The 121,896-nt window shown below is 41.0% G+C and overlaps 2 protein-coding genes across 2 annotated transcripts; both read left to right on the top strand.

Annotated features, from left to right (window-relative positions):
- The first annotated feature begins 19,347 nt into the window (after positions 1-19,347).
- On the top strand, positions 19,348-29,318 carry ANKRD33 (ankyrin repeat domain 33). The gene is made up of 5 exons (XM_070934856.1): positions 19,348-19,371; positions 21,831-21,960; positions 23,090-23,230; positions 26,891-27,612; positions 29,271-29,318. Exons 1-5 carry the CDS (start codon positions 19,348-19,350, stop codon positions 29,316-29,318), a joined length of 1,065 nt encoding a protein of 354 aa, XP_070790957.1.
- A 38,898-nt stretch (positions 29,319-68,216) lies between these two features.
- ACVRL1 (activin A receptor like type 1) lies at positions 68,217-117,007 on the top strand. The gene is made up of 10 exons (XM_070934857.1): positions 68,217-68,527; positions 83,987-84,067; positions 87,553-87,777; positions 89,407-89,621; positions 90,913-91,012; positions 92,890-93,036; positions 93,305-93,580; positions 95,791-95,988; positions 106,627-106,757; positions 114,718-117,007. Exons 2-10 carry the CDS (start codon positions 83,992-83,994, stop codon positions 114,856-114,858), a joined length of 1,509 nt encoding a protein of 502 aa, XP_070790958.1. The 5' UTR covers positions 68,217-68,527; positions 83,987-83,991; the 3' UTR covers positions 114,859-117,007.
- Positions 117,008-121,896: the final 4,889 nt, after the last annotated feature.

The following is a 121,896-nucleotide window of genomic DNA, read 5'->3' on the forward strand; positions in this document are numbered from 1 at the left end:
CTAGAACCAGGCAATGTGCCAAAGTTTATAACTGATCAACATCACTGATACATAATTCTTTTTGCAGATGCTATTTGAGAATAGTTTCCAGATATTCATTATAATCAGGATGTGCGTCAGCCTTGTTATGTGTACTTAGCAAAACGTACTGTTGCTTCTGATGTGATGCATTTAGATGCACACCATCCTTTTTTGTTCCTTATAACCATAAAATGTCCACTTAGCAAAAAAACCTCAGCATTTCCTCTGGGCAGGAGCTGTAAGCTCAGCTTATGAGGTTTCACTGACCTCATAGGGGCCCCCAGCTGGAAGAGGAGTGTCCAAGGATGACAAAGGGAGCCAGACAACATGACTAGTCCTGCAACCAGCCAGCCAGAGTACTAAATGTAGAATATCAGAGCTGATCTTAATCCAAGGTTATTAATCCCATCTCTCCCACCATGTTGGCACTAATGGGAATCTTCCTCCTCTTACTGGCCACGTACACTTCCTACATTAAAATGGCAATAAGTGGTCCAGCAACCACCATCTTGGGTAGCATCTCGGAGCTCCTGAACACAGAAGAATGCCATGAGCTCTGTCTTCTACTTGCCATCACCCAGAAAGATGCAGAACTGTCGGAGGAGAAAGAACTCGTTCCTTCCAGCCAATGGCAAGACATCTCCAACATGGACCAATGCAAAGAAAGTCTAGGCCACTGGCTGGAGATGCAAAAGGGCTTCATTGACTGGGACCGCCTGGCTCGAGCTCTCAGACAAATTGGGCGCCCTGATGTCTCCAGGGAGTTAAAGAAGAGCCTCAACAAGAACAGGAGTTTGGAACCAAAATGGAATACGGAGGAAAATCAAACAGGAGCGGCCCCAAAATCACTTTTAGTGATTGAAAACAGGACACCCATCCGTAGAAGCCGTCAGGGCCCCATTCAGAAGCCCAGGAAGGCTTTTCTGAAGGAGAAGGGTTGGAGCTTGAAGACTTTCTTTCAGAAGTGGCTCCCGTTTCCTTTGCACCACTTCACTCTGCAACAGTATATTGGCCCAGCTACGCGACTGCTGATTGCCAGTTTCCTGGCTGGACTGGTCCTGTGGCTCTTTTCTGTCTATTACATCATTTGCTGGAACTTGCGGCAATGCCTCTTTGCCAGTGGCGTTCATTACAATGGAACCCCAGCTCGGCAGAATATGAACCTGACTGTGATTTGGAATCATCAGTCTGGAGAAGATTCTTTGGAGGATCCGGATACCTCAGAGGATGAGGAGGTTGCCGAGGAAGAACATTAACCAAGAGGCTTTCAGTGAAATCTGCAGGAAAGTTGATTTCATTAAATAAATTGCCATGTGAATCTTTTGTTTGTGCCCAACTCAGTTGTCAACCCTGGGGATTCAACAATGTGATGCTTTCTAGACATTTGAGAATGACCACAGCCATCAGCTCCAACCACCACAATAGGATGATAGGCAATATAATTTAAAACATCTGAATGGCACCAGGTTTGAGAAATTACAGCTACAAAATCAGAGCATACACTGAGGCTCTTTTGTGATGCAACCGCAGATGTAAAGTCGAGGCAAGTGGAGTACGAGTTTTGACTGCAACACAGAGAGAGTAAGTTATGTAATAAGAAGTATTTAGTATCAAATTTGGTGGCAGTAGAAAGATATTGTTGTCACATTCTTTATGCTTGCAGCCTAGCTTTGCTTGCCTGCCTGCCTGTCCCTCCCTCTCTCCCTCCCTCCATCCATCCATCCATAAATCTATCTATCTTATATAGCAGAAAAATAGACTGCAGAAAGTATGTAATTCTTTGCATATTTTTAATCATCTGCCTACCTCCCTGCCCTATGTGATTCTTTGCATGTTTTATCTACCAGTACAGGGTGCAGGACATGGTTGGCAATGGGAGCAGAAAATCTCATGCCAGAACAGCAACAGCAGTTCAACAGAGCAGTGGGGGGAGGCCCTATGGTAGCATTTGAGCAATTCAGTTAGCTATATATCTAAGTTAGTGGACAAGTGCACACATACACAGAGATACCATCATTTTATGAAGATTTTACTGTTGTCATTTATCAAAGAGTCACTTGTTGAGATGGGTAGCTTTGCAAAATTGATTACACATAAAAAAAAGTTTAATCCAGAAAAAGCACCATCCATCTTGAATCACATTAATCCAGATGGGCTCGTACACCAGGGATACAAAGTAGTATCCATTTTTAAGGGTTAAATGGCACAATAAGGCAATAATCTCAGGTAAAGGGCAGGGAATGGAGACAGATGTTGAAAATGGCACCATGCCCACTAGAGGAAATCCACAGCTGAATCTGACATATGAATCTGGTTTACTGGGACATTTGTTTTGTTCTGCATTACTTTTCAGAGTTTTCAGGTTCAAGAGGCTTGAGTTCAACAAAGCAGAGATATGTCCCTTCCTCACATAGTGTTTTCCTCATCATAATCACTTTTCCTGAAGGATGCTGGAAAGTCCACAGGGATGTAGTATAAGGTGTGATCCACTATACACAGCTCACAACAGATTCAGGGGCAATTCAACTAGAAAGCTAATACGTACTTCCTGCAAAGAAGAATGCTATTTCTCCTACTACCTGTGACTTTGCTCCAGTCATTCAAAGCCCTCCTTAGAAACACCATGAACATCAGCAGCAATAAAATGAATATAAAAATAAAAAATATGGAGGCTACTGCATCACATGTCACGTGGCCTTAAAAGTCCAACAACTTTCTTCTTGGAGTGGCTGGTGAAATACCTTTCCACATGGTAGTATTCCCCATGGAGATCACAACAATGGCTGAAATCTAGCAGGGATGCTTGATCACATGGGATCTTGTGCATTGTGTAGCATGAGGGAAGGACAGCTGGTAGTTGCCAGAAGGACAGACTCATTGGAGGAAAGCAAGACGTACTTCATTCCGCATTGTATAAATAAGCGAACGATGGAGGAAAAAAGACATATCAAATTCATAAGGGAATTGTGCAGCAGTCTGTCATCCTCCTACACTTATTGTGCTGGTGATTTTTATGTGAATCACATGCTTCGGAAACAACTGCAGCCCTCGTGCATTTTCCAAGATGTGGCTGACTCAAAGAGATTTATAATCAATCAACTCCACCTTGTGGTGTGTTTGGAGAGACAGGAAGTGCACTGGATATCGATAGATAGATAGATAGATAGATAGATAGATAGATAGATAGATAGATAGATAGAGACAGACAGACAGACAGACAGACAGACAGACAGACAGACAGACAGACAGACAATTTTTGAATGCCTTTATATCTTTGGACATTATTTAATATCAATGGTTTTTTAAGCTATTCAAAACCTGTTTGGTGTAATACTAGCATTGTGGGTTTGTTTATTTATTTAATTTATATGCCACCTATCTCACTATCCATCTGCACCTCTATAACTGTCTGGTTTGGTTCTGCAACCCAACAAGACAGACACAGACTTCAGAGGATAATTAGAACTGCAGAAAAAAACAATTACTACCAACCTGCCTTCCATTGAGGACCTGTATACTGCATGAGTCAAAAAGAGGGCTGTGAAAATATTTACAGACCGCTCACATCCTGGACGCAAACTGTTTCAACTCCTACCCTCAAAACGACGCTATACAGCACTGCACTCCAGAACAACTAGACACAAGAACAGTTTTTTTCCAAATGCCATCACTCTGCTAAACAAATAATTCCCTCAACACTGTCAAACTAGTTACTAAGTCTGCATTACTATTAGTCTTCTCATCGTTCCTATCGCCCATCTCCTCCCACTTATGACTGTATGACTGTAACTTTGTTGCTTGTATCCTTACGATTTATATTGACTAATACGATTTGATTGCTTATTTGTACTCTATGGCTATCATTAAGTGTTGTACCTTATGATTCTTGATGAATGTATCTTTTCTTTTATGTACACCGAGAGCACATGCACCAAGATAAATTCCTTGTGTGTCCAATCACACTTGGCCAATAAAGAATTCTATTCTATTCTATTCTATTCTATTCTATTCTATTCTATTCTATTCTATTCTATTCTATTCTATTCTATCCAAAGATATTGATCCATTCTTATGGCATTTCACAAACGTATGATTCTTCATCTGCAGTACCACATCAATCCTAACAACTACTTTGCCATCATAATGGTGGTTTATCAACTTTAACAGTCTTTCTTGCCTTCATACAGTAAGTTTCAGTTAAATCCCAGGAGGAAATAACCATGAAGAAACCCCTTTCAGACAGAGTGACAGAGAGACTAACAACAACGTGAAACAAAAGTGGCAGCACCCTTACTGAGTAAAAGAAGCTCAGAAATACCTTCAAAAGAAATCCTAAAACACCTTGGAAAAAGGTTAGAAACATGATGAGATCTCATGTACAGGAAGAAAATCTTGTGGTTTTTCAACATGTACCCTTGGTGTATATAGGCATCCTTCTTAGATGCTCTTTATATGCTCTTTTACAACAGCATGTTGGTTTGCAAGATAGCCTTTAGATTAGAGATCCTAATATAATAGTCTTAACATGCTTGGAAGGTTTTGATTGTGCTTGTAGCAAATATCCCTCAACTAATTTTGTCCTTATCGTATGTGTGTCAATGGTGGCCTTCAAATTTTGTTACTACTGGTTCCCCCCCCCCACCCGAAGCGCATCTGGTTTGTCTGTGTGCCTGCCGTCTATGCATGTGCCCGGCCTCAAAAATGTGCCTAAATAGGACAGCATAGAGCCAGGGCTAAACCGGCTAAATACAACCTCTGATGTGTATGTGTGTGTGTTTGTTTGTGCATGCGTGTGCATGTGTGCGTGCGCACGCATACATATGTGCATTTGTGTGTGTGTGTACACACTGTATAGGGACACGGTGGCTCGGTGGCTAAGACGTGAGCTTGTTGATCGAAAGGTTGGCAGTTCAGCGGTTCGAATCCCTAATGCCGCGTAACAGAGTGAGCTCCTGTTACTTGTGCCAACCTAGTAGTTTGAAAGCATGTAAAAATGCAAGTAGAAAAATAGGGACCACCTTTGGTGGGAAGGTAACAGCGTTCCATGTGCCTTTGGCATTTAGTCATGCCAGCCACATGACCACGGAGACGTCTTCGGACAGCACTGGCTCTTCAGCTTTCAAATGGAGATGAGCACCGCCCCCTAGAGTCGGGAACGACTAGCACATATGTATGAGGGGAACCTTTACCTTTATATACACTGTATACATAGTGATATATAAATTATGTGACAGTTTTAACTGATCAAAGCCATAATTGGCAATGGAAATCAGTATCCATGGGTCCATCAGGTAATGGCTATGACACATGGAAGACTGTGATCTGGAATGTAAGATGAGTAAATTATAAATTAGCACATATAAATTACTATAGGAAATGAGTAAAAGAATAATAGATACATATGCCGCATGCCTTTGAAATGAAAAGAAAAGGAACAAAAAAGAAAGGGCAAGATGTAATACAATAGATCTGAAGGATCTGGTCTTGTGGCATGGAGTTTATAAACATGTGAAAATATTTTATTTATTTATTCACGCACACACACATACACCTCAAATAAGTGAAGGTATAAAATGTGTGTTGGTAAGTTTGACTTTGGACCATGTGACTTTTATGGATGAATAGGGAAATAGGATCTATAGGCTGCTTGTGGTTGCCTGTTAGCTCCAGTGAATGGTCATACTAAAAGAAACTGAGTGGAATTTAGGGGGAAATTGAATATAGGTAGTCCTTGACTTATGACCACAATTAAGCTCAAAATTTATGTTGCTGAGTGAGAAATTTGTTAAGTGTGTTTTTTAACGACTTTTTGATGACTTTTTACGACATTTTATGAGCTTTTTTTTGCCACTTTTATGAAGTGAATCATTGAAGTTGTTAAATCAGTAACACCGTTGTTAAGTGAATCTGACTTCCCCATTGACTTTGCTTTGTCAGAGGGTCACAAAAGGGGACCACATAATCCTGGGACACTGCAACCGTCATAGATATGAACCAGTTGTCAAGCATCCAAATGTAAATCACATGACCGTGGGGATGCTGCAACGGTCATAAGTGTAAAAACCGGTCACAAGTCACTTTTTTCAATGCCGTTGTAACTTCAAACGGTCACTAAACGAACTGTTGTAAGTCGAGGACTACCTGTAATGTTCTCAATGAATGCATCCAGGGGAAATAATTATTTTACTAGGTGACGTGAATAGATAGATAGGAATGAGCCGAGGTGGCGCAGTGGTTAGAGTGCAGTACTGCAGCTACTTCAGCTGACTGCTAGTTCAGTAGATCAGTGGATCAAATCTCACCGGCTCAAGGTTGACTCAGCCTTCCATCCTTCCGAGGTGGGTAAAATGAGGACCCAGATTGTTAGGGGGCAATATGCTATTTAGTATACTGTCTTTGGTGTAAGCCACCCAGAATCCTCGGAGAGTGGGCGGCATAGAAATATGACTAATAAATAAATTAAATAAATAAATGACATGAGATGAGATGAGATGAGATGGTACAGAGAAAATTACTGGGCTATTTGGTGACTCCAGAATAAATAAGAATGAGGACTGGTGAGTATTTGCTTAAAAAAAACACTGCATAGTAGCAAAAGATCAGTTTAGTTCAAATTCATGGTTTAAATTATACACATGATAAAGTGCCAAATATACATCTATGACCATGATTCAATTCATTATTTATGATGAAAAATCGAAAGATTTAGTGAAGGATATCAGGATGACGATGACAGTTCTGAATGGGGCAGGGTTTGTTTGTTTTTTTTCAAATAGTGCCAAGACTTGCATCTGGGGAAGAAAAAGAAAGAAATGAAGAAAACAAGAAAGAACAACAATACAGGATAAGAAGATGTATGAAAAAGTATTAGAAGATAGTTTTCCAACAGAATGAATGGGAAACGGCTATAAAAGGGTGAGGGGGGGGAAAGGATGCAGAAGCTGTTTGGCATAGAGTAAAAAGTATCCTACAAAAAGCCATAAAAGTGAATGGTGATGTGCTAACGGAAAGTATGAAAAAAGGGGATTGTGTAGATAAGAAAAAAAAATGTGTGTAAGGGAATTAGGAAATGCCGACAAAATGCTGACATAAACGTTTTATAAATAATTAAAAGCAAGATGAATGCTGTAAGAATGATTACTTAAGAAAGGTGCGTGGTAAAACAAGAAGATATAAACTCAAGAGCGAATGGGCGTTGAATGCATGTAGACTGGTGTAAAAGGATATATATGTGATATATGTATGCATGTTTTCAAGGACAAAAACTATGGTATAAATTCATTTTTTTTCAGAGCCAGCTTGGTGTTGTGATTAAAGGCACTGGGCTAGAAACTGGGGAGTCATGGATTCCAAGTCCCACCTTAGACACAAAGTCACCTGAGTAACCTTGGCCCAGTCCTTCTCTTTTAGGCCTAGGAAGCAGGCAAGAGCAAAACCTTGCCAAGAAAATGGCAGGAGTTATTCCAGGCAGTCGCCAAGAGCTAAAACTAAGTTGAAGGCTCAAAATAATAGTAACACACTAGTTTTAGTCAAGTTTCTGTTTCATTTTCTTATCTCATGCTTTTAATTTCTTTGGCTTACTCTCTCTTTGTTTTTCTTTCTTATCAGTGAATAAAATTGCTTGAGCTGTAAGAACATAATGTGACGGATATATATGTATGTATGCATGCGTACAGATTTCTGCACAATATTATTATTAACCTTGCAATCGGTAACCGCTAATCTTATTACACATGCTTGTTTAGTCTCACAGTATGCCATTGAATCCTAATCTGATGCTCAATTGGATCACAGCCTCACCATTCCACAATTAAGAAATGCTATTCTATGTCACAGTAGGAAAACGTACAGAAAAGTTTGCATATTTATGAAGGGGGAATTACTGATATGGAAGGAACCAGAAGAGGGAGCTGTGAGCAAAGAATAAATCAGAACTAGAAGAACGTCACACGGCAATTTTGCATGCGAATAGAATAGAATAGAATAATAGAATAGAATAGAATAGAATAGAATAGAATAGAATAGAATAGAATAGAATAGAATTCTTTATTGACCAAGTGTGATTGGACACACAAGGAATTTGTCTTGGTGCTTACGCTCTTGGAGTACATAAAAGAAAAGATACATTCGTCAAGAATCATAAGGTACAACACTTAATGATAGTCATTTTATTTATTTGTCTTTCTTTGCAGTTTTCCACACATAAATGTTAACATGAGCTTCGAGTATAATTAGCAAGAACAGTGTAATAGTCATCAAGCACGTTGGAATATATGAAACGCCCTCTTACACATTAATAACAATATCATTAGATTATGGGATTTCTAATAAAACAGCCCCAGCCATACTTCAAGAAGGAGGACCAAGGTAAACCCAGAGACCACAAGGACTTCAGAAATATGTACACAAACAGGCACACAGACATACGACATGCACACAAGCATTCAAGAAACCCAAAGCAATTCAACGGAGATCGGACTCACAAGGGACACAAGATTCTGCCTGCCTCAGTCCAGGAAAGTGGAGGGAGCGTTAAGGAATGAGCAGGAAATGTGAAGTGAAGAAGTGAACACCATATCCTAGATTAAGGCATGACTATAACCCCCAATCAAGAGTCCTCCTTGACCAGATTGATTTGCCTGGTCTAAAGATAAATGTTAGCGGTTCATAGATATTACAGTTATATTGAGGAACTGTATATGCGCACTCAGAGAGAGGGAAAGGGAGAAATTGCCATGTCTAACCTTTGGCCTACAAAGATTTCAGGAGCAACTAAACCTCTCAGGATCTTTGAGCCTATAAGAGAGAGATTATGAAGCACGGCTCTCTGAGGTAGCCCTCAGAAGCCATACGTTGCTCCAAGCCACTCCTTCGGAAAAAAAATTACGGTAGCTAACAGCACATGGATGGCAGACCCCACTCTTCCTCTAGAGTTCCTCCACAGAGAGACTAGCTTGGAAAGAAAGGACAACATGTTGACAACATGTTAACAACTTTACTTCTCTGCCCTCATCGCGTCCGCAGATAATCGCCCGGCCGCCCTGTTTAGGGTGTCCCGCTCCCTTCTGAATCAGGGAGCAGGGGATGACCCTATGCGGGGGAGGGCCGAGGAGTATAGCCAACATCTGCTGGACAAGATCACTCGGATTCAGGACGGGCTGGACTCTGACTGGGCAGGGTCGGTTGAGGGGGTGACGATGGGTCTGGTTATCTAGGACGAGTTCGATCCTGTTACTCCCGAGGAAGTGGACAGGATCATGGGGAAGCTGAGTACCACTATGTGTTTGTTGGACCCGCGTCCCTCCTGGCTTGTTTATTCGGCTCGGGAGGTTACACGTGACTGGATCCAGGCAGTGATTACTGCTTCCTTGGGTGAGGGGAGCTTCCCTGCCACCTTGAAGGAGGCGGTGGTGAGACCCCTCCTCAAGAAACCTGCCTTGGATCCAGCTCTCTTGAACAACTTTCGCCCTGTCTCCAACCTTCGCTTTCTTGCAAAGGTTGTTGAGAGCATGGTGGCACGTCAGCTCCCGTTGGCCCTGGAGGAAGCAGTATACCTGGACCCATACCAGTCGGGTTTCAGGCCCAGGTATAGCACGGAGACAGCATTGGTTGCGCTGGTTGACGATCTCTGGAGGGCTCAGGACAGGGGACATTCCTCTGTCCTGGTCCTGTTAGATCTCTCGGCGGCTTTTGATACCATCGACCATGGTATCCTACTGCGACGCCTCGAGGGGTTAGGGGTGGGAGGCACTGTTTTATGGTGGTTCTCATCCTACCTCACGGGTCGTTCGCAAGCGGTGTTGGCGGGGGGAGAGAGGTCGGCCCCGAGGCCCCTTACGTGTGGGGTGCCCCAGGGGTCGGTCCTCTCTCCCCTTTCGTTCATCATCTATATGAAGCCGCTGGGGGAGATCATCTGTGGTTTTGGGGTGAGGTATCATCAGTATGCTGATGATACCCAACTTTTTCTATCCACCCTGATTCAGCCCAGCGATTCAGACGGAGTGGCTGTGGGTACCGGCATCTCTGTTCCATGGGGATGCTTCACCACTGGTTATAAGGGGTGAGTTGTTGCCCCCTGTTGACAGGGCACGCAACTTAGGCATCCTCCTGGATTCACGGTTGTCTCTGGAAGATCATGTTACGACCGTGACCAGTCATTTATCCAGATGGGGCATTTACCCAGATTCGTCTGGTGCGCCAGTTGCGTCCCTACCTGGACTGGGATGCCCTATGCATGGTCACTCATGCGCTGGTCACCTCCCAGATTGACTACTGCAACGCTCTCTACATGGGGCTGCCCCTGAAGACCACTTGGAGGCTTCAGCTGGTGAAGAATGCGGCCGCGCGGGTAGTGATGGGAGTGTCCCGACGCTCTCATGTTACACCCCTCCTGCGTGACCTGCATTGGTTACCAGTTGCCCTCCGTGTGAGATTCAAGGTGCTGGTGATTACCTATAAAGCCCTACATGGCTTAGGACCGAGGTATTTGGTGGATCTTCTGCGGCCAGCAACAGCTCCCCATCACCCAGTGCATTCCCAAAGAGAGGGCCTACTCGGGGTGCCGTCGGCCAGACAGTGTCGGCTGGCAACCCCTAGGGAGCAGGCTTTCTCTGTGGGCGCATCTACCCTCTGGAATCAGCTCCCCCTGGAGCTCCAGATGGCCCCTGACCTTCGCTCTTTCCGCCGCGAACTAAAAACGTGGCTATTTCGCCTGGCTGGCCTGGACTGATGGGGGTTTTTTAAATGGATTTTAATTGATTTTAGGGATTTTATGTGTAACTTTTAACCCGGAGTTTTTGTTTTATTTTTCTGTTTTATTCTTGTGAGCCACCCTGAGTCCTCTCGGAGAAAGGGCGGCATATAAGTCTAAACAAATAAATAAATAAATAAATATAATATTGGTTGAGGAAACATTTTGCTCCCGTCACAGATTATGTAACTGAAGGAAAATGTGAAGGTAAGTCAAGTTCTCTTTGAACCCACAGCAGCTTTACAGTGACTCTTAAGATTTATAAGCCTGCAGACTTAACAAGTTACAAGGGTTTCCCCCCACCCCTTTTTTTTTTCCACCTACTCGATTGTTATCACCAAGTACCAATTCATTCTTTCTATCTTTGTCTGCCTCTCTTCCTTCCATAGGATAGGCAAAAAACAAAGGCAGTATAATTAACCTGATATCACAGATTTGCAAAATTGCCACAGAAACTACAAAGGCTGGGAAAAGGCTGTGTTGGGATTCACATGCTGTTGTACAGTATTTGGGTATATTGTGTGTAAATGGTGGGAGGCCTATCTGGAACTAAGAAGGACATATTGAAATTATAACTAGACATCTCGGAAACTTTGGATAAAAAAGTGAAATAACTTTACTCTTCATTTTCCTATAACACTTGCAATAAAAGAAGGTGATGGCAAGCTGTCTCACGTGGAAACACATGGGTTCCTCGAAAGAATTTTATTAAACTAGCCTTCCAACAAGGCAGATGGAAAAATATAAAGGCACCTCCAAAGATTTTTTTTCCCCTGATTTCTCCACAGTGCAGATAATCCTCACTTAACAACCAAAGCGGGAACCATTGTGACTTAGCATCACATGATTGTGATGGGTTTGCAACCTTATCCCCCATCGTTGCTAAGCAAGTCACCTGCAGTTGTTAAGATCAATTATATCAGGGAGATAATCTTGGTCCCTCACCCTTTGCACATTAACCAGTTGGGCAAACTAGTCAGGTCTTCTACTTATTGCTCTATCCCTCAAATCCAGGAGGACCCCAAATTGTGGACCTGCTCCTGCAGCGGGAGGGTGATCCTATTCAAAGCCAAAGTTGGAATTAGATTCAAGTCAGGTTAAGCAGATCGGCAACAAACAGCAATTTTGTTTTCCAAGGATTTAATCTGAGCTTGTTTCAACCCATCCAGGCCTTTACAGATTTGAGGCAGCAAGCCAGGACTTTTCTAGCATTCCAATCCAGCCCAAAGTAGCAAAGTACAGTTGGGTATCGTTAGTGAATTGATACTCACAGATAACTTTCATCAGGAGCATCACATAGATGTTAGGTAGTATAGAGAGACAAAAGCAAAACTCATCCATCCTACACTGAAGGAACTGTGTAACATTTCTTCCTTTACACACCCTACCTGGAACCACCCACTTAGTGGTAATATAGTACCTCAAAGCAGGGGTGGGATTCTACCAGTTCGGACCAGTTCGGGCGAACCGGTAGTTCCGACGAACAGCTGGGAGCAAACCAGTTCGCTCTGACAATCAGGTGGGCCCACCCCCCCCACCAGTGGTGGGTTTCAAATTTTTTTACTACAGGTTCTGTGGGTATGGCTTGGTGGGCGTGGCTTGGTGGGTGTGGCAGGGGAATGTTACTGCAAAATCCCCATTTCCTCCCAATCAGCTGGGACTCGGGAGGCAGAGAATAGATGGGGGCGGGGCCAGTCAGAATTTTTACTACCGGTTCTCCGAACTACTCAAAATTTCTGCTACCGGTTCTCCAGAACTGGTCAGAACCTGCTGAAACCCACCTCTGCCTCCCGCTCCTGCGCTTTACTGACCTATATCTTCTCAGCTGATTCGCGCAGCAGAGCAGATTGCCGTACCTCAGCTGTTACTCCCCAGCAGTAACGCAGAAGGTAAGTTCTCATAAAACTGTGTACGTGTGCACGCACAGAGCACGCACGCACACGTGAAGCATGCGATCACCAAGCTGGTTGTTAAAACAGCCTCAAAGCCCAAATCTTTGCAGGTGTTCAGTGGGATACCTGGTCACTGATTTCAAATTTCAATGAGATTTCTAATAGAGCTAGGAGTAATCATCCATACAGGCCCTATCAAAAATCATCAAACAGTCTTCAAACAATGTTGTTTCCATCCCATGCCCACACCTGAATCCTGACTGCAGCTGACCTAGAAAATCTATTCCCTCTGTGATCCTCTGCAGCTGGAATCCAGCCACTTTCTTAAAAACTTCCCCTGGAAAAAAAAGAGACTGAAGATTGGCCAATAGTTGTCTAAGGAGCTATACTGAGAGAAGGCTTCTTCAGGAAGAGGCATACCACAAACCTATTTAGGAGAATGGACACTAGCCTTCAAGAAGCATTGACCACCTCAAATCTAGTTACACATGCCCGGCTTGACTATACCAATATGTCAGGGTAACATGGATCAAATGCACAGCTGGTGAAGCTGATACTGCAGAGGGCTTTATTCGCAATCTCAGTTTTCCCAAACTTAAAAGATCTCAGATAATATTTCAAAACAGTAACCCTGGTCCACTCTAGTGGAAATCTCCAAGCAGAGACAAATTCAGAGCTAATGCAAATGATTTTGTCTCCAAGCATGTCATAGCAGCCTGCAGGAGGAGCTTTATTTCCACTTTTCCAGAAGAGAAAGGAAGCTACCCTGAACAAAGGTGATGGATGTGATTCTGTAAGAGCAATAAGAGTGGAGAGGTAAGAGCACTTTGTCACTGTTATGTCTACCATACACTTCTGAACATGGATACGCAGCAGTGGTGGGTTGCCCCCGGTTCGCACCAGTTCTATAGAACTGGTAATAAAACTGGCGGGAGGCTCCGCTCACTGACCCTGATGTCATGAAAATGCTTCTGCGCTTGCGCAGAAGAGCGCACGCACAAGCCAAGCAAGCAAGCATGCACGGCCCCGTTGCGAACCGGTAGTAAAGGTAAGTAGAACCCACCCCTGATACACAGCCACGATCAGTCAGGTCCATTCTTTGGTTTTTTTTTTCCCCACTCTATCATTCAAGGCCTCACACATTTCATTTGTGATATGACGAGAGGTGACATGATAGCAGTATTCCAATATCTAAGGGGCTGCCACAAAGAAGAGGAGCTCAACCTATTTTCCAAAGCACCTGAAGGCAGGACAAGAAGCAGTGGTGGGTTGCCCCCGGTTCGATCCGGTTCTATAGAACCGGTAGTAAAACCAGCGGGAGGCTCCGCCCACCCACCATGATGTCATCGTGGGTGATCTGCGCATGCGCAGAAGTGCGCGCAAGCGAGCGAGCCAAGGGAGTGCACACGCAACGCTCCCGTTGCGAACCAGTAGTAAAGGTAAGTAGAACCCATCCCTGACAAGAAGCAATAGATGGAAACTAATCAACGAGAGAAGCAATGTAGAACTAAGAAGAAATTTCCTGACAGAACAATCAACCAGTGGGATGGGTTGCCTTCAGAACTTGTAGGTACTGTTAACATTGGGGGTTTTTAAGAAAAGATTGGACGACCATTTGTCCAGAATGTTATGGGGTTTCCTGCTTGAGCAGAGAGTTGGACTAGAAGTCCTCCAAGGTCCTTTCTAACTCTGTTATTCTATTATCTTCTGTAGCAACTCAATAACTGAACTGGCTGAGATCTACAAGAGAAAAAAGGCAGCTTGGGGACAATCTTCCCCATTGTCATTGTTATCTTCACATTCCAAAGATCAGAAGCTCCTCTAGTTACCTTAGAATAGATACGTGAGCCAGTCCAATGTCCAGTGGAGAAAATCCTACTGAAATTGGAAGTAAATCCTATTTAAAAAAAACAATATATCCTTTCTAAAAATAAAAACTGGTAGATCAAATCTAACTGCCTATACAGGTTCATTTATATATAGGGGCATGGATAAAACAACAGCATGGCTACAAATGCAGAATTTAGTGGAATTTGTGATTTGTCTTTAGGAGTGATTGCTCTAACTACTTAGGAATAGGCATTTTAGCAGTGGGATTGTTTCTTAGCATTGATTTGCATGGGCAAAGGAGAAATTATATTTAATGGCTAGTAGAACATAGGCCATTTTATTCCTCTTCACCCAATGACTTCTCTTCTCCAAGCCAGAACAACTTTGTATTGCTGGTCACAGCAAGGAATGAGCCCACAAAGATTGGAGGCTAAAATTAACTTCGGAGTTAAATACTCTAAATCCTACTCAGGGCCATTTTAAGCAATGCCACAAATTAAGACGTCTTCCATAGCTAAGCCTAGGGCAACGTGCAAGCTGTCACAGCTTGGGAGGTTAAATCCCCAAGGCCGAAAGCTTTCATCCTTTGAAGTGACCAGAAACAGTGTCAGAAAATTTCCACGTGTCCTAGCATCTAGAGGTATGCCATGTCATGCTGCAACGGAAGTCAGAGGACGCAGCACAACAGCCACTACTGGAGTGTTTCTGGAAAAGCCTTGGTTAAGTGAAGTAAGGGCAGCCCTAAAGGACATCTTCTAAGACAGGCTAAGATACTTGATCTCCAAAAAAAGATTGAGCCAAGGTATTTCCATCAGATATCACCTTCAGTTAATGAGACGAGTTTGGACATTTTGACAGCAATTGATCCCACTAGTTCTCCAATCCTCACTTTGAATTACCAAACAATGGAGCAGCCATTTCATCCTCAGGTATATATTTTCATTTCCATATAAATAAGGCCATTATGAAGGTTCTTATTTAATATGTAAGATGCCAAGTAAGTTAGAAAATGATGTCTGTTTTTTATGTTGTATTTTCATACCCAGGATAGGGTATGATTCTATGATGTTTGATAATATCACATTTTATAAATTGTCTATTTGCTGGAGGGGGAGTACTTTGTCTTATTGTTTTTATGATGGTGTGACCTTTCTTATGTTATTAGTGGAGGCAACTTAGAAATAATTGTTAAAAGATAAATACATTCCCCTCCTTGTCATGGTTTGGGACTCTTTTTCAGATGCAAGAATAGAAATGACCAGTAGATGGTCGTTTCGCTTTTCATCCAAGAAGCTTCTTCAGCTCTGACAGGATAGTGGGGAATGGAAGGATTTATATATGAGAAGTGAAACGTCTTCAAAGAAAAAAAGCCAAGGAAGTCCAGTTGCCTCCTGAAAAAGCACCTTCGGGACAACTATGACCTGAATGACTGAGAATCTTTACAGAAAGGTAGTGAATGGTTTCACATTCAACCTGGGAGAGTTTAGGACAAGGGGAAGCCTAGAAATCTCAAGGCCAATATATTTTATGGTTAAGTTCATGTTGATATTGATTGAAAAGAACCCGTACAATTTTACATCGGGATCCTAAAGCAATGCAGTCAAGGATCGTTGACACAAACTGGAATAAAAAATTTACAGAGTTGTACTTACTGAATGTAGTTAGTGTTTGGAATTGGGTCAATGCTAAGCTATTGTGTTTGAAGGAGACTCTCTATAGACAGTGATCTTGAAGTATGAAATGGTTTTTAAAATATTGGGGTACAATATGAACATTTTCCTAAATCCTTGATGTGCAGCTAAATATGTATGAAAGTATTGGAGGAGTCGGGGAGGTGGGGAAGCCCTTGCTCTGTCCTTTTCAGACCTAAAATTCAGTGGCTTGTTACTGTGAAATAAATATGTAACAGATAGATATGAGGCAGCTCCCTAGGTGGCTCAGGGGCTAAGACACTGAGCTTGTCGATCAGAAACCCTAGTATTGGTTTCCTGTGTGAGCAGGGGGTTGGACTAGATGACCTCCAAAGTCCTTTCCAACTCTGTTACTGTTACTTCGAGGTGGTGGTTCATGGAGACACAGGTTGAAAACAAACCAAACTCAGATTATGCATATTTTGAATCTAGGCCGCTGCAGAAGAAAAAGAACATTTCTCTGTAAGACCTTTGGACTAGTTCAGAATAAGCCCTGTCTTTGAACTGATTTGCACTTCCTGCTTTCCCAACATCTCAAGGACACACCACCTATGGTGGTGCAGGGTAAGAACGGATGATGTCATCCTCAGTCTGCCCTTAATATGGGAGGCCACCTCCTCATTCGATATTACACAAGTGCTCTTGTCTTACACAACTGTTCCGAGTGGTTGTTGTATATTTTGGGAGACGCCTCAATTTTGCTCTGGACACCATTTTGTTTTAGGCTTTGAAGCGGTCTGGCATAGAAGGTTTTTTTTTACTCCGAGTTCAGTAGAGAGTGATGAAATGCCTTTTTAAAAGGAAGGAAGGAAGGAAGGAAGGAAGGAAGGAAGGAAGGAAGGAAGGAAGGAAGGAAGGAAGGAAGGAAGGAAGGAAGGAAGGAAAGAAAGAAAGAAAGAAAGAAAGAAAGAAAGAAAGAAAGAAAGAAAGAAAGAAAGAAAGAAAGAAAGAAAGAAAGAAAGAAAGAGGTTCAACAAAGGAATAATGAAAGAGGGACTATTTTTTTTCCCTTTACTTCTTTCAGCTCAGTAAAATTTGACAAGTGGCTTGTTTTGAACTATAAAATTATGGTCTCCCCCTCTCTCTTGCTGTTTTCACTCACAGGAAATGCCCCAGAAGGGAAAATAATAAAAAAGAAAGGAAAAGAAAAGAAAAGAGAGGAGAGGAGAGGAGAGGAGAGGAGAGGGGAGGGGAGGGGAGGGGAGGGGAGGGGAGGAGAGGAGAGGAGAGGAAAGGAAAGGAAAGGAAAGGAAAGGAAAGGAAAGGAAAGGAAAGGAAAGGAAAGGAAAGGAAAGGAAAGGAAAGGAAATCTAACAATTAGGACTGAGTTAATTGTTGTCCAGGCAGGACATCAGCTAAAATAGAAAAAAAAACATTTCAAGTCTTAACAAGAATTTACAGCTGTTTATGTGCAGAGAGACAAAGACTGTTTTGCAGAAAAGCTCATAGGCTGTTTTGTGGAATTTTGGCTGACTGCAGGCCATAACCAGAGACCCCCTTTCTGTTTACCTTCATTTTTTTGTTACAGCATTAGAATAGAATAGAATAGAATAGAATAGAATAGAATAGAATAGAATAGAATAGAATAGAATAGAATAGAATAGAATAGAATTCTTTCTTGGCCAAGTGTGATTGGACACACAAGGAATCTGTCTTGGTGCATACGCTCTCAGTGTACATAAAAGAAAAGATACATTCATCAAGAATCATAAGATATAACACCTAATGATAGTCATAGGGAACAAATTATCAGTTGAAAGGTTTTCTTTCTTTTTCAAACTCCTATTAGCCAAATGCAAACTCTGGTTTTAGAGAAAAAGGCATTTTCCTTTGTACTCCCTGCTGAATCCCCTAAACTAGGCCTATTAACTTTCCTGTTCACTTGCTCATTTTTATCCAGAAGTTGGATGCACGCTCATTACTATTCCATACTCATTGCAAATACATCTTGAAACATTGCTCTATAGGGGTAGTTTTCGTTTAGTGACTGTCTCATGCAACAACTCTTCGCAATTATGTGACGAAAAAGTAACTTTGCAACCAGTCCTCACATTTCTGATCTAAAGGAAAGGAAAGCTAAAGTAAGATCATAAACAGGGTCATGGTTTCCCCTAGTGATGACTTTGCTTAACAGCCAATTTACTGGTCTCAGCTGCGCTTGCTAAATATAACCCTCGACTTACAATCACAATCGGTATCGGTACTTCCATGGCTGAGCAAGGAAGTTATTGAGTCATGCCTGATTTTACCTCTTTTTTGTTATGGTTGTTAAGTGGATCACCCTGGTTGTTAAGTGAATTGCATGATTGTTAAGCAAATCTGGCTCCCTCCCAATTAATTTTGCTTGTTGGCGGTCACCAGGGAATGTCACAAACGGAGATCACATGAGCCTAGGACACTTTAATTATCATAAATAAATGCTGGTTGCCAAGTGCCTGAATACTGATCTCATGACCCATAGGGATACTGTGACGGTTGTGAGGACAGGTTGCAAGGCCCTTTTTTCAGTGCTGTTATAACTTCAAACGGTTGCTAAATGAATGAATGTAGGTCAAGGACTAACTGTACCTGTATTTTCATCTTCGCAGCTGCCAAATAGAGAGCTACAATGGTTTCAGGTTTCTTTTCAGAGCAGAATATCTGCTTATTTTACTTTTGGAATATAATTTATTATAGAGAATATTGGGCAAATGACCAATACAAATACCCATCCCTTCAGAACAATAAATATTAGTATAATTCTCTCAAACCCATGAACATAGGCCTTCTCTTTTGCATTGCAGATCCCCCGTATGTAGTTGAGAAAGAAGACAAGAATAGTCCTTTCCAGGGGGAAGAATATGGGCCGCCAAAACCACATCAAAAGCTACTTTCTGTGAGCAGGCTGGATGAAAATGACGACAATGGAAGAGACCCAAACACATCACCCACCCTAAGCAATTCCAGTGAAGAACTAGACTTTGAGGATGAAGACAATGAAAGGCAGGAGAACTATTCAGATACTTTCAGCCTCTTCTCCGAAGACTCCGTCTTCCCAGACTATGAAGATGTTCCATCTGACAGTGAGGACTACCAAGCGATCACGTTGTACCGGTGCTGTGTCAAAAATAATGCAAAGTTATTGCAGGATAAACTTGACAGGGGGGTGACCAGGGAAGAAGCCATGGAGTTGGATATCAATGGAAAGGTAATTAGACCTCCTTCCTGACCTGACACAGCAGGTGTGAACTGGAGATGAAATGGTCCTATGATGGTATAGTTCAACTGGGATATAACTAGAACAATGTTCAGCTTTGTAGGTCTTCTATCCCTAGCTTTACTGGTCTTAACAGTTAGACTTAGTCAATTACTTAAAGATCACCTGCAACCTTCTATTGCTCCAGAATCAGTGGTCCATTTGTGGTTAGCACTCACTGACATGAACATACTACTCCATTGCTCCAATCCCTGTACAGGATTCTGATTAGCTTCCAAATGCAAGTCAATGTGTTAGTGATTGTGTATAAAGTCAATACGGCCTGGCATGGAAGTATCTTCTGCCCTTTTTCAAACACAATTGTTTATCCCAGGAGAAACTGCTGGTAGTCCCCCATCTCCACAAGGTATTTACAAGAAAGCTCGTGTGTTCTTTCTTTCTATGGGACCTTTTCTTAGACTTTGGGATAACTTCCCCCTTGAATTGGGACTAGCCCCTAACAGAATAACATCAGAATAACATGAGTTGGAAGAGACTTTGCAGATCTTATAGTCCAACCCCCTGCTCAAGGAAACCCTATACAATTTCAGACAAAATAGTTGTTCAATTTCTTCTGAAAAGTCTCCAGTGTTGGAGCCCCCACAACTTCTGGAGGCAAGTTGTTCCACTGATTAATTATTCAAACTGTCAGGAAATGTCTCCTTAGTTCTAGGTTGCTTCTCTCTTTATAATTTGGCCTTCTGGAAACTACTGAAAACTGAGTTGTCCCAGAGCACCTACAATGATCCATGATACTTAGGATGGATGACTGTACTAGGAGGGCGTTTAGATTTTAGGATTTTATACTTATGTAATTTATATTTTTACCATCAGATATTTTTATTTATAATGTTTTATTAGACTATACCACTGAGAGTCTAGGGATTGTAGCTGGTGATCTCTCAAAATAAATCAATGAATCCAGTCATTCCACAGATCCAACTTACCTTAATATGGCGGCTTCATGAAGCAGTTATGAACAACCTATTTGATGTTTGTGCCTGGCTAGATAATATGGGAAACCATGACTGAATGGCACAAAGACACACCCGTTTATCCAACTGAATGAATAGTAAAGTCATCTGGGACAGATCATTGGCCTATGTTGCTATTATTTTCAAGTTTTAGTCCTAAAGTGGAATTTATTCATAGTATTCCTCACCATCATCGCCAATTCAACCAAAAACTAAAGTGAATACTTCTTGTCGGATGCATTTATGATGCTAGATAGACATAGTTCTCTTCATAATTGGGTTAGTGGCTGTGATTTCCAGGTTTTATACACAGAAGTGGAAAAGATGCAACACTTGAGTTGGGCTCTTAGGAGATTAGGATGCTTGCTCAGGGCCACCAGTCCTACCCCATTCTCCCTTGAACATGTTATGTTGCTCTACCCCAGTTTCTTCACCATGCTCCACCCTCATTCTCCCTTCGCAATGTTTCCTGGAGTGGGGGAATAACACCTCCACACGCACACATCTTAGAAATACCAAGAGGGGAGTGCAGGATGAAGCTGGAGTTCCTACCAAGGGGAAACAGCCCATCCCACTGCTGTAGGCCCCTTCATTCTCTCCTGCAAAATAATCACTCGCTTATACTCATATAAGAAAAGGTGTTTTGCATTCTGATTATTCACTCTGAGAAGCCCTAACACCCTATCCTCCAGGGTTTAAGCCCCTAAGAAGCTTATGGTTTTTGCAAGTCAGCCAATTGTCTTATATGCTCTGGGAGGATCTAAAAGGGGAAATATAGTAGACTAGCTACAATATAAAAATGTGCCTTATACATGAGAAAATATATGTCTAATCCCTGCTAATATCATCACCCTGTATTGATTGCCACTTTCTACTCATGGTTAACCAAAGAGGCCTATCTCCAGTGTCAATCTTATGATGGATCAGGATGAACAGAGCAGTGGTGAAATCCAAATTTTTTTACTACCGGTTCTGTGGACATGGCTTGGTGGGCGTGGTGTGGTTTGGTGGGCGTGGCAGGGAAGGATACTGCAAAATCTTCATCCCCACCCCACTCTGGGACCAGCCAGAGGTGGTATTTGCCGGTTCTCTATACTATCCAGAATTTCTGCTACCAGTTCTCCGAACTGCTCAAAATTTCTGCTACCGGTTCTCCAGAACCTGTCAGAACCTGCTGGATTTCACCCCTGGAACAAAGTTACCAAGGATGGCAATGGAAAATCATTTTTGCTACATGGCATCCAGTCCCTGTGTGGTATTCACTTGGCCACTGAACAAGCTCAGAAGTATGATCTTATTGCACCAGGGTTAGCCACAATGATGCAGCAACCATCAAGATATTGGGATCGTAGACCTCAAAACCTGAAAGGATGGATGGGGAAAGATCTTGTGTGCTCTAGAAGATGGAAACTTAACCTTTTCCCTCTTGCTCTCCAGAACGGTCTCTTGGTAGCATGTTACCGGGGTTTCAAAGATATTGTCATTCTTCTCAGTAAATGCCCCTACATAGACGTCAACCACCAGGATAATGATGGAAACACAGCACTTATGGTGGCAGCCCAAGCAGGTAGGAAAAGTTACTATTTTCTATACACCACATTACACCAGGCAAGACACAGGGGACTTCAAAGAACATAAAAGATTCAAACATCAGCGGGATGTTTGATCAGAATTTTAAAACCAGCAAGCTGAAGAACACGGTTCCAAATGGTGGGGGGGGGGGGGAAGGACTTTTCCCTTTCTGTCATACCCTTGTTTAAAATCATTATCTATCCAGACCAATATTTAATGGGGGGAAAAAAAACACTACTGTTGGATCTTTATGTCCTGCATCTCTCATAGGATGCATTTACCAGGAAGGAGGGGGTGGGTGGGTTTTGAATGTACACTTCAGTGGTGGGATTCAAAATTTTTTACTACTGATTCTGTGGGCGTGGCTTGGTGGGCTTGGTGGGCATGTCAGGGAATGGATACTGTAAAATCTCCATTTCTACCCTACCCCACTGCAGGGGAAGGGAAGGATACTGTAAAATCTCCATTCCCTCCCCACCCCACTAACCTGCTCCCTGTGCAGGGCAACAAAAGAAGACCCAGCCGATCAGCTGGGACTCAGGAGGCAGAGAATAGATGGGGGCGGGGCCATTCAGAGGTGGTATTTGCCGGTTCACCAAACTACTCAAAATTTCTGCTACCGGTTCTCCAGAACCGGTCAGAACCGGCTGAATACCACCTCTGGTACACTTGGGAATACTGTAAGTGAGTTGGGTTGGGTTTCCAGTTTGTGTGCTAACTGATTCTGGTTGGGGCAAAAAAGGAGCAGAAGAAGATATTTATTTGGGGCCTCCCCTAACATTTTCCTTCAGTTTCAACATAGGCAATGTGTGAAATTTTAAAGTGGTATGGGGTCTTAGGACAGTTCCACAAACAGGATCTCAGGGGGTTTGTTAGTCAGTTCATTTATACACACATTGATGATTTGTGTCTATGGAAAAGAACTAGTTATAAACTGTCTGCAAAGCAAAAGTGATGGGGAGCTGCACAAAATGAAAAATCAAACAAAATTAAGAATACGCCCCTAGAGTAGAACTGTGGATTCTTTGTGATTGATGCTGCCTTTAGATGGTAATGAGTATCTTTCTTTGGAGATCTCAGTGCATTCCTAACACTGTTCCCTTTCTCTCTCTGTTGCCACAAAGGATACATTACTATTTTGAACTATCTTCTGAATTACTATCCAGGAGTAGACATTGAGATGCAGGATGACAGAGGCCTGACTGCACTCATGAAGGCTGCAGTAAGAGGGAAGAACGATTGCATTGCAGCCTTGCTCATGGCAGGTATACGATTAATTGCCGCTGACTTTCCAGATGTTGATTTTAATGTTCTTGGAATTCACATAATCTGGTATTTAGAAAGTTAGTTAGAAACATTAGGGGCATCTCTTTTTTCAAGGAGAGCCGGTGTACAAACTTCCCTCCCCCAAACTGGAATATGAGTGAGAGATGTACTTTTCATAATGGTTTAGAAAACAAAACATTGCTTCCAGACAGTCTTTTCTTCCATGTCCCTAAAGAGAAACCTAGAAGAACCAAATTGCAGTTGTTCCAGGATGCTAGAAATAAAGCTAAGAAGAAAAAAGAGGAGTTTAGACCACACCAAAAAAAGAGACTCTGTAGGGATTTTCAGGGTAATGGCCCCCTTTCATGAAGAGATTAGTGTTATATTCTGGGTGAAGAATGGAGGTGAGGCCAGAGTAATTTTTGACAGCTCTTTATTCAATACTGCCTGTGAGGCAATTGTTGCTCCCTGGCTGACACAGCTCCTTTTATAGAGAAGCTGATCAGCCCACAACCAATCAGGAGAGAGTATCTTCCCGCTCCAACAGAGGACCAGACTGAGAACTTCAATTGACAACTATATACAATACATAACACCGAGCAGTGCAGGACAGCAAAAGCAATTCTCTTTGTTACTCACCAGCATGCATGGGATGAAAAACAGCTCAAAAATAGCCACAATAGACAAATTGCGGGGGAGCCATAATTTAGAGCCTTTTATCTTTAATAACTCTTGGAACAACCTAATCCCCATAAAAAGATTTGCCAGCATAGTGTTGACTTGTCCCTTTCCATAGTGGGCCCCTTCCATTCACACACAGATATTGTAGACCAGAGTTTCTCAACCTCAGCAACTCTAAAATGTGTGGACTTCAACTCCCCAAAATTCCCTAGCCAGCATGCTCACTGGGGAATTATGGAAGTTGGTCCACACATCTTAAAGTTGGCTATGGTTAAGAAACACACACACACACACACACCCTTTTTTTTTTTTTTAGATATTCCAGGTTTGGCCATTCCCATGACTTTACTTCTTTTTACAGGCTAAATCAGTGTTTGTCTACCCCCATGTTATTCATCTGAAATTGGAGCAAAGCTAGATTGCTTCCTTTCCTTTTGATTTTTTTTTTCAGTGCTGGGGCTTGAAAGGAAAACTGCTAGTCCAATTCTAAGCCTTTAATACATTTGTAGTCAGTTTCACACACTGATAAGCAGCCTGCCTAGATCTCCTGCCTTAGCCCTGGGGTCAAGGAAGCCATTATTCTACACACAGGGACATTATACCATGATTAGAACAAATGGGAAAAGAACCAGGTTGCTATCCTTCTGTGACAGTTTTTCTCAACCTTGCCAACTTGAAAAGATGGACGTCAACTCCCAGAATTCCACAGCCAGATGCCTAGGATCACAACTAGCAGAGCCTTTTAAAGAAAAAATAATAATCAAAGGAAGTTGATACTGCTGCTACTCATATTTTACATATATGATTTTTTTAACATACATTCTATATTTTTGCATAGAGTGTGTGTTGAATATATTGGGGGCATGGAGACCAATTTATATTCTTCTACATGTAGGGGATTTTTATCATTCTGGAAACCATGGCAGCTTAGTGTGCCTTTACTTTTTTGTTGTTGTTGCTTGAATTTTTCTGTTAATCAGCTGGAGGGAAAATGGATTGGCTCATAATGTCCCTTATCTCTTCTTATATTTCAAGGCCAGCAAAAGTTGGCTTGTGAGGGAAGGGAGGTGAAAGCCAAATTGGGGGGGAAATGTTTGGAAATGTAGACAGCTCTGTGAAGGGAAAGAGACTCTAATGTTGGGGAAAGTCTACTTTGGTTGTTGTTTTGCATAGGCCAGCCAACAGTCATAGGATCACCACAAGTTCAACATCATGATCTCTTCCCCATAACTCAGTAAAGTACATTCTACCCTCAGTGGGCCTATGGGAAACTAAGCCAATTTTGATGTTGCTGTTCCTTTTACTAGTTCCCCTTTGCCTCTGTTCTAGCTAGCAGCTGGAGGACACGGTCCTCATTCCCCATTAGGAGGAAGCCTGTCTTCCTTGCACCTTCTCCGCTTCAGCAGCCACCCAATCACAGGACTGCCGAGATGGTGATGGTTTTAATTAGATACTAGATCTCTCCATTTAGCCATCTGTTAGAAACTGCAAGCAAAGGGGCAAGGGAAGTTGAAAAAGCTAAATTCATTCTCACTGTCTGCATGAGCCAGAAGGAGTTTAGACATTTTCAGAATGTGTTCACTTCAGCTGTACAGAAATGGAAGAAAACAGAGAGAGAGATAGCTGAAAGGGCTGTTAAGCCCAAGGGCAGGGATGATAAGAGTATAGCAGGAAAGTTCCCCTGGTATCTATCCCTATCTATCTATCTATCTATCTATCTATCTATCTATCTATCTATCTCTATCATCTATCTACCTATCTACCTACCTAATTTTCTATCTCACAGAGGGACTTTCATTGCACAGCTCTTCAAAAGCTGATATGAGTGGCAAATCTGGGTATATTCCCAGCAGATTCTCCTGCTACATATTCCATGTGTACACAGGGTTGTTGTATTGTGTGAAATAAAAACAGCAATTAGACCTAATTATTCTCGATTCAGTACTCCATCAGTTGTAGACTCTACCAAGGATTCTGGCAGTTGTCCAAAGATACCAGGTGTTGAGAAAGTATCTTGGAACATCTTGGAAGGTCTTACTCAAATGAACACTTTGGTTGCTTGGTTGGTTGTTCCCATCTTGCTAATTAATCTGTGAAACATACACAACAGTACAGTTCTCTTGATAAAAAAAAAGTTCTCAATTAAAAACAAGTAAAGCAAAACATCCATCCAAATCTAAGCTCAAAAAGATTCCCCCACCCAAATCAGAAGCTTTTGATAGAAATTTTGTCAGACTAGATAATCTACATGAATCAAACTCCTGACTTCCAGAATCCTACCCCAATCCAGCTAATGATAAAAACCAGCAATTCTGTCTTCCATTTGATCTCACTCTCCATGTCATTTTTTTAAAAACTTACATCTTCTTCCATCTGCTTGCAGACAGGAACCAAAAGAATCCCCAATCCTTTTTAACCATATTGTTTACATATTTATATCTGATGACCTCCGCAAGGTGTCCTAATGGAAATCTTTGGAGGAAACTGGGCCTACTATTCAATTCTAAAGATGATAGTATCTATTTTTTTCTTGAATCTTATGCTATCAGGCAAGGGATTCTTTTTTCATCAGTTCTTCTCCACTGTAATCCTAGTGATAACACATGCTCTCTCATACACTTTCACATATAAACATACATGTTCACATATGTCCCTATGGAAGCTGCTTTCGCCCTCAGAAGGAAAGATAGGCAAGAAAATTCTACAATCCATGATTCTCTACTCAATGCACAACTCAATTGCACAACTCAGATGTACAAAAACTATACACCTGGAGAAAAAAAGAATTAGCACAGGAGCAGAACAGTTTTTGGGTAATGTAAAGGGGCCCAGCTTCTCCTCCCTTGAATCTCAAAATGGGACAGTGAAAGCAATTCCAAAACCAGACTTCTGGAGCAACATCCAGGGGGCAGTGATATGCAAGCGTAGACTTGGGAATGAAATACGCTGGACTTCTCATCGTGTGTGCTTTCTCCTAGGAGCTGACATTGCTGTTGTGGACCCCGTGAAAGGAAAGACTGCACAGGAATGGGCAGCCATGAGTGGATGCTTTGAAACTATCATGCGGATCAGAATCCTTTTGCAACGCCCTTGTGCCCAGCAATTCTCTAACAAGTACTTGCCAGAGTGGCCACCTCTGCCTGAACTGGTGGCCCAAGCGACGGCTACAAAATCCAGAGCCAAGCGTCTGTCTGATCACATTTGCTCCATGTTTACCATCCGTTTCCCACAAGACCCCGAGACGGATGGGGTGATGGATCACATGGTGCGCATGACCACGTCCTTGGCCAGCCCATTTGTGACCACGGCTTGTCAGACGCTATGTCCTGACAGCCCACCGGAAGTAGGCAAGCAGAGACACTCAGTGCCAGAAATTCTCAACCAATATGTATCTGATCCCGATGCCAAATCAGTAAATAGCAGATCGTGCAGCAGTAGCCAGTTCAGGACCCAAACCCTGATACCATATCAATCCCCTAGTCTCATTGTGAAGTTTCTGTCACTTCCTATGCGATTTAACAGCACGATTCCAAAAATTAAGATCAGCAAGTCATCTGCTCAGTCAATTCCTGAAGAGAACAAACCACCCAAGACTAAAAAAAAGAATGCATTGCAGGTGCCTAAATGGCGATACACGGAGCTGAAAGAAGAGAAGAAGAAATCTGAGGAAGCAGAGGGGCACAAGAAGAAGCCAGACAAGGCTAAAGGAAAAGGCGAATAGTTGTAATGTTTGGGGATGCAAGAAGAAAATGATACTCCAAAGACAAAGTAAAACTCTGCCTTAGGGTGATTCAGAGAAATATCAGCACCCTTATGGATACTTTCTCAATTTTTGGTCACGCTAAGGAACTAATTCTAGAGTTACTTGCCAATATTGGTAATAGACTCTAATCCTCAGGATGGAAAGTGTGGGTGTTACAGAAGAAAGAGTGTATATTTAATGTCTCCCTTGCATGGAATATCCCAACTCCGGTCCTCAAATGAACCTTAAGAATATGCTTAGCGTCCTTCCTTTCGAGTTTTGGTGAAAAAGCTGTGGAAGAGAAGCAGATTGGGAGAATTAGAACTTGAAAATGGGCAAGATTGGGAAGAAATGCCCTCTCGCTCTCTTTTCAATGTATATTTTCTTTCTTCCCAAGAAAGTTACATTTAAGATGCATAATCTTATAATTATTATTTTCCCAAGAGCATTGCCTCATTGGTAGTCTGAGCCCTTAGGTGGGCAAAGGAAGAGTTGCTTCCAGATAATATTCTAAATTAAGTCAGGGAGAATCCCCCAGCATCCATTCTGCAACTCCCTAGCAGCTCTAGAAAGTATTGCTGAAAACAAGTAACAAAATACCTAATTTTCAACAGTGTGTTTCTTTCTCTTTTTTTTCTCTTTCTCTCTTCCTTTCTCTCTCTCTCTCTCTCTCTCTCTCTCTCTCTCTCTCTCTCTCTCTTTCTCTCTCTCTCTTTCTTTCTTTCTTTCTTTCTCTTTCTTTTTCTTTTGTGAGAGGTAAAGTCCAAGGTCATATGCTTTATTTCACATTTAACACACATACACACACCATGCAAAAAGTTCTGAATTGATTTATTATGTGCCATCACATCAATGTAGATTCTTAATGGCTACATATACTGTGTTTCTCCAAAAATAAGACCTCCCCCAAAATAAGACCTCCCCAAAAATAAACCTTCCCCTGAAAATAAGACCTCCCTGAAAATATTTAAAAGCATTTGCAGCCGGTCCCCGCCATTTCCTATGGTTAGGGTCAGGGAGACAGAGCTGAAAATCAGGTAAGATGGCAAGAAGATTCCTGTCTCGCTCAACGCACTCCAAAATAATAAGACCTCCCCGAAAATAAGGCCAAGCGCTTATTTCAGGGTTCAAAAAATATAAGACAGGGTCTTATTTTCGAGGAAACACAGTAGTACATAGATTTCTTGCATGATGATCAATCCTTAATCTGATCTTTTAGATCTTCAAAAACAAAAATCAACAGAACAATTTAGGATAGTTTCCACTTTTTTAAAAAATGAGAATGGAAAGTAGTTTACTTTCCAGTGCCCTCCTACCTCTCATTCTTTATCCTGCCATCTAAAATATGAAAAAACAAGGCCACCAGGGGCCCTCTAGACTTGCCCATCTCAGCTCTACAAAAAGGGCCATCACAACTAGATTTTACAATCTTTTCTCTGAAGTTGAGAGCTGAGGTCACATCTGTAGAAAAGCGGAGTGATTGGTTTGGATGTGCTATTACCAAGTTCAAGAAATTTATGAAGCTGGGAAGATGTGACAATTATATTTATTTATTTATTTAAAACAAACAAAACATGCGATTTGTCTTTATTTCTTTTTTTCACTTTCTGAACTAGGTTCAACTTACCTTTCATTTCTCTGTAGCATACATTCCGTTCTCGTAGAGCAAGTAAGAATAAATCATTTTTTGATGTTAACAAAAATAGAAAATTAGAAGATCATATAGAATTGCTGGAGAAAACTATTTTTAAGATTGTGGGAGGAAATAAAATAGTGGGTATTACTGTGACAAATATGAATTCAATGTTATTTTGAAATAATTACAGTATGTTAGATATGGACTGAAATTAAGAAGGACATGTTAAGATGGGAGAAATTAAAATATGTCACTTGGGGAGAATTTCTATGATAAAAATCAAAGTTTTGCTAAGAATGATGTTTTTATTTTGTGTAATATCTACTTTAGCAACAGTTGTACCATTTTAACAATGGCAAAAACTATCTACATTTATGTGGTGTGACAGGACAGGTTGCCTATATGATGGCCAGCATTTATTTTGCTGTGGCCTTTCCCTAGCCAGCAAAGCAACTGTTGGCAATAAAGTCTGAGCAGAGAGGCAGCTGGGTATCTGTTCATCTGTGGAAATAAAGCAGCCTGAAGCAACCTAAAGCAGATAGATAAGGATACTCAGTGGTGGGATTCAAATTTTTTTTACTATCGGTTCTGTGGGCGTGGCTGGTGGGTGTGGCTTGGTGGACATGACAGGGGAAGGATACTGTAAAATCTCCATTCCCACCCCACTCCAGAGGAAGGTTACTGCAAAATCCCCATTTCCTCTCAATCAGCTGGAACTCGGGAGGCAGAGAATAGATGGGGGCGGGGCCAGTCAGAGGTGGTATTTACCGGTTCTCCAAACTACTCAAAATTTCCACTACCAGTTCTCCAGAACTGGTCATAACCTGCTGAATACCACCTCTGAGGATACTGTTCTCCAGCAGTAGGACTCACAAGTAGTAGGAGAAGGAGGAACAGTAGGAGGCTATGGTGAAGTGGGAAAGAATGGGGTAGTGAGCAATGAATACTAGATTTGAGTGCTTGTGTGTCTGCTGCTTAGGGTCCTGGTTTGTTGTGTTGGCTGTCTTGTGTTTTGGAGCCTACTAATTTGGGTATATGTAAAAGAATCCATGACAAATGGAACAGGGAAAAGAAAAACCCCAAGTTAAAAATAAAGTGTTATAAGATTCAAAGAAAAGAGGAGGATTGGAGTTTACTTAATTTGAAATTGTATTTCCCTGCTTGTTGTTCGATCTGGATGAAAAAAAAAATGATGTAGCTGAGAAACAAGTCTTACGTTAGAAGATCATGACCCGAAGTTTGGATGGCATGGATATTTGTCATATGTTAAAATTAAAATTAATGTGGACTTTAAAAATCATATTATTAGATGTGCCATATTGAGAATATGGAATAGATACAAACCCAGGTTGTGCCTAAAAGTACCTTTATGGATCTCAGCACAAGAAGCATATGAGAACTGGCAGATGAAACTGAATGGTTGATATACCAGGACTGACTGGAAAATTAACAGAGGAATATCAAATTGAGAAAGCCGTTAATAGCACAAGGATACTAATTATTTTATTTTTATCTAATTAAATATTAATAAACTAAGAATTTTGGTTATACAGATAGATCAGTGGGAAAATGTGTTAAAAAGGTTGAAATTTATATTGTGTTACGATCTCAAACAGATTTTTTTCTAAAATGATTTATTGGAGAAATACAGAATCAGTGGTGGGATTCAGCTGGTTCTCACTGGTTCGTGTGAACTGGTTGTTAAATTACTCATCCCTTTCCCCGCTATCAAAGTGGAACCTGGGCACTGCACTGCACTGCACTGGAGAAACGGGCAACGGAGTGGCTGGCACGAGGGAAGGAAGGAGGGAAGGAAGCCACTTTCCCTCTTTCTTCTCCCTGCTCCTCCTCCTTCCCTCATGCCAGCCACTCCATTGCCCGTTTCTCCATTGCAGTGCAGCGCAGCGACCCAGATCCACTTTGATAGCAGGGGGCAGGGGGGTAATTTAACAATCGGTTCACCCAGGGTTAGGTTGGCCATCACAGGTGTCTCATCCCACATGTGCTGCGCAGCTGGAAGACGGGGATGGGCCTCCCTGCCACAAGAGCCAACCTGACCCTGGGAGAACCGGTTGTTAAATTATTTGAACCCCACCACTATACAGAATATATAAAGGCACTTCAGATGTATGTTAGAAATGTGAACAACATGAAGGGACATTTTATCATGCACATAAATAAAAGCTTTAAAAATTGGATTCAAATCAGGGGTGAAATCTACTTACCTGCGCTACTGGTTCACAAATGTGAGCATGCGCGCCTCCTCCACACATGCGCAGAGGGTCAAAAACGGGACATGATGACGGCCAGGCGGGTGGGCGGAGCCTCCCACCACCAGCACTATTGGTTCACCTGAGCTGGATAGAACCGGCTACATTTCACCACTGATTCCAATACATTCTTTTTTTATACACAGGATTTTAAAGATCAACATTCAATCCAAGCTAGCATTTTCTTTAAGGACTAATGAATAGAAAAAAAGCCATGGAAGATTATTTCAATATATGATTACTGTGGTGAAATTACTATGTGCACAGAGATGAAGACATTCAGCATTACCTACTATGAAGGAAGGGCTGGTGAAGTTGATAGATTTTCCTGAAATGGGTAAATTGACTTTCTTTGATTACAGAAGAAACATTGTCTACATTTATTGGAAGCCTCTTATGGACTTTTTGCATAAAAATATAAAAAAATGAACCTGTGATTTGTGTCTGTGATGATTGTACTGGACAGATAATAGAAAGAACAGTAATATGATGTAACTTTAGAGAAAGAGGTTAAAATATGTTTGAACTTATAACTGCTGTGATGAATATTTGAAACTGTTTATATACTATTTTTCTTCAACTTTTTTCTTTTCTTGCACTTGTTGCTTTTTCTTTTATTTCTTTTTTCCTCCTACTAGTTTGTATCCTCCTACTAGTTTTTATCTTCTTGTTTAAAAGTTTTAATAAAATTTATATATATATATATATATAAAAAGGGATGAACCATTTCTTCTACTTAATGATGCATGGTAATGTGGTAACCCCCTCTATGTGTGGTGTATAAAGTACATTTAGAACAAGGGTATCCAAGCTTGGCAACTTTAAGACCTGTGGACTTCAGCTGTCTGGGGAATTCTGGGAGTTGAAGTTTACAAGTCTTAAAATTGCCAAGGGTGACACCCCTGATTTAGAAGCAAGTAGGAACACCCCCCCCCAAAAAAAAACTAGGGCTAGTAAACCACACAGTGATGGTAAATGAAGCACTAGGAACTAAATAAGCCATTCCAATCCTGCATTTACCTTCTATGTGGACAACAGCTTCTCAGAATCTAAGCAGCCATTCATCAAGGCCAGTGGTGAAATCAACATTTTTTTACTACCAGTTCTGTGGGCGTGGCTTGGTGGGTGTGGTGTGGCTTGGTGGCCATGGCAGGGGAAGGATACTGCAAAATCTCCATTCCCACCCCACTCCGGGGGAAGGATACTGCAAAATCCCCATTCCCTCCCCACTCCTAGGGGAAGGATATTGCAAAATCCCCATTTCTTCCCTGCTCCTAGGGGAAGGATATTGCAAAATCCCCATTCCCTCCCCACTCCTAGGGGAAGGATATTGCAAAATCCCCATTCCCTCCCCGTTCCTAGGGGAAGGATATTGCAAAATCCCCATTCCCACCCCACTCTGGGGCCAGCCAGAGATGGTATTTGCCAGTTCTCCAACTACTCAAAATTTCTGCTACTGGTTCTGTCAGAACCTGCTGGATTTCACCCCTGATCAAGACCTACAAATTCAGAACCTGAAAAGAATTCCCAAACTGCCCAAGCAAAACTTTATTTATGTTTAGCTCATTTTTAAAATATGTTGGCCATTCAATAGCAATAGGGCTAAAGGCAGTGGTGGGATTCAAATAATTTAACAACCAGTTCGCCCAAGGTCAGGTTGACTATTGTGGGAGGCATGACCCATCCCCAGCCTCCAGCTCTGCCACACATGAAGGATGAGCCTCCCGCAACAGCCAATCTGACCTGAGGCAAACCGATTGTTAAATTACCCCCACAGCCCGCTATCAAAGTGGATCCTGGGTGCTGAGCTACAATGGAGGAACGGGCAACAGATTGGCCGGCACGAGGGAAGGAAGAGGAGCTGGGAGAAGAAAGAGGGAAAGCGGCCTTCTCCTTCCCTCACAGTGGCTGCTCCATTGCCTGTTTCTCCATTGCAGCACAGTGCAGCGCCTAGGGTCCACTTTGGTAGAGGGGGGTTGGTAATTTAACAACCGGTTTACTTGAACTGGTGCGAACCGGCTGAATCCCACCTCTGGCTAAAGATGATGTGTCAGAAAACAAGTATTAAAAATAAAAGCTTCCTCCATAAAGGAAAGGGGAAATATACTGATCTACAGCTTCATAAGAGATACTGCAAAACTGCCTTTGTGGATTTTTTTTGAAACAAGAGTTTTTTGAAGCAAAAGTTAAACTGTTCCGTTTCCCAAGCCTATAGCACTATGGGAAACTGGAATATTAGAACAGTGCTGCCCCCATATGTGAAATAATAATACTGTAGAAGGAAGAAAAAAAATCCCAAAGACCCTAGGATAATTAAGATACTGAGGATAATTTAAAAAGGCGTGCCTTGCAACAAAAAGTTATTGTATATCATGCCTCTCTTGAATGAGCAGAAATCTACTTACTAGGATGATAAAGCATGTTGGATCCGATTCTAAAAATAAATTTCAGAGGTTATGTGATACAGACGTAACATCTGTTTGCAACATTTTAAAGCAGTTGCACCTTTTAATGACTCTACCTTCATATAATTATCTTAAATCGGAAATAGAAAGTCTGGTCTCAAAACAGTTCATACATCTGATAATTCTTCCAGCAGCCATATTTCAGTGAATTTTAAGCAACTTTTTCTTTTTTCCATATCGTATCAACATGGAGTGGTGCAGTGGCTTAGAGGTGGAGCTCTCGCCTCACAATCAGGAGGCTGTGAGTTCAATCCTAGGTAGAGGCAGATATTTCTCTCTCTCGACACACTGAGAATATATCTGCTGAACAAAACTCCGTATTGGTGACAGAAAGGGCATCCGGCCATTAAAACACTCTGCTAACTCCATTCAGTTGCCCAGACTCCACCCCGCAAGGGGCTACGGGGTCGTTAAATGAAGATGTATCATATCAACACTTAGTTCTCTCCACCACTCAAGCAATTATACTAGCATATATTTTGGTGACTAAGGACATGTGCAGCCTTGTTCTAGTCTGATTTTTACTTCTGATGTTCTCATTTGTTCGGTGGTACTGTCTCCTTGTCACAGCAATTATATAATTTTCATAAAAATATGTCATTTATTAAAACACTTTAATAGAAATATGTTACTTTCACAATTTTTAAATATATAAAAAACTCTTTTGCTTGGCAGCAGTTTCCTATTTCCATCCTCCCTATCTCTGAAAAATACAGAGTAATGGTGCAATATATTATAATTAGTAATATTATACAATGTGCTGAAATGATAACTATACCCAATTTCACAAATCTCTTATATGTACCAAGCTACACTGGGTTTTTAATTTTCTTTTAATCCAGCATTTCCAAAGTACCTCTAAGGCTGTTACATTGCTATAGGAAAATCTACAAAGATCACCCAAAGAACAAAACAGGTCAGTCTCCAGTGACACAGTACAAAAAGTTGATATTAATAGTGCTGGTAAATAGAAACTAAAATTAAAATCATCAGAAAGAGACCCCATTTTTTCAGAGCTAATCAAAACATGCAAATATAGTTACAGATTTTAAGAATAAAATTTACTGTGACAGTCAAATAGCTGTAAGCAATTACTTTGTTTTATTAAACTAAATTTGTTCAGTTATTTATTGTACAAAGGGGATGGGAGATTCCAAACATTAAAATGATTAGACTAAAATTAAAACAAATAAAGTAAATCATTAACAATAATCCACAATTAGTCAGTAGTTAAAAGCCTGTTCAAAATCATGTGTGGTAAAAATCTTTTAAAAAGCTAATAAGGACATTAACTCCTTAATTTATGATTAAGGAAACCATTTTGGTCCAGTGCCTAAGGCACCAAGCCAGAAATCAGGAGACCCGAGTTCTAATCCAGCCTTAGGTATGAAAGCTGGCTGGGTGACTTTGGGCCAGTCATTGTCTCTCAGCCCAACCTCCGAGAATTGTTGTTGTTGTGGGGAAAAGAGGAGGAGGAAAAAATATTAGGTATGTTTACCAGGGGTGAAATGCTCCTGGTTCGGACCGGCTCGTGTGAGTAGGTAGCGATGGTGGCGGGCAGTTCGGAGAACCGGTAGCAAAAATCCCTGCCCCCGCCCCCCATGCCCAGCTGAGCCGCGGGATCATCAGAGCCTTTTTTTCTTTAAAATGGCTCTGATGAGCCAAGCTCTGACAATCCCAGCTGAGTTGTCTGCTAATCAGGCAACTCAGCTTGGATCACTAGAGCCATGTAAAAGAAAAAAAGTTTCTTTTTTTCTCTCCCCCCCACCCCAGCCTCCAGCTTGCTTACCTTAGCTGCTGGTCCCAACGCTGTGATATCTGCAATCCATTGCATCAGCAAGCAACTGAATCTCCCTGCCTACAATCAAGCTCATTGGTGAGCAGCTCTATCTGCAACTTTAAGACTTGTGGACTTCAACTCCCAGCAAAGCTGGCTGAGGAATTCTGGGAATTGAAGTCCACAAGTCTTAAAGTTACCAAGGTTGGAAACCCCTGTTCTATTGGGTAAGTTTTTTCCCCTTTGGGAGCTTTAAAAAAAATAGTTAATTGGGGGGGTTTTTAGTTGTTCTTTTTTTAGACCTAGCCATTTAAAGTTTAGGAAGTTTTAAATTTAGCTGCCTTTATATAAAAATAAAAATAAAATAAAATAAAATAAAATAATATTTGTGCAGCTTTCTGAGATTTACTGTGTTTCTATAGTGTTTCACTCTAACTACACAAACACACAAAATCTCACAAAGCTGTATATGGAATTTTGTGTGTGTGAAGTGTGAAAGTTGGCTTTCTGGGCTTTTTGTGGTTGTGTGAGGTTCCTGCTTGTTGCAGGGGCCATTTTGGGTTTAGCACAGCTGCTTTTACATTGTGGGTGAGCCAGTTGTGTTGTGTATGTGTAAAGTGTGAAAGTTGTTTTTTTGGGCTTTTTGTGGCTGTGTGAGGTTCCTGCTTGTTGCGGGGCCATTTTGAGTCTAGCACCGCTGCTTTTACATTGTGGGTGAGCCAGTTGTGTTGTGTTGTGTTTTGTAGGTTAAAAAAGGGCAAAGAAGTGACATTGACTTGGCCACGTCCACCCAGTCACCTTGCCACCAAGCCACGCCCACTAATTAAGCCACGCCCACAGAACTGGTAGCAAAAAAAATTAGATTTCACCCCTGATGTTTACCACCTGGAGTTATTTAAAAACAGGATTTTTTTTACAAAAAATCTTTAAAAAATCTAAATCCCCCTACAGGATTGTATACAGTGGACAAAAAAGGGGCAGCAACTGGGAAAAAAAGTAGACTCCAGGCTCACAATAACTGTACATTCATCTCCTCAGATGATTTCAGTATGTGTGGGAGCATTTTCTGTCAAACAGATCTGTTCTACATCATGTAGGAATTTAAAGGCGTGTTGTCAGGAAACAAATTGGCAACCAGTGCTATGCTCTGTATTTGATCTCTTTTCAGTCTTCCCAGACTAGACTAGTCCCAGATTTTATATCAGCTAACATTTCTCAATTAAATACATAGGTCGGTCCATGTAGAAACCTGAGGGACATCACATCCCCCTCTGTTTCGGGAATCCTCTGCTTCCCAACAACATGTTTGAAATTTAACTTAAAACTAGCTGAATACCCGTGCTCCGCTACGAAACTATGTGATCAATAAATCAACACTTAAGAGTTTGAAAATTAATGAGTAGTTATGATAGGTCTCTCCTCTCCCCTTCTCTTCCTCAGATTTGCCCCACAGAAGCCTCTCCTCTCTATCACTTTCTCTCCCTCGGGCTGGCCCAATAGATCCTCTTCTATCCCCGTCTCTCCCTCAGGCTGGCCCCACAGAAGCCTCTCCTCTCCACTTCTCTCCCTCAGGCTTGTCCCACAGAAACATCTCCTATCCTATCCCCTTCTCTCCCTCAGGCTTTCTAGCCCCTTCTCTCCATGAGGCTTGCCCCAAAGAAGCCTATCCTATGCTATCCCATTCTCTCCAGTTATTTTCAAGTTGGGAGGGGGAGTAGAACTAATTAGCATCAGAGCCTGTTATAATAATATGGGAAATACTAATGTTCTGATGGTCATTTTGAAAAATCCTTTCTTAGTGAGCATCTAGAAGCCAAGAGGAACATATGTGGCAAATTTTAAGTTAGTAGGCTTTATGGTTCTGGAGATTTCATGATTAATGTGTGAGTGGTTTTCGCTTTTATATATATATATAGATAGATACAGAATTGAATCAGGAAAGTGCCACGGCAACAGTCCAATATATTTCAAACAGTGCCATGATCAGTGACATTAAAAGCTGCTGAAGCAGTCTTAACCTCCTAATTTAGCCTTGAAGCCAGGTGAAGATAATCTACTTCCTCTCAGACTGCTTGCAGTTTAAAGGCCTTCTAAATCTCATAGCACAGATCACTTTACACCGAAGACTGGCATAGAGGCAGCCAAAATAAAGTATTTGATTTGGGAAAAAAAAATCACTGAGAGCATTACAGCAAACTGCTAAGAATTCAGTTCTGTAATAAAAGCCTGGGAGGAGGAAATATCAATCAGCTTCCCTTCAATTTGAAACAACTCAGCGGGCTGTAAGCTTGCAGGCATTATAAGAGCAGAAAAAATCAGTTTCTTCGGTGAGATAAAGGTAATCCTTGTTTAAAGACCCTAACTGGAACCAGAATTTCCATGCTAAGCAAAGTTATTGTTAGAGAAAATATCGTGAGACTGCATTGCTTAGCAATGGCTGTTGCAAAAGTCCTGGTTTGGGTTGTTAGGCGAGGACTTCATATTTCTTCTGCCTTGCCATGTTTTCCTTTGCTTCCACTCCATCCATTTGGCCACTCTGCCCTCCATGCCCATGTACACCTGCCACCCTCCACCAGCCCCAGCTGGCCTTCACTATCTTCTTCCTCCCACTCAGGGGTGAAATCTACTTACCTTCCCTACTGGTTCAGAAGTGCGGCACCATCGTCACGTCCAATTTTTTACCCTTTGCACATGCGCAAAGCCTTCTGCGCATGCACAGAGGGTCAAAAACAGGTTACTTCCTGGTTAAAACCAGGAAGTAATGACATCAGGGTGGGTAGGCAGAGCCTCGCACTGCCGCCGCTACCAGTTCGCCGAACCATGTGATGCCATCACTACTGGTTCGCACAAGCCGGACAGAACTGGCAGGATTTCACCACTGCTCCCACTGCGGATAAAGTGCACCCAGCCCAGACAGCTGCCGGGCCTTTGTGCCTCAGGGAAGCCTCACACTGCCTCACATTGGTTGGTCATATGGGGAGAATAGATGAGTGATCCCAGAACATATTAAGGCAAGATGGATGGAATGAGAGGAAGAACAAAAAAAACAAACAAACGAATTAGAGGGGGATGTTGAGACTGACAAAGAGGGAGCTAAACAAACAAAAGGCAATATATGAAGAGCTATGTGAATATGACAGAAGCAACTATGTTTTTTTACAAGTGAATATATGTGTCCCAGGATACCACACACAGAATAGAGACTTAGATTCAGATTTAGAGACTTAAAATAACTTTATTGTCACTTTTAATGTACACTAATTATCAGACATTAAAATGAAATTTCGTTGCATACAGCTTTCAAAGGGTCACCACTTCCAATATACACCACATAAACCTGACAAAATAAATAAAGAATGCAAAATTATGCATATACCCACATATATTATATGACATGGAGCCCAAAGTGCACAGACTGCTAGAAGTTCCCTGAGGATGCACTGCAGCACGAGTCCAAAAGCTGGCAAAACTAAATCTCTGGTCCTGGCGACTGACCCAGATTGGATCCTTCAATGTTTTGCAAGGGTAGTGTCAATTCTGAAGCTGACCTGGCTGAAGCCATGTTTTCCTGCCTCATAATTGCCACGAACTTTGAAAGGGGGAAGGGAGGGGGGAAGTAGACCGGCTAACAGTCAAAACAAAAAGTTTTCCTTTTGGGAATCAAGGTCATCTCAACAGATTGTTGCTGAAGGAGGAGAGGAGCCTGCCAGCTATATTCACTGGACAATATGACCAGTGACATCTTAGAGGGGAAACTTTTGTTCTTTTAATTAGGTGAAAACCGCAGGAACTTTTAGAGTTGGTTTTCACTAGCTGTGCCGATATGATGTTTCCAATAAACATGTTCATTGAGGAATCTATACCTGCCTCAGAGTTCTGCTTTTGGTGGATGCATTACTCGGTACCCTGACAGGTAGCTTTCTTTTTCTTTCCAATCATCTCCTGCCTTTAATTTCCTTTGCTTACTAATTCTTACTCTTTTTCTGTACTTGGCATTTATGTTGCTTACCCAAAAGGGAATAATGTGGAGCAGATGGATAAATGGATAAAATACAGAATAAAACTACTATTTTAATTTCCTTGAAGCTGACCAATATTGTTTCAGTAGAATGAAAGGAGCAGAGAGTGGGAGCCTATAGATGACATTCTGATCAGGGAAATTTACCAGAATCCTAGCAATATTAGCAACTTGATTGTTCTAATGCCTCCATATTTTCAGCACAATTAAGGAATTGTCCATTTTACCGGAAAACAGAACAAGCAAATTAAAATAACTGAGGGTAAAGAAAAGAATATTTTGTTTGTTTGTGATTACGGATCACTCCAAAGTTAATTGTTTTCTAAATAATAATGTTTTATTGCTAAAGAATAAACTGATTGCCTCTTCTGTATGCTTTTCTTTTTTCTTTAGAAGCCAGGATTCAGCCAAGTTATCCTAGTTGCCTAAACATTTCCTCTGACATTTGAAATGAGAAATCCTGCTTTAAAAACTCCCTGAAAAGAGAATATAAGGAGAGATGTGGCTATACTAAGTTGAATTAAGAATTTGTTGTTAGTTGCGAAGCCGTGTCTGACCCATCGTGACCCCATGGACAACGTTCCTCCAGGCCTTCCTGTCCTCTACCATCCTCTGGAGTCCATTTAAGCTCATGCCAACTGCTTCAGAGACTCCAGCCAGCCACATTGTTCTCTGTTGTCCCCTTCTTTTGCCCTCAATCTTTCCCAGCATTAGGCTCTTCTCCAGTGAGTCCTTCCTTCTCATTAGGTGGCCAAAGTATTTGAGTTTCATCTTCAGGATCTGGCCTTCTAAAGAGCAGTCAGGGTTGATCTCCTCTAGGACTGATTGGTCTTGCAATCCAAGGGATTCGCAGGAGCCTTCTCCAGCACCATAGTTCAAAGGCCTCAATTCTTTGGCACTCAGCCTTTCTTCTGGTCCAACTTTCACAGAAAATTAAGAATAGTATTGAATAATTTGTTTAAAATAAAAGTGCAGTCAAAAAATCATAAGCCTCTGAAAAGCATAAATGAAAACAAATATAATACTTCAAAGTACCAATTGCAATGTAAATATCAGTAGAGTGAGAAATTGTGCTTCAAATTGTTGAAGTAGTTTGCCATGAAGCAAACTATCTCAACAAAAGGTTATACAAACCTTTTTGTATAACCTTCGTTTTTTGAGCGTCAGGTTGCAACCCTTTAATCTTCGGAGTCAGGGAAGAGCCATCAAGTGCAAAAATGGGAATCACGTCAGGAGAGCACCTCATTATTATTTCATCTCCATTCCCTGTGCTGTTTTCTTTCTTATCTGCCTTCTCCAGCTGAGCCTACATATGGGATGGGGGCGTGCTGCACATGGATGTGGGAAATATCTGCTCAGTACACCCTGTCCTAGTTTGCCTTCAGCGTCTGGTGGTGGAAGGGAAAAAATGAGGAAGCCAAGGATTCCTTCCTGAGAGATGCTAGAAAGTCTCATTCATCCTATTGGGGGTGAGTCATTGGCCCCCACAGAGAGGGCTCATAACTTGGGCGTCCTCCTGGATGCACGGCTGTCTTTAGAAGAGCATATGACGGCCGTGGCCAGGGGTTTTTTTTATCAGGTTCGCCTGAGACGCCAGTTGCGGCCCTTTCTGGATCAGGACTCCTTATGCACGGTCACTCACGCCCTCATCACTTCTCGCCTGGACTACTGCAATGCTCTCTCCATGGGGCTCCCCTTGAGGAGCACCCGGAGGCTCCAGCTGGTCCAGAATGCGGCCGCGCGGGTAATTATGGGGGCGACATGGTGCTCCCATGTAACACCTCTCCTGCACGAGCTGCACTGGCTCCCGGTGGTCTTCTGGGTGCGCTTCAAGGTATTGGTTCTCATCTTTAAAGCGCTCCATGGCTTAGGGCCCGGGTACTTACGAGACCACCTTCTGCCACCGATAACCTCCCACCGGCCAATTCGCTCCCACAGAGAGGGACTCCTCAGGGTGCCGTCGGTCAAGCAATGTTGACTGACGACCCCCAGGGGGAGAGCCTTCTCTGTGGGGGCACCCGCCCTCTGGAACGAGCTACCCCCAGGAATACGACTGATCCCGGACCTCCGTACTTTCCACCGAGCGTTAAAGACCTTCTTATTCCAGCAAGCCGGACTGGCTTAAAATTTTAATGGGTTATTTTATGGGGAAAGGATTTTAAAATTTAGGGAAGCCAAACTGATTTAATTCTGTTTTAATTCTTTTTAATTTTTATACTGTATGTGTTTAAAATTTTGGCTGTTCACCACCCTGAGTCCTTCGGGAGAAGGGCGGTATACAAATTTAAATAATAAATAAATAAATAAATTGTTGCAATATTTTCAGGATCAGACTCAATAAAGATAATAGAAGTTATAGGTTTAAATATAATTCTCTTTATTCATAATAGGCATTCTATATTCGCTGAATATTCAAGATAGAAGCAAGGAAAATGGGGAGGATGGCTCCTTTTATATACAAGGGGCGGAGCCAGGAATGGGAGTGGTAAAATATGAATACATTAAAGCTCAAGTAATAAGTTAACCCCTGATGTTCCATATATACATTATTTACACATTAGAGAATAAGGCATTTACATCTGACAAATCCCCCTCTAAATGCCGGTTCGTTATACAACACCAGTTACATTCAGATTCAGGACAATATAATACATATAATTTAGAAGTTAAATATTTGTGTTGTTTAGAAGGTAAGGGTTTTGTTAATATGTCAGCTAATTGTTCAGAAGTATCACAATGTATTGCTTTGATGAATCCGTCTTGAGATAGTTGTCTCACGTGCTTAAATTTTATATCAATATGCCTGGACCTTTGTCCAATTGCATCGGATCTAGAAATTTCAATGGCCGCTTTATTATCTTCATGCATAATAAATGGTAAAGTAGGTTTCTTCCAAACATCTGTGATCAAATCATTGAACCATACAAGGTTATTTGCAGCTTTAGACAAGCAAACATATTCTGCTTCTGTGGTAGAGGTGGCTACCAGTTCTTGTTTACCAGTATACCAGTAAACTGGACAATCGTTCAATAGAAAAACATAACCAGAGGTACTCTTTCTGCATGATGTATCACCAGCCCAATCTGCATCAGCATAACAAGTAATTTTTGGTTCTTTGTCATTATTGGGTTCCAATATTAAACAAAAATCTAATGTACTTTTCAGATATCTTAAAATTCTTTTGACAGCTTCCCAATGATACAAGGTTGGTTTGCTAACATATCTTGACAATAAATTGAGAGGTAATGCAATATCTGGCCTAGTCCAATTAGATATATAAAGGAGTGAACCTATAACTGATCTGTAAAATGTGTTGTCTTTAAACTCAGGGGAAGATTCATCATTGTTTCTAAGAAAATCAGTTTGCATAGGTGTGTCACATGTTTTGGCATTATTTAAGTTACATTTGTTTAGGAGTTCAATGATTTTATCTTTTTGAGTAAGTTTGAATCCCCTTTTTGTTTTGTTAATTTGTACACCAAGGTATTTATTCACTCTACCTAGTGATTTCAATGAGAAGTGTTCGTTTAACTTATTTACAAAGATTTCCCTGCTCTCTTTATGCTTTCCAATATATAAAATATCATCCACATAAATTAATACAAATTCAATATGATCATTACTCTTTTTTACAAAGAAACAGTTATCAGCAGTGGTGGCGTTGAAATCCATGGTCTTTAGTACTTTTACCAAACAATCGTACCATCTTTTGCCAGATTGCTTCAATCCGTACAGACTCTTATTTAGTAACCAAATTTCGTTCTTATTAGTGTATTGACTGTGTGGTGCTCTTACATATATTTCCTTATCTAATTTTGCATGTAAGTATGCAGTCTGTATGTCATATTGAAACACGTCTAGATTGAGTGCAGATGCTACTACAAGAGCTGTTTTGACACTCTCTGTTCTCACTGTGGGTGAATATGTGTCAGTATAGTCTTCTGGATATTTTTGTGCATAACCTTGTGCAACTAGTCTGGCCTTGTATAAGGTATTACCTCCTTCTAAATTCTTAATTTTATAAATCCACCTGGTACCTATAATTGTTTTATCCTTAGGTGCGATCGCAGGTGTGAATACATTTAATCCTTGTAAACTTTTCATTTCTTTTTCCATAGCTAGTTCCCATTTTTCTCTTTCTTCACGGGGAAGTTTCAATACTTCCTCATATGTATTAGGTGTTATTTGTTCTCCATCCATATGCATAATATAATCTTTGTATTTATTTGGTATTTGGTTTCTATTATTTCTAATATTTCTTTCAGGTTTGCTATGGTTGTCATGCAAATATCTGGCTTCCTTTTTTGTTAATGTGTCTGTCTTTATTTTATGCTGACTATTTGTCCAAGTTTTGGTTTTGTTCTTACTTTTGTTAATATTTTGATTTTCTGTTGTTCCTTCCTCGCAAGATATATTATCTTTGCTTTTATTAGGAAAAATTTCATTAAGGTGCAACTTAGACCAATTGGCCTGCTCATGAAACACAGCTGTTCTGGATACTATAAATTTGTTATTATTATCGATGAATCTGTACCCTTTGGTTCCAGTTTCGTATCCCATGAATCTTAATCTCCTGGATACGTTTTCTCCCTTTCTCCTCAATTGTTTAGGTATGTGCACGTCTGCAGTAACTCCAAATATGTGCATGTGTGCTAATTTAGGTTTTCTATTGTACATCACCTCATATGGTGTCTTATTCACAATACTGGACCATGTTCTATTTTGAGTGTAATTTGAATAATGTAAGGCTTCTGACCAAAATTGTTTGCCTAAACCAGCATCCTCTAATGTGCATCTAATCATGGTTTGTAGTGTGGAGTTCTTTCTCTCTGCAATCCCATTTTGAAAGGCAGAAAATGGATTGGACGTGAAATGTAGCATCCCTCTATCCTTTAACCATTGGGAGAATTCTTTAGACATGAATTCACATCCCCTATCTGTCATAATTTGTTTTATTCTGATATTATGTTGTGTTTCTATGCGTTTGTAGAATTCCTTAAATTTCTGAAAGGTTTCATCCTTGTGCTTTAATGTGTAAACAAAACCATAGCGACTGTAATCATCCACTATTGTTAGGAAGTAACGTTTTCTATAGGTAATTGATGGAGTTAATGGACCAACTAAGTCCATATGTACCAAATCAAAAATATTGTTAGTTGATCTGTTAGATTTTTTTGGTCTAGGACTGGTTTTTAGTTTGGTGGATTTACATACTGAGCATTCTAAATAATTTTCACAATTTTTTATTTTTACACCTTCTGCGTGTTCAGTCATTTTTTGTACTACAGGAAAGCTAGCATGTCCTAACTTCCTATGTAAGATATGAGCACACTCATCATGAATTGGTTTACCTATTTTTGGTTTCTTCTCATTGTGTGTATTTTTGTTATCATGAGTTAATTTACATTCATCATTGTCACTGTTACTGACATTTTCATCATCTGCTTCAATACAATCTTCCATATTTGAATCAATGTTATGTAACCATCTTTCTTTGGTTATCAGATAGGGTAGACCCCCTTTTATCATCACAGTGCCTACATTTGTTTTGTTCTTTTCTATAGTTGCTTTCCCCTTTGAGAAAACTATATTGATGTCAGATTCTCTGCTTAGTTTTATAGCACTTAGTATGTTGTGAGGTATTTCTGGGATTAATAATACCCCCTCTATTTTCCCTAAACCAGGCAAGGTCACATTTCCTCTGCCTAATACTTGAACCTTTTCTTGATTAGCTACCTTTATCACAAACTTATCTTCTGTAAATGAAGATAATATACTTTTGTTATTAGTGGTGTGATTTGTTGCACCAGAATCAATAAGCCAATTATTGTTCTCATCTTGTTGTGTTTTGGTGCTGTCTTGTTTATTTAGCCCATTTAGTGACCCAGATTTTCTCTCTTTTGAATTTTCTCTACCCCCTCTACTTTCTCTGTAGTTTGGTGGACTTCTATATTTGTGTCTATCTGTGGAAGATTGTCTGTAATTGTATTTGCTCCTATATTCTGGCCTATGTCTCTCCCTTGGGACTTTGGGACAGTCTCTTCTACTGTGTTCCCTGGATCCACAATTGTGGCATCTAAAGGCTTCATTATATTTATCTTGAAAGACTACTTTCCTAAAAGATTTGTGTTCTGTTTGGTTACTGGAACGAATTTTTCTTGAATTGTCTTCTGCTATCAATTTGTTAGATAGACTTTCTATTGATAAATATCCCAAATTAATGGTATCTAAGTGTGACATAAAGCTATCCCATGATGGATCAAGTGAATTGATAATAACACTTTTCATAGTTTGATCTGAAATCACTTCCCCCCTCAATTGCAGCTCAGCTCTTATTTTGTTTAGATTTATCAAATGTTCACTTATAGAAACCCCTGGTTTCACTCTAGAAGAAAAGAAATCCTTAGACATTCTTGTGGTTGTGGCTACGCTATCGCTGTGAAATAGATTAAACATGCATTGAATTATTTCTGATACAGTTAGGTTTGGTTTGATGCTATGATACATTGCAGGAGACACGCTAGAAATTATTATGAAAAATGCTCTATGATGTAAACAGTCTATTTTTAAAGTCCAAGGTCTTCTTGGAGGACTAGTTATAAAGAATAGTAAATTTTCTTTCATAAAAATAACCTGAAGCTGTTGGTACCACTCTTGTAAATTAATGCCATCAACTCTAAGTTTTGGGAAGTCACTGGGTAAGTTCCCCACATTATTTTGTCCATTACTTACAACCTGAGGCAGTCCGTGGTCTCTCAAGTGCAGGAAATTACAGAACGGCATTGGGATGCTTGTAACGAGTCTGCGCGGTTCTCTGGCCAGTTCAAGTCTTTCGGGGCCGTCTACGTAGTTTTGCACATGCGCGTTGCTCATTTCTTCTTTGGCGCCGTTGTGGAAGGTTCTCTCCATTTCAGCTCTCTCGATCCGCTCCTCTTCAGATGAGTCGGTCTCTGGCTCGGTTTTTGGGGCTTTGGTGATGGCGGCGGTTCTTCTCTTTCTCTTGTGTGTGCTGGCACTCGATTCTGTCTGCGGTGTAGGACGGAATCGGCATGGCTCTCTGGGCTCGGGTGTCGTCGTTTTCGAAGTCAGGATGGGAGCGTGCAGGTCTTGAGTTGTCGGTTTGATTGCTTGCTTCTTCGTTGATGTCTTAGAAATTTTCAATCTTGACCCAAAAGCAGCAAAAAGTGTTTTCATTGCTGACTCTACTTGAGACTTTGTTAAATCGTCTTCACTTTCTGATTTTGGTTCATCTGAAGAGTTTGAGACTTCTTTTTCACTTTCTTCGTCTGATAGCGTTTTTCGCGCCAGAAATTTTGAACTGAGCGTTTTGATTGGCTCTGCTTCACTCTCTTTTGAAGTTCGTTGAAACCAAGATGGCTGCCGTTCAAAATTTCGCGCGGGGTCACATCTTTTCTTTTTTACAACTATTTTCTCAGTAGTCATTTCACTCACAGTTTTTTGATCTTTGGGTTTTTCTTTAATGATGTTTTTCTCTCTCGCTGCTCCGCTGTTCCTCAGCATCTCCTGGAGGTCCGCGATGAGGCTTTCATCATTCTTTTGGCTTTTTAGTATTTTTAATATTTCTGACCTGAGTTCGTTATTTTCTATCTCGATTTCTTCCTGGTCGTTATTTTCACTCATCAGTTCTTCTTCTTCAGTGGTGTATTCTTCGGATTCTCTCGAAATCGCATTAGTGGATTCGTTGATCATCTCTTGATCAGTTTCTATTTCTTTGCTGTAGGCCCTGGTGTTGGGCCTATCTTTCTTGGACATTTTTAATTACTTATTGAGTCAATTAACCATCCTCTGCTACCAGCTTGTTGCAATATTTTCAGGATCAGACTCAATAAAGATAATAGAAGTTATAGGTTTAAATATAATTCTCTTTATTCATAATAGGCATTCTATATTCGCTGAATATTCAAGATAGAAGCAAGGAAAATGGGGAGGATGGCTCCTTTTATATACAAGGGGCGGAGCCAGGAATGGGAGTGGTAAAATATGAATACATTAAAGCTCAAGTAATAAGTTAACCCCTGATGTTCCATATATACATTATTTACACATTAGAGAATAAGGCATTTACATCTGACATAAATAAATAAATAAATAAATAAATAAATAAATAAATAAATAAATCCAATTTTATGGGTTCAGCCTGTATGGGGCAGGGACCCATGTGTTTTGGGCAGCTGTCTTCCCAATGGTTAAAAAGGAGTTATTAATTTCCTGAAACTAGAAATGTCCTGCAAGAGAAAGGAAGGCATGCTTCTTTCGTCCCATGACTTCCCCCCCACACACACACCTTAGGATCAAAATTAGAAGTGTATTCAGAGGATACAGAGCACCAAACCAAATCTCACAGAAGGATTCCCCCATCCCCCACCTCAACAGGTAGTCTTCACTTAACAACCATTGGTGCCATGACCATTCAAAGTTAGTAACAGTGCTGAATATGGAGACTTACATCCGGTCCTCAAAGTTGGAGCTGTTGTGGTGTCCCTGCATGCATGTGATCCAGTGGTGGGTTTCAAATTTTTTTACTACCAGTTCTGTGGGTTTGGCTTGGTGGGCGTGGGATGGCTTGGTGGGCATAACTTGGTGGGCATGACTTGGTGGATGTGACAGGGGAAGGATACTGTAAAATCTCCATTCCCTCCCCACTCCAGGGGAAGGTTACTGCAAAATCCCCATTTCCTCCTGATCAGCTGGGACTCAGGAGACAGAGAATAGATGGAGGTGGGGCCAGTCAGAATTTTATTACCGGTTCTCTGAACTACTCAAAATTTCTGCTACCGGTTCTCCAGAACTGGTCAGAACCTGCTGAAACCCACCTCTGATGTGATCACAATACAGGCACTTGGCAACCAATTGATATTTTACAACAACTGCAGCATCCCATGGCCACATGATTTCCATTTTAAGCTTTCGCTGCCAATTTCCAACAAGCAAAATCAGCAAGGAAGCTGGCAGGAGGTCACAAGTGGGAATCACGTGCCAATGTGCCTAATGATCACCTAACCACCGCAACTGAAATTGCCAGAATTGCCACTGTAAGTCAAGTGAGGTCATGTGATATTGGGCTTTATGACTGCATTGCTTAGCAATAGAATACCCAGTAGTCCCAATTATCTTTGCTAACCGAGGACTAATTGTAGAAAGTCAGTTATAGGCAGTAGCTACATTGACCTATCTGGCACCAAAGCCTCGAATATATAAGCTGCTCTCAGGGACCAATGGCAGCCACAGTGGCACAGGTGGCCTCATGGGAATGTAACAGTGTGTAATGAGCATAGACAGCAGGTTCTGACAGGTTCTGGAGAAGCGGTAGTGGAAATTTTGAGCAGTTCGGAGAACTGGCAAATACCACCTCTGGCTGGCCCCAGAGTGGGGTGGGAATGGAGATTTTACAATATCCTTCCCTCAGGAGTAGAGAGGGAATGGGGATTTTGCAGTATCCTTTCCTCAGGAGTGGAGAGGGAATGGGGATTTTGCAGTATCCTTTCCTCAGGAGTGGAGAGGAAATGGGGATTTTGCAGTATCCTTCCCCTGCCACACCCACCAAGCCACATCACGCCCACCATGCCAGACCCACAGAACCGGTAGTAAAAAAATTTGGATTTCACCACTGATAGAGAGTGGCCTTGAAGGACAGAAGAAATATCAATTGCCAAAGCAATGTTCAGATGAATAAGATTTGAGCCGAAGCCAAGAAATTGGTTTACAAAAATGCCTCAGACAAACCTCACATACACACCCTGCCCACCTCCTCATCACCACCTGAATATAAAAGGAGGAGGAAGGGAAGCACATTCAGACTTGCAAGATTCTGCTGCTATAGGGTTCTAATAAAAGTAGCTTTAGATCTACACAGTGTCTGTTTCTAGATCTGGTCTGCCATTTAGGGCTAGATTATCAAGTCTGGGCTACAAGAAACCAAAATTACTAGATGCGAACCCCAAGGCAACCTTCACCTTCACCTTGACTGTATTTACACCACTGAAGGTATTTAAAGATGAGAGAAAAGGAATTAGGATAATAAATCAAGGGGGAAGTAAGACTGAGGTATGAGACAGCTTCCAGCTTTCACTGCTTTTTTTTTTTCTCTTCATGTTTAACATTCTGTAAGGCAAGAAGAAGGGAACTGCCAAAAACAATATATGTCAACAGTCAGTCATGGGCTACATATAAACTTGATTTATTAATAGATGATTTGTTGTTGTTGGCATAAGATACAATCTTCAGAGACTTCTTTCTTTGGCGAACTTTTACCAGCAAAAAGCCAATACCCATCTATTTTGTCTTGTTTAGTGAAATGGAGAGTAGATCATTGGCTTTTAGACTATATACTCTGGGTCAGTGCTTCTTATTGGAACACTAATGCAACTCAAATGGAGTTTTGGGACATGGTGTTCTATGTATCTAATCAGATGAATTGCAGTGTGTCCCTTCCATCTACTCTTATTCTCCTGAATCAGTCCCATATTTATTAATTCTGATTACAAAACCCTGAGACAAATCAGCTTTAGGCTCAATGGGATTGCTTGAATTAACTCCCAGTATAAAATCTGGATATAATGTGGCTTTCGTCTACAAATACGGCTTCCTCTCAATTTGAGCCTGGTCTGTATTCCCATGCAATACAGAATAGAAGAAGGTAAAAGAGTTCAAAGGTATAGAATGCCCTCTCGACAAATAGAAACAGTCTTTTTCTTGCATTCTTCTTCTTCTTCTTACAATTGCTGAATCTTGGGAAAAGAAGTTGCTTTTTTAAACAGGCAGATAACAGAATAATAGAATTGGAAGAGACCTCCAAGCAGGAGACCCTATAACAGGGGTCTGCAACCTTAAATACTCAAAGAGCCATTTGGACCCGTTTCCCACAGAAAAGAAAATACCAGGAGCCACAAAACCTGGGTGGGCATGGCAAACTTAATGTCACTCACTTCCACCAGTCACATGAGCCCCCCTAGCCATGCCTACTCAGCTGGTCATTAGGGCAGAGAACCAGTTGTTAAAAAACATCAGGAACCACAAAATCCTTTTGATATCTCTCTCTCTCCCCTCCCTCTCTCCCTCCCCCTCCCCCCTCTCTGTATCTCTCTGTTTCTGCCCTGGCCGCTTCTCCATCCCCCACCATCGCCCTTACCTTTTCAGGCCAGGCAAGGAGTGACTGGAAGGGGAGGGCGAGGGGCGGGGCCAGCCAGTGGTGGGATCACCTGACAGGGAGCCACAACAGAGGACCCAAAGAGCCGCATGCAGCTCTGGAGCCACAGGTTGCTGACCCCTGTCCTATACCATTTCAGACACCCAATTCCTACATTAGATCCTCATGGACTCAGAAACATTCTTTTTTTTTTTTCCTGCCTTCAAATTTCAAACATTCCCACAACTTGATAGAACTTCAGAGAAGAAAATGAAACTCTCCCAAGGCAAATTACCCCAATATATATATATATATATTTGTAAACAAGTTTTATTAGAATTTTTCTTTCATCATACATATTTTATGAACAGAGTGTTGACCGGGTCACATCGTATACATCTTATATATATCAATCTTTATAATCTATTCCAATCTTCCCATTTTTTCCATATTCATCTCTTTTATATAATTCTTTATCACAAATTAATCATTTTTCACCATATCTTCTTATTTCAGCTTCTGCCATATTGTTCTCTTTTTTTAAAGTCCATTTTACATATTTCCAATTTCAGCCATAATATTCTTTTTCCATATTTCTTTATCTTATCTTAATTTTTTCTTAATACATAAACAGTATCACTATCTGCCCTTAATTCCTAATCTCTTACAATAACATCAATTAATTATCTTATTTCTCCATTACAAAAGATATTTCTCAAAGTCCCGTCCCACTTTTTAATATTTCAACTTTATCTCTTAATTTAAATTGTCTTCAAAATTAAACCAAAATGCCATTTCACATTTCACATTTCATCTGCTATTCTGTTTTACTATATGCAATATACGTCATCATATTCAAATCCTATATTAAAACCCTTTAACTTAGTTGACCATCCACAATTAATATTAATACAGTTCCTTTAAATCTACTAATATGTACCTTATTTCCCTTCCTCTTTTCCACTAATCTTCCCTTCTTTAACCATTTTCTCTCTTTTTTTTATTTGATTTATATGCCGCCCTTCTCCGGAGACTCAGGGCGGCTTACAATGTGCTAAGCAATAGCCTTCATCCTTTTGTATATTTATACAAAGTCAGCTTATTGCCCCCACAAACTGGGTCCTCAATTTACCTACCTTAGAAAGGATGGAAGGCTGAGTCAACCTTGAGCCTGGCGAGATTCGAACCTGCAGTAATTGCAGGCAGCTGGTCTTAATAACAGGGTGCTTTAGACCACTGTACTACCAAGGCTCTTGGTCTCTCCAAAATTCCACTTCTTGATAATTTTCTCCTTTTATCCCATTCTCTTAATTTCTTCTTTTTCTTTCTTTTTTTTTTCGTTTTATATTTATTATATCTTTTCTTCTGGATCCTTTTTCTCACTTTTAGATATATTATTCAAATAGTTCTCCCCCAGCTTTCACCTAATCTCTTTCCACTTTTTCCCTCTTTACCCTTTAATTGATTCTTTTGGGGGGATGTTCCCCCCATCCACTCTTTTTTTGCCACTGTAAATCCCAGTGAAATCATCTAACTGCTTTTTGCATTCAATTCCTTTTCCTTCAATATTATTTTCTTGCTCCTCATTTATGGTGTCTTTTACCACCTTCTCCCCTATTTCCTGTTCTGTGTATTCCAACACAATTTCTGACTTTTTATTATCCTTTAATGATTCGCGCATATTTTTAAACATTTCAATTAATTCCTCATGCATCCAAGACTCCATATTGCCAATTTAAGAAATTGTTAAAACTTTTGAGTTATGTCACTTTTAATTAAAACTTAAAATCCATATAGTCTCTTTTTGTTTTCAAATAATGCCCAGTTCAAATATTTATTCAGTCCACTCTAAGTTAAAGATTTGTTATCTTCCACAGCCATTGAGAATCGAAACCAAGCAATGTAGAAAGACAAATACTCCTTAAAAGTTCTCACAATTTCCAAATTATCTTTTAGTAGTCAAGGTCATAACTGCACTTTCTCTTCTATCTTCCAGCAAATATTGCAGTACTCTCTTTCTGCCAGCAGATGTCTCTCTCAAATCCACAATATTCTCAAACCAACTAAATGTCAGATCTGTCAAAAATGTTTAAAATCCACATAAAAAATACTTTTCCTCAGGTTCTTTTCTTTTGTCATTTTTAGTTTCTCCAAATCCAATTGTAGATATTAAAACTTCCTTGGGCTTTAGTATTTTAGCCCCCTCTTTGTTCTTCTCCCTCCATAGAATTTCCCAAATGCCACTCATTTCAGGTCTGGGACACCTTTTAATGTTCCAGTTTGAAATTTTCTTTTACCTGTGCATTGGCCAATCAATCACCTGGTACCAGCACTCCATTCAAACACCACTCCTGCACAAAAACTTAGTCCAGTTGCCCCAGCTTCAGAGCACTCATTTTACAATGGCCGCCACTCCCGCCGCCGGTCTGAAGAGCTGCCTCTGACCTTTCAAGGAACTTGCCTGTGCCTCTTGGTTATCTGAGACACCTCTCCTTCTTTGACAGGACGGTTCTGGTCTGAAGACCCCCTGACAGCAGTTTGTCCAGCTGGATTTTTGTGGAGTTCATCGGAGCCCGCTATTTTTCCAGCCAGTCTCGCCACGACGCTTCCAGTTTTTCAATATTTTATTATTATTTGATGTACATTCTAGTTTTGGAAGATACTTGAAGACAAAGGAATGGTACCTCTAAAGAATATACTTATTTTTTAGAAAGACAAAGATCATTTTCAAAAATTGATATACAGATTTCAAAAGTGGATAAAAAGGTAAAGGTTTCTCCTGCCCAGCTGTGCCCAACTTTAGGAGTATTTTACCTAAAGCTTTCTTTAACCTTAACCTAATTAGTTTGATGCTTACAAGAAAATCCACAATTCGTAGATGAAGATTATAGAAGGAATTGGCAGTGCATTATCAAATACAGTTTGGTCCCTTCCAGATATCTTGATCTTATCATTTGGTTTGGATGGCTTTTGACCATACTGACTGTCAGTCATGGAACTGAAATCCAGCACATCTACAAGAGGCCAATTTAATAAAAGTACTATGCTTGCTACCATATTCTCTGCCCAGGGCCCAGAACTGCATTCAGTTATTAAAGAGCTCATCTACAGATCTTGATATTTTACCCACCCTTAAAAATAGAAGGAAAATATATAGTTTTGACAACTCTGGTCATCACACAGCCTAACTTTTACTTTCTCTCTGGAGTAAGGTCAGCACATTTTTTTGTGCTGTCACAGAAAATAGTGTGGTTTGCTTTCATGACAGCAATTGGTTGTCTTCTTCCCAAGCCTGGACTTGGGAAAAAGAGTTCCATGTCTGGAGACCAGCTTTCCCTTCCACGAGCTTTCATTCTCAATTGAAATGTTTCCTGTGATCCTTTGCTTTGCCCTCTTTCCCTCCTTTTCAATTTTCCTTTATCATCTCAGGTTTTCTTGAAGAACTTTTGATTTGATTAAAATGAAAAGAAGGTTAGGTGCAAGACTGCATGGGGCTTTTTTCATATATGTCTGAGTGGAGAAGGAGAAAAGATGGAGTAGAATTTTCTCCTATTCTTTGCACCTTCTTCATTCTCTTTTCCTCGTCTCATCTCGTCTTGTCTCCTTTCATCTCGTCTCATCTCCTCTTACCCGCTTGATGATAGAAGTCCATGTCAGAGTTGGGCTTCACATACTGTAGCAACCAGTTTGCCCAGCACCGGAATTGTGAGTGTGCCTGCTTATTATTAGGATTATTAGTTTCATGGAAAATCTGCATTCAATTTTCCATGAAGTCAGTATTTTCCTGACAATGCCACAGAAATAAGGAGGAAGGGGGTGGCTGAATGAAATTGTGCTTTTTCTGACAGCCAAAACACAAATGTCTATGGCGTCAGCCTTCCCAACTAATCCACACAGGAAACACAACCAGATGAGCTAATTCCACATTATTGCAACATTACATTGACAGAATCTTGGAAGCCTGAAAGTACAAATCTCCCGTTGTCTCTTTTAAAGACTGATATGATAGGGGAGGTTCCTTTCTGAGTTTCTTTCACTTTCCATTATACACCTGCAGGCTACACCCCCTCTTATTTGATTGTTCCTTAGGCGCCATTTCTCCTCCCCCCCCCCAATCTCTCAAGGTCATTCCCACATCATGTACCATTACACTTGGGAAACCAGAATCCAGTGATTAGAGGAGATGGCATGATATTGCTGTGGTCAACTGCAGCCCAGCATGTCGCCAAGCTCCAAAGATTCTTGGTTCATGCAACCTGGAATATCTGCATGGGATGGACTTTTTCCAGGAAAAAAATCCAGGAAAGTCTTAGACCAGATAAGACCAGCTTCAGTCTGCCTCAACAGTGGGCTGCCTATAAATAGAGAAACCACTGGGAAAACATATCCTCAGAATACATCTTTGTACCTATGTGTAAGAAATGGTGTGGATAAACTCTAAGCAAACCACAAACTCTTTTTTAAACAACTTAGAAGTTCTTTGGAACTTCTTTGGACCAAGTCACAATTTCTGGGATGTTTCATTTTCCATGAATATATTCATTAAAAGCATGATATTGCTCGTAATCTCCTAGGCTGAAACAAAAGCAAGATCTGTTTTCTGTGTATTTTTTCTTTTGCCTAAAATTCTTCACCCTGGCTGATTTGCTATATGCCAAAATTCCATAATCCTATCCCAAACAATGTGAGGTGGGAAAGATTCAGATCATGACAGATTACAAGCCTAACATTGGATAAACCATGTTTACAAAATCTAATTAATATTGCGTGAGAATGTTTCAGAAAAATCCTCCCTTCCTGTCCTGTGTCAAATTTCTGATAATATTTCACAACATTGAACTGACATTTGTTTGTCTCAAAAATTCATGTGTAGGAGTTGATGCGGATGCTTCATTTGGCTGCTAAATGAGAAAGTCTTGAATGTAATTGTATTAAGTGCCGTCACAATTATAAGTAGAATGGAAGAGTGAATAGAACATTTCACACATTGTGACCTTAGAGTTCGGTACTTCCAACCAGCTGACCAGTGGTGAAATCCAAAATATTTTACTACCGGTTCTGTGGTAGGTGGGTGTGGTGTGGCTTGGTGAGTGTGGCTTGGTGAGCGTGGCAGGGGAAGGATACTGCAAAATCTCCATTCCCACTCACTCCAGGGGAAGGATACTGCAAAATCTCCATTCCCACCCCACTCTGGGGCCAGCCAGAGGTGGCATTTGCTGGTTCTCCGAACTACTCAAAATTTCCGCTACCAGTTCTCCAAAACCTGTCAGAACTTGCTGGATTTCACCCCTGCAGCTGACCAACCTTTCTCCAAGTTGACTTAATCTTAGCCTCTAACCTCATTTTCCAGCAGGGATATGTACTGCTGTTCTTGTTGATTGTGTAGCCAGGCCTCTCCAGGATTACAGTGGCTGTAGCATATATCAGTTCATTGGTTTGAGTTATTGTGGTACTAGGGATTGTTGTGAAGGCTCTGTTGGCACCTTCTAGCATTCTATCTGACGGTACATCTCTGCTGAGTACATCTGCTCTGCTGAGCCTTGGTAACTAGTGTTGAGGGTTGATCGTAGCTAGTTTATCTCTGATCTTATGACTCAGATGTGCTCCGTAATGGAAATAATGGTGGTGATGTTCCACCTTTAGGAGTTGATTGCACATCCAGTTGTTCTTCAAAGTGTTCTTGGGTTGTAATGTATAGTTTTGTCTATCTCAAGTTGTGATAGCAGCTTCCTCTTCACTATGTTGAAGCATTGGGTAATTAGCTGTATTTCAGTTAGCACTGATGCAGATCTTTGGTCTATCCATAGTTCCCTCATCACTTCATATACTGTATCCCCTCTCACGGGGTGAAATTTACTTACCTTCGCTACCAGTTTGCAAATGTGAGCACGCTCACGTGCGCCTCCTCCACACATGCGCAGGGCCTTCTGCGCATGCGCAGAGGGTCAAAAATGGCACGTGATGATGTCTAGGTGGGTGGGCGGAGCCTCCTGCCGCCGGCACTACCAGTTCGCCCAAGCTGGATAGAACCAGCTGAATTTCATCACTGCCCTCTCATTAGGTCTGCTCCTAAAGTCATCAGTTCCAGAGTCTTGTTTCCTCTGTGTATGGTTTGTTCCAGTGACCTATTTATCATCAGATTGTCCTGGTTCTTCAACATTTGATGGATTTGTCAATCCAGGCGACATCTGAGCCAGCATAACTCTCATATCATATTTGAGGTAAACAGATGAAGCATTAGGGGGTCTTTACCCAAGGACCCCTACTGGTAAGATAGGTACCAGCTGAGATTTGAACCCTGATCTCCTGCACTGAAGGTGATGTTCTAACCACTTCACTATCTAACTGCTACACACACACACACACACACACACACACACACACACCTATGAAAGACATGCATAAGAGCACCAGCTTTCCTACCATGCCTGTCCTAATGTTCCCTTTAATTGTATTCATTTTATGTATTCAATTCATGCTTATACTTATATATATATTATCTGATATGTACTCGACAAATAAATAAATAAAGAGAGAGAGAGACTATACATAAGAGAGAGACAGAAAATTAGTAATTATATATATTTATTGCACCAGTAATTTAGCAGGTTATAGTACATTAATCTTTCTAATTTAGGCTTCACCTCATAGCCCAAAGAGAGTCCATGTGATATCTAGACTTGAATTTTCTTTTTAGTCTTACTGTCAGGCTCCACTTCTCTCTCTCTTGGCAGGTAGCAATTCAGCAGATCAAGCTTTCCTGTTGCTGAAATTTCAGATGGAGGGAGCATTTCACATTGTAAGTACTGTTTGGGGAGGAGGGTGCTGATAAGCCACTGTATCAGGAAATAAAACAACCCAGTGCCAACTCTGTCATGTAGCTTTTGGAGTGTTGAGAATTCAGCTGATGAAAAAGAACTCCTGCCCAGAGACTTCATTCTCTGAAGAAAAATGAGAAATGTCATGAGCTCCTGCTGAAAAATACATTACCCTTTCAAGGGAAGCATCGATAAAAGATCGGTTCAGAAGTAATCTGGGGCCGGCCGCCTGCTCTGCCATGGATGGGTGGGCAGCTGAGATTTCCAAAAAAGGGAAAAAGATGGCTGGCATGATTAGAGAAAGGTATTCCAAGACCCATTTCCTGCAAGGAGGAGACTTCCTTTTCCTGCCTGCCTAGCAACAGACCTGCTGTTATCAGATCAAAAGTGTTTATTTCCAGTTCAAGAGACGCCGATTCTTTGCTTTCCCATCCAAGGATCTGAAATCAACCCCGAGGCTAAGATAAGGACCAGCTCTTATGGTGATAAACTCAGATAACAGGCGATGACCCACAGATCTGAAAAAAAGGGGAAAAAAAGGCTTATCAGTATATGTCAAAGTAATTTCACAATGTTTTAGAAAGCTCTAGCGCTGCCTCTTTTCCCCACAGGAAACTTCAGTGGAGGAACTGCATTTCAGCTGTTTTCTTCCCCATTCTAATAAGGTTTATAAATAGCTGTTGCAAAATGATTACTGAACTTAAAATGCTATCTTTAAACTTCTGAAGGGGACTTTATAACATGTGATTCCCACTCTCTGCACTCAAGACAGAAATACCAGCGATATAAAGATAAGATTTCATTGAATGTTAAGAATGGTACTCATGGGATGTTTGTAAATCACATTGACCATTACACCAGAGTAACTGTATTCCTAGAGTAAGAATTAATTCTAATGGCCAGCTTTCATCAGAATGAAAATATACGTATGCACGTAACTGCTATTCATCCTGGCTCATCTTCAAATATTAATCTTGGTCATGCTGTTATATTAATCCCCAAATATAAGGGGAAAAAAGCAATTTATAAAAGGGAAGGTAGGACACCTGGTGAATTTTTGAAATCAGGAAGTGACCAGGAGTTTGATATGGTTGCTTCTGAGCAGCAATTCTATCAGCTGATTCCAGAGACCACCTTGGTTGATCGGAGACCTCTAAAAGATGAAGCAGCAGAAGCAACAGAAGGGATGCCTAAAGTACTCTGGGTAGAGGTAGAACATTGAATTTGAATCAAATAAGAGCTTGTGTTTAAACCTACATCATGGCAATAAGAGTGGAGAAGCATCAATACTGCTCTTAGTGCATTTTGAGCTGCAATCTCCCTGCAGCCTGCCTCCCTGCTCGTCATTTTAGCAATAGCCCTTAGACTTACTGTATATACCACTTCACAGTGCCCCCAGCAATCTGGGTCTTCATTTTGCTGATAATATTGCTTACGTTCACTGAAATTTTCTTAATTGGCAGAATCTGGAGAGGTGATTGAGATAGCTTCTTGTAGAGTCATGTCCATGCATAGCAACTTGTAATATCATATAAAGTCCAGTCAAATGGTTAGATTGTTCTTCAGCATAAACTCGGCTATCTTTAGCTTGGATCCATTTCCTTCCTTTGGGAGCTGGAATGTTGACTGGGTCTATGAGGTGATGGGTGCAGGTGTTGCCTGTCCTGAAGAGGTCCTCCCAGAATCCAATCATATCGGACAATTATTATCCTGTCTCCAATCATAATTTTCTGAGTAGGGGATTGGACTAAGGCCAACAGCGGATTTCCTCTCCCTCACTCTTGGCCTTACCTTCCAGTTCCAGCCAGCGGGGCTTGCACCACTCTGCTCACCGTGGCTAACCGCAGAAGTAAGGCCCATGCTCAGCTGAAGGTTGCGGGCCAATGGAAGAAGCCAGCTGGCAGATGAGGGATGTGGGCAGCACAGCCTTATGCTCCCTGGGTGCTGGCAGCCGTGGCAGCCGAGGCCCAGCAGCTGCAGCGAGTCCAGGCAGGGGGCGAGATGTGGGCTGTAGGGGGTGAGTTGCAGCGATTCACCTTCCTCTCTGTCATCAGTCACAGGAGAAAGGGAAGAGTAGGCGGGGATCAGGGGTCGCAGCCTGCCAGGAAAGCTGAACTGCTGCCCAGTCCAGAGTTGTGAAAAGTGGCTGAGCCTCGCTATGTCCACCCCCACCCACCCCCCGAGATGGCCCTTCGGCCTAGCACAGCAGGCCCAGAGTGGATTTCCTTCCCCCGCCATTGGCCTTCCTTCCAGTTTCTGCCCGCGGGGCTCACACTGCTCTGCTCACCACAGCTGCCCGCAAAAGTGAAGCCCGCACTTGGCCGAAGGGTAGGGGCCGGCAGGTGGGCAGGGAGATATGGGTGGGGCAGCCTCGTGGTGCCACATGGGCCAGATTAATTGCTTTGGCGGTCTGTATCCAGCCCACAGGCAGTAGTTTGAGGATCCCTGTACTAGAAGATCTCCAAGATCCCTTCCAACCAGTTGTTCTGCTCTGCTCTGCTCTGCTCTGCTCTGCTCTGCTCTGCTCTGCTCTGTTCTAGCATGTGTGAGTGTCATGGGCAATAACACCTGTTCTGGAAGCTTCCAATTGATTTCTGGGTACATTCCCAAATAATAGTTTTAACCTATCAACCCTGCTGGGCTTGGTTCCAGATATCTTCAGAGCCACCTCTTCCAAGTAGAATCAATCAACTGGTAAGATCTTCATAAAGTAATGGAGGAAGTTAGTAGGAAGTAGTATTTGAGATTATGGCCCATGATCTGTGGAATATAACCTCCACACAAAAATTGCTCAACCTAAAAATATTCCAGAAGTTGCTGAAGACAGAATTGTTCACTTAGAGGCAATTGGGTACTCTTAATTTGACTGGTAATATTGTTGCTGCTATTTATAAACTTTTATGCCCTTTAATTGTTATGTTTATGACTTGCGTTATTCACTGCTGGAGGCTATTATGGGATTAGGTTAGAATTCAAAATGGATACACATATATTACATTACTGAATTTAAAACAATGGGAAATAGCTTCAAATTCTCAGTCAGCTATGAAGCTCATTGAATGATCTTCATAATCACTTTATCTCAGCCAAAGTTTTTATGAGGAGATATAGAGGGGGATTTCGTATGCTTTTTGAAAAATGGAGGGATAAATATTAAAATTATGTAAATATTATAGCTTGGAGGGTCTGCTAAGCTTTATGCCAGAAGAGGTGTATATAAGAGGGGAGGCCTGCTCACAATCACTACTAGAAATAGCTATCATAGCACATAATTATACCAGATTATATATAAACACTTTTAGATTAGTCCCAAAGCATTAAATTAGCCATAAGGAAAAACTTCATTTAATGTAAGTATATGAGGAGTATCTCAAACTGAATAGACCAATGATGCATCCAGAAGTTGGAAGGTTATCATTTATGAAAATGCCAAGCAACTATATTTGAAATATAGATATTCCATTCTATTTTATGCTTAAAAATTTTTACTTACGGCATATACAATCCAATTGGTTTGAGATGTAAATCATAGGTGCCTGTAGCAAGAATGAGCAAGCATAGGCAACTGCTGAACTGTGAACCAGGAGGTTGTAATCCAAACTCCACTTCTTATGTAGTTGCAATGCTGTGATGTTTTGAGAGAAATATGAAAGGCCAGAGCTTGCATTGTGATGTCACATTGTTCACTTCATGCTTCTGGCAACATCACAATTAGGTATAGTATCAGGGGTGAATTCCAGCAGGTTCTGACAGGTTCTGGAGAACTGGTAGTGGAAATGTTGAGTAGTTCGGAGAACCGGCAAATACCACCTCTGGTTGGCCCCAGAGTGGGGAGGGAATGGGGATTTTGCAGTATCCTTCCCCTGCCATGCTCACCAAGCCACACCCACCAAGCCATACCACACCCACCAAGCCATACCACGCCCACCAAGCCACGCCCACAGAACCGGTAGTTTAAAAAATTGGATTTCATCACTGTATAATATAGATATACACAGATATAATTTAAGTGGAGAAGGTTAAAAGATCTATTGCAGACTGAGGATGGATGACTATTTAGCTGAGAAGGTGAAGAATAAGCTTCACCTAAAAGTTAACTGACCAGAGCAGGTAAAGATTCCAGCCTTGTAATAATTTCAAAGGTCACCCATACTTGCCTGTTACAGCAAAATCAAAAAAAGCTGACAAACCTGGATGAAAGAGTGGGTGTCATTGAGGAACAAGAGAATATTAGAATTAGAAGAACATAACTGGATGTTTGGTTCAGATGGCTTTTTATGGTAGGATAAAGCATTAGTACTTTAATAGAGATTTTAAAAATCATTAACAAGAAGTGCCATATTAAGAATATGGAATGAATACAAGCCCAGGCCGTGTCCTAAAATGCCTTTATTGGTCTTAACAGAAGAAGCATTTTATAGAAGAAGAAAAAAAAAAAAAGAACACCAGGCAAAGAGAAATGTTTAACATATCAAGATTTGTAGCGCAGGAAAATGGAGAATTTTAAGATGAGGTCAAGAGAACAACTGACTACAAAGGGGTTTATTTTTCAAGAGTTTTATATGCATAATTAAAAGAAATGTTTAATTTTGACAAAAATCTAACTAGAATTGAATAACATAAGATGGAATTTGAAACTGAACTATGTACAAATGAACATGTAATTGCAGAAATTTATGAACTTTTGTTGAGAATTGAAATGGAAGAAGAACAAGTTAAAGTTACATGATAAAATAGATTAAGAATTTTGGTTATAACATACGGATGGATCAGTAGGAGAGGATGTGGGTAAAAGGACTGAAAGTTACATTGTGTTATAATTTAAGAGAGAATTTTTATAAAATGATGTGCCATTGGTATACTACATCAGAGAAATTATCTAAGATATATAAAGCTATTTCTAGGCAATGGTGGAAATATGAAAACACAAAGGGACACTTTATGATCTTTGGTGGACTTATAAAAAAGTAAAAAAATTGATACAAATACTTATGTTGATGTAAAGAATTTTAAACAGAAATATCAAGATGAAACCTTTTTTTATTGGGACTTATGGATAATCATTTAGAGATTTAGAGAAGACTGATTTTTTTATATGGTAATTACAGAAAGATTAGTATATGAACAATGACGGAGAAATACTGAAATACTCACAATGGTGGATTGGAATGTGAAGATGATAGAGTGACAAAACAAAAACAAAAAACAGCAAAATTGACCTGTTAAAAGACTGAAACTTTGAATGGATTTTTGCTGAATACGGAAAAAAGTGAAATGGTGATTTGTGGATTTGCTGAGTGAAGAAAAAAAAAGAGTTGAATCTGAGACAAAAGGGATCTATGTAACATAATTTGAATGAGTGAGGAGGGATAATACTTTATCTGTAACTGCTGCAAAAAAGATCAGGTCACTTCTTTAATTTTCTTTTTTTCTTCCTGTAACTTTTCTTTATCTATTTTCATGTTTACCTTTTATCTACTTTTTTAAAATAAAAACTTTTGAAAAGCTGACAAATTCATAGCTTTCATATATATAGTAGATGGTGGAACTTGTACCATAATAAATGTGTCAGGATGATTTTGGTTGTTTTAACCTTATTTGAGTTTTGGATCTGTGAGGAAATGATCTGGACTGAATATTAGCAAAGTAGGTTTGAGGAGGTGACTAAGAACTGGATAGTTTGATTCAAAATATGCAGAAAATGTTTGGCAGGGTTTCTGTATAATAGGTAGATTTGTATCCTTTCCAAAGGAAATTGCTGAATTTAGATTCAGTTTTTTCCAACAGGAAGAAGTAGTTAAGGGGAGACAGGAAGGAGAATGTGTCTCTTGCCACATTTTTGTCTTGCACTTTTAGTTTTACCTTTATGCGGGATTCTGATTATACTAAAATCATCATGAGCTGAAGGACTTTGGGAACTAAGATATTAGTTTCACACAAATGCATTCTTTAATTGCTAGAAAGAAATTTAGACATTACTCATTAAATTGATAGGAAAACATGACAGAATTTACATCTGATAGGAATACAATCGAATAGGAAAATTTCTTTTTTTTTCTTTTTTACTATAGAGAAGTTTATTTGGAAAGGAGATACATTGGTTTGGATAAGGATCCACTCAGTGTAACAAGTTCTGCAAAAATAGTTACATAATACCCAGAAATTCAAACCACCATCCATATTTTCTACATATCAAAAAGCAGGGGGGTTGATGTACAGCTTCAGTTACCCATATATTTTGTGGTAAGTACCTAATTTTCAAGCCTGATGTTCATAGAACTTATGCCGGTAAATTAAAACTACTGGGTTTCTAATGTATTTAAATTTTCTAACGTATCTGCATTTCCATGGAAGTTATACACAGATGGATTTATTTTCAAGTGCTAGAAAGTTAAACCAGTATGGATTAATGTTGGATTAAGCACAGATTAATTTTGCACAAGATTACAAGGCCACAGATATCTTCTAATGTTACGGGATAATAGAATTTATATTCAGTTGCCCTAATATAGAATTTTGATCATAAATTGATCAAAATTGAGCCCAAAATCTCTGTTGCTAAGTAAGACATTTGTTAAGTGAGTTTTGCCCCATTTTACAATCTTTCTTGCTGCACTGGTTAAGTGAATCACTGCAGTTGTTAAGTTAGTGACACGGTTGTTAAGCGAATCTGGCATCCACATTGACTTTGCTTGTCAGAAGGTGGCAAAAGGTGATCCCATGGCTTCTCTTGCCTGATTTCCATCTCTGTCTCCCTAACCCTAACCGGGGGAAATGACAGGGACTGGCTGCGCATGCATTTAAATATTTTCGTGGAGGCCTTATTTTCAGGGGGGGCTTATTTTAGGGCATGCACTCAAAAGCCCAATTGGGCTTATTATCAGGGGATGTCTTATTTTAGGGGAAACAGGGCAGAGAACTGGAAGCATCTCTTACAAAACAAATAGCAATTAATTTCTACAATATGTTTATCCTCAAGGCTGCTTAAGCGTTGGCTGGATTTACTCATGAAGTTTCTAAACATTGTTTGTTTCTTTTTTTTTTGACTTGGCCACCATATGTCTGAGTTCATACGGAAGCTTTATGAGTTCATACTGTAGCCTTATGCTACAAATTACAATGGCTGGATTCACAAAGTTACTGTGGTATAATAAGAGCATTAAAAGAAACAACAGTTAGCAAGGGGCTACTACACTGTCCCATGTTTACTCTCTTTTTAATTGGATGGGTTGGTGAAACCCTAAGTGTACATCTGTAAAGCCGATGCTATAACCTATATTAAGGTTAACAGAATTCTGCTCAAAATCAGAAGTTTGAATAGCATCTGAAAAATTAAATGTTGAAATCTTTTAACAAACCAAGTTAATGATTGGAAAGTCCAATCCAATGCACATTTATGTGTAATCAATAACATTGGTTTATTGGCATGTAATTTCAACCAGTGGGATGTTCGGATGGCAGGAGGGACTTTTATAATAGCACTTATAGCAATAGCACTTCCACTTATATACCGCTTCACTGTGCTTTACAGCCCTGTCTAAGCGGTTTTCAGAGTCACACACGCACACACACACCCAACAATCTGGGTCCTCATTTTTATCGACCTCGGAAGAATGGAAGGCTGAGTCAACCTTGAGCCTGGTGAGATTTGATCTGCCAAACTGCTGGCAGCCGGTGATCAGCAGTATTGCACTCTAACCACTGCGCCACCACGGCTCTTTAAATAAATACCACTTTATAATGCCTTGGCAAGACCACAATTGGAATATTGCATTCAGTTTTCATCACCACCATATAAAAAAGATGTGGAGACTCAAAAGAGTGCAGAGAGGACCAACAAAGGGGACTGGAGGCTAAAATATATAAAGAACGGTTGCTGGAATTGGATATGTTTAGTTTAATTAAAAGAAGGACTAGGGCCAGGGTTGACATGATAGCAGTATTTCAATATTTGAGGGGCTGCCACAAAGAAAAGGGGGTCAACCTATTCTCCAAAGCACCTGAATGAAGGACAAGAAGGAATGGATGGAAACTAATCAAGAAGAGAAACAACTTAGAACTAAGGAGCAATTTCCTGACAGAATAATTAATCAGTGGAACCACTTGCCTCCAGAATAATAATAATAATAATAATAATGATGATGATGATGATGATGATGATGATGATGATGATGATGATGATGATGATGTTATTTTTATACCGCCCTTCTCCCGAAGGATTCAGGGTGGTGTACAGCCTGATTAAAGGCACAAAGACAGACAAAATTTAAAAATAATTAAAATTATTAAATAATTGGCTTAATTATAAAACCCCCAAATTTAAAATCCCACATTTAAAACCAATTAAAATCTTTACATTGATAGCCCGGCCTGGCGGAACAACAAGGTTTTGAGGGCACAGCGAAATACATGGAGGTCGGAGATCTTACGCATTTCTGGGGGCAGTTCATTCCAAAGGGCAGGGGCTCCCACAGAGAAGGCCCTCCCCCTGGGTGTCGCTAGCCAACATAATTTGGCCGATGGCAATGAGGAGACCCTCTCTGTGGAAGTGGACTGGCCGGTGGGAGGCTACTGGTGGCAAAAGACGGTCTCGAAGGTACCCAGGTCCAATGCCATGGAACGCTTTAAAGGTGGTAACCAACACCTTGAATCGCAACCGGAAGACCACTGGGAGCCAGTGCAGCTCACGCAGGAAGGGTGTCACGTGGGCACAATGAGTTGCGCCCATAACCACCCACGCGGCCGCATTCTGGACCAGTTGGAGCCTCCGGGTGCTTTTCAAGGGGAGCCCCATGTAGAGAGCATTACAGTAGTCCAGTCGGGAGGTGACAAGGGTGTGAAAAGTTGTGGGTGCTCCAACATTGGACGTTTTTAAGAAAAGATTGGGCAACCATTTGTTTGAAATGATACAGAGTTTCCTGCTTGAGCAGGGGGTTGGACTAGAAAGACTTCCAAGGTCACTTTTAACCAGGGTGGATTTGATTTAAATCGAGTTGATTTAAATCACAATTTAAATCATGATTTAAATCACTAGTAAAAAGGCTTGATTTAAATCAACTCGATTTAAATCATAATTTTTAAAGAGCAACTGTCATCTCTGCTACTCCTTTGACCCACTGTTGACTCACCGATACTCCCAGTGTTACAGAATATACAGCCTCATGCTACATAACTAAGCTCCATTTCATGCTGAATAAACTAAATTATTTATGTATCTTAAATAGGAAACTATCTTACGATAGATTTTTACCCCAAAAGTTTTTTATTAAAATAAATTTGATAAAAATCAAAAAAATCCGATTTAAATCAAAAAAATCCGATTTAAATCAAAAAATCATTGATTTTTATTCACCCTGCTTCTAACTCATGTTATCTTTGTTAATGGGGTCACAACAGGACAGTTAAAGTGTCATCTCTTTGTGAGTATGATGAAGATGCACACTCAAAAGGGGCAGAGGACTGACATACACTCACATACCATGCTGCTAATTTCAGTCAAAGAGTTTCATAAAAGTCACTCTTTTAACCTCTCCAGGTGACTGGCATCTTCTGTGACAAACTCTTACTAAAGAAGGAACAATTCAGAGTCTTGCCTGAAACTCCTTAGTTATTGCTGTCCCTAGTAAGGACCAGTTCTAAGGAGTGAGACAAGAGATACCAGCCAGTCAAAAAGGGCATCCTGCTTTGGATTTCAAACTGCGTCAGGATCAGGTATTGGCCAAAATCTGGAACTGAAGTGGCTCATGGAGAATGCAAGCAGCAAACACTGAGGACATGGCCATGCTAAGCAGGTTGAGAAGTCAGCTGTTCTCCAGATGTCCTCTGGCTGCAGAGTTGGATACACAATGTGAAGCCATTGCTGCTCCCAACAGAATACAATTTTACCGCTTAGGGCCTTAGGCCAACCATGTGAATCCATCAGTCTGTAATTCCAGTCAACTATGGCTTCATCAACACATCACAGCCAAGAGAAGCATGATCTACTAAAGGAGGCATCGAGGCACTGGTGGATCTGGCAACCTCTGAAAATGAAGTCCATAGCAAGGAAGAGCGGGGAGGAAAGATGAAGCGAGAGGGGCTGTATGGGAGATCATGGAAAACGACTGTCGAGGGGGGTGCTTGGGTCTTGTAGGAAAAATGTGTGTGTATGAAAAAAAGAGAGAGAGAGAGAGTATGTGCATAGATCTCTGCTCCACAATAGGAAATGCTTTATTAGCTGGGAGTGGTGGAGAAAAGCCAAGCAGGAAGAGGCAGTAATAAGAAACATTTTTAACTTCTCCCACATCCAGATCTTGCCAAACTGCTGCTTTCGGGCGAGAGGCTAAGAGAGGGGCTGGAAATAAGATCTCGTCTTCTATTCCCCCCCCCACCCGACACACCCTCCCTCTTGTGCCTGCTTTTCAACACACCACCTCCCTGAGACAAACTTTAGCCAGATTGAGCTTTGAGCTGAATCAGGGGGAAATCTTCTTTTTCAGTTGGAAAATAGCGAAATGGAGAGGAAGATCCGAAAGGAGGTCTGTGACCCCCTCTCAGGTTAGGCGCAATCAAAGAAAAACTGGGATTTGCCCAGGGCAGAGAAATTAAACACACCTTTTCAAAAGGCACTTCAGGTTTTGATACTGGAGGAAAACCTCACATCACATCGGAGGAAGAGTTCATCACAGCCTGCCAGAAGCAGGAAAGCAGCAGGATACAGGACGTAGTCAAGCTCTGCTCTCCTCACAATTCAAAATCTTCCGGGTAAGTTGCAATCGGTGTTTCTTTTTTCTGACTTTTCTGTTTTTTTTCTTTTCAAAATTTAAACGCTCCCATCTCCCTAAGACTGACTCTTTCAGCATCAGGTCTTCTACAGGGGCGGGGGGGGGGGGGTGTCAGAATAGGAGAAGCAGCCTAGCAGGCTGGAGTTTCCCAGGGAGGTTGTCAGATAATCAGTCACAAACTAAATTAGTTGGTTTACTTTTGCCCCTTTTTCTGAATGACTGGCCATTTCTTTCTTGCTGAGTTCAGCACGAAGAATGGTTCCCCTTCTTAAATTCAGACAACAGTAATGTCAAATCTCCAAAGAGAGCATGAGGCTACTCCCACTCTAGCTTAAAATTCAAAGTCCATCTTCCAAAGAGGACTTGAATTCCCCAAAGGAAGGTCATCCAAATCTGTGGAAAGGCTGTCAGGCCATCAGCAGTTAAAACTGAGCAAGGTAGCCTTGTAGAATATTTGTATAAAGACTACATCTTGGGCGATGGCTGATTCATTTTTTAAGGGATTTAGGAGGGATCCATCTTGGGTTGTAATAGCCCCAAAGAGCAGCACCATGATGTACTAAGAAGCAAAACTCAGTCACTACGAGCTGTCTCCTTAAATATTCCAAATATAGATGACAGTTTTTGCAGGGCCAATTCCAAAGAAATATGGTATCAATCTCTGCAATGGTAAGCTAGCTCCAGCAGCAATAAATGTAGACTCTTCCATTCCTTTCCCAAAATACGATTTTTAAAAAATTATTAAATTTATATGCCACTCATCTCGCTGTCTAAAGAGACTCTGGGCGACATACATAAATTAATACCAATTTAGCAGGCAACTGTAGAAACCAAACAATGCCCTCCCATCACCACAAACACACCTCATCTACCAATATGTATCTGTTGGATTTGCATTTATTACTAAGGGACTGGTTCTGATTAGTTTTTAGGTGGGATACTTCCTGGGACTTAATCCAGATTGAGAAATTGGAAAAAAAAAAAACAGCCAGGTACAAGAGAAGGGAAAATATTTCTATCCCATTGTACCTGGAAAATGCTGTCACAAGTCAGAACTGACTTAAGTCTTCTGTCCTTTTTTGTGGAGACTCTGGCTTTTATTCCATCAGACAGTTGTAAGATGTTAAGGTAGTTGGCCAGAAAGGAATAGAGAACCAGCACAAGAAAGAAATAGTTAAACCTCGTTTGTGGCGAAGAGAAGGTTTCAGAGAGAAAGCAGTACTTTTCTCTCTGGGCTGGAGAAAGGTTAGGCCTTCCTCCCTGCCTAACCACTCCACAAATCAGGCCCTTCCTTGCTAAATTGCTAAATTCAGATCTGCTCTGAGATTGTTGAATATTACAGATGCTGCCTCTGTAAAATAAAACAAAGCAATTAAAATAATTAATTTGCTGCCATTCACAAAAAGATCACATTTCTAGATCCAGAGGTATAATTAATGTCAATGTGGAAATATTTACAATATAGATAGCAGGTTGAGCTGAAACAGAGATGGCCTAGTCAGTTTTTTCTTCAATAATAAAATACAGTATGTTGCTATTTAAATTACAGCCACTATGAATATCCACCTATTCATGTACACATGTGTATGTACGTATGTATGTATGTATGTATGTATGTATGTATGTATGTATGTATCTGTGTTCTATATCATGTTTTGTTCTCTTCTTTTAGTGATCCTTCAGCAGCCAGTTTAATTAAGATTTGTTGCCTGGACAGATTAGAGCAGTGTTTTTCAACCTTGGCAATGTGAAAATGTATGGACTTCAAACTAGCTAGTGAATTCTGGGAGATGAAATCCACACATCTTCAAGTTGCCAAGATTGGGAAACACTGTGTTAGGGAATACAGAGCAGTCATAAACAAACTTTGCACTTTGTTTGCATAATGCCTTTTTAACTGCTTGTGTTTTCTGTTACTGGCTTGTATTTACTATGTAAAAATGGGATGTCTGTCTAATGCAGCAAGAAAGAAGAATAAACACAAATCAGTAATATTAAAGATATTTGGAACAGTCATAGGTTCTATAGCTGGCTATTCTATAGGCCCAGAATATATCTGTGTATTCAACAGAGACCTCAGCACTAGGTCTTAGAGACAGGGGATGTTACCTATATAGGCATGTGTCATTTCTATATACAGTCAGGTCCAGAAATATTGGGACATCAACACAATTCTAACATCTTTGGCTCTATACACCACCACAATGGAGTTGGAATGAAACAAACACAATGTGCTTTAACTGCAGACTGTCAGCTTTAATTTGAGGGTATGTACATCCAACTCAGGTGAATGGTGTAGGATTTACAGCAGTTTGCATATGTGCCTCCCACTTGTTAAGGGACCAAAGGTAATGGGACAGAATAATAATCATAAATCAAACTTTCCCTTCTTAATACTTGGTTGCAAATCCTTTGCAGTCAATCACACCTGAAGTTCTGGAACGCATAGACATCACCAGACGCTGGGTTTCATCCCTGGTGATGCTCTGCCAGGCCTCTACTGCAACTGTCTTCAGTTCCTGCTTGTTCTTGGGGCATTTTCCCTTCAGTTTTGTCTTCAGCAAGTGAAATGCATGCTCAATGGGATTCAGGTCAGGTGATTGACTTGGCCATTGCATAACATTCCTCTTCTGTTCCTTCAAAAACTCTTTGGTTGCTTTTGCAGTATGCTTTGGGTCATTGTCCATCTGTACTGTGAAGCGCCGTCCAATGAGTTCTGCAGCATTTGGTTGAATGTGAGCAGATAATATTGCCCGAAATACTTCAGAATTCATCCTGCTGCTTTTGTCAGCAGTCACATCATCAATAAATTCAAGAGAACCAGTTCCATTGGCAGCCATACATGCCCACGCCATGACACCACCACCATGCTTCACTGATGAGGTGGTATGCTTAGGATCATGAGAAGTTCCTTTCCTTCTCCGTACTCTTCTCTTCCCATCACTCTGGTACAAGTTGATCTTGGTCTCATCTGGCCATAGGATCTTGTTCCAGAACTGTGAAGGCTTTGTTAGATGTTGTTTGGCAAACTCTAATCTGGCCTTCCTGTTTTTGAGGCTCACCAATGATTTACATCTTGTGGTGAACCCTCTGTATTCACTCTGGTGAAGTCTTCTCTTGATTGTTGACTTTGACACACATACACCTACCTCCTGGAGAGTGTTCTTGATCTGGCCAACTGTTGTGAAGGGTGTTTTCTTCACCAGGAAAAGAATTCTTTGGTCACTGTGGTCCACTGTGACTGTGGTCATCCACCACAGTTGTTTTCCGTGGTCTCCCAGGTCTTTTGGTGTTGCTGAGCTCACCGGTGCGTTCCTTCTTTTTGAGAATGTTCCAAACAGTTGTTTTGGCCACGCCTAATGTTCTTGCTATCTCTTTGATGGGTTTGTTTTGTTTCTTCAGCCTAATGATGGCTTGCTTCACTGATAGTGACAGCTCTTTGGATCTCATCTTGAGAGTTGACAGCAACAGATTCCAAATGCAAATAGCACACTTGAAATGAACTCTGGCCCTTTCATCTGCACATTGTAATTGGGGTAATGAGGGTATATCACACACCTGGCCATGGAACAGCTAAGAAGCCAATTGTCCCATTACCTTTGGTCCCTTAACAAGTGGGGGGCACATATGCAAACTGCTGTAAATCCTACACCATTCACCTGAGTTGGATGTACATACCCTCAAATTAAAGCTGACAATCTGCAGTTAAAGCACATTGTGTTTGTTTCATTCCAACTCCATTGTGGTGATGTATAGAGCCAAAGATGTTAGAATTGTGTCGATGTCCCAATATTTCTGGACCTGACTTTAAGGAAGATACATACACAACATTCTACTATATTTCTATATAGTAAATGCAAGTCAGTAACAGAAAACCACAAGCAGTTAGAAAGGGCACTATTCAAACGAAGTGCATACTTTGTCGATGGCTGCGCTATATTCTGTAATCCAATGTTTCCCAATCTTCCCAACATTATCCTAAAGTCTAGACTGAGGGACCATCCCAGGGGTGAAATGCTCCCGGTTCGGACTGGCTCGGGTGAGTAGGTAGCAATGGCGGCAGGCAGTTCGGAGAACTGGTAGCAAAAATCCCTGCCCCCGCCCCCCATGCCCAGCTGAGCCCCACGATCATCAGAGCCTTTTTTTCCTTTTAAATGGCTCTGACCAGCCAAGCTCTGACGATCCCAGCTGAGTTGCCTGCTAATCAGGCAACTCAGCTTGGGTCTCCAGAGCCATGTAAAAGAAAAAAAGTTTATTTTTTTCTCCCCCCCCCCCCATTCTCCCAGCCTCCAGTTTGCTTACCTTAGCTGCTGATTGCATGACGATCACAATCCATGCATCAGCAAGCAACTGAATCTCCCTGCCTGCTATCAAGCTCATCAGTGAGCAGCTCTTTCTGCCTTTGTCTTTTGTCTTTTGTTTTTTATTAAATTTATATACCGCCCTACTCCCGAAGGACTTAGGGCGGTGAACAGGCACAAAATAAAATACATAAATACAAAAGTTAAAAGATATAATTAAAACCAGATTAAATAATTTAGCCCAAGACAATTAAAAATCCCAAAATTTAAAACAAATTAAAATTTCGATGTAAAAGAATTTTAAAACAGGGGAGAAAATTAGGCCAGGTCGGCTTGCTGGAATAGGAGAATCTTAAAAGCACGACGGAAAGTGCGTAGATTCGGGATCCTCCGTATCTCTGGGGGGGAGCTCGTTCCAGATAGTGGGTGCCCCCACAGAGAAGGCCCTCCCCTTGGGGGCCACCAGTTGACATTGTTTAGCTGACGGCACCCGGAGGAGCCCCTCTCTATGAGAGCGTACCGGCCAGTGGGAGACTGCTTGTGGTAGTAGGCGGTCCCGTAAATAACAAGGTCCTAAGCCATGGAGCGCTCTAAAGGTGGTAACCAGAACCTTGAACCTTGAAGGTGGTAACCAGAACCTTGAAGCGCACCTGAAAGACCACCGGGAGCAAGTGCAGCTCGCGCAGGAGAGGTGTCACACGGGAGTGTGTGACACCTCTCCTGCAGGCAGGTGTGACACCTCACCTGCCTCCCTGCCTTCCTGTCTAGACTTGTGGACTTCAACTCCCAGCAAAGCTGGCTGAGGAATTCTGGGAGTTGAAATCCACAAGTCTTAAAGTTGCCAAGGTTGGAGACCCCTTTTCTATTGGGTAAGTTTTTTTCCCCTGGGAGCTTTAAAAAAAATAGTTAATTGGGGGGTTTTTTAGTTGTTCTTTTTTTAGACCTAGCCATTTAAAGTTTAGGAAGTTTTAAATTTAGCTGCTTTTATATAAAAATAAAAATAAAATAAAATAAAATAATATTTATGCAGCTTTAGTGTGTTTCTGTAGTGTTTCACTCTAACTACACAAACACACAAAATCTCACAAAGCTGTATGTGGAATTTTGTGTGTGTAAAGTGTGAAAGTTGGTTTTTGGGGCTTTTTGTGGCTGTGTGAAGTTCCTGCTTGTTGCAGGGGCCATTTTGGGTCTAGCACAGCTGCTTTTACATTGTGGGTGAGCCAGTTGTGTTGTGTTGTATTTTGTAGGTTAAAAAAGGGCAAAGAAGTGACATTGACTTGGCCACGCCCACCCAGTCACCTTACCACCAAGCCCCGCCCACTAATTAAGCCACGCCTACAGAACCGGTAGCAAAAAAATTTAGATTTCACCCCTGGACCATCCCCAGAAAAACCAGGAATTTGTGACTTTTTACTCCTGACATTTCTGAAAATGGATTTTTCTGTGGAAGGTCTTTCATCCTCTGTTTTCTAGGTAAGTCTGCTTAGATGGGGATATGGCAGCAAGGGAACTGTTCTGATCCAGTAGACTTAACAATGACACGGCCTTGCAATTAACCATCATTTTATTTTCCTCAATACAAGGATACTGTCAGATACTGTGCAAATGGCAGCATGGTGGCTTCCTCTCTGCTTTGTTAACTCAGCACATCCAAATCAAAGAATGGCAAAAAAAAGATCAAATCAAGTGCTGGTGTTCCTCTCGGGGCAATTGGTTCAGAGCACAAAGTGTTGCATTTGGCCCTGATTATTCTGAAGAGGGCGATGTCTGAATTATGATAACTCATGGTTCTAATAAATCTACATACATCTGGAGATAGGGAGGGAATGCATTTACATAAACACTTTCAAGTTTAACTGCCCAGAGTCACTGTTACAGCATATAACGGTAGCATATAAATTTAATAAATAAGTACATAACCTCAGTAGAATTCTCCCAGTAGTCATACATATTTTAACCAAGGCTAACCAGAAAATATTTGGGCTTTAAGGGAAAAAATCAGAGTAGATTCCCACAAGACTGAAATCTACCCATGCTTGGAAGCATATAATTTTGATAATCCACTCTACAGCAGGGGTGTCAAACTCGATTTCATTGAGGGCCGCATTGGGGTTGTTTTTGACCTCGAGGGCTGAGGGTGGGCATGGCCAGCTTGACGTCACTAGTGTCAGGGGCGTCTGTGGTAGCCCGAGTGCTCTGCCAAGCAAAAATGGGCTCCTGAGCTCCATTTTCGCTGGCAGAGGCACCGCGGGCTGGTCCTTCACTGTTTCCAGGGTGGCCAGAAATAATGCCCATCTTCCCCCAAACAATTTTTAGCAGAAGAATTCATGTAATTTTTTACACATAGAGAAAAAAAAAATACAATGTGTTTGTTGTTGGAAAGTGGTACGTTTGAAAAGGATTTGGGGCTTCATCAGATCACAAGGGAAGTCTTTTCTACTTGCACCTAATCACACCATAAACATACCCTGACAACATATTTTTTCTGCAGCATCTCCAAAATATTGCCTTCATGTCATTTCCAGTCCATGAATAAAGTTAGATACTTAGATTTAGATACCACGTGCAATTGTCCTTGGTTGTAGGGATGTCTGTTTTCTTTATTCTGGCATCATATATAGGCAGCCTCAAAAAGTGTAAATCTTATTAGGCTTGCTGTCAGATCTGCCGTAGCTTAAACCTCTAAATAGAAACAATTCTTGGCTCCATTTGTTGAGAAAGGAACAGTTTATTAGCATCAAGTGTATTGCAATAGTGCAAAACCAGAACTGAGAATTGCACGCCAAAATCCCTAAATTCTACTTTTCTATCTCTTAACTCATTGCCCACTCCAGTGTAACCAATCCATCAGGCAAGATGTTTTCCTAACTGTACCAGTTAAAGCATAAGTTTGGTATGCAGGCTCCCAATTGCCTTGGAGGCATATCAAGAAATTCTAGTGACCAGGAAGAAATATAAGCTGGGGAGGCAGCAAATTTCACATTGGTGTGTGTGTATATTTTGCTGACTCAAGGACGAGTAGAAAGCAATTCAGCTCAGCAGTAGTAAAAAAGGCTCAAAGCATTATGAATCAGCAATTCAAAGGTTACTGAAGTTCTAAACTCTTTGAAGAGAAGTGTATCACCCAGTTCTGCTTTGGTGAGACTTCTGGGGAAATTCTCTGCTGTCTCATGTTTCTGAGGATCTGCCTGTGAAGACAATTCAAAACTTTCCACTGGTGAAAAGTGCTGCTATCCAGATTTAGTAGGAGCTAGAGCTGAGCTGCATAATCAGCGGCTCCAGGACCTTGAAAACTTTAGGTACAGTTTCAAGTCCCCTTCAGAATTAGCTACCACCTCAATTCTTAATGTGTTAGAAAAATAAAATTAATAATTGAAAAGTAATTATAAATTTAATTAATTTAGTGTAATTTTAACTGAAGCAAATTGATTCAACTGTAGGTGTTGTTCTAGGCATTTAAATAAATGCAGCGAAAGCTCGATAGAATAAAATAAATAAAGCAACAATTAGCAGTTTGATATTGATGAATAAGGACAAATCTATCTCAGCATTAATTGTGACAATAACATCTCTCTACAATGCATATGAAGACAGAATAACAGAACAACAAAGTTGGACGGGACCTTGGAGGTCTTTTAGTCCAAACCCCTGCTCAGGCAGGAAATCTTATACCATTACATACAAAAGGTTACAATGATGATGTAAGATGATGGCTGATCTTTCCAGAGAAACATAGTTGTGAGCTACCAATAGAGCTCTCCTCCGTAAATTTAATTACTTTTTTTAAAGTCATCTGTGCTGTCAGCTATTGCCAGATCTTGCAGCACTGAATTCCCAAACTTATTAATAGAGAGAAAATGATATAGAGCCTGAGCTTAGGAACCTTCTGATCATATTACCAAGTGCTTTACCATCTAACATCAATGGCAGTTCAATTTGTAACTAGGACTCATAGTTAACTGTCTTCTAAATTTAAGCTTCTAAACTATTTTGGAATTGATGTTTTTTTTAAAAAATAACATTGTTTTTTTTCTCATTTTTTCAGTGACCCATGTAATGACAAAATGGACAGTGTTTGTTTTAATGTACATAGTTCAGAACAGTTTGTCTTCAATTTTTAAGTGTCTCTCTGTGTGTGCACTCAGATAGATAGATAATATACACATACACACACATACATAAATATGTATGTATTATGTATATCTTTTAGAATTATGTATATTAGGCAATCTTGTCAAAAGTATATATGGGAATGTTCAGCCTGTTAAGGGTTTCATCCCTTTCTTTTGAACCTTTTAGAACAGGGGTGGCAAACTTGATTTCATTGAGGGCCGCACCAGGGTTGTGTTTGGCCTGGGGGGGGGGGGCATGGCCACCGTGGGCATAGCCATTGTGGGCGTGGCCAGCTCAACATCACTCCAGGCAGGGCTGGGTGGGATCCACTTTTGCTAGTAGTTTGTTTTGCTAGCACTCTGCCAGTGAAAATGGAGCTCAGGGGGCCCCACGCGACCCTCCGGGCTCCATTTTTGGCTGTGACAGCCTCCTGCAGCACTCTGCCAGCAAAAAGGATCCAGCTTGCGGTTCTTGAGTTTGATGCCCCTGTTTTAGAAGAATCCAGCTGGAGGTGGCAGAGCTCTTTTTAATTAGATTAAATATTAGCTAATGCCTTGAACTTTTTTTCCCCCAGTGGCACCATCCCCTTTTTAAATATAACCTTAACAGTCCACACAATAATTGCATGCAACCTTAAGTCCCCAAAATATTGCTTGTCTTCAGATTAAACTATAATAGAGATGTTGTCAGTGCTGTGAAACTATTAAAGACTGGTGGAATTACAAGAATGATGGGGTGCCCTCTTTAAGCATGAATCTGGCCTTTAGTTAGGCTTTCTTCCTTTCATTACTGTCATGGAACGGAAGTATGACACTGCCTGGGCATCACAACTGTGAGAATTTCTCCAGTTCTCCACTTTGAAAGTTGACCAAAAGTCACTTCTGCACACAAAGACACATGGCTATTATTGTTAGAAGAGGAACCAAGTCACAGCTGTTTATTATAACGTTAAAAAGGAGAACCAGCAAATTATTTTGAGGTTTTGAGACCCACACAATTCTGTTCTGCATTTAGAGAGGATTTTTCAGGGATTCAAAGGACTTCTCAGTAAGCTCTCAATCTTTATGATGATTGGATAAAGTACGCTTATGTTTTTACAGACTAAGATGAGGGGTGTGTTGATAATATGGCATGTTGAGCGGCCTCACATCACGTGCCATACATGAATAAACTATAATTAGCTGAATTCATACAACAAAAAAAGCAATATGCCATGGCTTGCAAACCACAATGGCTAAATTCACACATTATGCTAAGCAAAAACAAAACAGTCCTTATCCCACCACTGTTTAGGGCAGTGGTGGGATTCAAATAATTTAACAGTTTAATTTAATCAGTAGAGCAGTTCTCTGCCCTACTGATTTCTTCCAACAACCAATTCATCAAACTGCTCAGAAAGTTAACAACTGGTTCTCCCGAAGTGGTGCGGACTAGCTGAATCCCACGACTGGTTTTGGGTTACCATGAAGCCAGCCACTGTGCCTCATATGTTACATGAATCTGATACTTAAGTCATACTGTTAATTGCTATTAAACACTAGTGTTAAAACAATAAAGAGTAGTGATAGAGGGGGGGAAACAGAAGTCAACAGAATATCTAAATCCATATTGCATTTAAATTTAACAATTTTAATTTAGAACTTCTTCAGTGTTACCCTGGGATGTCATCTTCCTTAGTTGATAGATTATCATCTATGTCTGGAAGAGTTTTCAGCAGCAGAGTCCCAGCTTAAACCGCAAATATCTCCACTTAAATGGATCTAGTATTGGATAAAGGGAAGAACCCAGCTAAATAGGTTCCTATATTGACTTGGCTTTTGTCAACTTCCTATACGTTTATCATATAAAAAAAAAGAAATGATGACTCTTCAAATTAGAGCCAAGTAAATTGGCACGTACAAAATGTGGTTTGATTGATTCTGTGCAGAAACCTAGCTGTGGTTGAGGAAGCTGTGTGATTATTTAATCGTGGAACAATCTCAAAGTCCTCATCCACATTTAGTACTTCACCATTCCAGCAGTTTCACACATGTGAAATGTGTCTCTGGTGCAACTTGAAAATAATCACATTAGCATTCTGAGCACTGATGAAGCTTGGAGCATAAATTCCAGGTCTCAATCTACTCTGAGTTCCTTAAGGAGATAAATTGTAGAAAACATCTCAGATATAAAAATATGTGAAAAGACTTATTTGATTCATTCATTCATTCATTCATTCATTCATTCATTTATATTTCCTATTTCTTAACTGCCTATCTCCCTCAGAGATTTTGTTCAGCGTCCACTTTCTCGTATCCCTCCGAAAAATCCATAGGACTGAATCTGTGTTGATCCCAAAAACTGACATTCAAGAGATGTGTTTCTTCTGAATCTAGGAATTGTTCAAGTGGCATTTAATCACTGGAAAAGAGGGGGGAATGAAAGTAAGTTTATCTTTGTATATGCTGATTTACACCTATCTTTCTCTCTCTCTCTCTCTTTGTCTCTTAAATGAAAATGGACTAAAATCCTGGTTTTAAATGCATGAAAAATTGAGGAGACACTGTTTTTAAGCCTTTAGACATTTATTTCTGAGTGATTCCGTTCTGAGGTGAAATGCCATGGGTTTCCATGAATGCCATCTGGAATGCTTATCCTGAGTAGAAACACATATTATAAATGAAATAAATAATTTGTTAATGTTTCTAGATGAGATGAGTGGCAAGCAAGTCAATCAATCAATAAATCAATTGCTAGATCCAAGAAACTGAAAAGCTTATAAATCATAACCAAAACAATATAATGCATTTATCTTAATAGATATCAAGAGTTATTACATTACCTGCATTCTTATCTAGATTTCCTGGCACTGTAACCCCCAGATGTTCTCTGAAGCCATCCCAGTAGATAAGGGACAGAAGGTTCATCCAGCTAAAATTAATTCTGGAAGCTGCAATCATGTTGAGATTATGAAAATCTCATGAATCATTGGGCTATAAAGATTTAAAGGGTTCCAGATTCATTTGATTTTACAGTTTCATTGAAGTTCTAGAACCATTTCTCTGTGCTTATAAATTGTAGAACAATATATATGTTTAAAGATGTTTAGATCAGACTTTGACTCAATGTTAGAGTGCACTCCATAGTGCCGAGTTCCAAATATTATTTATCCTCAAGCATTGTGATTTGTAAGTTTCATCCATAGCTTCTTTGGTTTTCACAGAAGATAAAACAGTATCTATCCCGCCCCCCAATGTTTTTATGTTTTTTTTTTCTCTCTACTCTTGGCAAGATGTAATTGCCCAATTTTTGGAACAGAATTATAAAAGGGTTTGATTGTATGATTCCCAAGTCTCCTCTTAAGAGAAGACACAGAAGATAGTTGACATGAGAAGGCGCCTCTTTGGCGTATCCTCTGGGGAGTCCAATGTAGACGATGTCTATGAGAATTAGAACTCAAGCCAGTTGTGAAAGGAAGAGGTCACTGAATTTTGCACAGAAGGCAGAGGAGTCTGGGAACAGCTGGAGGAAAAGTAGAACTCAAATGTTGAAGCTGAGGAGCTGGCCAAGAGGAAGAAAGAGAGAACAGAGGAGGACCAAATACGGGGGAGGGGGGGAGAAACATGGGAACCAGACAGACCTCTCCTGTCATCTAAAATATTGGCCCTAAGATGAATATGTCCAGAGAGAGAGGGTGTGCCACAATCTGAGTATAATCAGACACACAAACAAAGTTCCCTTTGGAAAATAGGAACAGTCAAAGAACACTTCTGACAAATTCTTTCACTTCAGAGCAATCATTGGCGAGATGCACTAAGCCGTAATAAAGTTTGTTTGGCTGTGGCTTAGCCTGAAATGCAAATTCATTCCTCGCCATTCATAAATCATACAATAATTGACAGTTTATCATGTGTTCAACACACATTTGGTGTGTTCCAAATCAACAGCGGCTTAATATCATTGTGGATCCGTCATATAAACCATGGCTTGGATAAATGCAGAGGTACTATTAAATACTCATTAAGGTCTGCAAGGAAAATGAATTGGTGACAGAGAAGAGAAAGAAGCACCTGCATTAGATTTACTGGGACATTTTATGCGGGACTTCGATAACGTTCTTTTCTGAGCTCAGTGTTTATAGGCCAATATTGTTTGAAAGTTGTGCCTGTGTTTTTCTTTCATCAGCAGGAACAAAGCCAGCTGTTTTTTTGTGAGGTAGTTTGTTGCCCTGTGTGGCGGCCTCATGGCTGGAGCCACACTGGTTATGTCTTCCTCCGATAGATCTTTACAGGCTTATAGATCTCTCTGTATATGTCTCCGTTTCTCCCCCATCAACAGCAGAATCTAAACAATCTTGATTCCTGTCCAGCCTGCAACGCCCAGACCACAGGCTGGAATTTTTGAATGGCAGGAAACCGAGACATAGTTTGTTTGTTGTGTTAGGAATCTGTGGGTGAAACAGAACAAAATGAGTCCTGGACTTTCAGGACCCGCATTTTTTCTGCATTTACAAAGAGGAAGGTTGCACGAGTTGGAAGCAGATTGGGCTGGGTCACGACTCTGCTAGATTTAGTTTGGCAGGAGTTTTTCTTTCACAAGGAAGTGAACAAATAAGTAACCCCCTGCCCTCAGAAGGGGGGAAAAATCCATTTTGCTCCTATCTTCTCAGTGGAACAGCTGGAACATTTTTGGATTCTCGCAAAGAGTATTTTTATATCCTTGATGAGGTTGCTGCAAAACCCCCAAGTCTCTCTCTCAAATCAACAGTTGACCTCAGTTCATGAAGATACAAGAGCAAAGCTGGAAAAAAGCCAGAAATGCAGCAAAAAAAAAAAAATCCGTCACCATCACAGTAGTGTAGGGAAACCCAGGATCTTTTGAGGCCAGAGTCTACCCTAAATAGCTTTTTGTCTTTTGGATGGGCAGGAAGAGTTGAGAACAGAAATATAAAAACTTTAGGTTCACAATGAACTGGATGTGCAATGGGGCCCTGCACATTACCTCTTTCGTGTCGTATTATTAAGGGTTATTAAGATTATCGACAGCTTTCTAGTGCATTTATTTGCAGATGACACTAAGCTGGCAGGAATAGCTAACACCCCAGAAGAAAAACTCAGGATTCAAAAAAATCTTGACAGACATGAACAATGGACCCTATCCAACAACATGAAATTTAATGTGGAAAAAAGCAAGGTTTTACACTTAGGCAGGAAAAACCAAAGGTACAAGTACAGATTAGGCGAAACCTGGCTCAAAAACAGTAACTGTAAGAGGGACCTTGGAGCCCTAGTGGACAATCACTTAAACATGAGCCAGCAGTGTGTGGCAGCAGCCAAAAAAGCTGATACAATCCTTCCTTGTATAAACAGAGGCATAGAATCAAAATCACGTGAAGTATTAATATTGCTTTATAAATCCTTAGTAAGACCACACCTGGAATACTGCATCCAGTTTTGGTCACCACACTACAAAAAAGATGTTGAGACTTTGGAAAAAGTGCAAAGAAGAGCAACTAGGATGATTAAGGGCCTGGAGACAAAAATATGCATAACAGTTGCAGGAATTACATCTGTACAGCCTAGAGAAAAGAAGGACTAGGGGTGACATGATAGCAATATTCCAGTATTTGAGTGGATGCCACAAAAAAGAGGGGGACAACTTATTTTTGAAAGCACCAGAAGTCAAGACAAGAAACAAAGGATGGAAACTAATCAAAGAGAAAAGCAACCTGGAATTAAGGAGAAACTTCCTAACAGGAGGACAATTAACCAGTGGAACAGTTTGTCATCAGAAGTTGTGGGTGCTTCATCACTGCAGGTTTTTAAGACTGGACATCCACCTGTCTGAGATGATATAGGGCAGTGATGGTGAACCTTTTCGGCATCGAGTGCCCAAACTGGAATGTGCACGCCAGGGGTGGGTTCTATTTACTTTTACTACTGGTTTTCAGCAGAACCGCATGCATGCATGCACTCACTTCGCTCGTGCAGAAGCATTTTGATGACATCAGGGTCGGTGGGCGGAGCCTCCTGCCAGTTTTACTACGGGTTCTATAGAACCGGTGCAAACCAGGGGCAACCCATCACTGGTGCGCACATGTGTGTGCATGTGCATGCACCGGAGTGCCGGAAACCCAAAAACCAGCTAGCAGGTGTGCATGCATGCGCCATCCAGCTGGTCTTCAAGTTTCTGGCATGCGCATGCATGCCAGACAGCTGGCTTTCACACACGCTGGAGCACCAGAACCCAAAGACCAGCTGGATGGCACTTGCATGCCTGTTTTGGGGGCATGTTTTGGGGCGTTTTCAGCCAATTTTTCAGGCTGTTTTTCAGGCCATTTTCAGGCTGTTTTTCAGGCCATTTTTGGCTTGAAAAATGGACAAAAATGGCCCCCAAAAGGCCTGCTTTTTGGCTGTTTTCAGGCCCGCAAAGACCAGCTGGCCAGCGCACATGCGTGCCGGAAACCAGAAGACCAGGTGGCAACATCACATGTGCCCACAGAGAGGGCTGTGTGTGCCACTTCTGGCACATGTGCCATAGGTTTGCTATCATGAGTGTAAGGTTTCCTGCTTGAACAGGGGGTTGGACTAGAATACCTCCAAGATCCCTTCCAACTCTATTCTGATTCAATAGAAATTGAAATGCTATTGCTGTTGCTGTGGCTGTTGCGATACACAAAGATAGGAGAGGGCTAGAAATTCACTCTTAATTTGAATAGCCCAATGGTCAGGATAAAGACTGACCATGAACATTTCCATAGAGATAATTATCCTAAGATGATTTCAGCAACTGTGTCTTCCCAGTTCATTTGTTTCCTTGGCAGAGTTCCCAGCTCTACAGTATCTTTTCCCTCTTATTTTATTTGATGTTTTTTCTTTCTTTCCCTCAGATGGATGACCATACTCTGTACATTTATCCTTCGTTTAAAAAAAAAGGATATGCGTGTAGAAATAGGCACAAGACATATTTTAATAGGACAAGTTTTATTACAGTGTGTGTTTGGAAAGTGCTTATTAGTAATTCATTTTGTTTTTTTCATTCTGCAGAGAAAATGCTTTCTCAAGAAGCTATCGCTGGCCTTTTTTCAATAATTCTGTGTCTTGCAGGAAACATCTCACTCACAGCTGGTAAGAAATATTCGAAGAATAGAGAGGCTTCTCTGGAATTGTGTTGTTTAGATGAATTACGAAGTTTAGAGAAAAATATTGATGTCGAGCTCCATTGTCATTCACAAATTTTGTTCATTTTATGTGGTAACTCTTCATTTGCTTCAGTATATTTTATTGAATCAGCTTTATTCATTGTATTAAGACTATGGCTTACAAACCACAGTGGCTTGATTCATAAATCCTTTTAAACCAAAACCAAGCAAACCACATTAAGGTTAGTGTCATATGTGAATTCTTATTGTCTGAAGGTCTCCTGTTGTAGAGGGAATAGAGAGTGGCCTTGAAGGACAGTGGGGAGATCTGTTATCAAGGCAAAAATCAGACAAGCCTGTTTTGAGCACATTCCAAGAAAAAAAATTAAGAAAATGCCTCAGACAAGCCCTTCCCTAATTCACATGAAGATAAAATGTGGGAAGCACATTCATACATACAAAATTCTGTTACTATGACTGTTCTAATTAAAATATTTATCAGAACACCACAAATACAGATGGCATTTGTTTCTTAATGTGGTCTACTTTATAGGGCGGACATCTATTCCTTCAAAAACTCCTACCCCTTCTTCCTTTCTGCCCAGTACACGTGTAACACCTTGCAAGCACAACTATTTTAGTTTTATCAGATCTCTCAAAAAAAATCTCAACTTTTTCACTGAAATTGATGGAATCTCTTCCCAGGACTTTAACGGCAACTTAATTGGTGACTTCCAGTGAGCCATATTCACATACTTTTATGAGCATTCCTAACATTATAATCTTCATTTTCACCACTTCTGTGATTTTCCTTTCCACAAAAGAATCTCTCTGTGCAGTGTTTCCTTGTTTACTCCTTCCTTGGCATAGTGTCCCGTTTCCTCTGCTGTTTTCCGCAGGGTTGACGTTTGGAACATACAGCTTTGTAGTTTTGTGAAATGCCGTACACGTAGATGTGGCTGTCTAACTCTAGCATTAGAGAGCACTGATTAATTTGTGGATAATTATGCCCAGTTTCAGAAGATAAAAAGGGAAAGAAGGGAAAGAATTCAACTTACAGTATCACACTGCCCCAGCATACAGCTGAGAAAGCTGGAGGATCACTATGAAAAGCTTAAACATTGACACCCAGAAGCTAAATGTGGCTCTTTCTTAATGAGATGCCTTATGTGCTTCAAGGGAAATAAAACTTCCAGAAGGATCTTTGAAGAAACCAATGTTAAAATGTATTTTGTGTCTGAAGAAATGGGGGGGGGGAGTGGAGAAACGGACACAGATCTTACAGTTTTATCATCTGGGCCAAGCTAGCATCTACCAAAATGAGAAACAATGGCCCTGTTGTTTTATTCTCCCAGTACTGAATACCTCACTTTTAATGCTAGTGATTGATAGTATTTTCCAGAGTTGTCCAACCATCATTGTACAAAATAACAATAACAATGTTGGCTTTACAGTACTTCAGCAATAGTTGGGTTGATCATAGGAAGATGCTGGAAGCCACTTTTGTGGAAGTGACTCGGGACTGATTTTTGTATGCTTTTGATGGTTACACCAGAACACTTCATTAGATGCCAGTAGAATGCTTACTAAGAATAATAGGCAGGGCAGACGGATTAGATTAGAACCGTCACTGTTTTCTCCTCTTCCTTATCAATAGTTTGGTGGAAAAGCATCAAAGCATGTCAGCTGGGAACAATTCTCCACCAGCTTCTTTCTGATAACAATTTGAGCAACAAAACCCAAGCAGAGGATCTGGGGACAGAGTGAGAGAGAGTTTAAACTGTTACTCTGCTTCTTATTCACTCCTGCAATTTGGATCCAGACAGCATGGGTGTACTTGGTCTTCACAAGAGGGAAAAAAACATGTTTTTTTTTTAAAAAAAATCTGAAATTACCATTATGTGAAAGGCCTTTCCTAGCCAAGTACAGGGACTGATTCTTTTCTTAGGAATGGAGACCAGGCGGGAATTCCAGTGACAAGTTCTGCAGAACACTTTGAAGTAGTGATTCAAGTGGTGGATATTCCCCATTGGTTTTTGCCTCTATTCTTGTATTGTGCTTTATCTTTTTTCTGGGATGCTCAAGGTAATATTGTCAGGTACCTAGAGAGCTCCCATCCATGGATCCAACCAAAGCTTGCTTCTTGTCTCCTCTATCGTTACTGCTTATGAAAGCATTTAATGTTAAATATTGGTTGGATCAAGTAGGCAACCTTTCTGGCACCACAGATGTCAAAGCAGAACTTCAGGAGACATCCAGTGTATTTATATGAGTGCGCGCATGGATACAGACACATATCCTCTTAGATGCATTTCTGTGCATAGACATATACTGCTCACTGCCAGCAGTTTGATTCTGACCAGTTCAAGGTTGTCTCAGCCTTCCAGTTTTCCGAGGCTGGTAAAATGAGGACCCAGATTGTTGCTCCAACTCTGGAAGTATTAAAGAAGAGATTTTCTTTTTTTTTTAATTTGATTTATATGCCGCCCTTCTCCGGAGACTCAGGGGGGCTTACAATGCGTTAAGCAATAGCCTTCATTCTTTTGTATATTTTATACAAAGTCAGCTTATTGCCCCCACAAACTGGGTCCTCAATTTACCTACCTTAGAAAGGATGGAAGGCTGAGTCAACCTTGAGCCTGGTGAGATTCGAACTTACAGTAATTGCAGACAGCTGGTGTTAATCACAATGCTATCAGTCTGCTGAGCCACCAGTAATTCCTGGTGGATTGGATAACCTGGTGGATTGGATAACCTTTTGTCTGAGGTGGGATAGGGTTTCCTGCCTAAGCAGGGGGTTGGACTAGAAGACCTCCATGGTCCTTTCTAACTCTGTTATTCTATTCTAAATATTGGAACAGTGCTATTTTATTGTGAGTGGACTAAGGAGAAATTTCCTAAGGGTGAGACCAATCAAATTGGCCACGCCCACCCAGTCACATGACCACTCAGCCCACCCCGCCAGTCATTAGGGCAGAGAATCGGTTGTTAAATTATTTGAATCCGACCATTGGCTAAACCATGTCTGTTTAATCATAATTTACTAAATTATGATTCATTAAAATAAATTATAAAATTAAATTATTAATAAAGAAGAAAGTTCGGTGTAGCGATTAAGGTTTAGGCCTAAAAACAAGAAGGCTGTGGGATCTAGGTAGGAAAAACTGGCTGAGTGATCTTGGGCCAGTCTAACTCACTTCACTTGGGTTCCTGTTGTGGGAAAAATAGAATGAGATATTGGTGTGTTCATCACCTTAGGTTGTAAAAGGTGGGATCCAAATCTTTAAAAAAATCTTTTAAAAAAAGGGGGGGTTCACCCAATATTTTTAACTAAAACCAAACAAATCTTAATTGTGTGACTCCAGCCACTAAATACCATACAGCCATTGTATCAGCTGACTTAGAAGGCATATAAACAAATAATATGATATCCATTCATATCTGTGAATTATATTTTCTTTTGTGTTACAGGTCAGCCGAACTGCGTCTGTATGCAATCGGTATGTTCAGAAAATTTCACATGCTCAGGAGATTGGTGTTTTGTAAGCAAACACTTGGAGAATGGGAAAACGATCGATAAGAAAGGCTGCCTGAAGGAAGCAAATGAATTTTGCTGGGGCTCTATCACAAAAACTTACGGCATAAAATGCTGCCAGGGCAACATGTGTAATTTCAATCTTTCCATCTGGCTAATAGGTATTTTTTTAAAAAAAATTTCCTTCTATAAAGACTATTCTCCCCTAGACGGGAACAAGATTGTGTGTATTTTGACTTTCCCCCTATAATAATATACACAATAGGTTGTAGTATTATACACACACGCACACAGACACGCAGCCAGCAGTTGTAATCTTTCCATTCTTGGACAAAATGAGGTGCCATACATTTTGTGAATGGATTAGCTGCTAATCGACCCTATTTAATGTTATAATTCTGCTTTCTTTTTAAAATTGGATTGTTACTCACCATAGTTATCCCTTGATGATTTTGGTTTTATGCAGAAGTTAGGTTTCCAATAAGGTTAAGAGGTTGCTTTAGGTGCTAAGCTTTCCCGCTTTTTAGAATCATAGGACTAGAAGGCACCTCAGAGGTCTTCTAGTCCCTGCCCAAGGCAGGACACTTGACACCACCGCAGACAAATGGCTGTCCAATCTTTTCTTGAAAACCTCCAGTGATGGAGCACCTACAACTCTAGGAGGCGGCTCTTCCACTGATTACTTGTTCTCACTGTCAGGAATTTTCTCCTTAGTTCTAGGTTAGATCTCTCTTTAACCAGCTTCCATCCAATGTTTCTTGTCCTACACTCAACTGCTTTGGAGAATAAGTTGTCCTCATTCCTCTTCTCTCTGGCAGCCCTTCAAGTACTGGAAGACAGCTAACATGTCGCCTTCTCTTTGTTAGACTAGACATACCTAGTTCCCTTAATTGTGCATCATTTTAATTATCTCTAAACACCATATTAATGTTATTTCTTGTTAATTATATCATCAGAGGAAATGAAAATCCAAAGACTATATGGCTTTCTGAGTTATAGAGTGAAGACATTCCGATGACTCTTTCCAGAGAGATATTTCCATTTGTTTAGAATAACTGGGAAGCTATACATGGTTAATCTATATAGGACCCATTGCAGGGGTGAAATCCAGCAGGTTCTGACAGGTTCTGGAGAACCGGTAGTGGAAATTTTGAGTAGTTCCAAGAACCGATAGCTGAAATTTTGAGTAGTTCAGAGAACCGGCAAATACCACCTCTGGCTGGCCCCAGAGTGGGATGGGAATATAGATATTGCAATATCCTTCCCCAAGGGGTGGGGAGGGAATGGGGATTTTGCAGTATCCTTCCCCTGCCACGCCCACCAAGCCATACCACGCCCACCAAGCTATGCCAACAGAACCGGTAGTAAAAAAGTTTGGATTTCACCTCTGACCCATTGCCATCAGAAAAGCAGTAGTAACCAATTTTAACTCTGGGATTTGATTATTGGACTTGTTTATGGCTATAGAAGTACCAAGTATTATGGCTGATTCTAACTCAAAGGGTCACTGTATTTTACATTTGCATTGCACCGAAAAAAAGTCAGGAATTACTTTTTTCTGCAGCTTTTTTTTTTTCTTTCTTGTCAGCATTCCCCAATTTTGCTTTTTCCCTGTCCTTTCCTTCTTTTCCCTTTAATTTCTTTATTACTATTATTATTACTATTATTATTATTATTATTATTATTTGTACATTTTTGTATATTTTGTATATTTTTTTGAAATTTAATAAAGTTTTATAAAAAAAGAAAAGAAAAGCCGTAGTAACTAAATGGATTCTTCTTCCAATCAGATGAAGGTCTGCCTGAAGAGGGCCCATCTTTGAAGAACCTTCTCCTGATGATCCTGGTTCCGTTGTTTGCTATTTTAATTCTCATTATATTAATTGGTCTCTTTGTCTGGAAGTGGGCCCAAAGCCGACGGAGACATATGCCATTTGGGTCTAATGAACTAGGCGACGTGGATTTTATGCTGAAGAACTCTCTGGCTGGGGACAGCACCTTAGAAGTAAGTCTGCATTAGGAACGGCATTCAATGCCACTATGGTTAGTTGCTCACCTTATTCTAAGCCTGGGGTCAGCAACCTGCAGCTCTGGAGCCGCATGTGGCTCTTTCACCCCTCTGCTGTGGCTCCCTGTCACTCAAAATATGCATCACAACCACCAATGTGCGACAACCACCGGCCCGCCATTTATTGAGCTTTTCAACCCCCGGTAGGCCAACCATGGATAAATCCAAGAAAAGAAAACAGAATGTTTAATTCAATTACATAGGCTAGTTTTGTGGCCGCTCAAAAAATATTCAGGCACGGGAAGGGTTTTGTGGCTCCTGGTGTTTTCTTTTCTGTGGTAAACGGGTTCAAATGGCTCTTTGAGTGTTTAAGGTTGCAGACCCCTGCTCTAAGCCAACATTGTTTTAATGGTGACAAGTTAGGTTCAAATACCATGACCTGCACTTATATTGGTTGCCTTTGGCTTTTTTTTATCTTATTGCTGTTGAATATTTTCCACTCTAAATTGTTCACCTTTCTTTACTTTGTTGATTGCCTCTCCATTGGAATGAATATATTTGGCTGTAATTACATGTTCCCTGCTATTGTTAGTGCTTCTGCCTTCTCCCATTGGAAGGATCCTAGAGATCCACTAAAGCTTCTTTCAAAGTAACTTCGGTATGAACTATGGAGGATAAGTTTTCGGAGATGGGAAGCCAGAGAAGCTAAATCAAGCTAAACCAAAATGACAAAAGTGCATTAGAATAATTTCTGCCTGGTGTTAGATCTTGATTTTTTTATTCTTTCCAACCCAACTGAATATTGGAAAGGGATTACAGGTACAACAGTTCATTTAGTAACCGTTCAAAGTTACAACGGCATTGAATAAAGTGATTTATGACCGTTTTTCACACTTAGGACCATTGTAAGCATCCCCAAGGTCACATGATCAAAATTCGTACCCTTGGCAACTGGTTCATATTTATGACGGTTGCAGTATCCTGGGTCATGTCATCCCCTTTTGCAACCTTTTGACAAGCAAAGTCAATGGGGAAGCCAGATTCACTTAACAACTATGTCACTAATTTAACAGTTGCAGAAAAAAAGTTCCCACTGCATTCCTGTGATGGAAGCAATTGTCACATAATGCTGCCAATCCCTCCTTCTTTCGTGGGCATGTAGTGCAGAGTGCAATTTACTAAGGAGTTGGAAATTCCAGAAGCAGGCTTGGCATGCTTATTACACTCACCAAAATATACCTCTCCATCAATTCCTCTAAGATTCTTCACATGTTTGATTTGTATTCAGGTCTTGCTGAATGATGACTGCACTACTGGAAGTGGCTCTGGGCTGCCCTTTCTAGTCCAAAGAACTGTGGCTCGGCAGATCACCTTGGTTGAATGCGTTGGTAAGCCAAGGAGAGAAAGAAACATCTGAATTGTCACCGGCGGAGAACTGCTGAACTGGTTGGAAACAAGAATATACATTCCAATTCTCTGATAAAATATACAGATTTGAGCCATCACTTTATTCATGAGGCATATCTGGGTCTGGCTTGCACTTTCAGAACACTTCCACACAGCACTCTTTCTACGCACAATCCCTATAAAGTGTTTTGAGCCTTCAGACTAGATTCTGAAGCAATAGCAACAGCACTTAAGACTTATATACTGCTTCACAGTGTTTTACAGCCCTCTCTAAGTGGTATACAGAGTCAGCATGTTGCCTCCAACAATTTGGGTCCCCATTTTACCAACCTCAGAAGTATGGAAGGCTGAGTCAACCTTGAGCCGCTCAGAATCGAACTCCTGAGGTGAACAGTGAGTTAGTCTGCAGTAGTGCATTCTAACCACTGCATCACCACAGCTCTTGATCTCTGAGAGACCCCACCCTCAATTTGCAAAAAAAGAAAAATTCAATATTGTTAGTACCCCAACCACATTTTAGTGCATGTTGTATAATTCTGAATAATAATAATAATAATAATAATAATAATACCACCACCACCACCATTGGCACTGACAAAATCATCTTCAGCCAGTTGCAAAAGGCTGCTTTACCTGGAACAGCTTACAAAATCATGCAACAAAACCTTTAATATTATTAAACAACAACATCTGCCTATCCTAGGTCATTTGGAGAACTTCATAGGCAAATAAAAATGTCAAATCCAGTCTAAGCATCTGGCCAGCTGCGTAACCAGCCACAGTAACCCATATTTGTAATGGGGTGAATCTGCTCGGCTACCTCCTCATCTCTGAGGATTCCTCCTCAGAAGTCTCACTTAGAGCTGTGAAGGTGGCGTGACATCACTATATTAATTTCGTAACCAGAAATTAATTTGCTTTTCCCAAAGCTTCTAATCTTGGTTGTAGGTTGCCCTGAAGGTTGCTGGCATGAGGGAGAAGACAGACAGCCTTGAAGCAGGCCAATTTCCCCCGTAAACAGAAATATCATTTTTCTTCCAGACAGGATTATCCCACTATAAAACAGAAATTTATTAGCTCACTTGCTGAATATAGAACACATCATGAGAGGTGCAAAACAGATTCTGTTGTCGAGCAAAGTAATAGCCTGTCTTCTTTTATGTGCAAGGATTATTTGCGCATGGACAAATTCAAACCCCGGATAGTCTTCCTGCTGCCTGAAGTATTCAGGTCCATTAACAGATGCTCCACCTAAACATGTTAATGTTTATCACTCAGTTCTGAGCCATTTCATTAAACATGTTTCTTTCTGTTATCTGCAAGCCAACCTAAAATGGAGCTCAAGCTTGCACTTGGGCTGATCTGCCTTAACTCTGAGATACTGAGAAGAAAATTCTTAACTTAATGGATTAACATTAGGCAAGGAAAGAGCTTTTTGTCATCTGTTAATTTTTCCATGGAAGTATCTCTTATTGCCAGTTTGCCACTAGCAAAATGTTTTGGAATATTTGACTTTGAGTTCTGCTAGCAATCATCCTCTGAACGTTTAAAAGTAATATTTAGATTCTGAGTGGGTTGTATATTTATCCATAGCAGTTTTGAATAATAGGCTATAAGAGCCAACTATTCATCAATAACTATTTGTGATTAAATTGATCAAATGATTTTTCACTGTTGTCAATTCCTGCAGCTGCTCTGGCCAAAAAAATAAAAATAAAAAATGAGGCAGGTATGTTAGACATTTAAATGCTAGGATTACATCTCACATGAATGTGAAATATCAGTCATTTCAGGCAAGAAGTCATTCGTGAAGGCAAGTGAAAGGGTTTGAAAATTATGTTCCTCTCCCCCACAATAGGCAAAGGACGCTATGGGGAAGTGTGGCGTGGTACTTGGCATGGGGAGAACGTGGCGGTCAAGATTTTCTCTTCCCGTGATGAGCAGTCATGGTTCCGTGAGACTGAGATTTACAACACGGTGCTGCTAAGGCATGACAACATCTTAGGTGAGTGGAAACAGTGCAGAAATCCAGCAGTTGTATCAGTCCCAAGAAGTCTTAGGCAAGCAAACGGAGGAAGCACATTTTAAGACCCATGAAGCTAAGTACACTTCCTAAATTTGCACAAGGTTTTTAAAGAGCTGAAAAAGCTCAGAGATTTAAAAATTCTCATTTATCCGTACACATAACATAACATAATCTATAGATACTTTGATAGCTTCTTTGGCTGCTTTGGCAATGTACACTGAGCTTTACCCTCCTTCCCTGCCCACAGGATTCATTGCGTCAGATATGACATCACGGAATTCAAGTACTCAGCTCTGGCTAATCACCCACTACCATGAGCATGGCTCCCTCTATGATTACTTGCAATGCACAGTGTTGGACGTGGAGACCTGCTTGCGTCTGGCCACCTCGATCATCTGTGGGCTCGTTCACCTGCATGTCGAGATCTTTGGCACCCAGGGCAAGCCAGCCATTGCTCATCGGGATCTGAAAAGCAGGAATATCTTGGTCAAGAACAATAAGCAGTGCTGCATTGCTGATTTAGGTGAGTGGATTTTAGAGCAAATGTTTTTGGCAAAGCAGAGGTGCTGATGTATACCTGTTTCTTAAAGGTACTCTTTTCAGAAGAGCTTTCTAGGGGAAGTAATCTGAGTTCTTATATTTGCCCCTTAGAACTTCTAAGTCATTAGCCTAATAACCTTCTACAATCTGGTCACCCTCCAGATGTGTGGGTTTCAGTTCACAGAATTCCTACTGAGAATTTTGGAATTACAACTGATATAGCTGGAAGGTTGGGGGAGCCTGGCCTAACAATATACTTCCCACCCTGGCTGTATGATCCACCTCTGCTACAAATATAGGAACAAAATGTCACACAGGTAGGAATGGAAGGTACAGTCTTGATTAGGCTCCTAGTAGAGGGCTTAGAATTTAAATACTTCCTATTTACTGCAATCTTTATCTGGTTTAATTATATTGGTTGTATGGTGTAAAGAATTAGATGCTACATTGTTCTTATCTTGTTCTACTCTTCTCTTTTCATACATGTTCTTATTTTATTATATTTTAGTCTTTTTATTTTAATATGTTTTGTGAGTCCAGGACCTGTTGGAATGGAATGGAATGGAATGGAATGGAATGGAATGGAATGGAATGGAATGGAATGGAATGAAATAATTTCTGAAATAATCACTCCTTTTCACAAGTTCATATCTGACATCCAGATTTTTCCAAAAAGGCACATAATTTCCTGATTGCTTTAGTGGTGATTAGTTTGACCTTTGTATGAGTAAACAAATAGATCTGTTCCCAGATATGTTTACAGTGCAATAACTTCAGATAACTCATATAAACAGATCAAGCCATATGTTTTATAGGAAAGGATAAATAACCTATGATTATCAGCCATTCACACTAGGGAGACAAGAGTTTCCTGGCTTCAGATATTAGCTTTTACCAAATCCCAGGGATGCAAGTTAAGCTTTCTGTTTAGACCAGGGTTTCCCAAATTGTGCAGTGTTCCTCTCTCGGGGAAGTGCACACAGAGTCCAGGGAGAGGTGAAGAACATTTTAGATCAGGGGTCCCCAATCCCCCAGTCTGTGGACCACTATTAGTCCATGGTCCGATGGCAACCGGGCCACACAAGTGGCAGGCGAGCACAGGAAGCTCCATTTGCACTAGCAGTGTGTGTGCACATGAAACCATCTCCTCCCCCCCACCTTTCTCAAAATTTCATTGTATTGCTTTCATTATTCATTTGTATTCATTTTGATATCTGGATTTTTAGGGTAGATGTGTACATTAATGTTACACTAAAAAGAGGTGTGATGGCAAAAAGTTTAGGAATCCCTGATTTGGACATTCCAAAGAGACTTTTTATTTATTTTTATTTTATTTATTTTGTTGAGTACAAATTAGATAATATATATACGTATATAAGCGTGAATTGAATACATAAAATGAATACAATTAACGGAAACATTAGGACAGGAACGGTAGGCACACTGGTGCTCTTATGCACACCCCTTACAGACCTCTTAGGAATGGGGTGAGGTCAACAGTCGACAGCCTTAGATTAAAGTTTTGGGGTTTTTAGGATGAGATCACAGAGTCTGGTAGTGCATTCCAGACATTGACCACTCTGTTAATGAAATCATATTTTCTGCAATCGAGTTTGGAGCGGTTCACTTTAAGTTTGTATCTATTGTGTGCTCGTGTATTGTTGTGGATGAAGCTGAAGTAGTCATTGACAGGTAGGACATTGTAGCAGATGATTTTGTGAGCTATGCTTAGGTCATACTGAAGGCGGCGTAGTTCTAAATTTTCTAAACCCAGAATTTCAAGTCTGGTGGCTTGATTATTAATTAGCCCAGTCAGCCTTATTCCTAATTAGTTTCTTAGTAGAACAGAGTTTATAGAGTGAAAAACAATGGCATCTCTCAGCTCCAAAAAAAGAAGCATGATTCTTACATCATAGAAAGCCAAGTACAAATAAAGGAAAAGAATGGACAGGAGTTGTGGTGCATGTGAACTCATATGCCATAGACAAAGGCACATGCATATACCTTCATCCCATTAAACCAAAGTGCATTCTCATGCTCTCTCTATAATGTTAAACAAACCACAAAAGTTATGTTATTCTCCTAAATTCAGGGTAATGCTTTTTTTCCCCAGTTAAATCTGACCTTTTCAATGTTTAGCTTCCTGGTGTAGGATTGCCCAACCATAATGGTGCTGTTGTTCCTCTTTTTCAGGATTGGCAGTCATGCATTCCCAGAGCAATGATTACTTGGATATTGGGAACAACCCACGGGTGGGCACCAAACGCTATATGGCACCTGAAGTTTTGGATGAACAGATTCGTATGGACTGTTTTGAATCCTTCAAGCGGACAGACATCTGGGCTTATGGTCTGGTCCTGTGGGAGATAGCCCGAAGAACCATTGTGAATGGTAAGGAAAGCCGAATGGAAATAAATTAAGATGTGGTAATCTAGGCCTTGCCTCATGGTTCAGGGAAAGTGCTATCCCCTTATTCTTGCCACAGGATGTTTATACCATGGTAAGTTGCAAGTGAGACAAGATTCTAAGTTCAAAAGGAGAGCTCTACAAAAATGGATGGAAGCTTTGCAGAAATCAATCCTCTCTGATCCAGACACAATCAGACGGGGTTTTTTTCCTGCTAGTCACAGAACTATTTTAAATATCTGAAATAGCATCTTCATCTGCAACATTTAATGGCTTCTGGCAGTGTGCCCACCTGTTCAGAAAAGGGTAAAATGGAAAGCATTACTGGGAGTTACAGAGAGCCGTCAGACTGATTTCTCTTGCTTGTAGGAGGTGCTTTGTGACTGGCCACACCTATCAGGTCAGCCATTTTGTCAGGGAGCCTTATGCTAGCTACCTTTTTGGATCCGGCCAAATGTCCATTGAGTCCAGCCATTTTAGCAGTCTGTAATGCAGACCCTGGGTCAGTAATGCTCTGGCATTGCTGGCCCTCATCAATTGGGTCTCTCTGGTATTCAGAGATCTATTCCCTCTTAACATGGAGATTGTGTTTGACTATTTAGAATTTTAGTTATCCCTCTCCTTCATGCCAAAGTGTTGCCATAAATGGAGGAAGCTGTTTACTCAGTTTTCTGTATCAGCCGGCCATCTGATCAGCGGTGGCTGAAATCTCACAAGATGGTCATCTCTGTTTGTTACTTCATGCTGGATTCAGCTTCCTGCACAGTCTTGCAAACATTTGTTGAGTTGTCTTCGCCGTGCTGTGGCCCAAGCTAGAAATTGTACATATACGAGTGGAATAACTACCAGCTTTTCACAGCTCTCCAGTAACTCTTAACCTGCTCAGAGATCCTGCGAACAGATCCTAATTGTGTGGCCTAGAAACAGTCTTAGGACACAATTCATATATGGGGTTGGGCATAATTTGCTCAGCTGTGATTTGCTGAATAGATTAAAACTGGCAGGGTTCACAGAGGGCCGTTGGTTCTTTTAAAATGGCAGTGGGCCATCTCCATTCCTCCATCAGCGCCAAGCCAACGGAGAGAGGGATTGCCCAGAGCTAGAGTCTTTGGGGGACTGCAGGTTGTCCACCTCTTTAATTTGAAGGAAAAACCTGTAACTTCTGGCACTGCCATTGAGTTCATGCTTTATTGAGGAACTGGAATCTCAGCTGCTGTTAGAGAATGGAAGGAGCCGGCCCTGCCTGCCACTCTCCCCCTTTGCCTTTGGCTCCCTGTGTAGAAACAATCGCTAATCAGGCCTGTTAATGGGGATGTTTTTGACTGGCCTAGTTGGAAGTGTTTTCATTTTTCTTTTTCCACACGAATGATTAGCTGTAAATTATAAACACTGTAATCTAGTGTCAGCGCCCAGCCTGCAGATTAAAGGGACCATTAGACTCAATCAGCACTTTGTTTGTTCAACTCTGATTAGGAAACAAGCAGCATCGCAGCTTAGTTTGGCAACTGGCCACCTTCAGGGAACTTCGGCTATCCTCTGACCAATGCAGTAGTGAAGCTGCCTCTCTGTTCCTACATTGGCAAAATATGCAGAGGCTTCCAGTGATGGTTTCTCAGTTGATTCCCCCCACCCCCACCCTTTGCGCTTATAACATTCCTTCAGAAAAGAGGCTGGAAAAGGATCCCACCTCTAAAGCGTTCTTGTGTGCAGGCCATACTATACAAGTTTGCAGTAATGATGGCTGAACACCAAGCAAAGATCCAAAGATGTATTTTTGTGTGTGGGGGTGGGGGATTATGTAGTTGTGTTAAAGATTAAACCAATGCAAACTAATATAAAGTAGAGAAAGAAAAGAAAAGAACTCAAAGGAAAAGCTAAAAGTGCAAGAAAAAAAAATAGAAAAGCGAGGAAAATAGAAGAGAAGAGAATATAATTTTTTATTGGCCAAGTGTGATTGGACACACAAGGAATTTGTCTTGGTGCATACGCTCCCAGTGTACATACAAGAAAAGATACGTTCATCAAGAATCATAAGGTACAACACTTAATGACAGTCATAGGGTACAAATAAGCAATCAGGAAACAATATCAATATAAATCGTAAGGATACAAGCAACAAAGTTACAGTCATACCGTCATAAGTGGAAGGAGATGGGTGGTGGGAAGGATGAGAAGATTAATAGTAGTGCAGACTTAGGATGCCTTCTCTTTACAGCAGGTAGAAGAACAGTTAAAATTTACCTCTTACTGTTAACAATATATGATTCAAAATTGTAAACCATAAATTCACTTTTTTTAAAATTTTGTGCAAAAATCCATAAGGCATTTCCAGTCAGCAATAAACATAGTTTTTGTTTTCTCCACTCAAAGAATTCAATTTAGCCATCCCAGCAGGGTCTATCATCTTTACCAACCATTCTTCTATCCTTCTATCTCACTGCAGTAAGATCCAAAGAATTTTTGGATTTCCTGCTTTCTGGCCCCTGGCAATTATCACTGCCCTAGTGCAGAAACTGCCCTAGTGTGGAAAAGTAAGACAGTGTATCTATAAACCTGTGCATTTATTCAAGGATCAAAAGTATTCAGTTGATAGACTTAGACCCATAGAATACGGATTTGAAGAATTATGATGCTCAATAGTAAAGCTTCTAGTTTGTTCAAAAGGACCCCAGTTCAACCTTCTAAATGGGGGGGGGCAGCTTTCTGAAACTATGGGCTGGAATAAGCTAAAGGCCGATCCTTTTGATTTGAAGAGCAGCTTAAGTGAGGATATACATGTGAATCAAGAGCCAGCCCAGCGCTGGGGTTAGAATGCTAAAGTGGAAACTAAGGTAGTTGTTTAACAACTGTTCAAAATTACAATAGCTTTAAATAAGTTTAAAGGGGTGCTTTAAACTTATAGTAATATAAGAGAACATGATGCCTTGTAACATAAAAAAACCCCCTAGATTCCAGGGGTGGGTTCTACTTACCTTTACTACTGGTTTGCAACGGGAGCGCGCACATGCACAGAAGCTTCTGCACATGCGCAGATCATCAGTTATGATGTCCAGGCGGGTGGGCGGAGCCTCCCGCCACTTTTACTACCGGTTCTAAAGAACCGGACAGACCCGGGAGCAACCCACCACTGCTAGATTCATCTCAAGCTCACATACACCCCCATTCTTTCCTCAGTTCCCAATGCATGTCTTTGAAACAGCCATGTCTTTAAATGTTTCCTAAATATTCCACATGGGGGTGCAGTTCTCCTGTCAGGAGGCAGAGGCTACAACATAGGAAGGTACCTCCTACTAGGAATGCTCGGAAATTAGGAAGTTGCTATGTACTGATGCTGACTGCTGGTTCATGTTTGAGATTGGAATGAATGATTGCTTGAACGATTGACTTTTATCCCACTTTTGTTATCTTTTATAAATAATTCAAGGCTGCAAACGTACCTAATATTCCTTCCTCCTCCTATTTTCCCCACAGCAACCTGTGAGGTGAGCTGGGCTGAGAGAGAATGACTAGCCCAAAGTCACCCAGCCAACTTTCATACCTAAGGAGGGACTAGAAGTCACAACTTTCTGATTTCTAGCCTGGTGCTTTTAGATTAAACTATGCACTCATTTTCAGATCAAAGGCTAAAGTTCTTGACTGAAGGGGAGGCAGAATTTTAATTTAAATGTAAATGGCTTAATTTACAAGTCACCCATCTCCCAAATGACTGGGCAGCTGACAACTAAAGTTTGCGCCCCCTCTGGTTTTTCCAACCCATGCTTGGAGATGCTGGAAACTGAGTGTGGGATTTTTCTATTTGCAAAAGAAGGGAGGGAGGGAGGGAGGGAGGGAGGGAGGGAGGGAGGGAGGGAAAGAAGGAAGGAAGGAAGGGAGGGAGGGAGGGTTTGATAGGGGCTTTTTCAACATATTAAAAGGGCGTAAGTTTTCATGAGCTGCATTAGATGGACAGAATGGCTCTCCTTTTCTGCAAAGGAGATGTCCCTTTCCTTTTTTCAAGAGAAGCACCCTAAGGACTAAATAATTTTACTCAGCCACGGCAGAAGGAAAAAATGAGCAGATGTTTTAACAGAGAAATACCAATAGCCCATTTTGTCCAAGCTTATTGGAAGGTGCTCTCAATGTGGCCTTGGTAGTACAGTGGTTTAATGCACCCTGTTATTAACACAGCTGCCTGCAATTTCTGCAGGTTCGATTCTTACCAGGCTCAAGGTTGACTCAGCCTTCCATCCTTTCTAAGGTAGGTTAAATGAGGATCCAGTTTGTGGGGGCAATAAGCTGATTTTGTATAAATATACAAAAGTATGAAGGCTATTGCTTAACGCATTGTAAGCCGCCCTGAGTCTCCGGAGAAGGGCGGCATATAAATCAAATTTAAAAAAAAAAAATGTGTAACTCTAGGTTACCACCCTACAAACCCTTGCTTCTGTATAGTTTCTTGCCGTTTGGCTTCTTTTCAGTTCTTCTCAAACCACTAAGTCACTGGCCTGGTTAACAGACTGTGCTAAACCCAAATGGGTTTCTTATTTTTGGCTTAGCCTAGGATGTTCCCTAAACCCAGCCACTGTACTTTATAATTTGTAGCTTAATGTGAACCCAGACCAATGATGGCTTATGCAGTAAGCTGATTAAACAAACAGAAGCTCAGCTCGGTGCCTGAAGCTAACTATGTTGATGCCTGCCCTGTTTCAATTTGGTTTTTTTCTTCCATAACCAGAGATTATACTGTTGAAGTTCGTGAGCTTGTTAATTTCTTTGTTCTAAATCTCATTACTTGTCTGATCCTTGACTACAGAAACAAGAGGCTTCGAAGAAAATAGTGATTACATTAAAAACAGCCAAAATAAAATCCAATTGAGGCATGTATTAACTGGGCTAATTCTGTCTCCCTTTCTGAATAAATACCTGTAGTGCTAGTTAATAAGCCAATTACATTCACAATAAAGGATCTTTAACTGGCTGCCTTTTACATGCGCTAAGGAACATAGCCACTCTCTGTCTCTGGACGATCCTGTACCACCTGCATATGAAAATTTGGTAGTATTGCTTGGCATGGCAAGACCATCTTGAGGAAAAATGGCATCATGCCTGCCTTCTAGCTAGAGCAAAACACTGAGATGTGTTTTTACTGGGAATCAGGACCCCCATCATTCAAAATCAGGTTGTCAGATGGATTAGGGTCAAGTTACATTGAGCTGTTTAGTATAGAAAGGTTTAACAAAACTGACGGAGGTCCTAGATAAATAGAGTTCTTGGCCAGCAGGTGGCACCAAACGCATTAGTGCTGAGAGCTGGTAGGAACCATTGGGCATTGTTAAGGAAAATGTGTCCAATTGGCTAGTTCAGCTTCTCAAGTCATTTGTTTGGTAATGCTGAGTTCAACAACCATTCTAGCTGTAACGTCAGACATTTAAAAGTCCATTGATATGAAAGGTCACATCCAACTTCAACACAGCATTTTAATATTGTATTATGCCTCAAAAATCTATTAGAGTAGCGTATGTAAAGTAAAGTAAAGGTAAAGGTTCCCCTCGCACATATGTGCTCATCTCCGTTTCAAAGCCGAAGAGCCAGCGCTGTCCGAAGACGTCTCCGTGATCATGTGACCGGCATGACTAAACTCCAAAGGCGCACGGAACGCTGTTACCTTCCCTCCAAAGGTGGTTCCTATTTTTCTACTTGCATTTTTTACATGCTTTCAAACTGCTAGGTTGGCAGAAGCTGGGACAAGTAACGGGAGCTCACTCCATTACGCAGCACTAGGGATTCGAACCGCTGAACGGCCGACCTTATGATCGACAAGCTCAGCGTCTTAGCCACTGCGTCCCTTTTTACTAAATATTGAACCCATCCATATCGTGTTTGCATATGCTTTTCAGTCTGCCTGTAGTACTCTTCACTATGTCAGCAGGCACCTGGTGCTGGTTCATGGATCTTGACATTCCAGATATAGTAGATCGTGTTTGACATTCCAAGGCTCGGGACCTTTTGGAACTGAAGAACATATGAATTGCGGAGAGAAATATTCTTTCTGGTGCAGGCTTTGTTTCAGTTATCATTCTAGAGTTTTCTTTTAACGTACATAATAGAATAGAATAGAATAGGATAGAATAGAATAGAATAGAATAGAATAGAATAGAATAGAATAGAATAGAATAGAATAGAATAGAATAGAATAGAATTCTTTATTGGCCAAGTGTGATTGGACACACAAGGAATTTGTCTTTGGTGCATATGCTATCAATGAAATTAAAAAAAAGATATGTTCATCAAGAATTATAAGGTACAACACTTAATGATAGTCATGGAGTACAAATAAGCAATCAGGAAACAATATCAGTATAAATCGTAAGGATACAAGCAACAAAATTACAGTCATACAGTCATAAGTGGGAGGAGATGGGTGATGGGAACGATGAGAAGATTAATAGTAATGCGGACTTTGTAAATAGTTTGACAGTGTTGAGGGAATTATTTGTTTAGCAGAGTGATGGCATTCAGGAAAAAACTGTTCTTGTGTCTAGTTGTTCTGGTGTGCAGTGCTCTATAGCGTCGTTTTGAGGGTAGGAGTTGAAACAGTTTATGTCCAGGATGCGAGGGATCTGTAAATATTTTCACAGCCCTCTTTTTGACTCATGCAGCATACAGGTCCTCAATGGAAGGCAGGTTGGTAGCAGTTGTTTTTTCTGCAGTTCTAATTATCCTCTGAAGTCTGTGTCTGTCTTGTTGGCTTGCAGAGCCAACAGATGTAATGTACATGTTTCTACACCCTGATTGTGAGACTGCAGACTTGTGTCCCTGATGATTGCAACACTAATTAGGTTAGCTAGAGGAAGCTCCTTAAAAGGTATACCCACTTGCTGAGGTATGTCTCAGCACTTTGGAGGGGGGTGCTTTTAATGTATCCTTCCCTCAAAATTCGCACTTGTTTCGCACACTTTTTGTCTTTTAGGAAACAGCCAAAATTCTTTTTTCTGGGCAAGGTCTTTTGAGTGTAGCTTTTTTATCCACTTGTAATTGTTTCACCCTTGGATTTCTTTTTATTGTCATCTATTTTTACATCCTATGATTTGAAAGATATGCTAATGAGGATAGTGAAGTTATAATAATAACAGTATAGCAATAGCACACAGACTTATATACTCCTTCACAGAGCTTTACAGCCCTCTCTAAGCAGTTTACAGAGTCAGCATATTGTCCCCAACAATCTGGGTCCTCATTTTACTGACCTTGGAAGGCTGGAAGGCTGAGTCAACCTTGAGCTGTTCAGAATCGAACAGCCTGCAAAACTGCATTCTAATCACTGCACCACCATGGCTCTACGCAATATTTTGATGGAAAGTTAACAAGAACTGATGGGTTGTTGTTTTTTTTTCAGTTAATGCATTGGTAGTTCCTTCTAACAGTAAAGATGCCAGGATTTTGTAACTATTAGTCTCAAATATCTTTAAGGCAGGGGTGAAATGCTCCTGGTTCAGACCGGATCGCCGGATCCGGTAGCGATGGCGGAGGGTGGTTTGGAGAACCGGTAGCAAAAATCCCTGCACCCCCCCCATGCCCAGCTGAGCCGCGCGATCATCAGAGGCTTTTTTTTTTTTTACTTTTAAAAGCATTTTTTCTACAACCTCTTCGGCCGAAAAAACGCTTTTAAAAGTTTTTTTAAAAAGCCTCTGATGATCGTGTGGCTCAGCTGGGATTGTCAGAGGCTTTTCAAAGCATTTTTTTCTGCAACCCCTTCGGCCAAAGAGGTTGTAGGAGAAAAAATGCCTTTAAAAGCCTCTGGGGATCCCAGCTGACTTGCCTGATCGTCAGAGGCTTCTAAAAGCATTTTTTTCTGCAATCTCTTCAGCCAAAGAGGTTGTAGGGGAAAAAATGCCTTTAAAAGCCTCTGGCGATCCCAGCTGACTTGCCTGATCGTCAGAGGCTTCTAAAATCATTTTTTTCTGCAACCTCTTAAGGCTGTAGAAAAAATGCTTTTAAAAGTAAAAAAAAAAAAAGTTGGCTACGCCCACCCAGTCATATTACCCCCCCTCCCCCGCCAAGCCATGCCCACAGAACCGGTAGTAACAAATTTTAGATTTCATCCCTGCTTTAAGGGGTTATGGTATACTTTATTCAACAGATGCCCCATAATTTTCTTTCTGGACTTTTACTAAATCATTTTGTTATTAATCTTGGCTAACTATATACTGATAAACTTTGATCCTAAGTCAAAAGTTGAGTTACCTTGGTTTAATATCATGAACACGTTCATGCGTGTTTCAAGTCATAATGAGTAGAGCATCCTATAAATGTAATTTAGAAATGAATAAAATTGCAAATTGTGAATAAGATTGCAGCAGTACTTGTCTGTGTTTGTTTGTTTGCATAGAAACAAGAACAAGATAGATGAGTCATTAGTAACTGCAATGTTTATGTTTTCCAAATTCAAAATAGCTTTCACAGTAAGAAATACTGGTTCTAGCATGAAGTCTGTAAGACCCTTGCCTAGCTAGTAGCTCCCAAAATGTATACAGATAGTCCTTGACTCATAACAGTTTGTTTAGTGACCCATTCAAAGTTAGAATGGCACTAAAAAAATGACTTATGATCATTTTTTACACTTACGACTGTTGCAGCCTCCCCATGATCATGTGATCAAAATTTGGATGTTTGGCAACTGATACTTATTTATGATAAGATTGAGCTGTGGGTGGCGCAGTGGTTCGAGTGCAGGCTACTTCTGCTTACTGCCGGCTGCCTGCAATTTGGCAGTTCAAATCTCACCAGGCTCAAGGTTGACTCAGCCTTCCAGCCTTCCGAGGTGGGTAGAATGAGGGCCTAGATTGTTGGGGGGCAATATGCTGACTCTGTAAACTGCTTAGAGAGGGCTGTAAAGCACTGTGAAGCGGTATATAAGTCTAAGTGCTATTGCTATGATGGTTGCAGTGTCCTGGGGTCATGTGATCACATTTGCAATCTTCTCCCAAGCAAAGTCAGTGGGAAAGCCAGATTCATTTAACAACCGTGTTAATAGCTTAACAACTGCAATGATTCACTTAACAGCTGTGGCAAGACAGATCATAAAATGGGGCAAAATTCACTTAACAAATGTCTCACTTAGCAAGAGAAATTTTCGGCTCAATTACGATTGTAAATCGAGAACTACCTGTATTCTATGGAGAAGAAACAGGATTCACATGAAGAACTACTGTTTTTTTTATCTTCCACTCTGAAAGATCCATACCATTACATACACTAATTCAGTTGCCAAATTTGAAAAACACTGATCTTCACCAATTTAGCCTCATTTTTCCATTCTCCCTATAAGAAAACAACAGTCTAGGTAATGTGTCAGCAACCTGCGGCTCCAGAGCCGCATGCGGCTCTTTGGGCCCTCTGCTGTGGCTCCCTGTTGGGTGACCCCACTACTGGCTGACTCCGCCTCTCGTCCTCCCTTCCCAGTCACTCCTCGCCTGGCTTGAGAAGGTAAGGGCAACAGCAGGCAATGGAGAAGCAGCCGGGGCAGAGAGAGATACAGAGAGAGGGGGAGAGAGAGAGACATAGAGAGATACAGAGGGTGGGGGAGAGAAGAAGGGAGGGAGAGAGAGATGTCAAAAGAGTTTTGTGGTTCCCGGTGTTTTTTAACAATTGGTTTTCTGCCCTAATGACCATCTGGCTAGGCGTGGCTAGGGGGGCGGTCATGTGACTGGTGGAAGTGAGTGATGTCGAGTTGGTCATGCCCACGCAGGTTTTGTGGCTCCCGGTGTTTTCTTTTCTGTGGGAAACAGGTCCAAATGGCTCTTTGAGTGTTTAAGGTTGCAGACCCCTGGTCTAGGTCAAGCCTTCCTTCAACATTAACCCCTGCCCCTCCCACCGACCTACCTTGCTCAGCTAGTGGAAACTGCTTTATTGCACTGAATGGAAGACATGTGAGCATTTGCTCGTAAGGCGTGCATGTGTGTTGTCAGTAACAAAAGTAGTCTCACCACTTACTATTTCTCAATGGAGGCTGTTTAAAAGATTTCTACCTTGGTCTTTCCTCTCCACTGAGGAGGCCCACCTATGTCTGGACATTGTCAGGGTGGAATCTTTTCTGAGATTTTCCAGAGGAAATGTTTTAAAGTCTTTTATTTAACCGAAATGGTTGGGTTGGGTTGCCAAATGGCAGAAATGCATATCAAAATAGGTCTTTTCTACAGCAACGTCCTCAGACTCAGTTCAGTTGTTTTTGATTCCAGGACAAAAAGAAAGCCATTAGCTTATATGGTGTTGGAGAACATGATTGCTGGCATAGGATCTAAACAAATTCCAGTTCCATGTTCATGATGATCCCCCTAGTCTGAGATAATGGGCAGATTTAGCTTTTTTCCATATATATACCTGTGTACTCATAGAATTGAAACGGAACCACTGAAAAATATATATTTTTTCTATTTGTATGAGCCTGATCCTTTATCAGCACAGTCCTCCTGAATCTGTGTAGCTTTTCTTTTGTCCTTATTTGACTACGTTCGAACACCAGGACCTGGGCTGGACATAACAGATGGTACAGGAAGATGATATTCACACTGAATAATGTCTGCATGCTTGCAGCCTCAAGACTTCTCCTTCCTTTTCCCTCCATTTTTTTTTTTTATCCTGCAGGGATTATTGAAGATTATAAACCTCCTTTCTTTGACTTGGTTCCAGTCGACCCCAGCTTTGAAGACATGAAAAAAGTGGTTTGCATTGACCAGCAGACACCCACCATTCCAAATCGGATGTTCTCTGACCCGGTAAGTGATGCAAACTATTAGAAAGATAACTTTTAGTGCTTTATTTTGTTATTGAACAGGAAGGGGTTCCCGTTATTTCAAAAAGGACGCTTGTTGAGCTAGGATTGCTGTGTGGCAGGGGTGAAATCCAGCAGGTTCTAACAGGTTCTGGAGAACCGTTAGCGGAAATTTTGAGTAGTTCAGAGAACCGGCAAATACCATCTCTGGCTGGCCCAAGAGTGGGGTGGGAATGGAGATTTTGCAATATCCTACCCCCAGGAGGGGAGGGAATGGAGATTTTGCAGTATCCTTCCCCTGGAGTGGGGTGGGAATGGAGATTTTGCAATATCCTTCCCCTGACACACCCACCAAGCCACGCCCACAGAACCAGTAGGGAAAAATTTTGGATTTCACCCCTGTTGTGTGGCCATCAACTTCCAGAGTAGAGGCAGAAGCAAAGAAAGCATCTTATACCGCATCCGCATAGGAATCAAGCTTCCTAGCTAGATCTATTGAACAGTTTGAGGAGATAGAGGCCCCTTCCATGCAGGAAGAAAGCCATGCCTTATCCCAATGATGCCATGTATCTTCTAACTGTCTTGGAAAAATGAGATTATTTACCCCATCAGCTAATTCACACTCCCCTTCGTCTCTGAAAGAACTGCCCTGATGATCATGTTTAGCACTTCCTCCAAAGCCGTGTTCCTTAGCCCAAGCAACTTTAACATGCATAGACTTCAACTCCCAGAATTCCTCAGTCAACATGCTGACTGGGGGATTCTGGGAGTTGGAAGTCCACACATTTTAAAATTGTCAAGGTTGAGAAACTCTGCTATGTGCACACAAAGTACATGCTAATTAGCAGACTCACAGAACCAGTAGCAGATTTCAGAGGATTTCACCGCTGATGCCCACTCTCACTACACAAAGGTTGCCATGCCTTGGTGTTCTTCCCCTAGAAGAATTCTGGGCTGCCCCATCACATTATGGCCCTGTTGGGATATTTAACTATTTAATTTATTTATTAATCACATTTGTGTGGCAACCCAGCTCACAAAAAGTGACTTTTGACAGTCTACAACATTTGTGTCAAACTCGCAACATCACGTTGTCATCACGTGACATCACAACTTTTTCCCCCTTTGCTAAACCCGGGGTAGGCGTGGCCAGCGCGTGACGCATCCACCCCATGGGCTGCAAGCTTGACACCCCTGGTCTGCAACAATCAACAAAATAGAAAATATATAAAAAAAAACAATCATTATAAAAAGTATCAAAAGTCGTTATTAAAACCAAAAAGACCCACTATAAAAATTAAATAGGGACTGCTTTGTAAAATGGTTTCAAAAATTATGAGGTGGTAATCCAGAGGCAAGCTCTCTGCATGGCAACATCTGAAGAAATAATATTTGTAACAGTTCAGATTGCCAGGCTTCCACTTGAAGATTTATCATATAGCTTTGTGTCTTCTAGTTAGTCAGAAGACACAGGGCCCATATATGTCTTGTCCAGGGGTGGGTTCTACTTACCTTTACTACCGGTTCGCAACGGGAAGCTTCTGCATGCGCAGATCGCCGATGACGACATCCGGGGCGGTTCTTGCAAACCGGTCCGAACTGGGGGCAACCCACCACTGGTCTTGTCCTTTCCGGTTCTCTATCCAACCTTTTTTCTACATTTTCTATCTTTCCCAATTTTCTTTGTATTCTACGACTGTAGAACATCTGTCTGAGATAGGGCTGAATGAATGAGGGACGGGATAGGGAAGAAAATACGTGATTTACTCTTTGTTTTCAGTGGGCCAGGCCAATCTCTGGCTTGATACCTGGCAAATCCGCTGCAGGACCTACTGGGCTTTTATAAGACAGAGAAGCGCAGATTGTGTTGTAAATTATGACTTCAGAATCCCTGGGAGAGAATCTTGGCACTAGTTCAGAAAAAAAAGAATGCAAAGATAAGACAAGCAGGAAGAATCATGGGCAGCGGCTGCTGGAATCCCAGAAGCTAGAGGGAGGATGACCAGGGCCTTGGGTGGTCAGAAGATAAAATGCCAGCACAGAGCTATTCGCCCTCCTTAGAGTAAACCATGCATGCAAACAAGTGGACGATAAGGGATTGTTTTTTACTTTGCAGACCACCAAACTGAAGATTCCTTCATGTAAACAAGGGTGTGCCCCAATTAGCAATTGAATTTGAACAGGGCCATCATCTTAATTAAGCCAGGGATGAATCATTGAGCCTGAACACCATTTCATTCCTTGAAGAGCCCTGTCCACTACTTTATCCCATGAAGAAAGCTTTTATTTCTCACTCTCATATTCCATGACATTTTTTCCTTTGCGAAGATCTAAATGGTAAAATATGTCCCCTAAACTGAATTAGTGGTGAGATAGCAAATAGCTCAAGATCCCTTGATGAGCTTCCTACTGAGGTGGATTTCCTTGGGCCAACCATCTCTGTGGCTGATCCCACTTCAATAGTGTTTTTTCTATACAGGTAGTCCTCAACTTATGACCACAATCGAGCCCAAAATTTCTATTGCTAAGTGAGCTAGTTGTTAAGTGAATTTTGCCCCCATTTTATGATCTTTTTTGCCACAGTTGTTAAGTGAATCACTGCAGTTCTTAAGTTAGTAACATAGTTGTTAAGTATATCTGGCTTCCCCATTGACTTTGCTTGTGAGAAAGTCATGTGATCATATGACCCAGGGGTAAAATCCAGCAGGTTCTGACAGGTTCTGGAGAACCGGTAGCAGAAAATTTGAGTAGTTCAGAGAACCGGCAAATACCACCCCTGGCTAGCCCCAGAGTGGGATGGGAATGGGGATTTTGCAGTATCTTTCCCCCAGGAGTGGGGAGGGAGTGGGGATTTTGCAATATCTTTCCCTAGGAGTGGGGTGGGAATGGAGATTTTGCAATATCCTTCCCTTGCCACGCCCACCAAGCCATGGCCACAGAACCAGTAGTAAAAAAAACTTGGATTTCACCACTGATATGACTCTAGGACATTGCAACCATCGTAAATACGATGTTTGGATGCAGTTGCCAGGCATCCAAATTTTGATCATGTGTCCATGGAGATGCTGCAGAGGCCGTAAGTATGAAAAACAGTCATAAGTCATTTTTTCAGTGTTATTGTAACTTCGAATGGCCACTAAATGAACTGTTGTAAGTTGAGGACCACCTGTACTTTATCTGAAAAGGAGATTGGAGTGGAGCATTCCGAATTGTGAAACTCTTCCCAGACCCTCATTGCCAGCTGCCAGAAGCCTTGAGACACAAATAATTTATCCTCAATACTAAAACCATATGGTAACGGCTTTAGCATATGTTAGCCAACATTGTACCCTGTCCTCCTGATTATGTAACTTTTTCCTATAGCATGGGAAATTCTGTAATGTCATCACACAGGCTATATGCTGAGACAGCACTTTTAGAGCTGACATTTGCGTGCCTAATGAAGCAACAGAATAACTTCGCTGTACAACCCGGGAAGAAAAACAAATGCAAATAGTCCCAACCATTTTCGCTGATGTTACTCTAAAGTTACAACAAATAGGGATGAAGTCATTCGCATTGTCCTTTGCCAAAGATCGAACATTTCTAGTGATGGAGTACTCATCACAAGATACACAAATACATTTATCTTGCCTAAATACTTACTGCAAGACGCTTTGCAAAGGCTGCCTTGGAAGATCACTCAGAAGCTTCGGCTGGTCCAAACTGGGACAGTGCAAGTGGTTAAGGGCATACCATTGACTGATAAGGTGCAGGGAGTGCAGGAGGCTGCAGATTCATGCAGAAGGCAATGGATGCCTTTGCAGAATGCCCATCCCTCGGGAGCAGGCACTCGTCTGCTAAGTTTTAACCCTTTTTACTGCCTAAGTAGAACAGTTCCTTTCCTTCTTCTGTCCATCTGTCTTCTGTGCCTGCTCATCTCTCTGTTTTGTTCTTTCCTTCCTCTTTGTTTCTTTCCTAGCTCAGCTACCCTTTTTCCTTGCCTCTCCCTGTTCTGTTTTTTTTTTTAATTGGGGTGGGGTGGGGGCATTGAAGACAGGATGCATCTGTGCACAACCATATACAGTGACCATTTCAAAGTTACAACAGCGCTGAAAAATGTGACTTACAGCATTTTTTCACACTTACGACCATTGCAGCCTCCCCGTGGCCACGTGATCAAAATTTGGACACTTGGCAACTGACTCATATTTATGACGGTTGCAGTGTCCTGGGGTCCTGTGATCATCTTTTGCGACCTTTTGACAAGCAAAGTCAATGGAGAAGCCAGATTCATTTAACAACCGTGCTACTAACTTAACAACTGCGGGTATTCACTTAACAACTGTGGCAAGAACTCATTTAACAACTGCTTCAGTAAACAAAATTTTGGGCTTAATTGTGGTCATAAGTTGAGGACTACCTGTATATGTAGTTGTGTTTGTGTACATGAGGTTGATTTTGGTGTAATTGGCCATATGCAGATGAGCTTCAATTTATTTTATAAATGGATATCTTATTTTATTGGCATTTCATTCTAATTCATTCTACTTGCGTTATTTTTATTTTTTTATCCCTGTCCTTCTTGGATTGAAGCATATCCTACCTGCATATTTATTTGGGAGGGTAGGCCTTGCACAGGACTTTTTTTCCCCCCCTCTAACTACTTTTTCAGAAGTAGTCATCTTAAAATTCAGGGTTACCTTCTGTTGCATAGATATGATATTTCACTATTGATGCCTTTCTGATGTCCTCAATTCCACTCTCCTCAGGGGCCATGACTGTTGCTAGGACACCTCCCTCCTTCCCTCCCCTTCCCAGAACTGTGTGATTGACACACAAGCCCTTCTTCCACTTTTCTGTAATCCTTGTCAGACCGTCTTGGTACCTGCATAATGAGGGACGAGGGTTTGCATCTCTTACTGCCCCCCTCAGGTGATCTGTACTCAGAACACAATCTCTGAATGGCATCTTATGGAGAGTCTGGAAAACACCATGCTTAGTGGGTCTATTCCGACTTTCATTTCAAAGTGTACATAGCTTCCTGTTTACAACAGACACTTTCAGAAAACCCTGTTCCATCAGATAAATTGAGGGTTATCTCTACATTCTGTCTCCTAGGGTATCCTATAGTCTGGAGACATTAAATTCTCAAATGCATGCTAAATCCTCAGAAGGAAATGATAAATCTTCAGGGTAGCTTCAGCTGTCAGCCGAAATGAACCTTATATTTCCTCAGCTTTTTGTTTTTTCTTCCTTTGGGGAGACTTGCTTGCTAGTTGCAGATGTAGCAGTGATATAGTTGAACAAAGCCAACTAGGTGATTTTGTACCAGCCATTCTGTCTCAGCTTTAGGCAGAAGGCAATGGCAAACCACTTTTGAAAAATCTTGCCAAGAATTAAAAAAAACTGCAGGGACTTGTCCAATCAATCACCAGGAGCCAACATTGAGTTGAAGGCACCCCTCCCTTCAAAAAACATATTTAATAAATTCCTGCTTAGAAGCTTGCTTATTTATTTGTTTGTTTGTTTGTTTGTTCGTTTGTTTATATCCCACCTTTATTATCTTTACAAACAACTCAAGGTGGCAAACATACATAATACTCCTATTTTTCTCACAAAAAACAAAGCTGTGAGGTGGGTTGGGCTGAGAGAGTGTGACTGGCCCAAAATGGATGCCTAAAACGAAACTAGAATTCACAGGCTTCTGGTTTGTAGCTTGGTGTTTTAACCACTAGATCAAACTGACTCTCAAATATGTTGCAAGTCATATTGAGGAACAGAATAAAAGGGAGATTTATAGAACTAAGAACTATTCTATATTATCGGGTGTCCAAGTTTGACCCTATCAGAGGAGAGAGAGATTTTCATATTTGATTCTGCGTTAATGATGGCACCCTGATTGGTTCAATTGCTGTTGTGCTGCAGAGATCACCATGACAATAAAATCATTTATATTGTACCTTACCAAACTTCAGTCTCTTCCCACCCACCCCCTCCACCAATTCTTTAACATGTGTCTATCCCAGGAATAATTTTGTGAACAGTGCTAAAATTCTTTCTTCTACATTTCAACCAGAACACCAACAAAATCACTGGTACTACAACAGACTTTCCAAGCTCTTTTAAAAATCAACTCAAACTGAGTAACTTTTTTGGGCAGATCACTGTAGTAGACCCTGCCCCTACTGGACATGGGATCCAGATATAAATGCAATCTTAATCAAAGACTGATCCATTTATGACAAGTCAAAAGATCTGAGGTACAGGTAATCCTCAATTTACAACCACAATGGAGCTGAAAATTTCTGTTGCTAAGTGAGACAGTTGTTAAGTTTGTTTGTTTGTTTGTTTGTTTTATTAGATTTATATACTGCCCTACTCCCAAAGGACTCAGGGCGGTGAACAGGAACAAAATAAAATACATAAATACAAAAGTTAAGAACATAATTAAAACCAGATTAAATAATTTAGCCCGAGACAATTAAAAATCCCAATAATTTAAAACGGATTAAAATTTTGATTTAAAAGAATTTTAAAACAGGGGAAAAGGTTAGGCCAGGCCGGCTTGCTGGAATAGGAGAGTCTTAAGAGCACGGTGGAAAGTGCGCAGATCCGGGATCCTCCGTATCTCTGGGAGGAGCTCGTTCCAGATAGTGGGTGCCCACACAGAGAAGGCCCTGCCCCTGGGGGCCGCCAGTCGACATTGTTTAGCTGACGGCACCCGGAGGAGCCCCTCTCTATGAGAGCGTACCGGCCGGTGGGAGGCTGCTTGTGGTAGTAGGCGGTCCCGTAAATAACCAGATCCTAAGCCATGGAGCGCTCTAAAGGTGGTAACCAAAACCTTGAAGCACACCTGGAAGACCACCGGGAGCCAGTGCAGCTCACGCAGGAGAGGTGTCACACGGGAGCGCCATGTTGCTCCCATAACCACCGACGCGGCCGCACTCTGCGCCAGTTGGAGCCTCCAGGTGCTCCTCAAGGGGAGCCCCATGTAGAGAGTGTTACAGTAGTCCAGGCGGGAAGTGATTTTTGCCCAACAACCTTTCTTGCCATCTAGGATTTATTCAGCAAACCGTAGTTGTTAAGTGAATAGTTGTTAAGTGAATCACTGCAATTTTTAGTACCACGGTTGTTAAGTGAATCTGGCTTCCCCATTGACTTTTGCTGGTCAGAAGGTCGCAAAAGCTGACCACATGACCATGGGACACTGTCATAAATATGAGTCAGTTGCCAAGCATCTGAATTTTGATCACATGACCATGAGGATGCTGCAACGATCGTGTGAAAAATGGTCATGTCAGTTTTTTTCAGTGCCGCTGTAAATTTGAACAGTCACTAAATGAACTGTTCTGATCTGAGGATTACCTGTATTCCCACCAAAGAAACATCCCCCTAATCTGAATAAGAGTATAACTAAGCATTTAATTTTCATCGTGTGTTGACATTATAGCTGTCCTTGGTGCTATTGACTTCTGAATTGCTCCAAAAGTCAGACATTGAGAATATGAGTACTTATGTTACTCCTAGATGTCATAAATCTAGAAAACTTCAGCATCAATTCCAAAGATAGCTCTGACTGAAATTCTGTCAGGCAATAGGAAATGACATGAAAGTGTAAATTCCTTAATTTATCCTTGATCTATCCTTATAGACCCTAACTCTGTGGCCCCAAGTTCAACAAAAACTATCCCTGACTTCCACCTCATGTTAACAAGCAGGCCTGATGCTTAAAAACAGAAAAGACCGTCCTTTAAAACATGCAAGAAAAGTCTCATAGCCCCATCCTTGCAAGACTAGTGGTCTCAGTCGTCTCAACCATAGTTAAACTCTGCCAAGCTTTTGCTCAGGATGGGAGTCCAGTGAATACGCATGCAAGATTCTAGTTGTGTAGAATTTTGGAAAATGTGTTAAATCTAGATTTGATTCTAACTATCCCTTCTCTTTCCCTCACCTCCCCTCCCCCATCCCCACTCACTTTCCAGGCTTTATCTTCCCTAGCTAAGATCATGAAAGAATGCTGGTTCCAGAGTCCCTCAGCAAGACTCACAGCTCTGAGGATTAAAAAGACATTGAAAAAACTCAGCACCTCCTTCCACAAACCCAAATACTCTCCTAACTTCTAGGAGCAGAGATTGGATTTCTGGCTCCTTGGCTCAAAGGAAGTTCAAGGTCACCCCTTCGATGTTTCCTGCTGGTCCTGGCCTCTGTCTGTGGCTTCAACAGACCTCCTTTGAAGCTTGACCAAGAGGATTTGGACTAGAGCTCTATAGCTCAAACTGACCCTCTGCAGGAAGTTTCACAGAACAGATGACAGCTTCTGGAATCCTTAATTTGTTCCTGTAGCAACAAAAGGGAGGAGGGGCCTACCCACTTCTTGCAGAATGTACATTAATATAAATACTCCCTGGATCTGTAACCTGACGCCAGCCCGTCTCGCCACCAAATCCTGAAAAATGGGAGGGATCCCATTTGCAAAGAACACAGCTGCTATGCCCAAAGGGTTGGCTGCCTTTGAAACGCCAGTTAAGGATCATTTGCAAAGGTAGTGTTTAGATTGAACGTATAAAATCTGTACGTGCCTCTAGCTGTGTGTGCATGCATGTGCATACATGTGTGCAGAGGAGCCATTTCAAAAGTGTCTACAATGGTTTAAAGGGATAGGCACAACTATGCAAGCCTTTGTACCAGCTCAATCTGAGACCGCTATGGAGATACGACAGTTTTTTCTATCTGTATGTGAACATGGAAATCTGTCTAGATCAGTGGTTCTCAACCTGTGGGTCGGGACCCCTTTGGGGGTCAAATGACCCTTTCACAGGGGTCGCCTAAGACCATTGGAAAACACATATTTTCAATAGTTTTAGGAATAATTTTATGGTTGGGGGTCACCACAACATGAGGAACTGTATTAAAAGGTCACGGCATTAGGAAGGTTGAGAACCACTGGTCTAGATGGTCAGTGTGATATTGCTTTGCTTGTATGTAGTCATGATTTTTTATATATATAAGCTGGAATTTAGTAGCACAAGGCTCCAAAATGGCTTTCCATCCTGTAACTGATCTTAGAACCAGCCCTGACTAGCCCTGTCATATAATCCCTGAACATGGTCAGTAGAAACAGGGATAGCAACCATGCTGAATGGAGCTGGTTTTGCTCTCTGTGGATGGAAGACTACCGGTAGTGAATACACACATATACACACAGAGTCAGGGAATTGCACAGCAGATGTCCAAATGAAGTCAGAGACGCTGACATGAATTTGTAGTTTTATATAAATAAATATATATTTACATCTATATTTGCAGCAAACAAGATAGTCAGACTAACAGGGGCATCCTGAAGTAAATCACAGAGCATACAGGATACATGGAAGAAAAAGGCGGGAAAACAAAGAAACTCCCCCTTTACATCCACAGTATCCAATCACAGCATAGATTGCCTCACACAGGAGCCAGTGCTCTCCAACCAATCTACTATAACTGTGTCTTCTGGCTCATTGCACAACCCCACTGCTTTAACTATTACATTTAAATACCTTAGCACACACACATAGGATGCAATTTTTTCTGCATTTGAGCCCAGCAAGAATTAAGCATCACCAACACTATTGTTCAGCCATTGCAGTTTTTCTTAGGAGCCCTCAAAGGTTTTAGACAATTCGGAACCAAGGTGAATGTCCAATGGCTGGATTTGCATATGACTGCCTCAATTGAATTTTGAGAAATTTCAGTATGCAAATGCAATAAAAGGCAAAAGTCTAACCAAATAAAATGATGGGAACTTCACTCTATTGATTTTAAGATGGAGGGGGGGTGAGAGGAATGCACCCTATCTAAAATATAAGCTGGGTCAAACATTACTCTTCCACCTGATGTTACTATACCACATGGATGAGTTGCAATAGCTGTAAGCTTCACAAACCCTGTGCGCAAACCGAGTCCAATAGTTAAACTGAGATGAGTAGATTCCTTCTTGACATGCTGGATACATCTACAAGTGAACAAATTGCAAAGGCCAAGGCCTGTCCTTGTAAAATGACTGTTTTAAATAAAAGGGTGGAAGGTGGAAAAAGTTTTCAACATTTTAATCAGGCCTAAGACTGAACTAAGACTGAATAGCCTATTACAAGAGAAGACAAAACATTAACAGGAAAGCAATGGGGAAGGCCTGTTCATTCAACTGAGTTGTGGTAACAATCTCCAAGGAATTAGCTTTCTATGTCATAGAAATGTATATCAGCATATAATATATATGCAGGATAGCTGAGTAGAACTGAGTGAAAAACACAGAACCTCATTTCATCAATAGCCTCAAAATTGCTTTGAGATCATTACTAATTTGCACAGAAATTATTTTTGTATTTATTAAACATGCTCGAGGGGGGGAGGGGAGGGAATCACCAGCCTTGTTGCTTGCAAAAACGTTCCAAAATAACTGGCTCCAGACAAAGATTCTGTAATGGGGAGAAGGATGAGAAGCACAAATTAACAAAAGAGGACAAGGAGTTTCAGGGGGGGAAACAGTTTTTTTTTTTTAAAAAGCTACATCTTCACTCAGAGACCACTTAAATCCCATTAGGACTAACAGGAGTCAAGTGTTCTAAATGCACTCCAAGATGGCAAGTAATAATTAAACTATGCCTTTTCTTTCAGCTCATGCAAATGAGTGGTGCATGCAAGCTTGCTGGATTACAGTAGTTTAAAAAAAGAGGGAAAAAACATATTTGTTAAGGGATATGAATATGTCCAATCAATCAACTGAATTGGAATCTGAATTCAGGATTTCCTCTGTCAAACATCTGCTTGTCAAAGTCTTTTTGCCATCATATACTTTAATAAGACTGATTGAAAATATATCCATGATATTGAGCTGTGGTGGCGCAGTGGTTAGAGTGCAGTACTGCAGGCTACTTCTGCTGACTGCTGGCTGACTGCAATTTGGCAGTTCAAATCTCACCAGGCTCAAGGTTGACTCAGCCTTTCAAAGTGGGTAGAATGAGGACCCAAATTGTTGGGGCCAATATGCTGATTCTGTAAACCACTTTGAGAGGGCTGTAAAGCACTGTAAAGTGGTATATAAGCAAAAGTGGCTATTGGTATTGCTATTGCTATTGCTATACTGGGAAGTTAGTCTCACTGATTTTCAGGAAATTGCATGCATAATGGTTTTTGGCTTTTAGATGCACACAGTATTTTATATATAACCTAAAAATGTCAGGAATAAAACATTCAGTAATAAAAAAGGTTTTGCAGATATACTTATCATATACTAATCAGAGGCAGGATTAGCTGCAGGATGCTTGACAAATGTACGGTTTGTCTTGGGTTCCATCCTGATCACTTGAGATGAAGGTGGGAAAGTTAACTCTCTGCAACCAAGGAAGAGCCACTGCGAGTCAGTTTGTGACTGAACTAGATAGCTGCTTATGTTCCCTAAGAGCTCAACAGCTGCATGATTTCATAGCCAATTGCTTGCTGATTGCAAACTGCTGTTTATCCAGGATAGATGAGTGTCCAAAATATTGAGGCTGGCTCCATGATTTTATTAGTCTAGGAAGTTCTAAATTCTATGTAGCACAGGCTGGAATTTTTATCATGTTATTTGACCATTAAGAACCCAATCAATTTTCCAGCTTTGATAATGGATGTTGGACAAAACTACAAAATAGCACATTGATAAGCCAAGAAAACACTGTGTTAGATGCATCTGCTCTTCCAAACCATCATCTCAGTTTATTTGCTAGCAAAACGGTGCCCCCACAGCCCTCCAATTGGCACAGAAGCTTAACTGTATATTTATTTTAATCAGAAGCTTGCCCATGTGAATCAGTAACATATGTAGTAATAAGTCTACATATCCAAACCACTCTGATCAAAAGTAATTAAGCATAAATCATTCCATGTGCTGGAAAGAAGCCCTCATGTGCAGACTCTAAACTCAGGGACAAGTCTCAGTCTAAGCTAAATATGGATTTGATTTTTTTAAAAAACCCTCTGGTCTCCATAGCCACTGCCACTGCCACTGATAGCAGAAATGTGCAAGTCTGCAGGAAGAAAAATTTAAGTTAACTAGGCAGACAGATACAATTTAGCACAAGGATCACATGCATGTTTCTCTCATGCTTACGGGATCATAATTAGGAGCCATAATTTCTCCTGAGAGAATAGATCAGGGGTGTCAAACTCAAGGCCCGGGGGCCGGATCTGGCCAGCGGGGTGCTTAGATCTGGCCTGCGGGGCCTGGAAACAGCGAAGGATGGACCTGCAGTGCCTCTGCCAGTGAAAACGGAGCTTGTGTGGGCCACGTGCGGCTCTCCCAAGCTCCATTTTCGCTGGCAGAGGGTTGCAGGAGGCCATGGCAGCTGAAAACGGAGCTCGGGAGCCCGTTTCCTCTGGCAGGGTGCTCAGGGTACCAAAGGCGCCCCTGACACAAGTGACATCGAGCTGGCCACGCCCCCCTGGCCACCACCACCCCTGGCCTCACCAAGGTCAAACACAACCCTGATGCGGCCCTCAATTAAATTGAGTTTGACACCCCTGGAATAGATGGCTTTTTTCCTCAGCATGTATTCAGAAATTCCTCTGTTTTCTTTGCATGTCCATCCTGACATCTGATTGTTGAAGGACCAATGGATATACATTGCCAAAGTGCTGCCAATATTGTTCATATAGCTTCTCACTGTTTAGTTTACATTCTTTTCTTCACCCTGTAAACATTAGGTAACACTAAAAATAATTAGGCATTCATAGTTAGATTTACAATTCAACTGTGAATGAGCTCTGTGCACAACTCTTATACAATGTCCATAATTTTCCAGTGAATATGTGAAATTTTGTCATTCATGTAATGTACGCACTTGTGTCTCTTTTCAGACACCGATTAATATTGAAAGAAAGACAGACGGATCCTACAGCTGATAATACGCCAACAGTTGTTCTAGTCTTGTGTAACTACATTAACACAAGATAAAACTTTAGTTCAGGGTCAGACAAAGTGGTACCCCCCCCAAACTCTCTGTTCCACCTGATTTTTATGCTTTTTAAAAATTATTATTATTATTATTATTATTATTATTATTTAGAGAATAGGAAACAGGCATGCTGCAATGCAAAGCAAAATGCTCTAGCACCATATTAATTTGGAGAAATGCCCTTGGGCTCAATAAAGGCCCACTGGGAGAAGAGAAAGTACACTGGGGAGGAGGGAGCTTGTTCTCTGGCTAAATCAGCATTTGGGGACTACCCTTGCTCATTGCAGCAGCCATTATCAAAACAGACAAATCTGACTGGGAGCCCTTTGGGGAGTAACGCTCATCATGTGCTCTCAACTTTATGAATGCACCCCTAGGCTGAGTCTAGCTCCCTACTTGGTTAAGGGATCTGTCTGAAGCCCCTTAGCAGAAAAAGCTCATACACAGTGATTTCATTGTCTCCCTGCAGGGAATCCTGCCAGTGGCCCTGTCATACTTCTCGTGCAAACTTTGATCTTCCAGCATTTGTGTACCCTGAATGATTTCAGTGATAGTTGGCTGTTCTTTTATGGGCCTTTTCAGCCTTCTAATAAACTTCTGATTTGCCTTAATCCAGTAAAGCTGTAATTGCATTTGCTTGGGAATAAATCTCCTTGAACTTTGCAACCCTAACCCTGAGAAAGTGAACAGGCTGTAAATCCACTCCGAGATACGCTATGACTGTGTGTTTTGTTAAAAATCTTTTCTGTTCAGCTTCGAGTTTAAAGGGGCAAATAGACTTACTTATCGAGAAGCAAATCCCACCACTATATAAGTAGTGCTTACAATAAATCTGAGTTGACAGGGTGTCCCCTAATTTATGGATACTTTGTTGTTCCATCCAAAAAGCTGCAGGGATTTATATCCCTCCCCCCACAACACTTTTTTTTTTTTTTACACTATAACAAAATCTGGAAGAAACCGTGAAATCCTAAGGATGAAAAACAAAGATGAGGCGTGGGGGGTGGGGGGAAGAAACCTGTTACTGTGGCAATAATGAACACTTTTGTAATGAGCACCAGCAGAAAAACTGAAGAAGCAATGTGGAGGCCTCATTACTAACAAGCTATGATGATGCTTGTTTTCTAAACTAGCCCCAGCTTTCCCTACCTTGCCCCATCTTCACTTCTAAAACTAGAAACTTCTAGAACGACATTGGCCTTCACGGCACAGGCTATATTGTTCTATTCTAGATGCAGGAAAGCAGTGGAACTCTTGTTGCGAACTATAAATCCTAGTGATTTCCATCCAACCAACCAATGGTGAGGATGCTGGCAGCTTCAATTCAGCAACATCTGGATGGCCACAGCTTTGTTCCGTTATTATTGACAAACATAATCTCAATGTGCTATTTAATTTGCAGAAAATGCCTTTGCTGAGGCAGCATGTGTATTTGCAGTTTTTATGGGAAGGGAATAAATAATATGCACTGCATGTATTTTTTGACTTGAGAAAAAAACATGGGCTTGAAGGCCATGTCCAGGAGCAGATTCAGTGGTGGGATTCAGCCGGTTCGTACCACTTCGGGAGAACCGGTTGTTAACTTTCTCAGCAGTTTGGCACACTGGTTGTTGGAAGAAATCATTAGGGCAGAGAACCGGTTGTTAAATTACTTGAATCCCACCACTGAGCAGATTCTATTTTGATTAAGCAGATCAACTCTGCAGCCACTGGAAATCAATCTCATTGTTTAAACAAGACTATAGAACAGACTCAAAATATCCTGCGTGACCCAAGCTGTTATCAGCCAAACTACTACAGCTAGAATTCCAGGAGTTTCCTGTTGATAGCAGAAACAAATTCAACCCCTCCATTTTTTTAAAAAGAAATCAACTGAGACAGAGATGAAAGAGGCACATAAACCAAAGATTTTGTTGAAATGTCTCTGGTATAAATCTATGATAAAAATCTGAATGTGAAATTACATTTCCTGGAATATGTTATTTCCCCACTTCTTTGTCACTGATTCCAGTAATATTGCAAAATATTATAATGTACATGAACTGAAAGTGACCTATTAGATAATCATTAGACTTAAAAGCCCTTTACCACGGAAATATGCTGCATGCCTTGGCTTGTTAACAAGGGGGGCAGTTTTAGGACTATCCCAGCGATAAAACTGTCAAAATCCTTCTCTCACATCTCAAGAGA

The sequence above is a fragment of the Pituophis catenifer genome, unplaced genomic scaffold (assembly GCF_029215685.1).
Source record: "Pituophis catenifer annectens isolate HBS135680 unplaced genomic scaffold, rPitCat1.0.hap2 SCAF_2, whole genome shotgun sequence".
Taxonomy (NCBI): Eukaryota; Metazoa; Chordata; class Lepidosauria; order Squamata; family Colubridae; genus Pituophis; species Pituophis catenifer.

Excerpts from the sequence above, each read along its gene's own strand:
- ACVRL1 (XM_070934857.1), top strand. The coding sequence starts at position 83,992 with ATGCTTTCTCAAGAAGCTATCGCTGGCCTTTTTTCAATAATTCTGTGT. Across the intron at positions 84,068-87,552 it reads AAACATCTCACTCACAGCTG|GTCAGCCGAACTGCGTCTGT; the intron begins GTAAGAAATATT and ends TTTGTGTTACAG. Across the intron at positions 93,581-95,790 it reads GTGCTGCATTGCTGATTTAG|GATTGGCAGTCATGCATTCC; the intron begins GTGAGTGGATTT and ends CCTCTTTTTCAG.
- ANKRD33 (XM_070934856.1), top strand. The coding sequence starts at position 19,348 with ATGGAGTTGGATATCAATGGAAAG. Across the intron at positions 23,231-26,890 it reads TGCAGCCTTGCTCATGGCAG|GAGCTGACATTGCTGTTGTG; the intron begins GTATACGATTAA and ends GCTTTCTCCTAG. Across the intron at positions 27,613-29,270 it reads ACAAGAAGAAGCCAGACAAG|GTTCAACTTACCTTTCATTT; the intron begins GCTAAAGGAAAA and ends TTTCTGAACTAG.